This window comes from Gossypium raimondii, chromosome 3, assembly GCF_025698545.1.
Source record: "Gossypium raimondii isolate GPD5lz chromosome 3, ASM2569854v1, whole genome shotgun sequence".
Taxonomy (NCBI): Eukaryota; Viridiplantae; Streptophyta; class Magnoliopsida; order Malvales; family Malvaceae; genus Gossypium; species Gossypium raimondii.
The window spans coordinates 56,250,271-56,394,449 of record NC_068567.1 but is presented as its reverse complement, the minus strand read 5'-3'; the positions used below and the strand labels follow the sequence as shown (position 1 = coordinate 56,394,449).

At 34.1% G+C, this 144,179-nt stretch overlaps 11 protein-coding genes, 1 long non-coding RNA gene and 1 pseudogene across 16 annotated transcripts; 7 read left to right on the top strand and 6 right to left on the bottom strand.

Annotated features, from left to right (window-relative positions):
• The first annotated feature begins 22,635 nt into the window (after window positions 1-22,635).
• Window positions 22,636-25,008, top strand: LOC105794854 (nicotianamine aminotransferase 1). The gene is made up of 7 exons (XM_012624220.2): window positions 22,636-23,015; window positions 23,106-23,445; window positions 23,524-23,742; window positions 23,846-23,905; window positions 23,986-24,141; window positions 24,220-24,313; window positions 24,699-25,008. The coding sequence occupies exons 1-7, from the start codon at window positions 22,747-22,749 to the stop codon at window positions 24,815-24,817; spliced, it is 1,257 nt and encodes a 418-aa protein (XP_012479674.1). The 5' UTR covers window positions 22,636-22,746; the 3' UTR covers window positions 24,818-25,008.
• A 24,327-nt stretch (window positions 25,009-49,335) lies between these two features.
• Window positions 49,336-50,172, top strand: LOC105795981 (uncharacterized). The gene has a single exon (XM_012625629.1). The coding sequence runs from the start codon at window positions 49,336-49,338 to the stop codon at window positions 50,170-50,172; it is 837 nt and encodes a 278-aa protein (XP_012481083.1).
• Window positions 50,173-58,587: 8,415 nt separating this feature from the next.
• LOC105794855 (nicotianamine aminotransferase 1-like) lies at window positions 58,588-61,410 on the top strand (annotated as a pseudogene).
• Window positions 61,411-64,580: 3,170 nt separating this feature from the next.
• LOC105794853 (tyrosine aminotransferase) lies at window positions 64,581-67,222 on the top strand. Its single transcript, XM_012624219.2, has 7 exons — window positions 64,581-64,919; window positions 65,049-65,388; window positions 65,476-65,694; window positions 65,842-65,901; window positions 66,107-66,262; window positions 66,341-66,434; window positions 66,791-67,222. The coding sequence occupies exons 1-7, from the start codon at window positions 64,651-64,653 to the stop codon at window positions 66,907-66,909; spliced, it is 1,257 nt and encodes a 418-aa protein (XP_012479673.1). The 5' UTR covers window positions 64,581-64,650; the 3' UTR covers window positions 66,910-67,222.
• Window positions 67,223-79,853: 12,631 nt separating this feature from the next.
• On the top strand, window positions 79,854-82,078 carry LOC105794849 (reticulon-like protein B18). 2 transcript variants are annotated; one of them, XM_012624211.2, is made up of 7 exons: window positions 79,854-80,547; window positions 80,644-80,794; window positions 80,891-81,101; window positions 81,210-81,279; window positions 81,377-81,442; window positions 81,531-81,653; window positions 81,745-82,078. In XM_012624211.2, the coding sequence occupies exons 1-7, from the start codon at window positions 79,989-79,991 to the stop codon at window positions 81,882-81,884; spliced, it is 1,320 nt and encodes a 439-aa protein (XP_012479665.1). In that variant the 5' UTR covers window positions 79,854-79,988; the 3' UTR covers window positions 81,885-82,078. The 2 variants fall into 2 exon arrangements, with proteins under 2 accessions (XP_012479665.1, XP_012479664.1); XM_012624210.2 differs by having other exon boundaries at window positions 79,857-80,547; window positions 80,641-80,794.
• Window positions 82,079-82,172: 94 nt separating this feature from the next.
• LOC105794852 (protein NUCLEAR FUSION DEFECTIVE 6, mitochondrial) lies at window positions 82,173-84,854 on the bottom strand. Of its 2 annotated transcripts, none has more exons than XM_012624217.2 (3): window positions 84,570-84,850; window positions 84,356-84,477; window positions 82,173-82,382 (listed from the first exon to the last, which is right to left on the bottom strand). In XM_012624217.2, exons 1-3 carry the CDS (start codon window positions 84,713-84,715, stop codon window positions 82,375-82,377), a joined length of 276 nt encoding a protein of 91 aa, XP_012479671.1. In that variant the 5' UTR covers window positions 84,716-84,850; the 3' UTR covers window positions 82,173-82,374. The 2 variants fall into 2 exon arrangements, with proteins under 2 accessions (XP_012479671.1, XP_012479670.1); XM_012624216.2 differs by lacking the exon at window positions 82,173-82,382 and adding an exon at window positions 82,980-83,284 and having other exon boundaries at window positions 84,570-84,854.
• A 79-nt stretch (window positions 84,855-84,933) lies between these two features.
• LOC105794851 (nuclear cap-binding protein subunit 2) lies at window positions 84,934-87,500 on the top strand. The gene is made up of 8 exons (XM_012624214.2): window positions 84,934-85,090; window positions 85,181-85,404; window positions 85,498-85,636; window positions 85,816-85,849; window positions 86,097-86,207; window positions 86,780-86,833; window positions 86,922-87,028; window positions 87,111-87,500. The coding sequence occupies exons 1-8, from the start codon at window positions 85,073-85,075 to the stop codon at window positions 87,183-87,185; spliced, it is 762 nt and encodes a 253-aa protein (XP_012479668.1). The 5' UTR covers window positions 84,934-85,072; the 3' UTR covers window positions 87,186-87,500.
• A 2,548-nt stretch (window positions 87,501-90,048) lies between these two features.
• LOC105794848 (uncharacterized) lies at window positions 90,049-95,049 on the bottom strand. Of its 2 annotated transcripts, none has more exons than XM_012624208.2 (16): window positions 94,738-95,049; window positions 94,545-94,656; window positions 94,406-94,433; window positions 94,112-94,210; window positions 93,910-93,979; window positions 93,712-93,746; window positions 93,535-93,609; window positions 93,349-93,444; window positions 92,588-92,651; window positions 92,253-92,306; window positions 91,969-92,054; window positions 91,824-91,884; window positions 91,666-91,730; window positions 91,473-91,578; window positions 90,744-90,832; window positions 90,049-90,489 (listed from the first exon to the last, which is right to left on the bottom strand). In XM_012624208.2, the coding sequence occupies exons 1-16, from the start codon at window positions 94,891-94,893 to the stop codon at window positions 90,327-90,329; spliced, it is 1,359 nt and encodes a 452-aa protein (XP_012479662.1). In that variant the 5' UTR covers window positions 94,894-95,049; the 3' UTR covers window positions 90,049-90,326. The 2 variants fall into 2 exon arrangements, with proteins under 2 accessions (XP_012479662.1, XP_012479663.1); XM_012624209.2 differs by having other exon boundaries at window positions 94,545-94,661; window positions 94,738-94,883.
• A 4,822-nt stretch (window positions 95,050-99,871) lies between these two features.
• LOC128039855 (uncharacterized) lies at window positions 99,872-104,971 on the bottom strand. The gene is made up of 4 exons (XR_008194565.1): window positions 104,616-104,971; window positions 104,172-104,533; window positions 103,946-104,068; window positions 99,872-100,108 (listed from the first exon to the last, which is right to left on the bottom strand). It is a non-coding gene; the product is annotated as an uncharacterized LOC128039855 (long non-coding RNA).
• A 1,922-nt stretch (window positions 104,972-106,893) lies between these two features.
• On the bottom strand, window positions 106,894-107,640 carry LOC105794847 (protein E6). Its single transcript, XM_012624207.2, has one exon. It carries the CDS (start codon window positions 107,638-107,640, stop codon window positions 106,894-106,896), a length of 747 nt encoding a protein of 248 aa, XP_012479661.1.
• Window positions 107,641-122,839: 15,199 nt separating this feature from the next.
• Window positions 122,840-126,852, top strand: LOC105794845 (receptor-like protein kinase HSL1). The gene is made up of 2 exons (XM_012624205.2): window positions 122,840-125,554; window positions 125,744-126,852. The coding sequence occupies exons 1-2, from the start codon at window positions 122,983-122,985 to the stop codon at window positions 126,136-126,138; spliced, it is 2,967 nt and encodes a 988-aa protein (XP_012479659.1). The 5' UTR covers window positions 122,840-122,982; the 3' UTR covers window positions 126,139-126,852.
• Window positions 126,853-127,810: 958 nt separating this feature from the next.
• On the bottom strand, window positions 127,811-129,820 carry LOC105794846 (uncharacterized). 2 transcript variants are annotated; one of them, XM_012624206.2, is made up of 2 exons: window positions 129,056-129,820; window positions 127,811-128,197 (listed from the first exon to the last, which is right to left on the bottom strand). In XM_012624206.2, exon 1 carries the CDS (start codon window positions 129,747-129,749, stop codon window positions 129,060-129,062), a length of 690 nt encoding a protein of 229 aa, XP_012479660.1. In that variant the 5' UTR covers window positions 129,750-129,820; the 3' UTR covers window positions 127,811-128,197; window positions 129,056-129,059. The 2 variants fall into 2 exon arrangements, with proteins under 2 accessions (XP_012479660.1, XP_052484524.1); XM_052628564.1 differs by having other exon boundaries at window positions 127,811-128,179.
• A 1,712-nt stretch (window positions 129,821-131,532) lies between these two features.
• On the bottom strand, window positions 131,533-133,935 carry LOC105794844 (zinc finger protein NUTCRACKER). The gene is made up of 3 exons (XM_012624203.2): window positions 133,607-133,935; window positions 133,117-133,513; window positions 131,533-132,894 (listed from the first exon to the last, which is right to left on the bottom strand). Exons 1-3 carry the CDS (start codon window positions 133,719-133,721, stop codon window positions 132,018-132,020), a joined length of 1,389 nt encoding a protein of 462 aa, XP_012479657.1. The 5' UTR covers window positions 133,722-133,935; the 3' UTR covers window positions 131,533-132,017.
• Between the last annotated feature and the right edge of the window lie 10,244 nt (window positions 133,936-144,179).

Below are 144,179 nucleotides of genomic sequence, written 5' to 3'. Positions count from 1 at the left end.
ACCAATAAAGCCTTGACACGCTTAGTAAAGATTAAGATTTTGGGTCCTAAGTATCCAGATTCGAGTCCCATCATGCGTAATTGCGCATATGTGAGTTTTTGTCTAGACCATTTTCAATTCTTCATTTATTTGTGCGTTGTTATAGTTTGATTCTATTTTATAGTTGTTCAAACATGTAGTTATGCTTACGTTATATATATATTTATACTTACTAGTAAAAGTTAAAAGGAAAAAATTTTGAAGTCCAACTAATAGAAATTTTGATTAAGCTTTTTCAACAATATTGTAAAAGAGATTTCATTGCTCTGGACTAAGTTTTTCAATGATTCTTGACAGAATCTTGTACCTTGACCTCATACAAGTAAATCGAGTTTTTCATTAAGTTTAAATTTGTTTAACAAAAATTTAACCCCTTCATTATGTTTTGGTTTATTTTGTAAATATAAATTTCTTAGTGTTTATGATTTTTTATAATTTTTGAAAATTTCTTAATTATTGTTAATTTATGTTTTTAATTTTTAATATAGGTGAATCAACCCAAATCGATTAAATTAAGAATCAAAAGTATGTTAATGAAGCCTTGAAGCCCTTAGTAAAAACTAAGGCCATGGATCTTAAGTGCCCAAATTCCAGTCCCACCATGTGTAATTGTGTATATGTGGGTTCAAGTTTGAACCATTTTTGGTTCATAGTTTGTTGTGTGTTGTTACAGTTTGATTCTACTTTTTAATTGTTTATACATGTACTTATGCTGACATTACTAAAGTTTTATAAAAAATCAAAAGTCCAACTGATTGTGTTGAGGGGGAATCGACTCTCTTATTAGGAGAAGTATTTGAAATATTATCCTTCGGGACGCTGACCTAGACCTCAAATAGTTGGTATTGTTCTCAGGGTGTTTATACTCGATTTTAGCCCTGGGTTTTGTCTCCCTACTCTGAGTAAAGCCGAATGGGTTCACGGAGTTTCAGGGGAGCGCCTAGATCCACCATGGAAATGTTTTTATTATTTGGCTAGTCAAGTGGTAGTGTTCTTACCCACTAAGTGTTGGAACATTTTTAAATATTTATAGGGTTCCAAGAACTATAAATGAATGGGTGTAATTAATCAAAAGTTATATTATTTGATTTTTTGAAAAAGAATTCTAGCTATTTAAATAATATTATTTAAATAGTTATAATATTAAATGAATAATTATGTGTTTATTTTAAAGACATTATTATTCAGAAAGACACCTATTGATGAAAGATATCTTTATGAAGAGACATGAAAATTCCTATAAATAGGAATGAGATTTCATTTGGAAAACACACCAACAAATTCTAATATTCTTTCTAATATTCCTTCTTTCCTTCCTTCATTTTCTAATATTATTGGATTATTTTATAAAGTATTAATGCAGAAATCCTTTATAGAAATTGAGTTTCTTTTCATACAATGCTCAGTGTGTAGTGGGCTATTCTCGTCAATGCAAAACGCAAATAGTTATTGGCTTCATTATATCATCGAGGTTAATTTGCTTGGAACTCATTTGCACACCGAAAATAAGTGGGGGCGAATATAACCTTAACGATAGTGACTTGAAACGCGCCTTGGAGCCTTGTCCTATTTCTTCTTTTTCTGTTCGAGTTCCGTTCGTGTGTTCGAGATTTTCTTCACCGGAGATTTGTACTAACACTAAGACCCTTTAAGGGCTTGAGTTCGAATCCCACCAACACGAAAATGATAAAACATTTTTATGGTGGATCCTAGGTGTTTCCAATAAACTCTGTGAATTCCTCTAGACTCTCCTTAAAGTTGAGAGACAAAACCTTAAGTTTAAAGTTGAGCATGAACATCTCGAAAACAATAACACCATCGTTGAGGGTACAAGACCCAACTCCCTCTGTATATTGAAATTTCAATCACGTCTGTTTGAATAATGTAAACTCATTAAATGATTGAACATAAAATTTTGAAGGAGTCATGGATTATGGTAAGCCATACTAATAGCTAGCAATAGCATAAGCCTAAGCAAAAGCAAAAGCCTATATAATAGAGTTGAACTTGGTTGCCATGTAGGTGGAGACAGCCAAGTATAGTAATTTCAGCTGCACCTTTCAATGAGTTCCGCAAAGGGCAAATTGGTAATGGGATTGGAAAGTGAAGCATGGCGTGATGTTAGGAGCCGTATATTCATATAACACATATTGCGATGGTGGGTCCTTGAGCTGGTTACAAAGAATTAGGCAGTCGGAGTAGCCATCATTTATAATAGATAAGGTTGAAATTGGTTGCACTAACTTGCCTTCATTGAAAATTTGCAAGTTTTAGGGGTGTGGAAAATATCTTCATTCTTTAGAACATAATAATATGGTTTGAGTTTGGTCAACTTAATAAAGCTCTTAAATTTTGAAAGAAAAAAATTTATATATTTAAACCATACCTTTTTCTTTTATCAAATAATCTTCAATTAATGACAAAATTAAATTCTTGAAAACTTTGAAATATTATATCCGGTCTTAAATTATGTTTGAGTTATTCTAATTAAGTCTTATCGAATGTGGATCTTGTTCTGATTTTTCTTATATAAATCTAGATATATTTTGATCTGTACTTTGCAATGTTAGTTTTAGTAGCAGTTACTTGGGACGTATTATTATAATTACAATTATAATTGTTTTTATTTTATAAAAACAAAATGCACATCTATTTGATGAGCAGAACCAAATGGTCATTCATACAGTCATTAATAAAGCAGAATACAAAGAGGTGGACAAAACCACCAAGGAGACTCATTAGCTACATCTAACAAAGCCGGTTATGGTAAATAATGCGTTGGGTAATTACCAGCTCGCAATAAATGTCTAAAACAAATGACATAAAATTCCAAAAAAAAAAGAAGAGAGAGAGAGACCGAACATCAGTAATCAAGTTCCCTAAGCTCAATACTACCTAGTCACTAGAAGACAAATCCCTTTCCACCTCCGCACTTCTAAAATTTAGGTCATAAAGCCATTGCAACCCCATCAATCCTGCCTTGGCCTCAAGAATTGCAACATCCTCACTCCCAGTACACCCTCCAGGCAGCAGTGCATAGTATTGAAGTCCAAATTGGAACATGGAAAAGAAGGCTGCAAATTAGCATAGTAGAACTTGATTTCTAACATACCAAACCTTTCAACGAGTCATTAAAAAAAAAAAAAAAAGTAAATGATGCAATGTACCTTATCATTACATTCAATATTTATTGATCATTAGACTTTATTTTTCTAATTGAAATTAAGATATCAATTCTTGGCAATAGTGGTTAATCCTCTCGACATTGAAGCTCTCCAAAAGGATAAACGATTGGTCACGAAATATGTTCCATTCATATGAACGCAGTGGCAGAGTATAGTGGAGAGCCAGGAGGCCATGGCCCCAAAAATAGTAAAATTTCAATTTAAGCTATTTATAATTTATAAAATTTTAAATTAGTAATAATAAAATTACACTTTGGCCTCCTAAAAATGATAAAAATTTGATTTAACCCTTTAAAAATTATAAAGATATAAACTATTAGAATGGTGAAATTGCATTTTTACTATTATGAAAATATACAATTTAATTTTGCCCCCCCAAATTTTTAGGCTCCGCCACTATATGAGCGAGAATTGAACCTCTGGCAACATGTTTAAGGGACGAGGTGAACAAATACCATTCCACACCTTGTGACTATTAAACTTTATTTTTAATGATATAACATCATCTGGTTCACTGATCATGCATAGAATTATATACTCTTATTGACATCATTTGACACACTGATTGACACAGTTGTTTGCATTTAATAAATCATGAAACATAGGAATGATCTACTTATGCTAGTGTAAATCTAAAAAAAAAAAGATTTAGACTGTCGAAACCTTTTTTTGAAAACAAAAATTTAGTTGTCGACTTTAAAAATAAAAATTGGAGTCGTCACCGATCCTTGATTGAGGTGTGATCGGCTCACCTTAAAAACAATTTCGGTCTGCGAAATTTGAGAAAACAGGTTCGAGAGTCAGTTACGCACGAGGAAGGGTTAGCACCCTCGTAACGCCCAAAATTGGTACCAAATTGATTATTTAATGTCTTGGTGTCGAAAATTTGAAAAGATTTTAAAAGAGAACTTTTAACTCGCAAACAAAACAAAATAATAAAATATTCTTATTTTAAAGAAATAAAACATCACACCCAGTAAGTTAGGGCACAATATTTTTTAATCTTCAAAATACCGAATATTGCCTTTTGTTTTTGAAATTCTTATTTCGAGATAATAAAATGTCATGACCAGTAAGTTAGGACCCAACATTTTTGAATTCCCGAGAATAAGCTTTATTTGAAATTTGTGAATTTATTGCAAAACAAATACGTGACTTTCTAAATTCATCGAAAAATAATCGCAATCCAGTAAGTTAGGACACGATCTTTCTCGAGAATCATGAATGCCAAATATTTTGAAAATTTATAAAATATGATGATTTTAATGCTTCGACGAAACCAAAATATATTTTCTTTAAAAAGTATAGTAAAATGCTAATGTACCACATGAAACCAATACTTTAATTTAAATTATACCTATATATGTATCGTAAAGCGTTAATATATATATACATGCATACAAAAATTATGAAAAGAAAATAATAATAAAATATGTACATGTACTTATAAAATATAAATAAAATAAGTATAAAATATTTTAAAAAATATGAAAATAAAATAATAATGTATATATATATATGTAAAATGTGCATGTATTTATAGAAAGTATATGTATATATATTATATATAAAAAAATGCGTGTAAGTGTATAAAAATAATAATGATGATAAAAACAATGAATAATATAATAATAATGATACAATGCTAATATTAACAAGATTAAAAAACTAAAATGACAAATGAATGATTAAAACGAAAATAAAAGGAGTTTAAGGGCCGAATTTAAAGTTAGAAAACACGCAAAGAGACCAAATCAAAACGCGCACAATAAGAGGAGGACCCAAATGGAAATTAACCCATTCTCAAAACGTTGCGCAGCAGCACGGGCCAAATTGAAATAAAAATAAAATATGCTGCCCAATTTAAAAAGAAGCAAAACAGGTTTAATTGAAGCGCGTTGCAAAAATGAGGGATCAATAGCGCAAACTTTCCCTTTAAAAGTAAAACACGTGGATCCTGAGAAAACGGTTCGGTCACATGGTCAAGACTTAAAACGGCGCGCTTTTGGGCCATCGAACAGCCCTAAACGACGTGCGTTTTATGCCTGTATAAAACCAACATCTTTTCCTAAAACATTCATTTTTTGCCATTTTCTTCAAAACAAAAACTGATGAACCCTAGCTTTCTTTGCTAGGGTTCCAACTTTTAGCCGCCGCCGCCGCTCCAAACCCCGATCTCGGCCTAGCCTCCGATTGCGACGGAGACTGCAACGATCCGGCAACTCTGACGAAAAAAGGTAAGTTTCCTCCTCTTTTCTTTATATCTTAAGCAAAAATAAAATTAAAAAAGGAAAAAAAATGAATCACTAAGAATGATGAACCGAAAAAAATTAAAAAAGACCTTTTTTATTCCAAAAATTTTCGAATCTGTTCTTTCAATCTTTTCTTTCGATCCCCCCTTTCTAGTGCATAAATTTAGGCTTTTTATAGCCTAAAAAAACATTTTATTTACAATATTTTATATTTCGGACTCTTCTAATCCACATTCACAGGTGATCATGGTGTGCGGCGCGCGTTGGAGGAGGTTGGCTCTGAATCTTGCGGCGGCTGAAGAGGGCAGTAGTTGCGACGGCTAAGGCTGGGGCTACTAGGGTTTCTTTTTTGTGTGTATTTTAGGCTGGTGGGTTGAAAAGTATTGGGCTAGGGTTAATTTTATTGGGCCTGGGCATATTTGGGCTCTACAGCTGCCCCTCTTTGCTCGTTATCGTGTAACGGGAATAGAGCAAAGACTAAAAGCCCAATTGTGTCCGGTCTTACTGAGCCTCGCCTTCTTCAGTGCTTTTCTTCTTCAAGTAACCACATTCCCTCCTACTGCATCTTCAGAGATATAGGAACTGGTGCTTCGATCTACCCCATTGCAATTTCAGGGAGATAGGATTCATATGTTGTAGCTTCTCGAGAGAACAAAATTTGATATCTTTAATCTGCTCCACTGCATCTTTAGGGAGATAAGACTTATAACTTCAACTTGTTCTGCTACGACTTAAAGATAAATCGGATACGATCTGCTCTACTGCAATTTCACAGAGATGAGATCTGTGATTTTAATCCACCCCATTGCAACTCCAAGGAGATAGAACAGGTTATTTCTGTCTACTCCACTGCAACTTCAGGGAGACAAGACTTGTATCTTCGATCTACTTCGCCACCAGTATGGGAAGACAAGATCTACTCTCTTTGATCTACTTCATGCCAATACATGAAGACAAGATCTGCTTTCTTCGATCTACTCCACGCCAATACATGAAGACAAGATCTACTTTTTTCGATCTACTTCACGCCAATACATGAAGACAAGATCTGCTTTCTTCGATTGATTCCACTGCCGACCAGGGAGTTAGAATTACTGGCTTCAATATACTCTACTATAACCTCAGAGAGGTAAAATCTACCATCTTCGATCTACTCCACTACTGTCTAGGGAGATAAAATCTGTAATATTCAATCTATTCCACTGCTGCCCAGGGAGATAGAATTACTGGCTTCAATGTACTCCACTGTAACCTCAGGGAGGTAAAATCCGCCATCTTCGATCTACTCCCTAGGGAGATAAGATCTGTAATCTTCAATCTATTCCACTGCTGCCCAGGGAGATGGAATTACTGGCTTCAATGTACTCCACTGTAACCTCAGGGAGGTAAAATCCGCCATCATTGATCTGCTCCACTACTGCTTAGGGAGATAAGATCTGTAATCTTCAATCTATTCCACTGCTGCCCAGTGAGGTAGAATTATTGGCTTCAATGTACTCCACTGTAACCTCAGGGAGGTAAAATCCGCCATCCTTGATCTGCTCCACTACTGCTTAGGGAGATAAGATTTGTAATCTTTAATCTATTCCACTGTCGCCCAGGGAGATAGAATTACTGGCTTCAATGTACTCCACTGTAACCTCAGGGAGGTAAAATTTGCCATCCTTGATCTGCTCCACTATTGCTTAGGGAGATAAGATCTGTAATCTTTAATCTATTCCACTGCTGCCTAGGGAGATAGAATTACTGGCTTCAATGTACTCTACTGTAACCTCAGAGAAGTAAAATCCGCTATCCTTGATCTGCTCTACTACTGCTTAGGGAGATAAGATTTGTAATCTTTAATCTATTCCACTGCTGCCCAGGGAGATAGAATTACTAGCTTCAATGTACTCCACTGTAACCTCAGGGAGGTAAAATCCACCATCTTTGATCTGCTCCACTACTGCTTAGGGGGATAACATCTGTAATCTTCAATCTATTCCACTGTTGCCCATGGAGATAGAATTACAGGCTTCAATGTACTCCACTGTAACCTCAGGGAGGTAAAATCCGCCATCAACCTGCTCCACTGCAACCGAGGGAGGTAAGGCTGGTATCTACAATCTACTTCGCTGTCAATGTAGGAAAGCAAGATTTGCTATCTTTAACTTGCTCTACTGCAATTGAGGGAGGCAAGGCTTTATAATTTCACTGATCTGTTCTCTGTGGAACATGACTTGTATAATTTACTTTATGAACCTAATTATGCCTAATGATTAGGATGTCATGAACAGAATGAATCAAATGCTCCTAACTAGACACGTATGAATGACATTTGAATTAATGTAGAATGTCATAAAAATAATATTTTAACGCTTGAGTTATCATTACTCCAAGTTTATTAAGGTATATTCGCTTAATGTACTATAGCGCATTTATGCTCGGCTGGCGAACCCAATAAGCATTTGACCAGATTGCCCCCTACTGTAAACCTCCAAGTTTGATCTACTGGGATGCAAAATTTGTACCATATTTTCCTGTTGTAACCCAAGAGTAAAAGATTTGGCCTTTTCTCAATCCTCTGTTATCATAATTCAAGGATACAGGATGTTAAACTTTTTGGTCTCTTACACCATTCCCATGGTGTTGTACCAAATGCTCATGCACAAATGAAGAATTTTCTTCTCCAAGAACAACTTTTTCTTAATATTCGGTGATCATTGCTTGCTTGTTCATTTAAGCTTTGTCACCAACACGACATCTTGCCGTTTTTCAATCAATGTTTTAGACAACAAAATTCAAAGGGATAGTCTTAATTTAGACTCTTCCTTATTAGATTTCCAACCTTTGAACCTGGTGCGTTCTAAACAATAGTCCTGTTTGAGGTTCCTATATTATTTAGAAATTTCAAGAGTAGTATGCAAAACTTCCCTTGTGAAAGTTTTATTAATCTACTAATCATTATTCTAATAAAACATACTTGCAAAAATATCATGGATAAGAATAGAGTTGGTTCTGAGCATAGCTCGAAATGAATAAATTGTCAAGGATAATAAAGATGGATAACAAAGAAATTGATTTAGGAATGCCTATCTTGGAAATGAATAAAGTGTTCCAAGAATAACAAAAATAGTATAAGGATTAGGCACCCTAAATATCGCAGCTTGAACTTCTCTGTACAAACTTTCTAAAGACCATTCTGAGTTTAATATGTGTTTAGGAGATCAACAGTACTTTGTCGATGCCCCAAGATGTCGCCTACCCTTTCCTGTTGATTCAGGTATAGCAAGACCACTGCATGCCTCATTCTGATCAGTACTTGAGCTGCTCTTTTCGAGTTTTCAACTCAAATCCCCTTTGGTCTAAGGCGCCCTTTGCGAGTTTTCACCTTAGCCTCTCCATTTTTACTTTTTCATTTTTCATTTTCATCTTTTCATTTTTTCACATCACTTCTTTTTTCTTTCTTCTTTTTTTTTGGGACTCAAACTGCCCTTTGCGGGTTTTTACCTTAGTCATCTCCTTCTTTAAGCGGAGTATTTCCTGACTGAACCTGAGTTTACAAGACTTTGCAGGTTTACCATCCATCTCACTCACAATCAAAGCTCCTTTGGAAAAGACCTTCTCTATAACATAAAGTTCTTCCCAATTTGGCATCCGTTATATTTTTTGTAGAGTGAGGATCTTCTTCAGCATTAGGTCGCCATCGTGGAATTCTCTGGGACAAACCTTTTGCTATAGGCTCGCATCATTCATTTCTTGGTACATTTGACCCTAATGACTAGTTTCTAGCCTGTTTCTTCAACTAGGTTCAACTAGTCATATCGGGATTGGATCTTCATCCCACTTCAGCTCAGCCAAAACTCGAAGAGAAAAAATTTCAACTTCAATGAAAAACGTGATAAACTGGAAAGAGTGGCATTGCCCCGGTAGAGTTTTCATTGCTCCATTCATGATATTCACTTTGAACATACTGTAAATTTCTGATATCGTACTGTTGTTCAGATTGCAATGACAGCGCTTGAACCGGGCACATCCTGGAATGACCATGCGAATGCATCTTTGAATGCTTGAAGTAACTCAACAACGTCTTGCTTTACTTTTTTGGTCATGCATGTTCCCTCAAGGTCGCAGTCTCTATTATCCCCTTATGAGGTAAATTTGTTTCTCTCATTGCTTTACCATCCTCAACAAGTCAGGAGACAATCTATGACATCTTCAAAGTCATGAGATCCATTTAAACACATGTCTCCCTCAAAATGAGATTCAGAGTCTATAGCAGTGTCAATCACGTCATTGATATCCAGGGACTTATTGTAGGTGCCAAAGGATGTACAAAGAATGTATGAATAAATGAATGAATGGTTTGGCAGAAAAAATCTAAAAGAATGAAAGAATCGTAAAGAATGAAAAAACATTTGCTCAAATATGATTGCAATGATGTATTTTATTAAAATAATAATGTTCAGACATGAGACTATTTCACAAAGAAGTTCTTATTGCTTCTAGGCTAAAAGCAACAAGTGTGTTATGAACATTACTCTAACAAACTCTAAATACTATAGGGTTTCCTCTACAGTCTAATTATTTAGAACACCTCAAAGGCGAATATCTAACAAGGACCCCTTTAATTATGTCTGCATATATGGCATCGATGTACAAATTTCTCACCACTTCTTCATACATTGCAGACCCTCCATCCTCAAGCATGATTGGGTAGCGAATTTCCTACGCTAGACGAGTTACCAAACTTGACAATACCCATGTTGATAAGTCTTTCAACTTGCTTCTTGTAGGCAGTGCAATTCTCAATCGAGTGTCCCGTAATTCCCGCATGGTATTCACATTGTGCGTTCGCATCATACCATTCAAGATACGGAGGTTGTAGAGGCTTTACATGAAAAGGGGAAACAACATGTGCATCAAACAAATTTTGATACAGTTCCTTGTACGGTACTGGGATTGGTGTAAACTGGAACTTCTTAGTCTTCATGTTGGAACCTTGGCTCGATGAATTCTGTTGATTACCAACCACCTTTCTTGGCTGACTCACAGTAATTGATTTAGAGTAACCCGTGTTGTTCACCTCATTTTCTCTTCTTCTTGAGACTGACCTCTTGTTACTCTCCTCTGTATCAATTTTCCCACTTCTTATCGTATTTTCGATCATTTCACTATTCATAATTATGTCAGAAAAGCTTTTTGTAGCACTTCCTAACATATGCGTAATTAATGGGGCTTTCAGCGTATTGACAAAGAGCATTGTTGTTTCTCTTTCCAATAGCGGCAGTTGAACTTGAACGGCCACCTCCCTCCACCTTTGTGCATATTGCCTAAAGCTCTCGTTCGGCTTCTTTTCCATATTCTGAAGGGTGATTCTGTCAGGAACCATGTCTGTTACATGACTGTACTCTTTCATGAATGCTTGTGCTAAATCCCTCCATGAATCAATCATGCTACGGCTCAGTTGATTATACCATTTAGATGCTGCCCCTGTGAGGCTATCCTGGAAACAATGAATCAATAGCTGGTTATTGTTAACATATCAAGCCATTCTCCTGCAGAACATGGTGATATGTACTTCTGGGAAACTTGTCCTATTGTACTTTTCGAATTCTGACATCTTAAACTTATGAGGGAGTACCAAATCTGGAACTAAACTTAGCTCTTTAGCATCGATCCCACGACAGCTTTCAGTGACTTCCATCGCCCTGGATTTCTCCTCGAGCCATTTGCACATTTTCTCTAGCTGCTTTGGTAACTCCTCCTTTATTCTTTCCTTTTCAGTCACTTCATCGAAGTCAGGAATGGCAGAGTTAACAGGGTAGTTTTCGGGGTTAGAGCCCAATCTAGCTTGAAAGTTCGAAGCACTGGCCTGGGACTGCTGAGGTCTGATTGTGACAGTGGGTTTGTGCGGATATTCAACTTGAGTTTGAACATGTGGGGGAGTAAAGCCTGGAGGATAGAGTGGTTCATCGACATCAGCCATGGGACCCTTTCCCTTATCACCTCCTCCAGTCAACAGTTTGGTTAGCTTCGCCATCATATCATCTTGGGATTCTCGCATCTTCTCAGACATATCCTGTTACAACTTATCTAATCGCTCTTGCACCTGTAGCTGAAGTCGGTCTTGCATCTCCTTCTGATACTGTTCGAGCTTTTCCAATCTTTGATCCATATCTTTAACCCTTGCTCGAGTGCCGTAATGGTGTTTGGTTGGTTGGTTGGTTTCCAGGTTAACTGAGCAGTGATTTTAATTAATTAGGATCATTTAAAGGTGTTTGATGCATATGATGTAATGTAATGCAAATGCATGAAATGAATACAAAAAGAGACGTTGATTCTGGTTCAATTCTTTATTAGGAAACCTCGCTAGAAAACAAATCTCTTTACACAAAGCGGATATATATATACGGCTTCGCCCTTGTACTCCAAGTAAAGACATCGACCATTAAGATGCATCTCACGAATTTGAGCTCTTTTTTGTTTGATCTGGGTCGTAACTCCTTCCTCACTCATGTTCATTAGCTTCTTTGGGACCTTTGATGACTTTTGAATAAACTTTGACAATTTGGATCCTCAAGTCATGCAGCAAAGTCTATACTCCCCTTGTTAGGCTTTTCGTGCCATGTTTTCTTCGGACCACCGTATTATCTTCCACCTTATCAAGAAACCCGTATTCCATAACAAGCTTTCTAATCTAGTAATCGAACTCGAATCAACATCTCTTTTCTAAGATGCAAATGCAATGCAATCGTGATGTCATGCAATCAAAACAAAATAAACCCAAGTCAGTATCACACCAAAAAGATATAATCCAATACAAACATGAAATAGCAAGAACATTTATTCAGGAATCCACTAGGGTTTGGTATAGCTCTACCTAGGGCAAGTTCCTACAGCTCACTATATGAGGTTTAGTTTCTAGAGTAAGGGTACCCGAACCAGCAGATTCCTCGATCCTCACCCGTTATAGGCTCATGTGGATCGAGTTCAGTTCAGGGGGATACATTTCCCTATGGCTGCACGGAGATGAAAATCTCACGAAGACATAGGTACAGATGTATCCTAAGCGATCCACTACCCCGCACGGAGGTGAAAACCTCACAAAGGACTAGTTTCGCTCCCACTTAAAGGGTAAAACTGACCATGTAATGCAAAATGTAAATGCAAATACAAAGTTGCTAAGACCATGATGGAAAAAAAATCAATGAGTATGAAGGGAACTCATGAATTTTTTTAAAAAACTTTTGATTTCCGACACAAAGACAAGCATAATCAGTTTATGGCTCGACTCTCTAAAGTCCCCAGGGAAGTCGCCAAGCTGTCAAAACCTTTTTTTGAAAACAAAAATTTAGTTGTCGACTTTAAAAATAAAAATTGGAGTCGCCACCGATCCTTGATTGAGGTGTGATCGGCTCACCTTAAAAACAATTTCGGTCTGCGAAATTTGAGAAAACAGGTTCGGGAGTCAGTTACGCACGAGGAAGGATTAGCACCCTCGTAACGCCCAAAATCGGTACCAAATTGATTATTTAATGTCTTGGTGTCGAAAATTTGAAAAAATTTTAAAAGAGAACTTTTAACTCGCAAACAAAACAAAATAATAAAATATTCTTATTTTAAAGAAATAAAACATCACACTCAGTAAGTTAGGGCACAATATTTTTTAATCTTCAAAATACCGAATATTGCCTTTTGTTTTTGAAATTCTTATTTCGAGATAATAAAATGTCATGACCAGTAAGTTAGGACCCAACATTTTTGAATTCCCGAGAATAAGCTTTATTTGAAATTTGTGAATTTATTGCAAAACAAATACGTGACTTTCAAAATTCATCGAAAAATAATCGCAATCCAAAGAAGTTAGGACACGATCTTTCTCGAGAATCATGAATGCCAAATATTTTGAAAATTTATAAAATATGATGATTTTAATGCTTGATTTAAACCAAAATATATTTTCTTTAAAAAGTATAGTAAAATGCTAATGTACCACATGAAACCAATACTTTAATTTAAATTATACCTATATATGTATCGTAAAGCGTTAATATATATATACATGCATACAAAAATTATGAAAAGAAAATAATAATAAAATATGTACATGTACTTATAAAATATAAATAAAATAAGTATAAAATATTTTTAAAAATATGAAAATAAAATAATAATGTATATATATGTAAAATGCACGTATTTATAGAAAGTATATGTATATATATTATATATAAAAAATACGTGTAAGTGTATAAAAATAATAATGATGATAAAAACAATGAATAATATAATAATAAGGATACAATGCTAATATTAACAAGATTAAAAAACTAAAATGACAAATGAAGGGTTAAAACGAAAATAAAAGGAGTTTAAGGGCCGAATTTAAAGTTAGAAAACACGCAAAGAGACCAAATCAAAATGCGCACAATAAGAGGAGGACCCAAATGGAAATTAACCCATTCTCAAAACGTTGCGCAGCAGCACGGGCCAAATTGAAATAAAAATAAAATATGTTGCCCAATTTAAAAAGAAGCAAAACAGGTTTAATTGAAGCGCTTTGCAAAAAGGGGGGATCAATAGCGCAAATTTCCCTTTAAAAGTAAAACACGCTGATCTTGAGAAAACGGGTCGGGTTGCGCAGGTCGCACTTAAAACGGCGCCGTTTTTGGGCCACTGAAATAGGCCCTAAACGACGTCGTTTTATGCGTGTATAAAACCAACATCTTTTCCTAAAACATTCATTTTTTGCCATTTTCTTCAAAACAAAAACTGATGAACCCTAGCTTTCTCTGCTAGGGTTCCAACTTTTAGCTGCCGCCGCCGCTCTAAACCCCGATCTCGACCTGGCCTCCGATTGCGACGGAGACGGTGACGATCCGGCAACTCCGATGAAAAAAGGTAAGTTTCCTCATCTTTTCTTTATATCTTAAGCAAAAATAAAATTAAAAAAGAAAAAAAACGAATCACTAAGAATGATGAACCAAAAAAATTTAAAAAAAGACCTTTTTTATTCCAAAATTTTCCGAATCTGTTCTTTCAATATTTTCTTTCGATCCCCCCTTTTCTAGTGCATATATTTAGGCTTTTTATAGCCTAAAAAAACATTTTTTTTACAATATTTTATATTTCGGACTCTTCTAATCCACATTCACAGGTGATTGTGGCGTGCGGCGCGCGTTGGAGGAGGTTGGCTCCGGATCTTGCGGCGGCTGAAGAGGGCAGTAGTTGCGGCGGCTAAGGCTGGGGCTACTAGGGTTTCTTTTTTGTGTGTATTTTAGGATGGTGGGTTGAAAAGTATTGGGCTAGGGTTAATTTTATTGGGCCCGAGCATATTTGTGCTCTACATAGACATTTAAAAAAATTTATGATTAATATTTTAACAATTACACTATCATATTTTATGCTCCATTCATGTAAACCATACATGTCAAGTTTTGAGTAAATTAAAAGTGTCTAGAGATAAAGCAATATTTGTCCCCTTAAACTTGACAACTTTTCCTAAGTTAGTAGTTGAATTTTTTTTATTCTTTTTGTCTAGATTAGTACTTGAACTTGAATTCCATTACACATTTTGTCATTTTAATATATCCCTCATCTATTTCGTAATATTATTCATGTCAACCAAACAATATAATATTGTAACATGTGTATTCCATTCAACCAATTGAATTATGTAAAATATATTATCTATTTATTCCATCCAATCCCTGCTTTTTTCTATTATAGGGAACCAAACAGGTCATTGCCTATCCTTGTTTGTGTATTTAATAAATCATATAAATGCTAAGGCAACACTAAGCGACAATTGTAGGATCCTCCGAGACTACAGCAGAATGGAATTATTATCCTTGTTTATGAATTTTAAAATTGTTTTGCGATCTTGATTATAATACTCGTTTGCAACACCACATGGTTGTATTGTAGTATATGCATTCACTTGGAACCTTATGCCCAAGTAACGGAAAAAATTAGGCCTTAATCCTTTGTACAAGAGAACATGTTTTTCACTGCTAGGGCAGCTGGCCTTTGTGTCGACTACTGCAGTTGGGCTTTTTCTCTCTCGTCCTGGCACAATAACACCGCTCTCATCTTTTTCTTTGGCCTCCAGCCATCGTGTTTTGGGCGGGTAGATCCCCTTCCACCAAATGGGTTTCTTCACAGTTTTGCTTCTAGAATGGCTCCTCTATCTAGCTTGCTACTTGTTTCTTCTTTTTTGGTTCTATCTCAGGCTTAGCTTCATGCGCACGGTAAGACGCTTTCGTTGCTTGGTTTCCTACCCGTTGAATCGCGCTAGGCTTTGGACCCACCACACCAGCTCTGCTTTGTTTGGTGGTTGAGGCCTTAGTCGCTTTTGATGGTCATGGCTCCTTGCCCTTCAATGAGGAATGGTCATAGTCTCTTGGTAGGAGCATGCATGCAGGTGATGGTAGATTTTGGGCATAATCATCTTGGCCGCCCTTTCACTCTTCTCCTCCATTCCTCATTTGTTGTTTTTTCTTGGGGGGCTCTAAATCTTTTTTCAGCTTATCCTTTATGGAATGAGATGTTTGCCAACCAAAAAAGAAGGAATTAAATATTATAGTAGATTGAGTGAAGGAATGATGGGAAAACGCAGGTGGAGAAGGAACATAAAAGATGGACGCATTTCGATTATATTGGATCATTATATTAATTTTTTTGATTTACTCGATGTTATACATGGCCTCCTAAGATAATCCAAGCTCAAAGAAGCACACCATAAGCCCAAATAGAATGGTTAAGCCTAAATAATTGCTTAACCCATAAATTGGTGCTTACATAATTTTACTTTTACTATCTTAATATTTAGATTTTTTTAGTCACGTATTTAAATTATTTTAAAATTAGTTAAATTGTTGAATATATATATTAAAAAACTTAATCTATAAATTGGTATTTAAATTATCTTTTTAAGTACCTCACAAGTTTTTTAAAACTTTTTTTTGTTACAAAAGGTTTCTAAACTATTTTTTCCTCCTCCAAATTAATACATCTGGTGGTTCAACCATTAATCGATCCGTTAAGTTTATTTTTTTAAAATACACAATTAAAAGTTACCATGTTACAAAAGATAAAAAAAATCTTATTTTCTCTTTATGTATCCTCTTTTACTTTATAACTTTTTCTTTCTTCTTCCTCTCATATTAGATTTCTTCTACAAGTGTGAACAATTTGGGCTATTAAAAGTTCATAAAAGTAAAAAATTTAAAAATTAGAGAAAACTAGTTCAACTGATTTTTAGTTGGTTCAATTAGTCTTTATCGGTTAAAAGGCAATTAATGCAACCCTTATCTTCACATTGGTTTCTCGACCGATTTTCGATCTAACCGATCCGAACTAATTCTAAGAACACCGATTTGATCGATAAAAGAACTTTTTTAATTCCGTCAAGTCAAGTAAGCAGGCGTTAGTTAAAGCCTTGAAACCTCTGTTGTTGCGTAGTTGATTCCTACTTGATGAAAAATAAGAAAACTTGAGAAAGTAGGAGATGGAATCTAATTCTAAACAGAGAAAGCAAGGGATTGTGAATAGAGAGGAAGACATGTCGACATAAATGGCTAAAACACCACACTAATCTAATTATTACAAATAAAATAGTGCTAATGTTTTTATTGAAAAAAATAATACTCTTAATAGTTGCCATATAGATTTTTGTTATTATTCGACCATTTTAATATATTTATCAATAAAATTTATATTATATTAAAATTTGAGATTTAATCTATATATTTTAAATTTTTATTTAATTTAGTTTCTCTTTTTATAATATCTTTAATTTATCTAAATAATTAATATTATTAACTATTTCAATCAAAATATTGACGTTAATTTTACTTAAGAACACTACAAAAAATTATCATAATGTGTTCAAACTAGTGCTTTTAATAAAAAAATTCTTAATTAGTATTTTCAACATTATTTCAGTGTACGTGCACTGAGGTTATAAAAAAAAGCAGGTTAAGAATATAATGATGCGGTGTACTACAACGAGCATGTCAAATTGTAATATAGTTTTATTTGCAACAAAATGTTGGATTATTCCGATGATCGTACCCAAATGATTGCTAAAGTTGTTGAAAACTGTTACTAAATTAACTATCCGAAAACAAGTACTAGTCTAATCGAATTACAAATTAGTAGTGCAAATCCAAGATTGAATTGAACTAAAGCTAACTAAACTAAAACTAAAATTAATTCCAACTTACTAATTACTAATGAATTCCTACTTCCCAATTAAACAATGCATAGGTCAATTAATTAATTACTAATTAAGCTAAATCCTAACTCGATTGAATTATTACTAACATTACCCAGAAATACTCTCTCTGTAACAACTTGATTTTCAATGGTGAAGGAACAGTGATTTCGGGACCATAAATTTTCATTGTATTGACTCGTAAATATTATTTTTGAAATATTTATGGAGTCATTAGAGTCGTATTAAAATTTGGTTAAGAAATGTTAACGTTTAGATAGCTAATTAAAGAAAAAGGACAAATTTGTAAAAGGTGCAAAACTTGTTAATCAAAGCAATTAGGTAATCAAATGGCTCAATTAGTAATTGAGGGAGGATCTATGTAATAATTAAGACATAATGAATATGTGAGACGGCAATTAAAAATAAAAATGATACAAAATTTCATGTTAATGGCATAATTGTAAATAAATTAGAATTAAACAAAAACAAATTGGAAAGATAGAAAATTTCCTATTCATTATCTTCAACCTTGCCGAAACCACCATTGGGAGGCAACTTCAAGATTCGGTTTCTTCATCCTTGTGCATCATTGTTCTGGGCAAGATTCTATAGATGTAGATTGAGGTTGAACTGATAATCAATCTCGATGTTCATCTTTATCTTTTATGCAGTTTTTAGTTCGTGGTTGAACTATGGTTACAATTCGAAGCATTGTTTTAGCCACAATTTCAGTTTGCTAAGCAAGTAACTTCTCAGTTCTATAGAGACAAAACCTCTGAGAGGAACAATCCTGCTAGAGTCATGTGACTCAAATCTTTATTAAAAAAAATACAGTGGCAAAACAATGGGATCTGTGTAGGGCTAAAAGATGAAAATTAGGTACTAGTTTATAGTTGGCAAGTTGTCGGCATTATTGAACCAATATGGCAAGTTGTTGCAAGCATTCACCTTGGCGACTTGGTGGGTGCCTCATGATATCTCCCCCTTCTTTTTATAGCTTTTAAAATGTTAATAAAATGGATTAAAATTCCTTCATAATTTGTTGATCCATCTAAAACCCTTTATAATTTTACACTTTTAATTTTCAAAATTATTATTTTTTGTTTTAAAATATGAATTGGGGATTTTGAAGGTTAGGTGAAGCTTTTGCCCTATAATTAAGTTGGGATCCAATGATGAAGTTTGTTACTTTAATTAGACACGCAAATAGTCTATTAGATAGTATATTGCAATTTTTAATAGAACCAAAAATTTTATTTGGTAAGAGATGAAAATTAAGTATTAGTTTATAGTTGGCGACACTATTGAATTGATATGGCATAGAAAAGGAGTTAGTTATAAGTTTTATTGTATGTGTAGATCCAAATGAGAAATTAAGAATGTAGACCATGAATTTGTGGCATCAAATGAAAATACGAACTATGTCGCACAAGTAGAATCCGTATAAAACTACACTTTTTCTATTTGACATCGATTAAAATAAGGTTTTTCAACCTTTAAATAGATGTAGTCGAAACTCCTCTTGTATTATTTGGTTTTCAACATTAGTGAATTTATCCTCCTTTGCCTGTGGTTTTTTTCCCGAAAGGGTTTTCACATAAAATCTGTGTGTTTTATTTTTCTTTTCTTATTGTTTTACGATCGTTCTATATTACTATTATCAACGTTTAGTTTTACAAATACCTTCCGTTAAGAATACGAAACCAACTCCCTTCAATATATATAAAAATAATGGTAAAATAATATAATAATTAAATAGGCTATTTTATCCAAATGACCCAAAAAAAATTAACTATTTACATAAACGACCTTGATTTAAAAACAACCACCTAAATGACTTGAAATGAACAGTAAAATTAGGTTATGGGAAGTAGATGGTCGGCACCCCCTTTTTTTCTGACACAATCATTGGCTGATGATTGTGTTAGGGATAAAAAATAATTTTTGGGGGTTCTGGACACTAGATGGTCAGCACCTTTGTATTTTTTTCAAACCGTATCATACTGGTATACGTTTATACCAGTATTAAAAAAATAAAATTGGGATGTTGGCACACTAATGGCTGGTACCCTTTTTAAAATTTTTTAAAAAATTTTTGGGTGCTGGGACACTGATGGCCAGCACCCTAGTACCCAATTTAAAATTTTTTGGGGGGTGCTAGGATACTGATAGCCGACATCCCCTTTATCTGATTAAATTCAACCAGATAAATTAAATTCTATTTATGATACTATTTAGGCTTATTAATTTATTTAATTTTACAACCATATTTTAAACTTTTTTTTATCATTAGATACAAAATTGATTTGCTTACAAATTCAAAAATAAAATTTATTTTTTTAACCATATAAAGGGGTGCCGGCCATTAGTGTCTCAGCACCCCAATTTTTTTTTTAATTTTGAAAGGGGTGTCGGCCATCAGTGTTCTAGCACCTAAAATTTTTTTTAATCAAATATAGGGGGTGCCAGCCATCAATATGTTAGCACCCAAAATTTCTTTTAAATACTAATATAAATGAATATCAATATGATACGATTTGAAAAGAAAATACAAGAATATTGATCATTTAATGTTCAAAACCCTAAAAATCATTATTTTTAATCCATGATACAATCATTAGCCAATAATTTTGTGAGAAAAAAAGGATGGTGGCTATCCACTCATAACATAATTATATTATTCAAGTCATTCGGGGAAAATAGCGAATAAAATATCTCACCATTGCCGCTCATAAGCGCCACAAATGTCAAAATGAAGTTCCACTTACAATGAAACAAATATATGTACATTAAAATAGTCATATATAGCATATGATTGTTACCAAAAAACCCTGAAGATAAATTACTAAGGCTCGAGGCTCGAGAATGTGAGAACAAGCTTGGAAGTTATCAAATTTTATCTTTATGTTACATTTTAATTTAAGATTTAATATTTATATTTAAGTTTTTAATATTTTTACAATACCATTAATTAATTTAAATATTTTATTTTAATTAAAATATTAATTTAAATTTTAAAATTATAAACACTATTAAAATGGTTTATTAAATTCAAATTTATTACAAATGTGTATTATTTTGCCATAATTTTTTTTTTAAAAATTTTGTTGCTTTCTGACAGAATTGCTGCTTGTTTGAATATGCAAAGATGCTTTAAAGCCGAAAGCTGTCTGCAACCATAAAAAAATCCGGGAAAGAAACGTGGAAAATATTTTAAAGCTCATGTGGAAAATATACTTAAATCAATAAAATTAACTCCAAGACAAAAAACTATCAATCATAAATATAGATTTTTAAATAAATTTTTTCTTCGCTGTTTTATCAAACTAATCCAAAAATAAATTATATTTGTAAAAATAACCCAAGTTCAAAAATAATCACCAAAATAACCTAAAATGAACGGTACCCACTTTTTTTTGCACCAATGATTGACTAATCATTGTGTCAGACTTAAAAAATTATTTTTTTAGGTTCTGGCCTATAAGTGGCCGGAACCCATGTATTTTTTTAAAAAATTATATAATACTGATATACGAAAAATAAAAAAAGAAAAAAAAAATTTGGGTGCTGGCTTGTCAATGGCCGGCACCCAACAGTAAAAAAAAATTTACTTTTTTTTCGTGTCAAAGTCAGATATAAATATACGAAAAAATAAAAAAAATTTTGGGTGTTGGCCTGTCAATGGCCTAAGACTCAAGATAATTTAAAAAATTTTTTTTTTCATGTCGAGTCGATATAAATATCTGAAAAAAAAAAAAATTTTGGGTCTTTGGCTTTGTCAATGGTAGGCACTCAATCAAATTTAAAAAATTTTTTTTTTTTTATCAGTCGATATAAATATCTGAACAAAATAAAAAAATTTTGGGTCTTGACTTTGTCAATGTCCAAGACCAATACAAATTAAAAAATTTTTTTTTTCGTCGAGTCGATATAAATATACGAAATTTTTTAAAATTTGTCTTGAGTCTTTACCATTGACAAAGCTAGCACCCAAAATTTTTTTAATTTTTTCAGATATTTATATCGACTGACTAAAAAAAAGAAATTTTTTAACTAGATCTGGTGCCGCCATTGACAAAGCCAAGACCCAAAATTTTTTTATTTTGTTCAGATATTTATATCTGACTGACACTAAAAAAAAGAAATTTTTTTAATTTGTACTGGTGCCGACCATTGACAAAGCCAAAGACCCAAAATTTTTTTATTTTTTCAGATATTTATATCCGACTGACACTAAAAGAAAAGCAAAATTTTTTATCGTTAAGTGCCGACCATTGATGTGCCGTAACCCAAAATTTTTTTTTCTTTTTTATTTTTCAGATATCAAGATATACAATTAAAAAAATACATGGGTTCTGCCATCGACAGCCGTAACCCAAAAAATAATTTTTAAGTCCGATATAATGATTAGCCAATCATTGGTGCAAAAAAAGAGTGGATACTGTTCATTTTAGGTTATTTTGGTGATTGTTTTTGAACTTGAGTTATTTTTACAAATATAATTTATTTTTGGGTTAGTTTAGTAAAACAACTTTTTTTTTTTTTTTTTCACCCAATGGTATCAACAATAATTATTTTTATATTTGACCTGAATACCTTTCATGGCTCAATATGTCACATGGTGACTGGTGAGGGACGATGCCACACCCCTATGTCTATCACTTGCTCCGTACCTGAACTGTCGTATCTTCTGTTGGGTTAATTCTTCAATTAATCCTTGTAAATCAATTTCTCTTGATTAGTAGGTAGAATATAAACTAAAAATACTGAAATTTTTTAAAAAAAAATTCTAATTTTTAAAGTAAAAATGAAAAACATTAAAGGAAAAAAAAAAAACAAAACTTGTAGGCTGTTTGACCATCTAAAATCTTATCGGAAGATAAGAAATATCAAAACGCAAAAAGGACCAAATGTGAATTCCTGTTTCTTTTGGGTAAAAATAAAATGGTTGGTGCATGAGTTTGTTGAAGCCTCACAGCTTGCATTAATCTATTTTAACTCTACACTCCATTGCATTTGCATTTGCATTTGCATTTGCATTTGCATAGCAACAAGAAGAAGAGAGAAGATGGAGATTGAAGCAAAGAGATGGGGTTTCCGTGGAAAGCAAGAGCTGAACGCAGCATCAGCCTCCACTGTGCGAGGATATCTCAACCTATTAATGGGCAACATCAACAAAGATAATAGCTCTTCAGTCATTCGTCTTGGTCATGGCGACCCCTCTCATTTTCCAAGCTTCAAGACTACCCCTGCAGCTGAAGATGCCATTGTTGATGCTCTACGTTCGGCTAAGCATAATTGTTATGCGCCTTCTGCTGGTGTTCTTCCGGCAAGGAGGTTAGTTAGATTGAAAACTTTAAAAAGGTGTTATTGAAGTTTGTTTATGAGTGAATGGTAATCGACTTTGTTCGGTTTGAATTCCAACAGGGCAATTGCAGATTACCTTAACCGTGACCTTCCTTGCAAGTTATCACCGGATGATGTTTATCTCACAAGTGGGTGTACTCAAGCAATAGAAGTAGTAATAAATGTTCTTTCCCGTCCTGGTGCCAATATTTTGCTTCCTAGACCGGGCTTCCCATACTATGAATCTCGTTCTGCTTATAATCATCTGGAAGTACGTCATTATGATCTTCTTCCTGAAAAAGGTTGGGAGGTTGATCTTGATGCTGTAGAGACTATTGCGGATGAGAATACTGTCGCTTTGGTTATTATAAACCCAGGCAACCCTTGTGGAAATGTCTTCAGCTATGAACAGTTGCACAAGGTTAAAAAAGCTTTTAGAGTAATTTGCTGACTCTTCCCAAAACAAGATGTTGATTAGTATTTTCTTATTGAATCTTAGGTTGCAGAGACAGCAAGAAAGCTTGGGATTTTGGTTATTTCTGATGAAGCTTACGACAATCTGGCATTTGGAAGCACTCGTTATGTGCCAATGCGAGTGTTGGGGTCAACCGTGCCTGTTCTCACCCTGGGGTCTATATCAAAGAGATGGATCGTTCCAGGATGGCGCCTGGGGTGGATTGTCGCAAGCGATCCCAATAGCATTCTTAAAAAATCTGGGGTTGCCCCTTATTTCTTTTATATTTCTTTGGTTTAAGATATGTGGTGCTATATTTAAAAGTTGAGATCATGTTAAGTTAATGATCAAATTTGGCTCTTATCAGGTAATTGATTCGATCGCAGAATTCCTCAATGTCTCTTCTGATCCGGCTACCTTTATCCAGGTTCGGTAATCAAAGATACTTTTGTTAAGACACACATTTACACTGGAAAATTAGAATTCCCGTCATTTTTTATGAAACAGGCAGCGATTCCTCAAATCCTGGAGAATACAAAGGAAGATTTTTTCTCAAAGATTATCAGCACCCTGAGGGAATGTGCTGATATATGTTACAATAGAATTGAAGAGATACCTTCCTTAACTTGTCCAAAGAAACCGGAAGGATCAATGTTTGTAATGGTAAGGGAGTGGTTTGATGTTTATGATGTATGCTGAAGAAATTAGAATAGTATTTATATTAGTAAGCTTTAAACGCAGGTGAAGTTGAACCTATCAATGTTGGAAGACATTAATGATGATATGGATTTCTGCCTCAAGTTAGTTGAAGAAGAATCAGTCATTGTTCTACCAGGTAATGTAATGTAGTTTTCATAGGAACTGATAGTGTTGAGGGAGAATCCGTTTTGTCTTTTCAGCAATTGATTTGGACCACAAACAATGGAAGTATGATTAGCCAAGTGGTAGTGTATTTACTAATTAAGACCTTTTAAGGGTATGGGTTCAAACCCTACCAAGATCAAAATGCTAAAAAACATTTTTTTGGTGGACCTAGACACTCTCCTTAGAGTTGGAAGATAAAATCTCAGAGCTAAAATCGAGTATAGATATCCTAAGTAAAATACTTTTACTGTTTGAGATTCGGATCAGTTGCTCAAAAAAGGGCACATCAAAGACTTCAACGGATTCACCCTCAACAGATAGTGTTTTACTGAAAAACAAAGAATGAATGGATGCAGGGATAGCAGTGGGATTGAAGAACTGGCTTCGCATTACTTTTGCTATTGAACCTTCTCTTCTCCAAGAAGGGTTGGGAAGGATAAAAGGCTTTTGCCAAAGGCATGCCAAGAAGCAATAAAATAACGGGAGTAGATTGGTGTTTGTGTTGGATTTCATAACCCAAATAAAATTGCTGGTTACCGATAAATTATTGGCTGGCCTTTAATGATCCCGTTTGTATCTGTTATTTTGCCCATCAACTGCTTTGTGGTTTATAAAGTTTAAGATTTTATTTTTAATATTATTATCAAAAGATAAAATTACTTAACATATTATTGTGTATGTTATTTTATTCTACTAGATTTTTTATTAGGCAATGCATGGTTTGGGTGATTTTCACTGTTTTAGTATCAAGATCCACTATTTTGATTGAAGATGTTGAGAATTTCTCATTTTTTGAGTCGGAATCTATTGAGCTGAGCATTTCAACCATAAATTTTATGTATTCTTTTTGGTTTTGGCTTGAGCCAACAACGTGTTGACAGTCGATTTGGCTTAAAGAAATTTGGCAGTAGTCTAGTCCGGGCATCATCCAAATACTTGGACTCATATTTTTTGTCATTGAATTTGTTCCACCATTTTTTTTGAAATTTCGAATTAGCAATGTGATTCTCATGTATTGTTCATGTTTGTAAGCAAAATTCCAAGATATAATCCAAGAAATACTCAATTTTGAAAAGAAATGGATTGTTTTGTATATGTGTTTTTTGTATGGTTTTGGCTAAAATTTGTCAAAAAATTTAGGCCATATATTTTGAATTTTTTCTAGTAAGATATCAAAAGAAGATGATATGTACCAATTCCACTATATTTAAAATCAATTTGGGAATTGTAAAGAATAAAAAAAGGCACATGGTTGCCTTCTCTATGATAAAAAAAATCAATTTGGAAATTTGTATTGGATGTCATACTTATATGAGCCAAGAGTGTCTCATATGTTGGTTGTTGATAAGAAAGACATTATACTAGACTGTTTGATAGCCCCAATATGTAAAATATGAGTGATGGTCTATTTTGGTGGTGAATTTTGTTGGATTTTTTTTTTGAGAGTTTGGGTTTTCACCCAAATCTCTTGGTCTAAGAATTTTAATTATTTGGATTGTTGAATGGTTAATAAAGTTAGGGTCTTTTGGATCTATGTAGTGTTTGAACAAATATTGATTCAGTTTGAACAGTACATTTTCATAATATTGTTGGGTTTTTTTTTGTAAGTTTGATGGCTTAAAATGTCATCCTTTAAGTAATTTGATAACAATATGTGAAGGTTTTTAAAAAAATTCTTCCTCCATAATGACTTTTCTTCAAAATATTTATTTTTAAAATATTGTAAGGATTTTTGTCTAACAGTACGTGGAGCTGCTAGAAATGCTACTTCTTTTGGAAAAACCTCTTGAAGAGATTTTCTTTTGAAATATTTTTGAGAGATTATGGTTTGTATAAAACAATCTCTCTTTTTTTTTTTTTTTTTTTTTGAAATTTTGGTTGCTTTAACAACAATGTGTTTGAGAGGAGTCTTCTTTTTGGATTGGGCTATGACTAATGTCATTTATGGGGATTAAGAGAGAGATTCGATCCATTTTTTTTATTTGAGAACTGATTTCATTTAGGTTTTGTGCATTTTAGAGGGATGCTTCATTTGAGGTTATTGATGAGGATGATCCTTCAGTTTCTTCTTGCAAACAAATTTCATAGCATGATTTGATGATTTGGGGATATGTTGTTTTGTAGGAGGATTCTTTTATTTTTCTTTTTCCTTTGTCTTTTTTGTTTTGGGGGCATTTTTGAAGGAATTCTCTAGTGAGAAAATTAGGCAAAGAATTAGTTTCTCCTTTGGTATATCAAATTTCAAAATTAAATATACTCAAAATTGCTTGTTATCTTGCAAAAATTTGTTTTGAAGTAATATTTTAAACATCCTTCTATAAAACTTCTTTTACGGATTTGCAATCAATTCGTGAAAGAATTTTTTGATTTAATAAATCACTCTAAAATTTTGTAATACACAAAAAAATCGATAAAATTTCTTTTTTGATCGTACTATAATTTTTCCGAGCTAGATTTTAGTGTCTAGATGTAAACTGGACTATTTGTTCTTTTCCACTCTAGATCTATTTTAAGATCCCACCATACCTTATCTTACAAGAATATGTTTCTACTATTTTGGGGGCGGTTGCATCATCTTTATCCCAGTGCCTTAGAGAATTTCCCTTGAGAGTTCTCACTTTCGAGAGATAGGTCGACTTATGCAGCTTTGAAGTAAAGAAATTGCCTAAGGCCACACAGTTTGTCAAACTAAAGTTCTAATCCTGTGACACAAGCACGAGGCTTGAGCCCAAAAGCTTAATTTAGTTCAAACAGGTCGATTCTTTCCTCTTACGCATGGTATTAGACCCAGTTTGGTTTTGCTTTTTATATTTTTATTTTATTTTATTTTATTTTATTTATTTATTGTTTTAGTCAAACTAAGTTACTTGATTTCTTCAATCTCTTAACCTTAGAATGAAATCAGACTTTCTTAATGTTTTTAGTAAATATGTTTTTTTATTTTCGGCATGCATGGTGCCTATAAATACCAAGTATGACAGTCTTCAAAATGACTCAAACTGTAATAGCTCAATTTTTAGTGGTGCCAAAAAAGGTAGTTTTAGAACCCCAATTTTCGTAAACTAGGCTAGTAAATAAAAAATATAAATATTTATTGAGTTGGTATAATAGAATATTAAAGTTTAGTCCTTCAATTTTTGCCTATTAATTGCTTAATTAAGGTATATGAACTAAATTATAAAAGTCTTATCGCTATAGATTTTTAAATAACTAAAGGTTCCAAATGGTAAATAAACCATTTTATTTTATTAGATAGTGGAAAATGATGTTGTCATCTACTAATTTCAGTTAATTACAATTAAGGTTAATTAATTAAAATTAATTAACTTTTAATTAAAGTATATAAGACAAAATAAAGAAAAAAAAGATAGCATCTTTTCTTCATCTTATTCTTTTGGCTGAAACTTGAAGGAAAGAAAAAATTAGAAAGTCTTCACTGTTGACACCATTTTTTGGATGAAAACGGGGTCGACTTGGGTTTTGAAAAATGAAACGGGAGTCGCCACCAATCCTTTTTTATGAGGTGTGATTGGATCACCTCGAAAAGTGGTTGTTTTTAATAAACGGTTTGATTTTATTAAAACAACAAGTTTGGTCCACGAAATTCAAAAAACGGGTTCGGGAGTCGGTTACACACGAGGAAGGATTAGCACCCTCGATACGCCCAAAATTGGTACCTTAGTTGATTACTTAATGTCTTAATGTCGAAAGTTGAGAATTTTGGAAAATTTTAAAAATACGATCCTTGTATTAAAACGTTGAAAATTTTCAGGAAAAGGGCATGTTTCACGTTATTCGAGAAAGAGAATCATATCCAGTAAATTAGGACACAATGTCTCGAATTCTCGATACACGAATGAAAATGCTTGTTCAAAAGATATTTAACTATCTTGGATAAAAAAAGGGATCACGACCAGTAAGTTAGGACACGATCCTTTTTTAATTCCCGATATCGTTTAAAACTTGAGTTTGAAAAGATTCATGTAATAAAGTTAAAAAGAATATTCAATTGTTTAAATCAAATGAAGAAATCGCAACCCAATACATTAGGGCACAATTTATCAAAATATTAAACATTGAATATTACATTTATTTCGAAAAATCCTCGTCTCGAGAAAATAACGTGTCACATCCAATGCGTTAGGACACAACATATTGAATTCTCGATAATGAGCTTTTTATCATTTTTAAAAGAGTAATCTCGATTATTTAAGTTCAACGAAGAAAGTTGGAACCCAATACGTTAGGGCTCGATTCTCTCGAAGATCCAAAATACCGAATATTACTTATTTCTAAAATTTCTTGCTTGAAATCTAAATAAAAGTGGGTGTAATGGAATAACAATGATAATGATGTAAGTAGAAATAATAATACGAGCAATAGCATCAAAGATAAGATAAAATAAAAAGGACAAATCAATAGCATACAGAATAAATATATAAGCAAAAAAGTTAAAGCATTCATTTAAAATAATAATGAAAATGTAAATAAAGAGATAAACAAAAAATGAACAAAACTATATAAAAATAAAAGATATATATATTATATACATAAATACATTTGTACAAAAAAAGGATATGTAAGTTGAAATATAGAAAAATATACGTAAGAAAAAAATAGGTTTTAAAACATAAAAGTATGTATAAATATGTTTATATGTAATAAAAACACGTATGTATATATGAAATACAACAATAATAAAGTATAAATATGTACATTTATATAAATGGAAAAAGTAGATATGTATACATATATATATATTATAAAGCATAAACATAAGTATTTAAATAAAAATTCGTATGTATATACATATATATTACATAAAGATAAAAGGTATAAGTATGTATATTGTAAAATAAAACCGTGTAAGTATGTACATATATAGATGAATTATAAAGTAAGTAAAAGATGAGTATGTATATAACAAAGTCTAAAACGGTATAAATAGGTAGATTAAATGCAATAATAATAATAATAATAATAATAATAATAATAATAATAATAATAATAATAATAATAATAATAATAATAAACTAAATAATAAAAAGCGCTAAATTGAAAACAAAACAAAATAAGAGGAAAAAAAATCAAAAATGAAAAGAAGTCAAGGATTAATCCGTGACGCGCTTGAAAGGAGAGGGACTGAGGCTGCAAATAAACCGAAGCCCCCAAAACGGAGCGCAGCAGTGGACTAAATTGAAACAAAAATAAAACTTTGTGGCCAAATTAAAAATAAAAGAAAATGCGAAAAGGGGCCAAATTGCGACACACTTCAAAGTCAGAGGGACTGCGCGCGCAAATATCCTCTTTAGCGAAAACACGCGGATCCTCCCCTCGGGTCGGGTCACCGCGCGGGTCAAGGGAGCCTTAAACGTCGCCGTTTTGAAATTCCTATAAAAGCTACTTTTTTTTTGCTATTTCATTTCTTAAAAAAAACATAAGAAAAAACAAAAGGGTCTTCCACTTTCTCTGCTAGGGTTCCAAACTTGGAACCCCGCCGCCGTCTGCCGCATCTCCATCGCAGCGCCACAAAGGACGGTGGCCGGAGTCGTGTGAGAAAAAGGGGTTTTTAACCCTCATCGTGTGGCATCCTTGAGATCTCAGATCTCTCAACCCGCGGGAAAGAGGGAAACCCACAACCCCTCTAGGACCCGAATCGGCGACGGAGGAGAAGCCCTCCGACGGCGCAACCACGATGGTTCCCGGTGAGTCCCCTTTCCCTTTTTATTTTCTATTTAATGTACGAAATAAAGAAAATAAAATAAATAAAAAAGAAATGCGAATCTGATATCCAAGCCTTGAATCTATTTTTTTGATTGTTATATTTATATGAAAATGTTACAAAAGAAAAGAAAAAGCCCCCCGATTCAGTGATGAAGCCCCCCCCTTTTTGATTTTTTCAATCGGCCTTATATAGCCAAAATACAAAATAAAAAATCTCCTTTTGCTATCCGTATTTGCTGTTGCTTGTTGGTGTTTGTTGCAGGTACTGGCGGAGCAGTTGGAGCAGGTGAGTCGGTGGCAAGTGGGCGTGGTGACGGGACGTAAGCGGCGGCTAGCAGAGCTAGGGGGCAGAGGGCTGCGGCGCTAGGGTTTCTTTTCTGAAACCCTAGCTTGACTTTTAGGGAAATTGGGCTCCGAATTTGGGCCTCGGGTTTGGGTTAGGCTAGTTGGGTTTGTTATTGGGTCATTCGGGTTTGGGCTGGTGGGTAAGGTTTAGTCTTTGGTTTTTAATGGGCCGGGCAAAATGGGCTTGTACATTCACCATTCGGTCCTCAATTGTTAATGTAATTCATGTAACACCTCAAACTCGGTCTAAACGTTATGACCGAATCTGGCGATGTCACATTGTAACACCCCTTACCAGTGTTCGACGCCGGAATAGGGTACGAGGCATTACTAGAAGACATATATTTGCATACGTATTAAACCGAGTTACAAAATTTCATCCTAATTAAAACTTTTAAATTATAAACATGCTTTTATAATTCTTTACAACATATCTTCGAAATATTATATTCATAACAAATAGGGCCTACGAGACCCGATACTTACTCATGTAATTCAATGCTTCATTTCCATTTCATTCAATTAACAATTTCTCATGTTCACAATTCAAATCAATTTCTCAATCCAATATATATTTCAATACCACAAAAATTCTTTTAATTCAAATCATATCACTAGAAACTTTCATTTAATTCATGTATAATTCAATATCGTTAAGATCAATACTAATACGTATTCACCATTTAACTCAACGTTTATCGATTATACCATTCATTTACACATTTATAAAATTCTTAGTATTGCAATGAAAACATCACTTAAGCTTAAATATCATTCATCAACTCATCATCGCCTTTTTCGTCATTTTATTCTTCAAGTATGAACTTAGTATTTCATTTCCTTTCCACACCCATTTCCTACAAATATCACACAAAACAATAACATATCATTCAATCATAGTCACAAGCTAGTACATTTAAACATAATTCTTTTTGGAATTAACCACATGATAAACCATTTCAATAAAGATTACATAATCTAAACCTTATCACCCTTTCATGATCACAAGCATATACCCATCTAGGCACTTACCATTTCAATGCATAACTTATAAATTTAATGTGGCGTAATTCAGCCACAACTTGGCCATAGCCTAAGCGTGTACACCATACATGTTAGCCAAATAAACATATAGCGTAAGTATTATAAGTATGGTCGAGTTCAAAATTTATTCATGTATCAAACTTGCCAACATGAGTTAATCCATAAACCATTCATGGCCTTACTTCATATCAAATCATATACCAAATATACCACACACACATACTATGAAACTTTATTTTCCCATATGAGCTTAAACCATGACCATTAATACACTAATTATACACAAATCATTCGTATATTTTATTTTCCTCCTCCTCCTCTCCATTCCACATCCTTAGTGTACATAACACTCTTAGAAATAACATTTTCTATAGTTTCACTATTCACTTACATGTATACTTAAAACTGTCTCTTCGAGTCAGAGTCACTAAATTATTTTTACCTAGAGCTACAGAGCTCCAAATTAAGAACCGTTAATTTTTCCCGAAACTAGATCCACATATATTCTTATCATAAAATTTTTAGAATTTTTGGTTTAGCCAAATAGTACATTTTATTCTTTAAATATTCCCCTATTTCACTGCTCAACAGTTCTGACCTCTCTTCACTAAAAATTAATTATCTCATTTTACAGAATTCGGATATTATTTTTGTTTGTTTCTCTTGAAAATAGATTCACTGAAGATTCTAAACATATAAATTTTAGCCCATAATTATTTTTTACAATTTTGAAAATTTTCCAAAGTCAGAATAAGGGATTCCAAAATCATTCTAACCCTATCTCACTAAAATTCAAATATCTCAAAATATGTAACTCTGTTTCTTTCTCTATTTCTTTTATATGAAAATAGACTCAATAAGCTTTAATATCATATCTAATTCATCTTCTAATTCGATTTCCACCATTTTTGGTGATTTTTCAAAGTCACACAACTATTGCTGTTCAAAACTATTTTATTTCTAAATTTGCTCTTTAATAGTTTCATTACTTCTTTTCATCTTACTCAAGGGTCGATTAAATATCAAGCTCAATATTCATCACGTAACCTTATTCGATTCACATATATTTTCACTTATCCAATTTCCCCGATGAACACTTCGGAATATTAACCGTTACACGGTGGAATTAGCACTTAGCAACCACCTTATGTTCAAAGGATCCCGGTGGAATCAACACTTAGCAACCAATCAACACTTAGCAACCACCTCATGTTCAAAGGATCCCGGTGGAATCAGCACTTAGCAACCGCCTTCTAATCAATGATACGAGGAATCAACACATAGTAACCCTTTCACAATCAAGGATACGGTGGAATCAGCACTTAGCAACCACCTTTATAAACAATAATTCGGGGAATTTACACTTTGTCAAGATACATTGAAATTCATTACTAAAGTGAGGGTACATTAGAGTATTTAATAAAAAGGTTTATTAACTGCTAACTGATACTAACAACCTAACTGCTTTGGACTAACTGACTCTTATCCATAACATGGCTCCTACTTCTTGACGTTCCTTGCTCCTGCATGACATCTCCTCCTATAGAAACCACCCTGATTTTCTTCCTGAATTTTTCAAACAACCCTACAGCCAAGGGCTTGGTCAATATGTCAGCAATCTAATCATATCCAGAAACATGACCAACTTGTAGTGAACCATCCACCACTTTTTCCCTTAGAAAGAACAAATCCAGTTCCACATGTTTAAACTTGGAATGCATGACTGGATTGTTTGCTACAGCAATGGCAGCTGTGCTGTCACACCAAACCAGATCTTTTTTTGGAAGTAAAACACCTAATTCTGTCAACAACGACCAAATCCACGTTATTTCAGCAGTGACATGAGCTAAGCTTCGATACTCAGCTTCCGCAGTGGATCGTGACACCACTTGTTGTTTCTTGGAGCTCCAAGAAACTAACTTTCCTCCAAGAAAAACACAAAATCCAGAGGTAGACCGACGATCGTCAACATCGGAACCCTAACTCGCATCCGAATATGCTTCAAGAATAAGCTTTGAGTGACGAGTAAATTGTAAACCAAAATCAAGTGTCCCTTGTAGGTACCTTAGAATGCGTTTGACAGCCTTGAAATGAACATCTAAGGGTTTGTGCATATATTGGCACACTTTGTTAACCGAGAAAGCAATGTCTGGTCTGGTTATGACCACATATTGCAAAGCACCAACAATGCTCCTGAACAATTGCTCATCTTCCATCGGAGTCCCTTCATGAGCAGACATTCGACAAGTTGTCATCATTGGAGTAGAAGAAGCCTTAGACTTGTCCATAGAAGCTTTTTGAAGTAACTCCACAATGTATTTCTTTTGACTTAAGAAGACACCAGACGAAGTTGATGTGACTTCGATTCCAAGAAAATAGTTCAACCGACCCAAATCTTTCAAAGAAAAATGAATATCCAAGTCTTTGACAAACCGATCAATAGCAATGGAGTCTGTGCCAGTGATGATGATATCATCAACATATACTAACACATAGAGAATGTGCGATCCTGACCGTCGAATGAAAAGAGAGTTGTCGGCTTTAGAAGGGACAAAAGTTGAAGCTAGCAAGAACTCCTTGAGCTTATGAAACCAGGCACGAGGGGGCTGTTTAAGGCCATAAAGAGCCTTTCGCGACCTGCAAACAAGAGGACGACCATCCGTGGATTGTTGCTCAAACCTCGGTGGTTGCATCATGTAAATTTCCTCATGCAAGTCCCCATTTAAAAAAGCATTCTTAATGTCAACTTGACGAAGAGACCAGCCACGAGACACTGCAAGAGCTAAGACGGTTCGGATTGTTGTTGGCTTAACCACAGGGTTGAAAGTCTACCAAAAATCAACACCAGTCTCTTGTAAATATCCTTTAACTACGAGACGTCCTTTGTACCGAGCTATGGATCCATTTGCATGCCTCTTTAGTTTAAAAATCCATTTACACCCAACGGCCCGACGACCTTCAGGTAGCACAACAAGCTCCCACGTGTTGTTGGCTATCAACACGTCATATTCTACTTATGCAGCTGCAGTCCAAGCCGGACTTTAAAGGGCCTCCATGATATTGAAAGGTTCTTTTTTAGTCAACACTGTGGTGAACAATTTTGGTTTAAAAATACCATTTTTGGAGCGGGTGCACATCGGATGACGATTTACAGGAGCTGCTTGTACACTAGAATTTGGCACATTAGATGCTGGTGAGGTTCCCTCAGAACCGAACTCCTCTGACGAGGGCATGGGAGTAGAATAGTGTGGACTATGCGAGGCCTGTGTAGGTATGGCTTCAAGAGGAACTGCAAGTGCCCCAGAACTGTTGGAAGCAACATGAACAGGAGAATCAACTATGGGCACGAAAGTCTGTTGATGACAAAACCGGTCCTTAGCCATAACTGTTGATCGAGAAAAACCATGTTGAAAGGGAAACCGTGTCTCATCAAACGAGACATGCCTTGACACATAAACTTTACCATCACCAATCAGACACTTGTAGCCCTTCCGATTGGAACATATTCCAAGAAAAACACACTGTTGAGAACGAAATTGAAGTTTATGCTGCTGAAACGGTCTCAGGTATGGATAGCATGCACTCCCAAACACCTTGAGCTGAGAGTAATCAGGTTGCCCCTTGTATAGTCTTTCATATGGAGTTTGTTGTTGCGACACAGGCGTTGGTAACATATTGATAAAGTGCATAGCATGAGAAAATGCTAATGACCAATGTTCTAAAGGCATAGACGCTCAAGCGAGTAACGTGAGTCCCATTTCAACGACATGGCGATGTCTCCGTTCAATAACTCCGTTCTGCTCCGAGGTGTAGGGACACGTAACCCGATGTTGAATTCCCAGTTGAGAGAAAACTTTTGACAATAACCGATATTCACCACCCCAATCTGTCTGCACCATTTTAATAGACAATCCAAATTGAACTTGCACCAGTCTGTGAAAATTAAGAAAACATTAAAACACATCCAATTTTGATTTAAGAAAATATAGCCATGTATACCGACTATACATATCTACAAATAAAACATAGTAGGAAAAGCCATTGGATGGCACTTGAGAGGGCCCCCATACATCAGATGTTACTAATTCAAATGAAGAAGAATACACAGTTTGTGAACACTTGAAAGGTAGCTTGTGGGACTTGCCGAGCTTACAAGGAATGCACACGGACTGTAAACCTTTATGGTTGAACGAAACACCACATGACTTTAAGACATAAGCAAGTGTTGCAGGACAAGGATGGCCAAGCCTATTGTGCCAAAGTGAAACAGAAGAGGAAGACTGAACATTATAAAGAAGAGGAGAGCCAAGACTTTGAGGAGAAAAATCCAACTTGGAGGTGGGTCTAGAAAAGTCAATCCGATACAACCCATCATGCATGCGGCCCTCCAGTAGAATCCTCCCTGTCCGAATGTCCTTCACAAAACACAAAAGAGGATGAAACTCAAAGTAAATCGCATTATCACGAGCAAATTGCCTTACTGAGATTAAATTTTTACACACTGCTAGAACATGTAGAACATTTCAGAGGTGTAACAAACGAGAACCAGTTACCAAGGTTGAACATCCTATATTAGAAATGGAAACATACTCACCATTACCCATGGAGACTTTACCAGTACCTGTGTAGGTAGAAGCATTTTGAAGTCCAGCCATAGTTGGTGTGATATGATTAGTGGCCCCAGAATCTGGGTACCACGTTTGAGTAGTCACTAAAGGTGGCGAATGTGAACTACAGCAATTTTGTGATGAAAAACAGGACAAAGAAGCATCATCGCAGCTATGATAATTGATTGAGGCAGACGAACTCGAGCTAGGACCAGAATAATGTTCATCAAACCGATGATAACACGTGTGCACCAAATGTCCTATCTTCCCACATAATTGACACTGTGGTTTGGAACGAGACCACTCTCGACCCGAGTCACGTGTGCGTCCACGAGACCATCCACGAGTATGACCTCTATGTCCATGACTAGTACCGCGTTGAGAGTCAGACCTGAATCGCAAGTTATCTTGACTTCTTTGCTGCGAGCTAGACACTAGATTAGCTTGCAAAGGCGCATCAGTTAACAAAGCCAACTGCCGTGCTTCAAAATCAAGAAGCATTTCAGTAACCACATCAAGGTTTATTGATATGGCAGACGCAAAAACCCGAATGGACTCAAACTCAATGGAAAGACCAGCCACGATCACACTAACCTGTTCTTGTTCAGAAACAAAACTCCCAGCAGCTGTCAAACTGTCACTTAGACTCTTGACTTTGGAAAGATAATCTTTAACAGAAAGATCGGCTTTCTTGATTGAGGATAACGCATGTCGTATGCTGGAAAGCTTGGCATTCGATTTGGCACCAAGGCGTCTGTCAATAGTCATCCAAATCTCAGAGCTAGTTCTAGCTGTTGTTAAATGAACTAATATCTCATCAGAAATGGTGGATAAAAGCCATGAGGCAAGAAACTTATCATGTTTGTTATGAACCATCTAATAGGGCCCAATTGGCCTGGGTCCAAACAAAACAAAAAACAGTTCAAACCAACAAATAAGCGGCCCAAACCAACAAACAAACACAAACCCGAGCCCAATACAGCAAAACAAAAAAAACAAACAAAAGAGGAAAACCCTAGCCGCATCTGCCTCAGCGCCGCAACAGCCCCCACATCGCGCCCAACGCCCAGTCGCCGTACGTTTCGGAACAAGCCCTCTTCCCCGCGCCGTGCTCTCCACAACCATCTGCAAAAGCGGACTAAAAGAGTCCAAATATTGTAAAATAAATGAATTTTCTTAGGTTATAAAAGCCTAATCTGTACACTGAAAAACATGACCGAAAAACAGAGCAAAAAAATCAATAAGAGCAAATCGATTAGTCGTTTTTTAAAAGAGGTGATCATTCGATTTTTTTAGATTCTTTTTTCCTTTCTTTTTCCGATTTGGTTTTTTTATTGCAATAATAAAAAATAAAGGAAAGAAACTTACCTTCGGAGCTCATCGCGTTGCATCTCCGATCGGCGAAAATGCGATGGAGGCCGTTTGCGGCGACCGTGCAAAAAGGGGGCAAAAGAAAACCCTAGCAGAGGGCCTTTGAGTTTTTTTTATATATTTTTTCTTTTATTCTGTTTCAAATGGTTTTAGAAAGGAAAAAAACTGCTTTAAATAGGAGATTAAAACGGCGCCGTTTTACCCAAGCCTTGACCCGCACGGTGACCCGACCCGAAGGGGAGGATCCGCGCGTTTGGCTTCAATGGGGAATTTGCGCAATTGGCCCCTCCCTTTTGCAACGCATTTCAAGTTAAACACTTTTTATTTGTTTTAAAATTGGGCCACATATTTGATTTTCGTTTCAATTCGGTTCCCTTCTGAGCAGTGTTTTGGAGGTCTGGGTAAATTTCTTGATCGGTCCCCCTCCTATTGCGCACTTTGGAATCTGCCCCCTTCTTTTTTTTTACTTTTGAAATTTGCATTTAAATTTCGCTTATTTACAATTCAACCTTTAATCTTGTATTTTAGTTTTTTCAGTTTATTTCATTAATATTATTAGCATTTTTTATTTTTATTATAATATTATACCCTATTATTATTATGCTTATGTACATGCGCATATGCATGCTAATATGTATACATTTTAAAATGTTTTAAATATATATATACTTATTATATACATGTTTCATCATTATTTTGTTTTCATAGTTTTTTGCATACGTATAAGATATATATACATACATTTTAAAAAAAGATTTTTAAATGCATACATATACGTTCTTTGTATATATATATATATATATATATATATAGTTTTTTTCCTCAAACTTTTTTTTCAACTTTTGTAAATATGTATATATTGTTATGTTTCTATTCTATTTTATGTTTTTTACTTCATTTTACGAATGTGAATTTTATATATATACATATACATACATTCTTTTATTTTTTTAACTTTTATATATTTTATATTATATATATTTTTCCTTTATTCTGAAAGTATATACATAGGCATTTTCTTCTATACTTTTATTTTATTTTTATACATGTTTTTGTTTGCTTTATTGGATATATTTCATTCCTTCTATTTGCATGTCTACTTGTATATGTGTTTTAGATATATGTGTACATATGTTTGCAACTTTATTGTTATATTGTATTTGCATATATATATTTGCAAATATTTATTCGTATATGTTGTAAATTAAAGTATCTGTATCATATTGTACATTAACTTTTTAACATACCCTTTTTGAAAATATGTTTTGGTTTTATCCATACACCAAAGTTATTTTCTTGCTTCAAAGGTTTTTTTTTGAATAAAAGCAATATTCGAAGTTTGAGATTTTCGAGGGAAATTGAGCCCTAACGTATTGGGTTCGGATTTTCTTTGTTAATCTTAAATAACCAAGGATATTCTTTATTCAAAATGCATGAGCATAAAAATCATTTTTGGGAACTTAACTTGTCGTGCCCTAACATATTGGGTGTGGCATGTTACTTTCTCGAAATGAAGATTTTCGCATAAAATAAAAGTGATATTCAAAGTTCGGGGATTATGAGGAATTGTAACCTAACGTATTGGGACTCGATTTCTTTACATGACTTGAACAATTTGTTGTCCTTTTGCAAATTTCATCATTCAAGCTTATTTTAATTTTTTTTAACTTTCGACACTAAGACATTAAATAATCGACTTGGTACCGATTTTGGGCGTTGCGAGGGTGCTAACCCTTCCTCGTGCGTAACTGACTCCCGAACTCATTTTCTTAAAACTCGTAGACCAAAATAATTTTTAAGGTGGGCCGATCACACCTTAATAAAGGATCGGTGGCGACTCTAAATTTTTTGTTTTTAAAGTCGACAACTAAATTTTTGTTTTCAAAAAATAGTTTCGACAGCTTGGCGATTCCACTGGGGACCTTGAGAGTCGAGCCATGAATTGATTATGCTTTGTCTTTTTGTCGAAAGTCAAAAGTTTTTTAAAAAAATTGAGTTCTCTTCGCATTCATTAATATTTCATATTGGTATGTTGGCAACTTTGCATTTTGCATTGCATGGTCCGTTTTACCCTCTTAAGTGGGAGCGAGAAACTAGTCATTCGTGAGGTTTTCACCTCCGTGCAGGGTAGTGGACCGCTTAAGGATACATCCGCACTGTGTCTTCGTGAGATTTTCATCTCCGCACCACAGGAAATGTATCCCTCGAATCGAACTCGATCCATATGAGCCTATAATGGGTGAGGATTGAGGAATCTGCTGGTTCGGGTACCCTTACTCTAGAAACTAAACCTCATATAGTAAGCTTTAGGAACTTGACCTAGGTAGAACTATCCCAAAACCCTAGTGAATTCCAGATTAAGGAACTATCCCAAAACCCTAGTGGATTCCAGATTAAGTGTTTCTTGCTATTTCATGTTTGTATTGGATTATATCTCTATATGTGATACTGACTTGGGTTTCTTTTTTATTGTATGACATCATGATTGCATAGCATTTCATCCTAAAAGGGCGTTAGTCCATATTCGGTTGCTAAATAGAAAGCTTATCATGGATAAAGGGTTTCTTGATAAGGTGGAAGATGATGCGGCTGTCCAAACTTGGTCTGAGACAACACAGCAAGAGAAAGGTGATAGTTTGGCCGAGGGATATGTGTCAGAGTTGTGGGACTTCAGTCGTGTTAGTGTGACTTAGAATAGCCTACATGAGCTAAAGAAAATTTGGGAAAGGTGGAATGATGAGGTTAAACAACTCTTCTACTCTAGCTATGGAGACCTACCTTACTTGCTCGACTTAAAGGTGGATAAGCACTTATTTCATGCGACAGTAGATTTGCGCGGGTATTCAACTTGAGTTCGCACATGTGGAGGGGTGAAACCTGGAGGGTAGAGAGGTTCATCATCATTTCCCTCATCGACATTTGCCATGGGGCCCTTTCCTTTATCACTTCCCCTAGTTATCAGTTGGGTTAACTTTGCCACTATATCTTCTTGGGATTCTCGCATCTTCTCAGACATCTCTTGTTTCATCTTGTCTAACCGCTCCACACTTTGAATCGAAGTCGGTCTTGCATCTCCTTCTGACACTGTTCGAGTTTTTCCAATCTCTGATCCATATCTTTTGTCTTTGCTCGAGTGCCGTATCGGTGTTGGGTTAGTTGGTTGGTTTCTAGGTTAACTGAGCAGTGATTTTGACTTATTAGGATTGAATAAAGGTCTATAATGTATATAATACGATGCTAATGTATATGATGCGATGCATGAGATGAATGCAAAAAAGGCGTTAATTATAATTCAATTCCAATCAGAAAACTTTACTAGAGAAAAATTTTCTTTACATAAAATGGCTATAAATAAGGCTTTGCCCTAACACTTAGAACTTTAATCTCCCTAAGTAATGATGCCAACTTCTGCCCCTGATCTGATTCTGATTCGTGATTATTTTCGGGATTAGATCCCGGTCCTGCTTGAAAGCTCGAAACACCAGCCCGGAACTGTTGGGGCATGATGGTGACAGTAGATTTGCGCGGGTATTCAACTTGAGTTCGCACATGTGGAGGGGTGAAACCTGGAGGGTAGAGAGGTTCATCATTATTTCCCTCATCGACATTTGCCACGGGGCCCTTTCCTTTATCACTTCCCCTAGTTATCAGTTGGGTTAACTTTGCCACTATATCTTTTTGGGATTCTGAATGATAACCTTTGGTGTTACTCGTGCCCCAACCCCATTGTTCTTAGGCCACGAGATGATAACCACAGGATGGTTAGCCTTTAGAACTCCCAATGCCGACTCTGACGCGCATATATGACTCTCCCTCTGAACTCCTTCACAGAATTCCATCTCCTTATTATCCATCATACCCTGTACCATGGCTCTGAACTCCGTGCACTCCTGGATTTCATTCCCCATTTCATGGTGGAACTCGCAGTAGTTCCCCCTCCTTTTACAGCTTCCTTCTGAGACGATTAGTCCCCTTTTCACCATCTCCTTCCAGACCCATCTCAAAGGAGTTTTCACATCCGCAATGTCTGCCTTGATTCTTCTTTCTTCGCCCATCATATTTACTCCATTGTCAGTATGGTTCGGTAACAGATTTTCTACCTTGGTCGAGTCATCAAATTTAACGACACCCATACCAATGAGCCTTTCAACCAACCTCTTAAAGGCCGTACAGTTTTCTATGGAATGCCCTGTTGTCCCCGCATGATAGTCGCACTGTGCATTCGCATCGTACCATTTGGGATACGGGGGTTGCAAGGGCTTCAGATAGAAAGGGGAAACTACGTGTGCGTCAAATAAGTTTCGGTATAGTTCCCTGTACGACATAGGAATTGACGTGAATTGAAGCCTCTCAGTATTTCACCTTGTACCGACCTCTTGTCTCGACGAGCTTTACTGATTGGTAGCCACTTTTCCTGGCTGACTCACTGTTACTGACTTCGAGTAACTGGCAAGATCTATTTTCCTTCGATCTACTTCACGCCAGTACATGAAGACAAGATCTGCTTTCTTCGATCTACTTCGCCACCAGTATGGGAAGACAAGATCTGCTCTCTTTGATCTACTTCATGCCAATACATGAAGACAAGATCTATTTTCTTCGATCTACTTCACGCCAATACATGAAGACAAGATCTGCTTTTTCCTTCGATCTGCTTCGCCACCAGTATGGGAAGGCAAGATCTATTTTTCTTCAATCTACTTCACGCCAGTACATGAAGACAAGATCTGTTTTCTTTGATCAGCTTCGCCACCAGTATGGGAAGGCAAGATCTGTTATCTTTGATCTACTTCACGCCAGTACATGAAGACAAGATCTGCTTTCTTCGATCTGCTTCGCCACCAGTATGGGAAGGCAAGATCGATGGCCGATGCACTAGCTACTTTAGCCTCCATGATCAAGGTGAACAGACATGAGGATATGAAGCCAATCCAAATGAGTATCTATGAAGACCCGGCTCATTGTTACAATATTGAAGAAGGAGAAATCGATGATAGTCCTTGGTATCAAGATATACTACGATATGTAAAAAATCGTAAGTATCCTGGCCAGGCAACGGAGAATGAAAAGAGAACTCTGAGAAGACTAGCCATTGATTACGTCTTAGATGGGGAGATCTTATATAGGAGTGTGTGGACGCCGTGGAAGCAAAGAAAATCCTGGAAGAAGTCCATGAGGCATCTGTGGAGCGCATGCCAGTGGGTTCATAATGGCTAGACAGATTATGGTTAATGAACCAATAAGAGAGGAAGAAGCAAGAGAGTTCTTGAATTTCCTAAAGCATAGCGAGTACAGCGTTGTGGAACAACAGCACCAACAACCAGCTCGCATATCTGTGCTAGCTTTACTCTTGAACTCGGAGGGACATCGAAATGCACTACTGAATGTGCTAAACGAAACTTATGTGGCCGACGATATCTCTGTTAACAAGTTAGATCGCCTGGTCGGTAATATAAATGCTGATAATTTCATCTCCTTTAGCGATGATGAAATACCACCTGGGGGTATGGGATCTACTAGAGCTTTACACATCACTGCAAGGTGTAAAGGGTGCATATTACCAGGAGTTCTGGTACACAACGGGTCGGCACTGAATGTATTGCCTCTATCCACGCTCAACAGGCTACCTATGGATAGTTCACATATGAAATTGTGCCAGAATGTGGTGAGAGCATTTGATGGCACCGAGAGGAAAGTCATGGGAAGAATTGGCCCAACTATCTATGAGGTAGACTTCTTGGTTATGGTCATCAAGCCTTCTTACAGTTGCCTATTAGGAAGGCCATGGATTCATTCAGTAGGAGCGGTACCGTCATCGTTGCATCAAAAACTGAAGCTGGTATCAGAAGGTCGGCTAGTGACGATAAATACTGAAGAATATATCATTGCATCTGTGACCAACGATGCGCCTTATTTGGAAATAAGTGATGATGCAATCGAGTGCTCTTTCTGTTCCTTGGAGTTCGTAAATGCAACATTCATCCTTGAGGGAAACAAGATCCCGGTACCGAAAATATCAAAAACCACAAAGATGGGTCTGCAATTGACAATTGGAAAGGGAGCTTTACCGAGAAAAGGATTGGGGAAGTATCTTCAGGGCCGAGTTGAGGCTCCAGTGTTGAAAGACAAGTAGGATCGTTTTGGCTTAGGATACAAGCCAGATGCTAGGCAGAAGAGGATAGAGCAAGAAAAGAAACGAGAAAGAAGAAGGGCTCGTTTGACAGGTGATGAAAGACCGACTTCAGTTACAGGTGCAGGAGCGGTTAGACAAGATGAAACAAGAGATGTCTGAGAAGATGCGAGAATCCCAAGAAGATATAGTGGCAAAGTTAACCCAACTGATAACTAGGGGAAGTGATAAAGGAAAGGGCCCCATGGCAAATATCGATGAGAGAAATGATGATGAACCTCTCTACCCTCCAGGTTTCACCCCTCCACATGTGCGAACTCAAGTTGAATACCCGCGTAAATCTACTGTCACCATCATGCCCCAAATAGCCCGGCCGGTGTTTCGAAGCTTTAAGTCGGACCGGATCTAATCCCGAAAATAATCCTATTAACTCTGTCATTCCTGACTTTGATGAAGTGGTTGAGAAGGAAAGAGTGAAGGAGGAGTTATCGAGACAGTTAAAGGAAAGATGCAAGTGGCTCGAGGAGAAGTGCAAGGCAATGGAGGTTGCTGAAAGTTATCGTTTTCCCATACTGGTGGAAAAGCAGATCAAAGAAAACAGATCTTGTCTTCATGTACTGGCGTGAAGTAGATCAAATATACCAGATCTTATCTTCCTATACTGGTGGCGAAGCAGATCGAAGAAAACAAATCTTATATTCATGTGCTGGCGTGAAGTAGATCAAAGATACCAGATCTTGCCTTCCCATACTGGTGGTGAAGCAGATCAAAGAAAGTAAATCTTGTCTTCATGTACTGGCGTGAAGTAGATCAGAGATAACAGATGAACGCCATCAGGAGTGGGAAGATCGATGCGGGAGAGAGTAACAGAAGATCGGCTTCGAAGAGGATGGAAAATGAGGTGAAAAATACGGGCATGTACAACAAGGGTTACTCGAAGTAAGTAACAGTGAGTCAGCCAGGAAAAGTGGCTACCAATCAGCAAAGCTCGTCGAGACAAGAGGTCGGTGCAAGGGGAAATACTGAGAGGCTCCAATTCACGCCAATTCCTATGTCGTACAGGGAACTATACCGAAACTTATTTGATGCACACGTAGTTTTCCCTTTCTATCTGAAGCCCTTGCAGCCCCCGCATCCCAAATGGTACAGTGCGAATGCACAGTGCGACTATCATGGGGGGACAACAGGGCATTCCATAGAAAATTGTACGACCTTTAAGAGGTTGGTTGAAAGGCTCATTGGTATGGGTGTCGTTAAATTTGATGACTCGACCAAGGTAAAAAATCCGTTACCGAATTGACAATGGGGTAAATATGATGGGCGAAGACAGAAGAATCAAGGCAGACATTGCGGAGGTGAAAACTCCTTTGAGATGGGTCTGGAAAGAGATGGTGAAAAAGGGACTAATCGTCGAATAACTTTTTCAAGACTTGCACATGTTCCTTATCCGTTCTAGATTTCACGATCATATCGTCAACATAAACCTCGATCTCCTTAAGCATCATATCATGGAACAAGGCTACCATGGCTCTTTGGTATGTCGCTCCCGCATTCTTTAACCCAAATGACATCACTTTATAACAAAATGTCCCCCATAACGTAATGAACGTAGTCTTTCTCATGTCCTCAGGATGCATCTTTATCTGATTATACCCAGAAGAACCATCCGTGAAGGAAAATAATGAAAAGCCCGCCGTATTGTCTACCTATGTGTCGATGTGATGTAATAGGAAATTATCTTTCGGACTAGCCTTGTTCAAATCCCTATAATCCACACACATTCGTACTTTCCCATCTTTCTTTGGAACTGGTACGATGTTGGCCACCCACTCAGAATACTTGACTTCTTGCAGAAATCTGATATCAAACTGCTTCTGGACCTCCTTTTTTGTCTTCAACACGATATCAGGCCTCATTCGTCTGAGCTTTTGCTGTACTGGCTTGCAATCTTCTCTTATAAGAAGGTAATGGACTACAATGTCGGTACTCAACCCCGACATATCCTGGTACGACCAAGCAAACACGTCCTTGAACTCTCGGAGTAATTCGATGAGGTCTTGTCTTGTCTTTTCAGAAACATCAGATCCGATCTTCACCTCGTTTTCTTCATCTAAGCTCACAATTTCTATTGTCTCCTTGTGGGGTAGGATTTGTTTCTCGGCCCGTTCTACCATCTTCAACAAGTTAGGAGACAAACCACAGTCTTCGTTATCTTCAAAATCATACGATCCTTCTAAACACATGTTTCGTTCAAAAGGAGACTCTAAATTTGTAAGTGACATTCGTATCATTGATATCGTAGGACCTGTTATGAAAAACAATATGGATTCAGGAATTTGTTTGGTGTAATATGGACATGAATGAAATGCAAGTGTAGTTTGAGAGAAATTCAAAATAACTGCTCTTATGGAAAGAAAGATTCTTGATAAGGTGGAAGATAATGTGGCTGTCCAAACTTAGTCTGAGACAACACAAAAAGAGAAATGTGATAATTTGGCCGAGGGATATGTGTCAGAGTTGTGGGACTTCACTCGTGTTAGTGTGACTCAGAATAGCCTACATGAGCTAAAGGAAATTTGGGAAAGGTGGAATGATGAGGTTAAACAGCTCTTCTACTCTAGCTCTGGGGATTTACCTTACTTACTCGACTTAAAGGTGGATAAGCACTTATTTCGTGCAAGCGAGAAAGAAGAAGGGCTCGTTTGACAGGTGATGAAGTCAAATGGGAGCCCATGACCTTTCTTTACCTATCCAGGACTTTTGTATCGGGAGGGTTCATCTATCAAGGAATGCTAGGAGTCGGAAGTATTAACACAGAGTTAGAAAGTATTCATGTCGTGTATGACGAAGTGACGGGAGGAGGAACATTGCAGGATATTCAACCTTATGAACCAAGAAGTGTGCTAAACAACTGGACTGCAGAAGAAATACCTGTAGTTTTTAGGATTTCCTCAGAGTAATGTCCAGAACACCCTTATTGCTTTTAGCCTAGAAGTGATAAGAATTCTTTTGTGAAATAGGCTCATGTCCAAAAAATCGTTATTTTAATAAAGTTCATTTCTGCAGTCATTATTGGAGCAAATCTTTCTTTCCATAAGAGCAGTTATTTTGAATTTCGCTCTCCACTCGATGTTCTCCTCTTGAAGATTCTGAAGAATTGCAATCCATCTTTCTTCTAAAACACCATCTTGCCTCGGTATCGCCACTATTTCTTTCAAAGGCGAATAAGTTTCAGAAAAAACTCGATAGGAAAATTTATCAGCCTTCAAGAAGTGACTGTGAAACCATGCCAAGAGAAGCTACGCACATCCAACGAATCTTCCTTCACCTACTCTTCGACATTCATTCAGAGATCTGAAGGTTTCTGCCAAAATTGCTGGAACCGGTGTAACCCCCTTGTCAAGACGGTCGAAAAGATCAGTGACTGCTTCATCAACATGTCCCAAGGCTTTGGGAAAAATAACTAAACCGTAAATACCCAAGGGAAATACATCGACCCTCTTCCTCGTATCCGGATGTGCCAGAATTAAATCCTTCAGATTCTTCCAAGGAATGCATTTACTATCTCCTTTTTGTTTGATTCGTGCTGCGACCCATTGCTCACTCATCCCCATAATATTCATCAATTTCTTCAAAAAGGTTGGAACATTAGCAGCTCACGAGCAGGCTTTATCTACTTGGATCTTCGAACAACCAAGCAAGGCCGTATATTTCTCCACCATAGGCACTAAGTCAACTATTCCAAAGGTAAAGCAACTATAAGCAGGATTCCAAATGCAGGAGCGGTTAGACAAGATGAAACAAGAGATGTCTGAGAAGATGCGAGAATCCCAAGAAGATATAGTGGCAAAGTTAACCCAACTGATAACTAAGGGAAGTGATAAAGGAAAGGGCCCCATGGCAAATGTCGATGAGGGAAATGATGATGAACCTCTCTACCCTCCAGGTTTCACCCCTCCACATGTGCGAACTCAAGTTGAATACCCGCGTAAATCTACTGTTATTAAAATAACGATTTTTTGGACATGAGCCTATTTCACAAAAGAATCCTTATCACTTCTAGGCTAAAAGCAATAAGGGTGTTCTGGACATTACTCTGAGGAAATCCTAAAAACTACAGATATTTCTTCAACAACTTCTCGGTTCATAAGGTTGAATATCCTGCAATGTTCCTCCTCCTGTCGCTTCTTCATACACGGCATGAATACTTTCTAACTCCGTGTTAATACTTCCGACTCCTAGCATTCCTTGATAGATGGACCCTCCCGATACAAAAGTCGTGCGAACTCAAGTTGAATACCCGCGTAAATCTATTGTCACCATCATGCCCCAGTAGTTCCGGGCTGGTGTTTTGAGCTTTCAAGCTGGACCGGGATCTAATCTCGAAAATAATCCTATTAACTCTTCCATTCCTGACTTTGATGAAGTGGTTGAGAAGGAAAGAGCGAATGAGGAGTTACCGAGACAGTTAGAGGAAAGATACAAGTGACTCGAGGAGAAGTTCAAGGCAATGAAGGTTGCTGAAAGTTATCGAGGCACTGATGCCAAAGAGCTGAGCTTAGTCGCACGAGTAACACCAAAGGTTATCATTCAAAAGTCAGCTGTGTTTGCATATAGGGACAACAAGTAGGTTCCCTGGAATTACGATTGTAATGTGACAATCCCGGGGAAGGAGGATGTAATCAGTAAGAGGGATCAAGATGAGGGTTCCTATACTCGTAGTGGAAAGCGCTATGATCAGATGAAAGCTCGAGTAGTGCCAGGAAAAGCTTTGGAAGAAAAGAAAGAGAATGTAGTCGAGCCTGAACTATTGGTTAATGAACCAATAAGAGAGGAAGAAGCTAGAGAGTTCTTGAAGTTCGGATTCCAAAATTGGGCTAAGGTACGAAATAAGTGCTTATCCACATTTAAGTCGAGCAAGTAAGGTAGGTCTCCATAGCTAGAGTAGAAGAGCTGTTTAACCTCATCATTCTACTTTTCCCAAATTTCCTTTAGCTCATGTAGGCTATTCTGAGTCACACTAACACGAGTGAAGTCCCACAACTCTGACACATATCCCTCGGCCAAACTATCACCAGGCTCCAGTGTTGAAAGACAAGCAGGACCGTTTTGGCTTAGGATACAAGCCAGATGCTAGGCAGAAGAGGATAGAGCAAGAAAAGAAGCGAGAAAGAAGAAGGGCTCGTTTGACAGGTGAAGAAGTCAAATGGGAGCCCATGACCTTTCTTCACCTATCCAAGACTTTTGTATCGGGAGGGTTCATCTATCAAGGAATGCTAGGAGTCGGAAGTATTAACATGGAGTTAGAAAGTATTCATGCCGTTTATGAAGAAGCGACGGGAGGAGGAACATTGCAGTATATTCAACCTTATGAACCGAGAAGTGTGCTAAACAACTGGACTGCAGAAGAAATACCTGTAGTTTTTAGGATTTCCTCAGAGTAATGTCGAATGCGAAAAAGCTTTCAACAAGGTGAAGTAGTATTTATCTAATACTCCAGTGCTGTCACCACCTAGTCCGGATAGGCCGCTGATATTGTATCTGACAGTATTTGATAATTCCATGGGATGTGTGCTAGGCCAGTATGATGAAACGGGGAGAAAAGAAAGGGCAATATATTATCTTAGCAAGAAATTCACAGATTGTGAAATGAGATATTCGCCCATTGAGAAGTTGTGTTGTGCCCTGATTTGGACAACCCGAAGATTAAGGCAGTACATGTTATACCATACGACTTGGCTAATTTCAAAGTTAGACCCGTTAAAGTATATGATGGAGTCAACTGTTTTGAATGGGAGGATGGCCCGGTGGCAGATTTTACTATCTGAATTCGATATCGTCTATGTGAGTCAAAAAGCTGTAAAAGGGAGCGCAATAGCTGACTTTCTGGCTAGCAGGGCTTTGGAAGATTACGAACCGTTAAGCTTTGATTTTCCGAATGAGGACTTGTTGTATGTAGCCGCTATTGAAGAAAATCCCCAAGAGGATCACAGTTGGAAGCTAAACTTTGATAGAGCCTTGAACGCTGTGGGCAATGGAATTGGGGCAGTCCTGGTGTCCCCGAATGGTGATCATTATCCCTTCACTTGCAAATTGGATTTTGATTGTACAAACAACATGGCGGAATACGAAGCATGCATCATGGGTATTCGTGCAGCCATAGAGCGAAGAATCAAAGTGCTAAAGGTCTATGGAGATTCAGCATTGGTGATATATCAGCTCAGGGGTGAATGGCAAACGAGAGATCCCAAATTAATCAGTTATCGAAATTTGGTCCTCGAATTGATTAAGGAGTTTGAGAACATCACTTTTTGCTATCTCCCACGAGATGAGAACCAGAACACCGATGCACTAGCTACTTTAGCCTCCATGATCAAGGTGAACAGACATGAGGATATGAAGCCAATCCAAATGAGTATCTATGAAGACCCGGCTCATTGTTACAATATTGAAGAAGGAGAAATCGATGATAGTCCTTGGTATCAAGATATACTACGATATGTAAAAAATCGTGAGTATTCTGGCCAGGTAACGGAGAATGAAAAGAGAACTCTGAGAAGACTAGCCATTGATTACGTCTTAGAGGGGAGATCTTATACGCTTGAATGATGAAATTTGCAAAAGGACAACAAATTGTTCAAGTCATGTAAAGAAATCGAGTCCCAATACGTTAGGGTACAATTCCTCATAATCCCCGAACTTTGAATATCACTTTTATTTTATGCAAAAATCTTCATTTCAAGAAAGTAACATGCCACACCCAATACGTTAAGGCACGACAAGTTAAGTTCCCAAAAATGATTTTTATGCTCATGCATTTTGAATAAAGAATATCCTTGGTTATTTAAGATTAACAAAGAAAATTCGAACCCAATACGTTAGGGCTCAATTTCCCTCGAAAATCTCAAACTTCGAATATTACTTTTATTCAAAAAAAAACCTTTGAAGCAAGAAAATAACTTTGATGTATGGTTAAAACCAAAACATATTTTCAAAAAGGGTATGTTAGAAAGAAGTTCGAGGTTTCCTCGAAAGACTGAATTACATCGCTAGGTTCATTTCACAACTGACTGAGAAATGTGACCCTATATTTCGTCTTCTGAAGAAACATAATTCTGGTACTTGGGATGAAGAATGCGAAAAAGCTTTCAATAAGGTGAAGCAGTATTTGTCTAATACTCCAGTGCTGTCACCACCTAGTCCGGATAGGCCGCTGATATTGTATCTGACAGTATTTGATAATTCCATGGGATGTGTGCTAGGCCAGCATGATGAAACGGGGAGAAAAGAAAGGGCAATATATTATCGACCGCTTATTTGTTGGTTTGAACTATTTTTTGTTTTATTTGGACCCAGGCTAATTAGGCCCTATTACAGTTGCCCCTCTTTGCTCATTGTCGTGTAACGGGAATAGAGCAAAGACTACAAGTCCCAATTGTGCCCGGTCTTATTGAGCCTCAACTTCTTTAATACTTCTCTTCTTCAGGTAGCCTTGTTCCTTCCTACTGCATCTTCAAAGGTATAGGAATTGGTGCTTCAATCCACTCCACTGCAATGTTAGGGAGATAGGATTCATACTTTGTAGCTTCTCAAAAGAACAAAATTTGCCATCTTTGATCTCCTCCTCTGCAACTTCAGGGAGATAAGTCTTATAGCTTCAACTTGTTCTGCTACAATTTAAAGATAAATCTTGACACGATCCTATTAAGATGTGTGGACGCCGTGGAAGTAAAGAAAATCCTGGAGGAAGTCCATGAGGGCATCTGTGGAACGCATGCCAGCGGGTTCATAATGGCTAGACAGATTATGAGATTCGGGTATTACTGGTCCACCATGGAAGGGGATTGCATCAATTACTCCAAAAAGTGCCATAAATGTCAAATCAATGGTGATAAAATGCACGCACCTCCTTCGCCTCTTCATGTCATAACTTCTCCATGGCCTTTATCCATGTGGGGTATGGATGTCATCGGGCCAATATCGCCGAAGGCTTCAAATGGGCATCGTTTCATACTTGTGGTTATTGATTACTTCACCAAATGGGTAGAAGCCGCTTCGTATGCCAACGTTACAAAGTCATCAGTCAGTGAGTTCTTGAAAAGGGAGATCATATGTCGCTATGGAATGCCTGAAAGAATCATATTCGATAATGCGTTGAACTTGAACAACAGCTCAATAGCAGAAGTCTGTAGTCAATTCAAGATCAGACATCACAATTCATCGCCGTATCGCCCGAAAATGAATGGTGCAGTGGAAGCGGCTAATAAAAATATAAAAAAGATTGTGGGGAAGATGACTGAGACCTACAGGGACTGGCACGAGAAATTACCGTTTGCCCTTCTTGCGTATCGAACGTCAATCAGAACCTCCACCGGGGCATCGCCTTTCTCCTTAGTTTATGGCATGGAGGCAGTCTTGCCCATCGAAGTTGAAATCCCTTCTCTTCGGGTTTTGACTGAGCTACAATTGGATGAAGCAGAATGGGTTCAATCTCGATACGATCAGTTGAACTTGATAGAGGGAAAAAGGCTAAAGGCTATTCAGCATGGTCAGATGTACCAGAAAAGAATTATGCGAGCCTACAACAAGAAGGTCCGACCCAGAGAATTTCACAAGGGGGACCTGGTGTTGAGAAAAATTCTTCCTCTACAAAAAGATTTTAGAGGGAAATGGATGCCGAATTGGGAAGGTCCTTATGTTGTAAAAAAAGGCCTTTTCTGGAGGAGCCCTGATCCTGGCTGAAATGGATGGAAGAAACTTGCCCAATCCAGTGAATTCAGATTCGGTCAAGAGATACTTCACCTAAGAAGGGGAAGGAACCAAGGTGAAAACCCGCAAAGGGCGCTTTGATTCCAAAAAAAAAAAATGGAGAGACTAAGGTGAAAACCCGCAAATGGCACTTTAAGACCAAAGGGGTTTGAGTTGAAAACCTAACAAGGGCGGCTCAAAGTCTGATTGAAACATGTGGTAGTCTTGTTGTACCTAAATCGGCAGAAAGGAATAGACAATATCTTGGGGCATCAACAAAATACTGTGAATCTCCTAAACACGTGTTGAATTCAGAAGGGTCCTCAAAAAGTTGTATAGAGCAATTCAAGCAAAGATCAATTTGCTTGTTGTTTTGACTAGGTAAGTCCATATGGTATTTGTTTATATAGGTTGTTGTGTATTTGATTTGTAAGTTATATATGTGCTTAATTATGAATTGATGAAAAATGTGAGAATTGGACTAAATTGTAAAATGTTGATTATAATTGAAAAAGAGGCCTGTGTGAACTTAATAATGGTTAGGATACGATTGGCATGCCAATAAGGTTTTGTGAACGCTTGTACGAGATTGGTTATAGATGTTACCGTGATCCAGCATTTGTTGTGGACTTGAAGATACATGTGACATATGTCTAGCTTGGATCGGTAACCTGGTGTTGTTTTAAAGGTTTAGCTCGAACGGGTAACCTGACATGTATATTTTTAGCTTGAACAAGCAATCAGATGTGTTGTTATAAAGGTTTATCCTAGACTAGTAACCTGACACGATTATAAATTTAGCTCGTACGAGCAACTAGTGTATCAGAGATACATGTGTATCCGAGTTCGTTTACTAAAGTTCATTAGGCAAAATAAATTACATGAATTGAGAAATTGAAATGAGACATAAAGATCTTGATATTCACTTGTGAAATTTTGAATTTGAACTTGAACAAAGTATTGAAGAAATGACATTAGCATGTATATAATTGTTTCATTCCATGATTGAATAAGTTTTGATCTAGTTAATCAAATTGACATGAATTGTCATGATATGTGATTGTGGTATTATATGTTTTATTTACAAGTTAAAACTCACCTTATTGATATGTGGTTTTTCATGTCTAGCCAACTATGCCAAGCTTAGTAACTTATTGTGTTTAATTGAATGCCAACTTGAATGTCCAATTTTTGGGATGAAAATAGGTTTTTAATTAAATAAATTTAATTTGGACTACCACGTGGGATCGTCGTTAGGGAGGTAATAAAGCTTAACGGTAGAGTGACCACTTCGTAACAAAACAATAACGTAAGTGACTAAAACGTAACATTTCAAGTATAAGTGACAAAAATGTAATCTAAGGCAAACAAAAGTGACTACTTTTATAGTTTACCCAAAATTAAATTGTGATGAAGTAGAGTGGGTGGGGATGGATGCTGCCAACATCTATGGAGGTGGTAATAGTTTTCAAAATTATACATCCATAGTGAAATGGGGTAGTTGACAGAGCAGAGTGTGCCAACTGTGAAGTGGTGATGACTTTGGCAACACTCGTCCCTACCTCATTCCACTGCCATCCTTAGGTGGTGATTTATTTATTCATATGAATATTATTTAAATTATATATGTTGATATCAAGGATAAAAAAGGGGAGGAACTAGCAGAGGTGAAAAGCAAAAAGCCATCAAAAATAGATGGTGAAAGAGGAAAAGAGATAGGTTGATTGGATGGTAAAGAGAGAGTAAGGGTTGTGTATATATCTTCACTGTTCTGGTGAGAGAGCTTATATATGAGGCACATGAGATGCCACATATAAGCATCTCGTTCGCGGTTAGGTCACTTTTTATCTCTTTGTAGAGGCGATGATGTGACATTGTAGATCAGTGATGTAACAATATAAAGTGGTTTGGCAATCAATAGTTGTCTCATCATAATTGAAGAGCACTAGGCAGTCTTGGTGCAAGTAGCTCATGGCAAAAGTATGTTCAATGATATGACGCTCAAGGGTGACACATGGAGGTACACGAAGGTGTTGAAGAGGTGGTATAACAATTACCCCCAATCGAAGGAGAGCTTATAAAGTGACATTTGTCAAGACTATAGGGGAGTCTAAAAGGGAAGTTGGTGAATTTTTATGTTTAATGAGTTAGATTTTAGATATAATGGCCCAAATTTAAGGTTATCGAAACAGTGGGTTCGGGACCACAAATCCGATGAGGAAAATTTTATTTTTATTATATTTCTATGGCCTACAATTTCACGAAAACATTTTGTGAAAATTTCGTTCAAAAATTTTGACGTTTGGGCACTCAATTTAGTCAAAAGAACTAAATTGTAAAAAGTGTAAAAGTTGAGTTCTATATGTTAGAGGTGTCCAATTGTTATGAAATTTTAAATTGGAGGTCTTTATATGGTAATTAGACCATTTTTTAAGTTGGTGGACAAAAATGGACATGGTTAGGCATGTTGCCAAAGTTTTTCATTAAGGGTATTTTAGTCATTTAGTTATTAAAATGAATTAAAAACAAAACTAAAAGCCAATTTTTGATCATCTTCTTCATTAGGCCGAATTTAGCAAGGAGAGAAACCATAGTTAGGGTTTTCAAGATTCCAAGCTCCATAGTGAGTGATCCCAAGCCCCGTTTTTAATGCTTTTTACGTTTTTGAGATCCCGATAGCTTAATTTAGCCTATTCTAGCAATAATTTAACCTAGTGTTCATATTTGGAAAAATACTCGTAGGTGAAATTTGTTTATTTTGATGTTTTATGGTGGAATATGAAGCTAGAAATTATGTTAAACAACTTTTGCTAAGCGATTTTAAGTGAAAATGAGTAAGTTGACATAATCGGTAAAAATACCTAATGTTTATAAGTAAGTGTTAGAGTGAGAATTTGATGTTGCCATAGAAGAGAAAAATGTTCAGCATGTCATAAAACATAATAATATGAGATGAATTTTAATTTCCGAGCATTGGGGCAAAAATGTAATTATATAAAAGTTTAGGGGCAAAATCGTAATTTTTCCAAAGTTAGAGTCAAGGGCTGTTTTGATAAATGTGAGTATTAAATGAGTTAAATTTTCTATTTTAGATCAAAAAGAATGGAACTCGATGTTAGACAAAGGAAATAATAAAGTTGAAGGCTAAGTTAGTGAATTTGGCTATATTTTGTACCGAGGTAAGTTTACGGTAAATAAATATAATATTTCAATAATTATTATTAATATTGTTATTTTCCAGCAATTATGCATTTATTTTATGAATTTATTTAATGTTGACTCAGTATGAGATGACAGAGAATCGGTGTTAAAAAGCCCCGTTGAAACATGAGGAATGTATCGGATACAAATGTCATGACATTTGGGTAAAGAGGTCCCATGTAAGACCATGTCAGGACATGGCGTTGGCACCGAGATGAGAGGTCCCATGTAAGACCATATCAGGACATGCCGTTGTACCGAGATGAGAGGTCCCAAGTAAGACCATGTCCGGGACATGGCATGGGCACCGATATGAGAACATCCCATGTAAGACCATGTCTGGGACATGGCTTTGACATGTTATTATCAGAAAAGACCCAAGTATCCTTATTATTCCAATGTGGCTCAACGGGCTAGTAAACGAATCATGTTAATAAAAGTTCATTTAAAAGCATAAATGGTAAGCTCAGATGAGTTATAAGAGTTAATAACTTACTATATTATTAATTGATACTCAATGTTTCAGCAAGAGAAGAACAAGTTACGATCATGAGTTAACTAAGTAAACAAGCAAGAGAACGAGAATGAGATTAAATAAAGAGTAAACTAGAGATCTTGACATTTGAGTTTGATTATTTGTGTTAAATGTTGTTATTTATTTGCTAGTAAACTTACTAAGCTATATGTTTACTTCTTTTATTTTTCTTTCTCTTATAGTATTGTAAAGCTACTTTCGGGAACTTAAAGACGTCGGAGATCGTCCACACTATCAACGACAACAACTCGGTATTTTATGATGAACCATGTTTGGGTTATGGCATGTATAGGGACTTAGTTATTTTGAATGTTTGTATTTATGATTTTGCTAAAGAATGATATGTAAGTTTTTGATGATGAATGGTTGTTAAATGGCTAAGTATGAAGGTGTTTGTTACAAATGTTTAGGTGATAAATCATGCATAGAAATCATGAAAGAGTAAAATTTGCAAAGAAACGGATTTCAAGCAGCAACAGTTATGTGACTTTGAAAAATAACCTAGGATATTATAAAACGAATTAAAAGGTGAATGATATATAGAATTAAAGCTTATTGAGTCTACTTTCATAGAAAAATAATGGTGCAGAAAAAGAAATTTTATATTTTTAGATATATGAATTTTAGTGAGACAGGGTCAGAACTATTTTTGGAGTCCTCTGTTCTAAGTTTAGAAAATCATTAAAAATTGTACAAAAATGTTTATGAGTTGTAGTTTATATGTCTAGATTTCTTATTGATTCTATTTTCTGTAGAAACAAGTGAGAACACCATATGAAAATTATACAATGAGAAAGCTTGTTTTTAGTGACAAGAGGTCAGGATAGTTGAGTGGTGAAACAGGGGAGACTTTAACTAATAAACTGTACTAATTGGCTAAACAAAAAATTCTGAAAAATTTATGTAATAAGACATATGAGTCTAGTTTCAGGGAAAATTTATGTATTTAAATTTTGAGTTTCGTATCTTGTGTTATAACTAAATTAGTAACTACTGCGCAGGTGGACAGTTTTGTTGTGAATAGTGAAATTAATTTTAAAAGTAAAATTTTATGCCCCGAATTTTTAAGTTAAGTAAAGTAATGCCTCGAGTTCGACAACGACAATAGTCTCAGGTAAGGAGTGTTACATTAGATTTTTGATATTTGATATTTGAATTTCAAAATGTGAATTATTACACTTATTGGTAGGGGTGTTCATTCGGTTAACCGACCCGAAATAACATTAACCGAATTAACCGACCTTTCAAAATCTTTAACCGTTAACCGAACCGAAATTTTTTCAAAAAATTAACGAAAGAAATTTTTTGGTTAATTTGGTGATTAATCAATTAACTGAAAATTATATGTTTTTTATTTTTGGTTAAAATTAACCGAATTACCTGAACTAACCGAATTACCCGAATTAACCAAATTAACCAAATTGAATCACTACATAATTAAATTATTTTTAGACTTTTAGACTTTAGTTTTAGTCTTAGTTTTAAAATTTTATTTTTATTTATTAAATTATTTGTAATTTAATTTTATGATTGGGTTGGGTTGGGTAATTGAGTTGGGTTGAATACTTGGGTTTAGATTGGGTTTAGGTGAATAGTGGGCCTATTTATATATTATAATTTTATTCATTAATTTTCTCGGTTAACCGAAAAAATTCGGTTAACCGACCGATTTCGAACCGAATTAACCGTTAACCGAAAAATCAAAAAATAATTAACCGACCCCCGACCGAAAAAATTCGGTTAACCGACCGATTAACCGAATTCGGTCGGTTAACTGAATTTTTTCGATTTTACCCGAATTTGGCACACCCCTACTTATTGGCGGATTTTAAGTTTGGGCACCAAAATAAATGTGTGGAGATGTGCATTAAATGGTGGTGCATATTTTGGTAACGGAGGTGATCAATCATTAATGATAACGATATGGTCGTACCACATGGGTGCTCAGGAGAAAGTTTGGTTGCATATATTTAGGAAGTGTGTGCAAGTGTCGAGTGTGGTTGCTTAGTTGTTACGCAACCTGGGTATGGCAAAAGTTGTCTATGTTTTACAAATAGAGAGACTTACACTTTGGTTCTCACTTTATCTGTTGATCCAACTTTTATTTTCTTAACTTTTCTTCCTTTTCCTTTTTTCTGTTTTGTCTGCTTTCGGTGGCGATGGAGATTTTAGGGCTTGTTTTTTTTATCTAGTCGGTTTTTGTTCTTCTTTTGTCTTTGTTTTCACATTTTATCTTAATTTTTACTTTTATCATGGTTGGAGGGAATATGCCCAAACATTAAATAGCATCGACGAGGCTTAAGGATGCAACCCCTGAAAGTGACTTGTTTGAATGTACTACCATAGTGGAGGAGATGAGAAGATTACTAGGGTTAGAGGTTGACACAAATTATATTAATCTAATATGAAAAAAAATATATTTATTTATTTAAATATTTATAATTAAATCAAAATCAAAATTTTATGTATTAAATTATACATTAAACTAAAATTTATATTTAAATCTAATATTTATTCCTTATAAAAATTAAAAACTAAAAAGAAAACATTAGGGAGTGGAGTGCTGAACACATAACATGAGCATATCATCACCATCACTTGGCCTACTAAGCACAAATTAAACTCCCTAGTACAGTATACCTGATATCCTGTGTTCTTTAACATATGTTGTGTTGACCTGATTGGCGTAGGATTAAAGACAATTTCAAGTTTTTAGGTTATCGCAATAAGGGGAAAAAAAGCCTATTGGGCAAATGATTGGTACATGAAGGGTTGTTGAAGCCGCACAACCCCCACTTCCGAACTCCATAACAAGAAGAAGAAGAGAGAAGATGGAGAATGGAGCAAAGAGATGGGGTTTCCAAGGGAAACAGGGCCTGGACGCAGCCTCAGCCACCAACGTACGAGGATATTTCAACCTATTAATGGGCAACATCAACCAAGATAATAGCTCTGTAGTCGTTCCTCTCGGTCATGGCGACCCCTCTCATTTTCCAAGCTTCAGGACTACCCCTGCTGCTGAAGATGCCATTGTTGATGCTCTACGATCGGCTAAGCATAATTGTTATGCTACCACTGTTGGTATTCTTCCCGCAAGGAGATTACATTGAATTGAGAACTGTCTCTTTAATCATGTTTCAAAACAAACTGCAAAAAATTCTAATGGTAATCAACTTTGTTCGGTTTGAATTCCAACAGGGCAATTGCAGATTACCTCAACCGTGACCTTTCCTACAAATTAACGCCCGATGATGTTTATCTAACAATTGGATGTAATCAAGCAATAGAAGTCGTTACAGCAGTTCTTTCCCGCCCTGGTGCCAATATCTTCCTTCCTAGACCGGGCTATCCACATTATGAACCTTGGTGTGCTTATAATCATCTTGAAATGCGTCATTATGATCTTCTTCCTGAAAAAGGTTTGGAGGTTGATGTTGATGCTGTAGAGACTCTTGCAGATGAGAATACTGCCGCTATGGTTATTATAAATCCAGGCAACCCTTGTTGGAATGTCTGCAGCTATGAACATTTGAACAAGGTTAAACATGCTTGTTTTACTTTCAGAATATAACTTACTCTTGTCAAAACAAGAAGCTGATCAGTGTTATCTTTTTGGAAGTTAGGTTGCAGAGACAGCTAGAAACCTTGGGATTTTGGTCATTGCTGATGAAGCTTACGACAATCTCACATTTGGAAGCACTCCATATGTGCCAATGCGAATGTTTGGGTTAACCTTGCCTATTCTCACCATGGGGTCTATATCAAAGAGATGGGTTGTTCCTGGTTGGCGCCTATGGTGGCTTGTCACAAGTGATCCCAATGGCCTTCTTCAAAAATCTGGGGTTGGCTCCTAATTTATTTTTCTCTTGTTTAAGATATGTGGTGCTAATTAAAGAAGCTACATGCAATGCATATTTAAAAGTAGAAATATATGATTATGTTGAGTTAATTATCTCATTGACTCTTATCAGGTAATTGATTCGATCACAGGATTCCTCAATATCTCTTCTGATCCCGCTACATTTATCCAGGTCTGTTAATCAACATACTTTTGCTAAGACACATGCTCAAATTGGAAAAATGCAATTGCCACTTTCTTGCCAAAAGCCAGTTGATGTACTATAGGCAATGAAGTGTATTATATTTTTTCCCATAAAGTTCTGTAAAGTTTTACTTTGAATCATTCTCCTATCCTATCCTCTGGATGAACTAGTGTAATTTGGTTTTATGAAACAGGCAGCGATTACTCAAATCCTTGAGAATACAAAGGAGGATTTTTTCTGAAAGATCATCTGCAACCTAAGGGAATGTGCTGATATATGCTACAACAGAATTCAGGAGATACCTTCCTTAACTTGTCCAAGGAAACTGGAAGGATCGATGTTTATAATGGTAAGGGAGTTGTTTGATGTTTAGGATGAATGCTGGAGAAATTGGAAAAGTATTTACATTAGTAAGCTTTCAATGCAGGTGAAGCTGAACCTGGCAATGTTGGAAGACATTAATGATGATATGGATTTCTGCCTCAAGTTAGCTAAAGAAGAATCAGTCATTACTCTACCAGGTAAGATTGACGTTTCTATATCATTTTCACCAATAGAATTAATCTGACGTCCTTATTTCCCACGGGGGAAAGAAGGAAAAAAAAAAAGACTTTTCAGTTATGATTAAGTGAAAAAAAAAAGATACTCATCAATGAACCAGAAGTATGCTCCATCAACTGCTACAAGTCTGATATGATAAACTGAAAGGTTTTTGTTGTTGATATTCTTTCTTGAGAATTTGAGATTTGAGTATTCAGTTATGAATAGGTTTCACGGAGTAATGTAAGTCCCTAAACACTCGTAAGTACCTTTTTTCCAAGGAATTCATAGTGTTTTAACACATACAAGAGGCTTGTTGCTGATTTACACTCTGAGACTAACAAGCGAAAAATGAATGGATGCAGGGATAGCAGTGGGGTTGAAGAACTGGCTTCGCGTTACATTTGCTATCGAGTCTTGTTTTCTCCAAGAAGTGTTGGGAAGGGTAAAAGCCTTTTGCCAAAGGCATGCCAAGAAGCAATAAAATAACTGTAGTAGGTGGTGTGATCAACAAGAATGCCTTGTATTTCATACCCAGTTCAATTTGCTGGTAAACTTAGGTGTTTACCAATAAACTATTCCCTTAATAGTAACATGATCCCCTGTTTCTGTGATTATGCAACTCTTTCTAAGATGCTAGTACTGAGTTTTGGTGGTCAACTGCTTTACTTTGATATTGTGATTATGGTTTAAACAAGGAAGCTCCACAAGTAGTATTAAACCCCAGAAATTATTTTTCTGTGTAATGAAATATGTGACTGTATCATTCAAGATCTTCAAGTTGCTTTTCTTTTGACACATCCACTGCTCTTCTGATATAGATAGTTATACACACACAAGGCCAAAATTCTGAACTGTGCAGAACCACCAGGTTATGTGAGAGTGACAAGAGAGTGATGGTTAAAGATTTCAGGCAAATGGAGTTCAACCTGATCAAGGTAAGAAGAACATTGTTTTTGAGATCTGATCCAATGCTCTCTTTTTTATGCAAAGATCTGATATAATGCTTCAATTCAACTTCTATTGGGAGAAATTTTAAATAAATAATTTCTGTTAGTTTGACAGGAATTCTAGCATGCATATGAATAATTTCTGCAGGGGGTACATTGGGAAGTCTTTTAATTAAGATTTTCATTAGTTTTCTCTCCTTTATTTATTTTATTTTCTTTAGTTAGTTTTTGTATTGCATTTAATATTCAATAGTTAGTCAGTTGTCAGGTTAATATGCTTCGTTTGAATAGTTTCAATTTGGTGTTGGTGTTCGGCGTTAAAGCTACATTTGTGTGGGATATTACCTAGGGTCCTCAACTGATGCAGCGAAATTTCGCACTTTGTTGAAGCCACACAACGAGCTTCCTTTTTCTTTAAACAAGGAGCTCTAATTTTCAATTTATTTGTGATTATTTCATTTTGTCACATGTTTTATTTTTCATGTATTAGGTGAAAGAGTAGGAAGATTAATTTTAGTAAGTTTTTCGCATCAAACTTCCAAGCAAGTTTTAGAAAAGTACTATCCCTTCAACCCAATCACGTAATTTTACTGTGTAAGGGAATGGTGGTCAAAGGACCGAAGGGAAAACAAAACTTCCAATTTGGGTATGATGTTCAACTTTACTAAGTTAAGGATTTATTTGAACCTTTCGGTGGAGAAATAACATTTAAAAACGTCTAACCAGACACTTATGGATAAGAACTATGTGATTAAGTATTTTTCATTTTTCATTTTCACGTAGGTTGCATCGTTTTATTGTATTCTTTTTATTTATATTTTGTTTCTATCCATTTCGTATTTTAAAATTTCTTTCGAGTGTTTTTGTTTGTGAAAGACAAAATCGAAAGAGCAAAATTGGCATTAAACAAAGTCTTTGAATTAAACCAGACAAAATGGATCTTATAATTTGTTGTTGATTTTTAAATATAAATATTTTATAATTCATTTCAGTAAATTACACTGATAATCACTCAACTTTAACCTCGATGACGAAACAATCATTCAACTTTCAATTTAATTATTTAACTTTTAAAAAATAACAAAAACAATAAAAGAAGAAGAAGAAGAAATGGAGGTGCCAAAACAAGAAAAACCATCAAAGATCCAAACTTTTCCTTTCCGAACGACGCATTCTGAAAGGAATCTATTCTTATGATGGCGGAGGAGGATGATACCAGAAGTGGTCACACCACAAAGTCCCATCCCGATTTTATTTTATTTTTCTTCTCGATCTGTTAATAAGATTAATTTCTCTTTATCGATCTGTAAATTTCAATTATTTCTTTTCTAGGATTAGAGTTTTTTGGATCTGGATTCCGATTTGATTAAAAATTAGTTTTCAAATAGCTTACTTTCTTCATCTGAAGAAAACCCATTCTAGAAAGAGATTGAAGGAGAAGGGAAAACTCAACTCATGATCATCATGAAAGATTTGATAGACACGATATATTCGAACGATCGGTTTTTTTGAGTTAAGATTTAGTTTTTTTTTATCGTTATTTTTTTTAATTGGTGAAAGAGACGAAATTTTAATTTTTATTGGATTTCTAGTTTTTTTTTTTTTAATCTTACATTCTTCATTAAAAAAAAACACTCAAATTTATGAGTATGTTTTATAACCATCTCAAGTTCTGCCCTTCTATTCATCAATTCCCACACAAAACGTTGGTGGCATTCTATGATCTTTGGTGGGATTTGAACTAATCCCATTTCAACCAAAAGTTCAAAGCTTTTCTGGGAAAAATTTGGGGTCTTTTTTTTTTTTCAGGTTAATCGTTGAAGAAAAGCTTTTCTTGCATGTTCTGGGCTTTCTTCTCTATAAGAAGAGATGAAATCAGAGACAGGAATACGAAGAATTTTAATTTTTGGGTTAATGATTTCATGGTGATTTTTTTTCTTGTAGAAGAGATAAAAGGAGAGATATGAATTAAATTTCTGCGTTAATGATGATTTTATGTACTTTAGTTTCTGGGTTAATGGAAAATTTTTAAATTTCTCGTTAATGAATTTTTGGGTGAAAAACTTATTCTTCTCTTCCGTTAAATGTTAGGTCACTTTTTCATTTTACGTCTGCAATGGAAGATGATGAACAGAACCGTCTTTAACTTGTTGATGTAATTTATCCTTAAAAAGAAACTAAAAAGATATAGAGATAGACTATGGTTAAAAAAAATGCTCAATAGCATCATGATAACGCTGATTTTGTCCTTAAATATATATATTGTGTGAGCGATGTGATTCGCGTAAGCTATAGGACAATTTCAAGTTTTTAGGCGTCAACTTTTTATTTTTTATGTTCAAGTTGAAGTTTGTTTTAACTTTATAATTGTTTTTATATTGGAGTTTTTTTTAATTAGTTCTTAAAAACTTTAGAATTTGAGCTTTAATTTAGAAATAATTATTAAATTTAGACTTTAATATGAGAATAATTACTAAGATTAGAGATTAATTTAAACAATAAAAATTTAATGTAAAAATAGTTTCTAGTATTCATAATATGAAAGTTCATTTTGTTCAAACATTATTAGTTAACCTTTAAAAAAATCATTTCTAAACTAAAATTGAAACTAATTGAAATATATTATTATTGTCATTGATGAAAATTTTATCACATGGTGAGAAATTAAGGAATGGTGTTAGTCAATTTCAAATTGTAATTTGTTGAGTATCGATAAAATTATAATAGAGACTTTTATATTAAGAGTTAATTTATATTTTGCTTCATCTATTTAAAATAAGTAATTTAATTTTTATACATTAGATCAAATAACAAATTCATATATGTCATACTATTGTTTGATTATTTTGTTAACTATGCTAGTTTTTAATAGTAAAAATGAATATAAATTTTAATAAAAGAATTATTTTACTCTTTGATATTATGTACCAAAACTAATTTATTTTTTTTTAATAAATAATGAAAAATGCAATTCCCGTTGGATAAATGGTTGGTAGATAATGGGTTGTTAAAGACGCACAGCCCCGCTAACCTTTAACTCCAAAGTCCAAACTCCACTAGCAACAAGAAGATGGAGAGTGGAGCAAAGAAATGGGGTTTCCAAGGGAAGCAGGGCCTGGAGGCAGCGTCCACCACCACCGTCCGAGGATATATCAACCTATTAATGGGCAACATCAACCAAGATAATTGCCTTACAGTCGTTCCTCTCGGTCATGGCGACCCCTCTCATTTTCCAAGCTTCAGGACTACCCCTGCTGCTGAAGATGCCATCGTTGATGCTCTACGTTCGGCTAAGCATAATTGTTATTCGACCACTGTTGGTACTCTTCCCGCAAGAAGGTTAGATTGTAAACTTTCTCTTTTAATCATGTTTCAACAGAAACTGCAAAATAATTTTGAAGGTGTGACTGAAGTTTGCTTATGAATGAATGAGTGGTCATGAACTTTGTTTGGTTCGAATTCCAACAGGGCACTTGCAGATTACCTCAACCGTGACCTTCCCTACAACTTATCGCCTGATGATGTTTATCTAACAATTGGATGTACTCAAGGAATTGAAGTTGTTATATCAATTCTTTCCCGCCCCGGTGCCAATATTTTGCTTCCTAGACCGGGCTTCCCACTCTATGAAGCTTGGTGTGCTTATAACCATCTTGAAATGCGTCATTATGATCTTCTTCCTGAAAAAGGTTGGGAGGTTGATCTTGATGCTGTAGAGACTCTTGCAGATGAGAATACTGTTGCTATGGTTATTATAAATCCAGGCAACCCTTGTGGGAATGTCTTCGGCTATGAACATTTGAAAAAGGTTAAACAAGCTTGTTTTATTTTCAGTATAACTTGTTGTCTCTTCTCAAAACAAGATGTTGATCACTGTTATCTTTTTGGAAGTTAGATTGCAGAGACGGCAAGAAAGCTTGGGATTTTGGTCATTGCTGATGAAGCTTACGACAATATCGCATTTGGAAGCACTCCATATGTGCCGATGCGAGTGTTTGGATTAACCGTGCCTATTCTCACCTTGGGGTCTATATCAAAGAGATGGGTAGTTCCTGGTTGGCGCTTCGGGTGGCTTGTCACAAGTGATCCCGATGGCATTCTTCAAAAATCTGGGGTTGGCCCCTAATTTATTTTTCTCTTGTTTAAGATACATGATGCTACATTTTCCTAACTAAAGAGGCTACAGGCAATGCATATTTAAAAGTAGAAATATATGAAGTTCGGATCATGTTGTGTTAATGATCTCATTGGCTCTTATCAGGTAATCAATTCGATCGCAGGATTCCTCAATATCTCTTCTGATCCCGCTACATTTATCCAGGTTTGTTAATCAAGATACTTTTGCTAAGACACATACTTGCATTGGAAAAATGCAATTGCCACTTTCTCGCCAAAAGCCAGTAGATGTACTGTAGGCAGTGAAGTGTGCTATAATTTTTCCCATAAAGCTCAGTAAAGTTTCACTCTAAATCATTCTCCTAACCTATCCTTCGGATAAATTGGTGTAATTTGGTTTTATGAAACAGGCAGCGATTCCTCAAATCCTTGAGAATACAAAGGAGGATTTTTTCTCAAAGATTATCAGCACCCTGAGGGAATGTGCTGATATATGCTACAATAGAATTGAAGAGATACCTTCCTTAACTTGTCCAAAGAAACCGGAAGGATCAATGTTTGTAATGGTAAGGGAGTGGTTTGATGTTTATGATGTATGCTGAAGAATTTGAAAAAGTTTTTATATTTGTAAGCTTTAAATGCAGGTGAAGCTGAACCTATCAATGTTGGAAGACATTAATGATGATGTTGATTTCTGCCTCAAGTTAGCTAAAGAAGAATCAGTCATCATTCTACCAGGTAAGATTGAAGTTTCTGTATCATTTTTCACCAATGGAATTAAGCTAAACGTCCTTATTTCCTATGGGGGAAAGAAGGAAAACCAAAAATGAATCTTCAATTGTGATTAAGTGAAAAAAGATACTCTTCAATGAACCGGAAGTATGCTCCAACAACTGCAACAATTCTGATACAATAATCTGAATGGTTTATGTAGTCAATATTCTTTATTGAGAATGTGAGATTTAAGTATTTGGTTATGAGTAGGCTTCATGGACTAGCGTGAGTCGATGAACACCAATAAGTACCTTTTTTTCCCAAGGAATTGTTGGTGAGTTACACTCTGAGACTAACAAGCGAAAAATGAATGGATGCAGGGATAGCAATGGAATTGAAGAACTGGCTTCGCGTTACGTTTGCTATCGAGCCTTCTCTTCTCCAAGAAGGATTGGCAAGGGTAAAAGCCTTTTGCCAAAGGCATGCCAAGAAGCAATAAAATAACTATAGTAGGTGGTGTGATCAACAAGAAGGCCTTGTATTTCATACCCAGTTCAATTTGCTGGTAAACTTAGGTGTTTACCAATAAACTATTCCCTTAATAGTAACATGATCCCCTGTTTCTGTGATCATGCAACTCTTTCAAAGATGCTAGTACTGGGTTTTGGTGGTCAACTGCTTTACTTTGATATTGTGATTATGGTTTAAACAAGGAAGCTCCACAAGTAGTATTAAACCCCGGAAATTATTTTGTGTGTAATGAAAAATGTGACTGTATCATTCAAAATCTTCAAGTTGCTTCTCTTTTGACACATCCACTGCTCTTCTGATATATATATATATATATATAATTATACACACACAAGGCCAAAATTCTGAACTGTGCAGAACCACCAGGTTATGTGAGAGTGACAAGAGAGTGATGATTAAAGATTTCAGGCAAATGGAGTTCAACCTGATCAAGGTAAGAAGAACATTGTGTTTGAGATCTGATCTAATGCTTCTCTTTTTCTTTTTTATGTAAAGATCTGATATAATGCTTCAATTCAACTTCTATTGGGAGAAATTTAAAATAAATAATTTCTTTACGGTGACAGGAATTGATTCCTGCAATAGTTCCATGCTGATTAAAATCATCTGGCATGCACATGAATAAAGTAATAAATGAATCTTACCTATAAATATATAAATAATTCATAACCTACAAGAAACATAAACAGTATAATATTATTAGCCTGTTTTGCACATATGACCAAATTTATTAATCATTAATATTTATTTATGCATTGCCATTATAACCAATGGGAGTATAATTAATAGTTTTAAGAAAAAGACATGCTCCTTAGAAAAATAAATAAAGACAGGCTACCCAATTTATAAATGTCGTTACTAATGTATTTTTGGCAGAAGACAAGTAAAGAGCAGGAGGCGTCTGGGAATTGAACTCTGCATATTAATCAATAATTGCATAAAGTTCGTGCAAGGTCCAATTATTGCTGCTTTTTGTGTTTTCACAGGGAGATGATGTTGCGTGATTTAGGGTGGGTTTGGATGGACGGTGTGTTTATTTGCGGTTAGTGTAAAAATAGCGGTGGTGGTGAGATTAGATACTGTAGCGATACTGTAGCGTGAGACAAAAAGTAAGCTAAACGCACTCTGTACCGCACCCAATCGCCCATCCAAACCCACACTTAGATCTCTTTTGGACGGTGAATTAGCTCTGTTTCAGTGCGTTTTTCTTTTTCTTTTTTTAAGTTCAATCTCACCGCAATGGTTGTTTAGTAGACTGTTCTTCACCATGTAACACCTCCAGTTGCTCACCGGCAATTTTTGGTCCAGATGAAATTTTTGGTTTCTTTCAAATTTACCTTTTTCTATTCTTTTTTAACCTTTTAAGTCATTTTTTAATAAATATATTTATTTAATATCATAAACAAATACTATTATTATATGATAAATTAAAAATTATTATAAGATTATAAAGTAAATAATATACATTAATATTTTCATCGAGTAAAATATAATATTGTATCTATATTCAAATATATACAAATATTCTGTTGTACCATTATTCATTTTACTTTATTAATATAAATATAATCTACTAAACTTTAATTACTATTTAAGATAAATATAACTTTAACATAATTATGATTTTGTTATTTGTATTATGTATAGACATACACTTTAAATTGATGTACTTAATGACTTTTTTAATTTTTACCTTTCCAAATTCATACGTGGATAGAAAAGTTTGTAGAAATTGAAGTATAAAATCTTAAGTAGATTGTAAAGAGTATGGACAAATCTTTGTTGTAAATTAGCATTTAATATTTTTGAGGTGTAAAACCATAAGTAGATTATAAAAGGATTTAGTTTAGCCACAAAAGTTAAAGAGTTTTAGTTAAGCTATAAAAATTAGGGGGAATGCTCTATCTTAACTTCCTGAAAAAGATAGATTGTAAAGATTATACATTTTCCTTGAAAGGTAATAATTTAAGTACAGTGAATTGGGAAATTCTTGGTTGAGGTATACTAAGGTAGTGGAGATAGACAATTGGGGTTGAACCTCTATTGTTGAACTAGCTTTATTTGATAAATTGTTTTGATATAACAAATAAAAATATTTTTGAATAAAATTGTTTTTGAACAAAAAAATTATTAAGTTCAAAGCTTAAAAATCATTTCAAGACATCTAAACATCTTAGAAAACGTTTTGAACACTTAGAAAATTTTGGGCAAAGTTCAAAAACCATTTTGAACTTTTGAACTCGATTGAAACAATTTAAATCAATTGAAAAACTGCTCCTTACAAAAAGTATCAACATTTTCCAAAAAATATCAGTACCCATATGATTTTTATCGATACCAAAGTTGCTTACTATCTTGCATCACAAACCGAACAAAAGCAATAAGTATCGATACTTTTTAAAATATATCGCTACCTATTGAATTTTATCGATATCACTTTTGCATTCTGTTTTTCATGATTTTTCAAACAATGACAAAAAGTATCGATACCCATTAGAATATATCAATACCTTTTACCAAGTATCGATAAATCATCTTCAGTATTATTGTAAACTAACTTTAGTAGTCATTGAATCAGGTATTAAATGTTACTAGTATCGATACTCGCAGAAAAAGTATTGGTACTTTTCGTTGCAAGTGAATTTAATGGTTTGATATTTTCATCCCCAACAGCTATATTTATTTTCTCAACAACTACAACAATTAGAAATGAATTAAAGGGTATAAATATCAGCCCCTAAAGGTCCTACAACAAGAAGAAAGAATATTCAAGCAAAAAGATCAATCAAACAACCTTTGTGTCAAATATTTCCATACTTTTTTTTCATACACTTGTTAGCTTCATTGTTATTCTATTAGCTCAAGTGTTTTTCTTTGTAATTGAGCTTAATTTGCAAACACTTTGATTTTATAAAGATTATTTCTTTGTTTTCTTCTTTGTATCTCTTTGAGAGGGTTTGTATCTTAAGGTTTGGATAGAAATCTTAAGAGAGTTTGTAAGGTTAAACATTATCCTCAAAGGTTATAAAATTAGTGAATTTGGGAAAATCTTTAGTTGTGAAAAGCTAAGGTAGTGGAGTAGACAATTGGGGTTGAACCATTCTAAATTCTTATGTTCAATTTTCTATCTTTTCTCTCTAGCATTTACAAAATTTTTAAAAGTTAATTCACCCCTTCTTGGCAATTTCAATTTGATTATTTGAGCTAACACTTGGTATAAAAGCTAGTCTCTTTTAGATGGTTTAACAACCAAAGAGGAGATCCTTGAGGTAGCTCAACATTCAACCAATCAATCTACAAAAGATGGTGTTTACATCCGGTTCAGTTTTTCTTGGAGAATCACAATCCATCTCCAAGCCTCCTTACTTCAATGGTGCCAACTACTCTTATTGGAAGACAAGAATGATGGTATTCATACAAACGAATGATCTTACCGTATGAGACATCATCATGGACGACCCCTCTAGGCAATGTCCGATCGGTTTACTATCATCATCAATGGATTAAAGTCTTATGGGAAGACATATCCAAACGAAGATGAGGTAAGGAAGATGTTTCGAAGCTTGTTTAAATTATGGGAAGCCAAGGTGATTACAATTGAAGAAGCAAAGAATTTAGAAACATTGAATTTGGATGAGCTCATCGGTTCTTTGCTTACATATGAGATGGCTCAATAAAAAGGTTGAAGAAGCCAAAATTGAGAAGAAAAAGGTTGGTGTTGCTATTAAATCCACCATAAATGAATATAGTGAATCAAGTGAAGAGGTGGATGAAGACAAAGAGATGGTCATGTCTACTAGGAGATTCAAGAAGTTTATGAGGTCTAATAGGGGGAGAAAATTCCAAAAGAATGAAAGACTCAAGCTTGAATCTGTTGGGAAATGTGTCAATATTATAGTAAACATGTAACTATTTTCTATTTATTTGAACGATGAATAAATAAATAAAGTTAATTTCACATTTCACTATTATGTCTTTTGTATTTATGTCTTTTATATTTTGCTTGCATAGCAAAATTGTGACAAGCAAATATTAACTCATTGATTGTCTAAAGTTCAAAGTAAAGATAAGTGGCGTTGTAAAGAACGTTTACATTGCAAGAAAGACAACTTACTTCAGTATATAATTTAAATAAGTCCATAATCCTGTAAAAGAATCAAAGTGAGCATTTGATTCAAATACTGAGAATGATTATTATGTCGTCTTCAATTTCAATTAGAGAGATGGCTAGTCTTGACTATTGGAACAGTTGACTCCATGAGCAGAGACATAGATGTATTCATTGGTAGAATGATACATTAGACTGGACCCAAGATGAATTAATTTTGAATCCGTTTGTAATTTAATTCACTTATGACATTCATGGTGATTTACCTAAATTCCTGAGTTAGTCACTGATCATGCATATGCAACTCATGTGTTTTGATATAAGTGGAGGCTTATGCTCTAAAGATGATCGAGCCCATAGCCGGTATGTTGGGTACATGACTTGTGAATGGCATGACTTTACAAGCAAAAATGAAACTCATAACTCAATTAAAGAGTTAATGATATTCTCTCATTAGCATTGTGTGGATTGATAATTATGGAGCATGGCAATGGGTTGTTCGTTCGAGAACGAGCAATTTATCACAGCCATTTGCTGACTGTGATCATATTAATCATTAAGAAGAAACAATGGTGACAATGAGATAAAATAGGATTGTATTGAATGAACGGATTTAACTCAGAGGAATCAAGGATATCATATGAGGGTAATACACACATGACGACGCCATTGGACAAAACAGTTGAATGAATTGCTTTCGTAAAGAGTATGCAATAAGGAGTTTTCAATCATGGTCCTTATTGTGGACAGACTCCATGATTAAGTAATTGTGAATTATCGGAACAATGCTTCTGGACATAATTGCAATCACTAGAACCCAATTGTATATTTCTGATTGGCCCCTCCGTTAGCTCAACAAAAGCTTGATCAGACTGCATTTGAATCAAAAGAAAATTCTATGCCTTTGAGAATAAATTAATTGAGTAAATTTATTCGATGTGGAATTAAAATAGGTGGTCGTGAGAATTGTTCAATTAGAGAATTTGATTAAAGAATTTTCTTGAAAACTTAATTTGGAAAATCTAAGTGATTTTTAGAAAAATTAATTTTGATCAAGTAAAATTAAATTAATCAAATCAATTAAAATTAATATAATATTTTTGAAAGTTAATTTTCAAGTCAAACAATTGGCCCAATGGGTAATTGAACTTGAAAATTGGATCTAAGATCGTAAATTGGGCTTGAGTGCCCAAAACCGAAACTAAGACCCAAAAACTGGTCGAATCGAGCCTGGTATATGAAACTGGGCCGACGGTCCAACTGGTGGCTAGATCAGACCAGTTGAGTTGTCATTGACCAGGACCGAACCGGCTCGGGGTACCATAAGAGTGTCGCACATGCACCACCGGACACGGCGGTGCCAGTGGCTACGACGACAGCGTCCCGGTGGCCGGCAGCAGTTGATCGTCGGTGGTTGAGCAGTGGAAGAGTTACACTCCTATTGAGACTCTACTAGAGAATTTGATTTCAAATTAATTATTCCAAAAATAATAATATTTTAATAGTATTTTATTAATTTAATATTAAAGTGATTACCTTAATATTAAATTTAATTTAATATTTATCTTGTAGATAAACATTATTCTATTAATTTAATAAGATTTAGTATTAAATTTAATATTAAAGTGATTAAGTTTAATTATAGTTGAATACTCTAAAGTTTCCCTATATAAAGAGAGCATTGGGTCATTATTTATACACACTCGAATTCAAGAGAAAGTTGTAGAGAAAAAGAGATTATTCTAGAAAATTTTAAGAGATATTTTTTTTGATTTACAACTTGACCCAAAAGTTTAGAAAAATTGTGAAATTACCCCACTGGTAATTTTTATGAAAAATTTTCTGATTCAAAGCGAGTCCACACTACGTGAGCTTGAGGACAGCAGAGAAGACTACTCGGTCGAAGCGCTCATCTTAGACGAATCGAAAAGGTATAATTTTGATTAAGTGTTTATTACTTTAGATATCACAACTAAGATCTTGTTTTGGAAAAAAAATTAAAACTCTAGTTTTTCCCAACTTTATTTTTCGCTACGTTTTCCAAACTCATTTTTCCAATAGAATCTACCAAGGAGAAGGATCCTATCATATGCTATGAATGCAAGAAGTCGAGACACATCAAGTTCGATTGTCTCCAATGGAAGAAAAAGGGATCAATCAAACAAAAGCTTAAGGCTCATGTTGCTACTTGGAGTGATGAGGATTCAGCCAAACATAAAGATCAAGAAATAGTCAACCTTTGTCTTATGGTCATTGATGATACTAAGGTATCTTCTAACTTGTCTAATTCAATTTCTTATGCATTTGACGAATTACAAGAAGCTTATGATGAATTGAGTTTGGAGTTTGAAATTATGGTTTTAAAATATAAGAAAATTGTTTCAAAATTAAAAGATGAAATAGTTCACTCTCCAAAGCCAATCATGAACTTGAATGTAAAATTCATGATATGCAAGCTATCATAAATGATTTTAAGAAAAAGAACCAAGACTTGCATTATTTTCTTTCAAAAGATCATGATGATCATCAAAAGCAACTTGAGTTATTTAAGAGCGAAAAAGCTCACTCTAATAAAGTTTTTCCAAAAAGGTTTGAAAACAGAGAAATTCCAAACAAAACTATGTTAAAAATAGCTTTAATTACTATAAACATAGAGGTCCAAGGTTTTATAAAGGAAAAATTGTTAAAAGTATATGGGTCCCTAAAGGACTTAATGTTACTGTAACACCCTTTAACCCGTCAGGAATCATGGCATATAATGCTTAGCAAAAGAGACCACCTAATGGACTAGGGTGTTACCAGCAAGTTCAAAAATTTCGACTCAACTTAAATCTTTAGAAAACTGTTTTGATTATTTCCTTTCTTTATTGAATTCTATAAATCTTCTTTCATTCCATAACGTATTTTTAGTAAAATCATTAGGGATTATAAAGGAAAACTCTATTATCCATCTATAGCACCACTATGGCATATACATATAACTGGTAAAATTCATAATCAACCATTCTTAGAAGTTAAACATCCATTATCAAAGTAAAAGGGTAATTCCTTTGAAACAGAAACAATATAGACAAATAAGATAATTACAAAAGTTGATTACATAATAGATTTATATGCCACCTGCCAAAATTGTCATGCATAAAAGAAAAATTGGCAAATGGCTCACTCGAAGACGTAGCTCTAGTGTAGTCCCCTTATACTAATCTTCTTCTACAACAAAATGCCTGAGAAAGAAAAGTAACAGAGTAAGTTTATTTGAATTTAGTGAGTTCCATATAGACACAAAATGAATACAAGAACACCGATAATCCTCAAGCAATAATACTCATAAGAAAAATAGGCATTTTTGTAAGACTCGATCTCATAGACACAATACGTCGATTCATCAAGCGTAGTCTCTGATGGCAACACTTCACCAATTTAAACATAACACCCATAGTACCCAGGCAGACACATACCACCAACTTATACTTACCTTTTACAATCATGTTGGTTTACCTGTGACCCATCCTTGTGCCTGCCTCGGACCCACATTTCAAAATCAAAATCACATATCCATCATTATCATATTTCTATTTACCATAATGTCCTTGTTAAATTGAACATGTGTTCTCCCATAAGGTCAGGCCGTGATCTGTCAGTTCATTTTGCAATATGGATGCCTTATCAGAGGCATCACAAATAATTTTTTTTCCATGTTTTCACATATCACAAGTTGACTAGTACTGGACTCGTGCAACAAAAAGGGTACTTTACATTGACAATAACCATACTCACTCATACACATTGGTTGGCTACACACACAACCAGACACAACGCATCGACCCATTTACAAAAAAGACAACTTACAGTACACAACCCACATATTATAGAATTTTCATAACTTAAAAGAAGCAAGAAGGAACTCACCAGCAACTTTAGAACATAATCTATTCAACTAGTCATTTGCCTCAATTGTTCGGACATTCACTAGCTTCTTGAGCTAAATAAAAAACAATTATAATCATTACACTACACTATTTTCCTACTATAATTTAATCATGCATGCACTACTGCAAAAATGTAACTTCTATCGACGTCATCCTAAGGGTTTTCTAGGAATTACTAATAAGTTGGTACTTATCAATGGCATTTTACTAGCTACTAGAAACTTTCCTCGTCTTCTTTAGCGAAGATAACTTAAAAATTTCTAGAGACATAAGAAAGAACTCAGAGAAAAACAAAGGTGAAACATGTCGATTATCGACATCCTTATATAGCACAGACAGCGGGGACAAAGCTTAGTGGAAGGGTTAGAAATTCCCACTATAGCACTGTAACCTAAGAATAGGTTTGCCTAATCATCTACCAAACATAACTACTACCACTAATCAATTTAGTAAGTAATAAAACGTTACTTGTACACTAAAATAAGTCAACTAAACAAGTCATTCAGTTACCTAAACACATCAAGCTATCATCAACAGTATTCTAGTTCGATTTTAACTAGGTCTCAACTAAACTCTATTGAGCCGTCATTTTCTTGCTAAAATACGAAAAACAATTCTAGTGCCAACAACTTGACCGCCTTCGAACGTACTAACATCTAGAATGTAATTCCTACAACCAAATATAAGAGTTAGGCGATTTCCACAAGTATACGAGTCAGGTTGTAATAAAATATGTAAATACTTCAAGGATCGTACCCAAGGGAGGCGAATACTAAATTAATTATAACTTCGACGTTAATAGATCTAATTAGTATTTTAATTAAATTATATTATTATAAAACATAGAGAGAAAAAAATTGTATTAAAGAAAAATAAATAAATTACATTAAAAGAAAAAAAGGAAAACTAATTTGTTGAGTTAATCAACTAGTCGTTAACCTAGTAAGATCTCTCGATCTTCTACTAAACTAACGAGTCAGCAAGAACTACTTACCTCTCAACCTCACAACCCAGACCGAATTGGGGTAAGGTGTTCATGGGTAAGCTATACAATTTTAGGTTCATTCCCACCTAGATGACTTCTTAAAATTGTCAAGCCTAGGGTTTAAGTTCTTCCTATCCCAACCAGCTGATTAGCTAAGAAACCCTACATAGGAATTAATTACTTCCACGTCCACTCGCTAATCCCCTATAAGAGGATTAGTTCCTCATGGATCTCATAAACAACATAAACTTGATTAAAAAGATAAACATGAAAAGTAGATCAAGAATATGGGTTTAAGAGAAATCCTAATTTGTATTGAATATTGAAAACACATAAATCCATAAAGAGTTGATGAATCCACAAGTCAAATTCTCTGAAGAACAAGAATGAAAATAAATTTGAATTACAAATAGAAATCCTAAGTATAAAAGAAACTAAAAATTGAAAACTAAATAAAAGATTCAACCTAAACTAGAATAAAAGATTAAAGGTATAGAAAAGATGTTTATGAAGTGTTCAGTAAAGCCTATTTATAGATTTAGGGTTAGTTGACATCTATTGACCTAATTTGGCTGATGTTTCCTCGTTAAAGTTTGTTGTACGGACCAAAATGCCCTCAACTCATTAATTCTTCATGTCAAGGCAGTGTCGTGACATCTTTAAGCATATGTCACAACACTGGTGGCAGTTTACAGGTTCAAATTTGGATTCAGGGTTGTGTCACGTATACATAGTATGTCATCCACTTAAGATTTAGGTATGTCACACTATGAACGTCAAGAGTGAATAAATCCACAAACGGATTCAGAATCTATTTTGCTTGGGTCTTATCTGATGTATTGTCAATCACATCCATGTCTCTATCTTTTGAAAGTAATCCGCTTTGATACCCAAGACAAGGCATCTCTCTAATTGGACTTGATAAACAATGCATCTCAAGTCCAAAAACAACATTAACAGTTCATAAGTCTAATCTCGAAATAATGATAATAATAATAATAATTGTAACTATAACCTACATTGTCTTTATTCAAAGTGTCCAAAAATCATAAAACCACCTACTCGAATGTTATACCTTGAACGGATGAACACCTGTCCACTCCGCATTCCTTGAATGTATTACTAGCCTGTGAATTTTAGGGAACAAGTGTGAGCTTTTCCAAGCTCAATGAATGTTCAGAATTACCGCAAAGCATACACAACAACATAAGTTAAGCAAGAGTATACTAAGGCACATTCACAACCATATACTCATGAAATAAAAATAATGTATTCATGTTTTATTGTCTCACAAGTCTAGCATATACTCTCACATGCATTTACACACAACATAATTCATATATATATAACTCAAATAATGATAATTTGGCAGCTTGAGATTATAAAACATAAAAGTGAACTTTATCATCACACATTGGATAAATACATCTCCATCACACCAATGACTCAAAGAGTCTAACATGTCTTATCAATGTAACATAAAGCTAAACACTCTCCAACACACCAACATGTCTCGATGAATAGAGCTTAGCTCGACAGTCCCTTATCTCTCCAACCTTTCTCGGGGCCTCAATACCTAAATCACATAACACAAAGGTGAGTACTACTTACAATCCTATGATATGCCAACTATATCCAGCGGTTTCAAGAGATCACAATGCCAAAATATTCATCATTATACATATTTAATTATTGTTTTAATGCGCATAAATTCTATTCATATTTATCAATTCACATCACAATCTCATACACAATGCATGCTTATCGGATTCACATTTAATTGCACTTTAAGTGCCACAATAATGTTCATTGAGCTATCAAATCTCAAATCTCATATGTGCACGTTAAAAATAGTATATCTCATATTACATTCACATATTTTCACGTATTACCTATTGTAATAGCATCACACAACACAATCCAACTTATTGAGGCATAATTTTTCAACACAAGCAACAAGTTTAGAAAAGACTTACTTTCAGAACTTAGGATAGGGGTTTAGGCTAATATTAAGCTCTCAGTTAGCACTATGAATCGTGCATACCAACAGCGACTCTGGGCACTCACCAATCACATTTCCACTTACTAGTCGAAAGCTTAAACAAGCTTTTCCTTGCCTTTAGACTTGCTCGTAGTGGCTCTCGATTGATCCAGTACTTTGCACACATAACAAATACATTCTAAACTCATTAAAAATAGCCTTGAATACAACCAAACAGCAAAGAAACATAATTCAAGCCTCTCATTTCTCACTACCGAAAACTAGCTAGCTTTGCCGAAATTAAAGTTTTGACATTCTAATATTGTTTCTAACCCTCAATTTTGAATTCAAACATCCTACATTTCATTTAATTTCATATCTAAACCATTAATTTTACCTAAATCCATGGTTCTAAAATTTTCAAAAAAACTAAAGCTATCAAGATCATGTAAAAAGGGAAAATGTTTGATTCTTAAATATCATGTTATGAATTATCAAATTAAAGTGAAATACCTTTTAATTAGGGTAGAATGAATCAAAATCACTTTAAAAACGTGGGTTTACTCAAGATTCGTTATTTGCCATTTTTAATCCAAGCTTGCTTTAAAAATATTAAATCTAAGTAAATCTTCATACAATCTTTTAAAACTTAATTTGAATTAACAACACTCTTTATTTAATCCTAAAAAGTCTTAATTCGATGAAAACAACGATTTACAACTCTAATTCGGGGTTTAAACTTAAGAAAAACAATGAAAAAATTAGGGAAAAAACGTGATTTTCCTTTAAATTTGGGGGTTATTTTGGTGTTGGGGAGGTTAATAAATCTAAAAGGATAAGTCAATTTCGAAGGAACTCTCTAATTTAGGTTTAAGGAAAATTTGAATGAGTTTAGGTTTTAAGAAGAAAGAAGACGGTGGTAGACGCCATGTAGAAATCTAATTTTCAAAAATTAGGCAATTTACCCTTTTAGTCACTCCCTGTTTCTTCCCTTTTCCAATCAAGTCCTAACTCAATTAAAACCCACTATTTTCAAATTAGACCTCGTAATTAAATTTCATTTTAAGTCAATTAATAAAATAAAAATATGATTATACTATTTTGATATCTCAACTAATTATTTACGACCATAATTTTGGTATCTGACTTGAACCCTTGATTTAATAACCCGATTCTACTACCCCGAAACTACTAGGCTAAATTTTGAGATGTGACACCAATATATTTTTTAGGGTTAAATCATTATTTGAGACTTGAACTTGACAGCAACTCCCACATTAAGGCATAGATTTGACTAGGGGCGAAACCAGGGGTTGGTAGGGCCCTAACCCCCCTAAATAGGAAAAAAATTTCATTTAGGCCTTTTGAAATTTTTAAAATTTTAAATTAATAAAAGTAAAATTACACTTTGACCCCCCTCAAATTAATAAAAATTTGATTTAATCTTTTAAAAATTATAAAGATAGAAGCTATTAAAATGGTAGAATTACATTTTTATTATCATAAAAATTATAATTTAATTTTGGCCCCTAAAAAAATTTATAACTTCGCCCATGAATTTAACCTGACCCACGAATACTTCTAGATAGAATCCAATCTAAAATTGATTGAAATTTAATTTTAGCCCCTAAAAAATTTTCTAACTTCGCCCCTAAATTTGACCTGACCCACGAGCTCCTCTAAATAAAATCCAATCTAAAATTGATTGAAATGCAAGTAACCATCCAAAATAAGGAAGCCGAAAATATGGTTATGGGCATTGGCCTTGACCAGTAAAAAGGAAAAGTCGGTTTATTTAACCGTTGCAAGAGTGGAGGTCCCATTTCCTTTTGTTAAATAAAAATCCAAAAGAGAACTCAAATCCCTCCCTTTTCTCCAACGGCTATTTCCATTTCTTAAATAATTTTGGCCCCAAAGTCTCAATCAAAACCCCCTCTCTAGCACAACCTCCAACATCATCGTCCTCTTTTAATTCTCCTAAATTTTCTCTCACTGACTCCCCCCGGAAATCTTGCTTGCTGTTAATTCCAGCTTTGATATCAAAATGGAACCAAGTTCGACCCCACCTTCACACCGCTCAAACCCCATTTCTCACACCAAATCTGCTTCACGTCTAGCAAGAATCGGCTACTCTGTTGTTGAATCCGGAGAACGAGAAAGACCCACCATCCCCCATCTTTCTTTGGACCACATTTCGCCTTCCCCCAAGAAACTAACTACTCCAGCTTCGCCCTCCCCTCTTTCTCTCCGATCATCTACCAACTCTCTGCCTCTCCAAGAACTTTTGCTTCTCTCCCCTGCATCTCCTCTGAGGAGATCAAGAACCCGACTCGCCGATAGGCTCGAAATGGCGGAGGAAGTTGGTGCGGCGGAGCTAGGTGGTGGCTCTCGTAGGAAATGCAAAAGCAGGGCTTCTCAGACGGGTGTTTTGGGATGTGGGACCCCTAGGAACAGTAGAAGGTCGAGGAGGAGAATGGAGATGGAGTTAAGAGAAGATAGGGATCTGGTTTTGGGAGAGGAGATGGGGAAACCAAGGAAAAGGCGGCATAGTGGGAAATCAAAGAAGGAGAAACTCAGTTTGGTCCCTGCTCTTCCTTCTTCAAGTATGCATTATGTTTTTTTCTATGTTTTCTTGTTTTTGGCTCTCTTTTTTACCTTATTCTTGATCTTTCGTTGATTTTTTTTAATGGTTCTAGAAGCCGATGATCGTGAAAAATGTAATCTTGATCGAATGGGGGAGATGATTAGTGATTTGGTTATGTGGAGGGATGTTGCAAAATCAAGTCTGTGGTTTGGGTTTGGATGTTTATGTTTCTTATCCTCTTGCTTTACCAAAGGTGTTACTTTTAGGTAATATGCCAATGGCCACCTGCTTTTGATCTTCCATTGATTTTCACTTTGGAGTTCTACACTCTTACCTAACTCTCATATTGTTCATGTCTGTAGCATTTTCTCGGTGATATCTCATATTGGTCTTTTGTTTTTGGGGGTTTCCTTCTTCTCCAACTCCATATATCAAAATGTTGACAAGATGAATGAGTTCAAGCTAAAGGAAGAAGATTTTCTCAGACTAGCTAAACTGATTCTTCCAGCTACAAATTTTGCAATTTCAAAGATGAGAAAACTCTTCTCTGGGGAACCATCCATGACCCTCAAGGTGATCCACCAAAGTTCAAATGTCATTCCAAGACTTATGGTTAGGATGATGATGATAACAAAATGGGAGAAGGTTATATGAGGCATGCTTTTTTTTTTCTGCCTGCAGGTAGCTCCATTGCTCCTCCTTGGAGCTGAGTATGGCCACATTATAACCCTGAGGAGACTATGTGCATTTGGTATATATACCCAAACTATCTCCCAATGCATCTTTATTAATGAAGTTTGTGTTTACCTAAAAATTCTGAAGTGGAATCATTGTTTGCTTTGGAGCAGGATTTTTCATCAGCTTCTCCGTGCCAAAACTGTACTCTCGCTACGCTGGTCTGATAAACAAAAAGGGTATACAATAATAACCTCTCAAAATACTTGAATATTTGTTTTTTGGTACCTGCAAATTAGTTATGGAAGTGAATTTGTGGGTGTGCAGCTGAGTACATGAAAGAATGGGGCATGGAAACATGGGGAGCTTGCTCTCATAAAAAGCTTGTGGCAGCTTCAGCAGCAACAGCCTTTTGGAATCTCTCTAGTATTAAAACCCGTATTTTTACTGGTAAGTTGAATATAACAGTGACCTTGGCTACGATTTTTTGAGATCTTTTCTTCACCCTTGTATTGGCTAACTTAAATTATTTGTCTCGCAGCATTCATAACTATGGTGATAATCCGGTATTGCCGGCAACATCTAGTGCAAGAATCAGTTGAAGTGGAGGCCGAAGAAGTGGAACAAGAGTTGTCACAGAAGGCCTTGGTGGTAGCAGGAGAGGAATCAAAGAAAAACTAATTTGGTTTTTTTCCCTTATCCTAACACAAATAAACTACTGTGATAAAGTTGGATTCTTTTTTATAGGCTGATCAGATTTTTAACAGAATAAAAACAATAAACAACAACAAGATGCATTCTTGTTTGAGTTTGACATGTATAATAGGAATTTGTTTCTTTTGTTCTCGATCATCTACATGTTCATGCCATTGACACTTGGGCTTGCAAGGTGGTGATTTTACTTAATTTGGCAGAGATTAGCCTCTAAATGAAAACTAGCATTGAAATTATTAAATAACACTATGCTAATTCATCCAAAACACAATCATTTTTCTCAAAATATATATTTTATGGAACAAACAACAGATCAAAGTCCCATGACCAGGTGGGGTTGCAGTTGTAGTCGGAACAAGATTTTACTAAAATGTTTGAGAACAAAGTTACACAGTAAAATTGACAAGATAACAAGAATATCTCCTCTCAGCTGGAATTGTCATACATTAAGCGGATATTACAGCCCTAAGAAGAAGAAGAAATTGTGTCAGTACTGTCAAAGAAGTCTTTGTTTTTCCTTGAGCAAAAAAGAAAAGTTACATCAGCTTTGACACCATATGAGGTCCATAGCATAACACGAATCAACAAAAAAAAAAAAGGTATATACTAGGATTTCAACCCCAAAAATAGCAAGCATGTTAGTGGGGCAGCAATGAGCAAGCATGCCAATGCATTAAATATTATTTAATCTATTTCAAAGGGCTGATCCAACCACTCAGGACAAGAGTGAACCCCCCCCCCCAAAAAAAACCCCTGGGGTAAACTGAATCTGGAGAGTTATCAAGTTCAACTAGACAATACCAATGAGGGCAATGCCAGTTATATTAAGAACCCAAAATTAAGAAATGTGTCAAATAAACCTTAAGTTAAAACACACTGTTTTGAAACAGGGAAATAACCAAGGTAGGGGATATGACATATAAGCACAATGTAACCCAAACAACCACTTCACATTCCTTCAGCTAAATACAATGATGAAAATGAGAACTAATAAGACACTTCCAGAATAGCATCGTCTGGTTAGCCAGGTCAATGTGTTTTTGCACCATTTGACATAAAAGATGAGCATGAATGTGATACATTAAAATCATATTATCAATAATCTATGATTCATTTCACATTAATTGTTTATGAGCTACAAAAGGCAACACAAATAACTGACAGAAAGTATTAGCACATTTTAGGAACTAAAGCGTAATGCCATCTACTGGTCCATCTAGGTTTGAAAAGACTAGGAAATTCAACTTGGCTCCTCATCAGCTCATTGAAAACTTCTATGTTATCCGCAGACACTCTTAGAAGGGAGAATTGAGTGCATTAAACTTGCTCCAATCCTCTGAACATTAGTCACACATCATCATTGCAAGCTGATTTAACAGAAATTATCAGTAAGCTCCTTATTGATTGCATTGGATTTATTCTTATATCAATTCCAATCAACTGAAATGCTTACGTCAAACATTTGGACAATATATCTGAAACTTTACAATAAAAAAAAATGTAATCTGGGCTAATGCATGAGTTTACAATTATATTTAGATAAAGAGTGAGTTTTTTTTAGCAGTTTGACCAAGGCTACTTATGCAAAAAGAAGCAAGTTTTTTCTAAGATGGAGCACATTAAGCATGTGAAGAACCCCATGAATAGCATTCATGAATATCCAGGGCTACAAAATATAAGAGATGCATACAGTTATATCATCGTCATCTTAAAACAAAATAAAAGGTCCATGTGGTAAAGAACCAAGGAGCTTCTTATAAAAAAAAGTTAAACTGAAACTTCTTATTGAAACAGATAAAGCAGGTAGAGGAAAACAGAATGTCTTTATGAGGAAGCATTCAACTGAAAGCCTTAAAAGACTAGAGAAAAACCACAAAACAAATATTAACCCTCAATTTATGTTGTCTTCAATCACCTCTTCGAAATAAAAAACATAGTAGGTCTAGTCTAAGAATGATGCAATGCCTAACTCAAAAGCTTGAAGTTAATTGAATGTTGTCTCACTATTCATGAAATAAAATTCATGACTCAAATCACAGGAAAACTGAATTAAGCATTCGCAAAGACCACTACTGCAAACTAGTTCTTTTAGTTTTACTAGGACAACACTAACAAGTACCTAGGAGATGCTACTTGCCAAAAACCAAACCAAAGAAAAGGAGGTAATAATAATATCCCAGATAACAAGTCCATGGTTTAGACAAAGTGACAAGATCACTTCTCTATTGAACACAAGTACACAACAAAAACAGACAACAGATATATGTTTTTATACTCGGTTTTCAAATCAACCCATCTTACAAGTATCGACGTGGTTTCAAAAGATTGAGCAAAATACAACGAGGCAAAACAAAAAGATAAAGCAAATCGATTCTCCTTGAAGCTCATAATAAACAAGCCCAGAAAGCAAATAAGGCAGCAGATAGAAATCTTAATACCTTCCGAGAGCCAAACATAGCTTTGGCGAGAAACGGTGAGCATCGAAGTCATCAAAGCCGAAGCAGTCGCCGAGTGATACGGCAGCATCGATTCCAAGCAGAAACTCGCTTCAACTGGACACCTTTCAGCACCCAAAAACAAGAATCCCTTTTATATACTGTAAAAAGCTTTGGTTTTTTTTTCCTTTTTGCTAGTTTAAGATGAAAGGGGTACCTGTAAATGCAGTTGGAAAGAGGAATCCTGGAGGAGACACGAAACTGCGATGGTGCAGCTTTAGATTGTGGGGCGAGCCGAGCCGCAGCGTTGCGAGCAGAACTTGATCGGAGAACTGCTCTTGCGGCGGCGCCAATCGATGCCATTGGCAACTTTGTGGAATGAGATGAAGTCGAGATATTCTAGATAACCAAAAATATTTTCTTCTTTGTTCTTTCTGCTGCTGCAAGGATTTAGATTCGGATTCGGAAGCCTTTCCAGAGCGGGCGAAGTAGAGAAGCCAACTAAGTTGGATAAGTGGGTAAAAAGATAATGGGCCAAAGGCTAAAAAAACCCCTTTTTCTTTGTAAAAGCTACGGCCCAATAAATACTTAATTCGCCTGCAGAAGGCATCGTACTCAGCTGTACTGTTTATCAAGGGCAAGGGCAAGGGCAAAAGTTTCGACCTTTATAATTCGTTATATGCAGGCAATACGATTTTTTGGGAGCTTTTGAAGAAGGCAATGGCTTCTCTATTCAAGGTATTTTATTTGCTTCCCAGCTGCTTTCAATGTGAATAAGTTAAATGATAAATTTTCACTTTTTTTTTTTTGGGGATTGTTAAATTATAGGACCCAGCTAAGCTTTCAGCGTACCGAGACAGAAGATTCAATGGTTCGCAAGAGGAATTCGAGCAAGCACTCCTCACTTCGACAACCGTCTACATCGGAAACATGTCTTTTTACACTACTGAAGAACAAGTTTATGAGCTTTTCTCTAGAGCCGGTGAAATCAAGAAAATTATTATGGGCCTTGACAAGAACTCTAAAACGCCTTGCGGCTTTTGCTTTGTCTTGTAACTCTCTCTTCTTTTGTTTCCCTCCCCTAAATCATGTTAATATTTATTTTAAAGCTCTTAATTGGTTATTGGGTGTTTTTTTTCAATCAGGTATTATTCTAGGGAAGATGCTGAGGATGCTGTTAAATACATTAGTGGGACAATCCTTGATGACCGCCCGATTCGTGTAGATTTTGACTGGGGATTTGTTGAAGGAAGGCAATGGGGCCGTGGTCGAAGCGGTGGCCAAGTGAGTTCCCTGCAATTTTCTAAATGCTTGCGCCAATTTCATATTTTAATGAAATTTTGCATTGTTTTGGCTTTTTGAATTGGATGTATGGTTATGGACTTGTGTAATATGGACCTATGATATGTACAATGGGATAGAGAGACTGTTGCTAAACTTCCGTTTCTCATGTGTTTATGCAGGTGCGAGATGAATATCGAACTGATTACGATCCTGATATCCTTTCTGTTGTTGGTTTGGAATTTAATGCTCAGAGTTTCTTATATTATTCTGAAACTAACCTGCCATGTATAAGTATATTGATACTGATAGCCTAAAATCGATTCACAATTTTGGATAATCACTTGTTTCCTATCTCGTGAGATCTTATGCATAGACAAATATGATTGTTGAAATAAAGCATTAGGGTCCCTTTGGAATGTCTTCTTGTCCATATATTGTCTTCTTCCTTAATGTGCTATACGCAGAGGTGGTTATGGAAAATTAGTTCAAAAAGAATTGGAAGCACAAAGACAGCTTGTAGATTATGGTGCTGGGTCACTGGGCTCATTCCCACCGGTTATGGCCCCTCATTGTGAGTTCCTACAGACTTTTAAATATAGCTCTGCAGACTCTCTAGTTTTGGTTGTGTTGGTTAAAATTATTCCTTCTTTTGACTCATAAAACCATGATGTTGCTTATCGTTTTCTCCTTGTTTTAAAATGCTTGAGTGGGAAGAAACTGGCTTTCACTGGTTAGTTTGGTTAAATGTTGGAAACCTATTTATTTTAGTTATGATGCTTGAAAGTAAGTTTGGATGGCATGGGATTTGTCATGCTAGTAGGCTTAATTACCCTCTCCTATAGTAATTTATGAACATATTTGGAAAAGTAGGCTTAATTTCATATTCTTGATAGATAGTTCGTTTGCTTTTGGCTGTGAGGTCTTATTTTTTCCCCTTGTTTCTCGGTTTATATAAATCTCATTACTACATATCATTTGATCCCTGCATAGTTTAATCCTTTGTTCCGAAGAAAATCTCCTGGATGGCGTTTAACTTCTTATGTGTTCATGGGCTTCTTTGTCCATTATGTGCATCTCATGTTGTTTTGGGTGTTAATATGCTCAGAGAAAGGATTTAAACATACTGACATGTTGTAATTTCAGATGGTAGGCATGGTGGGGGCCATGGTCATGGTGGTTCTTATCGTCATGGGAGAGGTATTACCTGTGAATTGCACTAATTATTCTTGTTGCATTGATATACGCTTGAGCCATTCATAGACTTGATTGATTGTTGGTGAAGCAGATTACCATCGGAAGCGACACCGAGATGATGACCACTATGCACGTGAGTCCTCAAAGAGAAACTCGGATCATGAATCCAGGAGAGCCTCTGACCATGATGCTAGACCGGTAATGCTTCACTTTTTATGATAATTTCTACAATCCATCCTTTTTGTTGCATATTTTGAAACCGTAATTTTGACTCAAACAGGAGAAGAATCCACGTTTCCGAGAGAGCGGTGATTCTGATGAAGAAGAAGAAGATGATCGTAAACGGCGATCTTAATAGATACATTATGTTTTAATTAAGTGTAATATGTGAAGTAAGTTTTTGGTGTTTTTATGCATTTGTTAAGAGGTGCTCCAGACACAGAACAATGAGGAGTTTTCTTGGTACAATTGGTAGGACACCAAATGCTGCTTTAGCGCTTCAGTTGTTATGTAGGGCAGTATGCTGCAGCTGTCTTTTAGATTAGATGTTGGTTTTGGGCATTTGTTGCATGTTTAAAGGTCAAGCATTGTATTTCTTTTTTAATTTTTCTTTTTTTTTGACAACTAATCTGATATCTGTTGTTATATCGTCCTTGATTCTGCTTTTCAATTGAGAGCCATGGCTAGAAATGTTGTTTTTCAACAGATGAAATGGGATGCAAGTGTAAGACAGCAGGCCATTCGTATTCTCCGCATGGAAAAGGGAGTTGGTTCACTGGTTTACTATTTGACCGGGGCGAAACTTACTACACTGAGTCCAAGACTCGGGGTCCTACAAAGGACAGGTTAAAGTCTGGATTCTCCTATCCAAGCTGTCTATCTCCGGTCAACTTAACTTTGGAGGAAGAATAGAGTATTAGGCAGGGCTACCGAGTATCGTGTACAGATGGTAAGGGAAAATTGCACCGCTTATCCCAAACAAACTGGTACAAATGTTGATAGGAGATGGATGGGGATGATAATGTAGTAGATTAGGCGTGAGCCTGAGGATTGTTTTATCCATCTTCGCCTCCCTTTCTTGCATGGATCTCAAAAACATCCATCTTCATACATATCTAAAACTGCTTCATCGATGGTTTTTAATTGAGTATTTTAAATTTTATATATTTAAACATACTTTTAATATATTTTAAATTTTCACCCTCGTATGTATCTATATTTATACTATTATTTAAAAGATTGAGCAAGTTGATGTCACCAAGTCTCAACTCAATTATCTTTTATGTAAAATATAGAAAAATGTACACGATGAAAATTAAAGTTATTTTAATTAAAACATAATTTATTTGTTATGTTACTTCCTAAAATTTATTTATTTATTATATATTAGATAATGCCATATTTGGTACCTATACTTTCATAAAACATTCAATGTGGTACTTGTACTTTGAAAATGTCTAATGTGATACTTAAACTATCAATATGTGTTTTATTATGGCTTAATGATAAATTTGGCCACTAATGTTTATATGTTTTGTCAAAATAGTCCTAATTGTATTTTAAGCCTTTTTGGCCATCAACCTTTGTTCTTTTATCATCTGCTTTTTTCTAACATATTTAATGAATAATTTGAAGATTTCAATTTTTCTTTTCTTTCAAAAGGCTTCAACCTTTCGTACATATGTTTCTTGAGAAGTTTTTCTACTAAATTAATTTTTTTAGATAATTATGTTTATTTTCTTTAAATTAAGAGTTTTTTAATTTAATGTATTATAAATTTTATTATTTTTCCGTGTAATTATCTTATTGGGTTATCTAAGTAATAAATTATATCTAATTAGAAATATTTCAAATATGAAATTCCACATCATCCCCATTAACTTTTTTAATGGTACTTTCATTAAATCTATTAGAAAAAGCAGGTTGAAAAAAGAACAAAGGTTGATGACCAAAAAAGGCTCAAAAATACAATTAGGGCCATTTTGACAAAACATGTAAACGTTAGTGGCCAAATTTGTCATTAAGCCTTTTATTATTATACATGTACTTTCGTAAAATGTCCAATTTTGTAATACTTGTACTTTGAAAATGTTTAATATGGTACTTGAATTATCAATGTGTTTTATTATAGTACCTGGTGTTAACATCGTTAGTGAATCGCTAAACTAGTTAATGAAAAATTGACACGTAGAATTTTTTTCCAAATTAAGTCCACACGAATAATATAACATTATGTGAAAACTACATATAATAAAAAAATAACCATAGGGTTAATAAAAAAGAAGTCAATACTAATTTACATGAAAGTACACTTTCATGGATAATAAAATAATTTTATTTAAAATAAATTAAAATATTATTTCAAATAGAATATTCTTTGAAGATGACTATTTACTTAAAAGAAGATTTTTGCTCATGTAAGTTAAGTATTTATTTCTTTTTATTAATGATATGTTTAGTTATTTGTTTTTTTGTTTTATTTAGTTTTTAGAGAATAATATATTATCCATGTGGATTCGATTATTAATAAAAGAATTCTACTATTAAATTTTTATTGATTGATTTAACAATTCATTAACGTTGTTAACATTAGCTACCATAATAAATACATATTGATAGTTCAGAACCACATTGGACATTTCAAAGTACCGCTACCATATTAGACATGTTATAAAAGTACGAGTACAATAATAAAACACATATTAATAATTTAAATATCACATTGAATATTTTTAAAGTAAAAATACTATATTCAACATTTTGTGAAAGCACAAACATCGTATGTGTACTATAATTTAGTGTCTATATGTGTTTTTAGTACACATTATATATATTAAAAGATGCACTGAATATTTCTGGGTAAAAAAAAAGTTTAAAAGGCAAAGTAGAGCAAAACCGAAGCAAATATTTACCCAAAAAAAATCCGTCCCGTTAGAAGAACGCCGGTGCAGAATCCTTGAATCTAGTCTTGCCATTCCTGGAGATAGCGACAATGTCCTATGATGTATCTTAGTTTGCCTTGACTTGTAGTTGTTTACTATAATCTGCAGCAAGTAACCATCACTTGTTTCATTTACCCTTTCCTATTGTTATTTACCAGTCTTTAAATGTAGCGAGCTATGCCCTGCACCTTTGGACGGATGAAAATTTAGCTTATCCGAGAGACAGAACATCGATGGATAACAAAATGCCCAAAAAGGCAAACAAGCCAACTGAAATTGAATGAAGCCCAGTATCCATTTTTTCATTCGTTAATAAGCCTTAAAACCAGATTATAATATTCATTACAATTACAAATACATCTATCAACTTTTTGTGTGACAAAATTGTGAATTGAAACAAAAAGAAGCTGCCTCAGCTTACTACAACCTACATTTAGTTGAGGGTCGAGCTCAAAAGTCACGAAATTCAGGAATTGCAGCCAACTAACATTCGGCTACAGAGAACTGCAGATATGCAGTGCTGATGCTTGTTCAAGGAAGTTCCACAGGACAACTCACTCAACCTCTTTGATTATTCTTCTTTTACGAACTGGTTCAGTCACAATGCTTCCAGGGGCACTGTGAGCTTTCCTTCTTTGTTCTTTCCTTCTTTCTGCTTCAATCATAGTGCGTCTGAGGTTGGCTGCCTTGTAAACTGGTCTTGGCAAGTGCCTGTGCCTGCATAATCATAACCAATACAGGAGCATTAAGAACTTACTACAAAATCACTACTAATTCTCTTGTGCCTAAGTTCATTTATCTAAGTTGATAAAATAGGGCTTAACAGATAAATTTCCTAGTGCATAGTTTTAAAATCCTTAAAATGTCCACCCTAGGGGAACTCCCTAAAAAAAGGAAGTCAAATATGGGTATTTTATTGACATTGCCACAAGTTTATAAACGTGAACCAAGTCTCTTCAGATTCAATTTACCTCACAATACGCTTAACTTCAGGCAGATGCTTGTAACGATTCTTAACAGCTTCAAGATACTCATGTTTCTTTCTTTCCCTTGGAAGTACCTGCATAAGGCAGAAGAATGGATGAGATATTTAAGTGAGATACAATAAGAGAAATTACTTTTCAGGCAGAAGAATGGAATTCGTTGGTTAAGTAAAAGTAAAAGGCTAGAAGGAAGCAGTGAAAAGAAAATAATTTTGGAGTGTGCTTGGTAGGAAAGAGAAGTGAGAGGAAAAAGTTAGAGAGATGATCATTTTCCATCCTAATGCATAAAACAAACCATGCCAAATTGAAATGATAAGAACAGAGAAAATAAGGGATGTAAGTTAGTTCAGATTTATGCATTTTTCAAAGTTTCTTTTCCTTTCCTCCTATTTTTCAACTCTACCAAGCAATGAAGGGAAGAAATTACTTTTTCTTTCGATTTTTACATCTTTCCTACCAAGCACCAAATGAAAAGAAAAATGCATATTGTCTATCTTTCTACTCCATCAATTTTCCATCTTTCCAATTTTCTTTCCACTCTACGAAGCAAAGCCTAAAGCTACATCACAAAGTCTTGGAGTCTAAATAGACCAAATATTCTCTGTTATAAATGCTGATTCCATTGATAAGACAACCTCAACAAATTTCTCAGACGCTAGGTAATATGACCTAAATGTAGAAACCCCAATGAATCATGTGAAATGAATAGATTCTTACCACTCCCAATTGTTCTGATGCTTTAGCTTTCCAGAGCCTAAGGTTAGTATCATCACTTCCCGAAATGACATAACTGGCATCACAGCTATACTTCACACAGAATACCCTAAAAGGAGAGGAAAATTGATCAGCAAACAATAACAGATTCAATAAACAGACAGATTATTATTATCTAAATTATTAGAAAGTAAACCTTTGCATTCTCTTCGTATGGTAGATTTCTCGACTGTGACCACCATTATACTGGAAAATTCTGACCTGTAGAAAAAAGTTCGTTTAGACACTAACAATGGCCCTGATGAACAAAAACAATGCTGCAATTGAATTAGAAATGAGAAAAGAAAGACTCACTGTTCTATCATAAGATCCAGTTACAAATTCCCGACCAGTTGGTGAGAAATCAATATCCATTCTGGAAGAAAAAAGGAAGAACTTAATATTTTCAAGAAAATATATTACTTAAACATAAGGTAACAAGACTAAAAATAGGTCATACACTGCAGAAACATGATCTTTGTGCACACACTTGGCCTCCTCCAGCTTTCTGGCATCATAGCTGTAGCAATTGCAATCCTCATTTGCCTGCATTTAAAAGAGCTCTTCAGAACAAATAATTCGTTCCTTTTTCCTTTTCTTCCTATTTATCATTTTTGCTCTTTTTCGATGGGTGGAGTAATGCTGCCAAAAAGATCAACTAACAGACAAGATTTGGCAGAAATCTTAAAGATCAAAGAAGCTTCTAAAAGTAACTGGAAGGACACTTCAACTTGTCACACTTACCGCGGTGAAGTTCATAGGCTCCATTGGGTTCCAAGCAATAGAATTGGTTTTCGTCTGCAACAAAATGAAAGTCAGATTCCCTTTGACGAATCACTGATTTTACAGTATTACTGAAAAGCTATCACTAAAAGCAAAGTTCCAAATATTAACCACTGAAAGAAAGTATTCTGCTGAGCTCTTCAGAAATCTACATTTAACAAGTTATACATCTCTTTAAGGAAAACTACCACAATTTATAATTAGATAAAAAAGGACCAAAAAATTATCCGACTTTTTATCCTCTCAAGCAAGAATACCAGTTCCATGTTTTCATACTCAACAGTGTCGAGAATTACCCTCATAATAACTTTCCTTGCCGGGGATGACATCCGCAGATCATACAATGTTATGCTCCGATCACTAAAAACGGAAAAAATATATGCAAATAATCATATACTCTTTATAATACATATAATACATACTAGAACATTGAAAAGGAGAAAATATATTTTCAGGATGCCAAAACATGGAAAACGTTTTCAACACCACACCACTGGCTTGAAGCATATTTCAAAAGTTAATGACATACCATCACCCATAAAATCCCTTAGATTAAAGGATACCATAAATCATATTTAAATTAACAAAAAGGTCATACATTTTCAACTACCTATTTTGATGGAAAGCATCAATAATAGCAATATAAAATGACACTTACTCAGCAGCTGTCAGAGAAAGAAATAAACAAGTACATAGTGTGTCATGGGAACCCAATGGTAGATAAATATGTTATTAGAAGACTACACTACACTGTTTTGGTGTCTCTAAAAGTCAAGCTAGTTGACATTACGGATCTCACCACTACAATGTGGCTCCCACTAATTTCATCTTTAATTTATACTTAAAGTAAGGAAGGCTGAAACATGAGCTACTAGATTATATTTAGTATAACTTGATTTACCCATATGAACATCATCATTCTGTTTCAATCATCTATTTTAACTTTCTTGGGACAGAACATATGAGATTTGAAAACTGAAAGGTTCTAGCATTACATGCATTTTCCATTTTCATCAACCACATAATATTGTAACCACAAACAAGCATCTACACATACTTAGCTGATGTTGCCAAGATATTTGGCTCTCCTGGATTAAATCGAACAGATATAGTTGTGTCTGCTCCCCAATCAAAAGTGTTCACTGGCTGAGACCTAATTAAAGAAAGCCACATTCACATAAAATAAATATATAAATCAGCATACTGCAGAAGGAAAAGGATTAAGATATGTTGAGATCAAAACCTATTGTGATTCCATATATCTACTTGAGCACCAGCTGTGGCAAAGAGATCACCATCCCATTGGTGATCAACAGCCCTGAAGAAAAATAAACGTTACAATTTACACCTGAGGAGAAAAAAAACGCAAGAAGGAAAGGCTGAAAGAATATTGATAATTTCTGAATGTCATGATCCTTACCGGAATGCATTCTTCCAAACATAAACTGCTACTGGCTGAACAATACAAGTTGTAGATATTTTAGAATGATAACAATGGAATTCTTGATCAAAAAAGATAGAAAGTAAAAAGGGGAGAGGTTGGGGTTTAGGAAAGGGATGAAGAGAGGAAGAAATCTTTGCTTTTGTAGAAATATGAGAATATTGTAAAAAGACATACCTTAGCTGAATTATCGGAAAGAATATCTGAATCTGCAAGATTAGCATCAGGAACATTCCAGAGCCTAACACTGAAAAAAGAAAAGAAATAACAGTGAGAAAATTTAGGTGATACTTAGAGATAGTACATGTGTTTAAGTTCCAGATTAATCAACTGTCACTACAGATCAAAAATCAACTTCAGCTATCAAAATTTGTCTTACGTGCAATCACTGCCACATGATACAAGAATGCTTCCATCTGTTGATACTGTCAAACCTTGTACAGCACCTTGGTGGCCAGGAAATTGACAAACTGTTCGCCTTCAAATCAAAATTTCAAAAATAAATGCAAATTGCAATGCATTTTAAATGATAATGTAACAATATAAAACCTACCAAAAATCCATCAAAGGAGAAGAATAAGATAAGTTAATAAAAATGATATTTGAAACCACTACAGCTACCAATCATTATAATACGACATTAAAATTGTAAAGAAAAATGTACTACGAATACCTGGAAGCTAAATCCCAAAGTCGGATATCTGCAAAAAGATGGGAGATGAGAAGTTAGAATCTTTTGCAATAACTTAGTCTTACGATGGCATTAAAATTTGGTACTAAAGAGATGGAATATATATATATATATATATTACCTCCGTCGTCAGAACCAGAAAAAATTGCTTTCAAGTAATTTGGGTTCTTTGCCATACACTTAATGGAATCTCTATGCCCATCCATAGCTCCAATAAAGGGCCTTGCAAATATCTAAACTAAGAAATCAAACGTTGAGTGAAATTTCAAATTTTAAAAAAATCAAACTAATTCAATCCGAAATTGATAATTTACCTTGTCCAATTTGGCAGCATTAAGAGCTCGGACGTACTCGACGGCTTTCTCTTGGGATCGTAAGCTGGGGTCGAAATTACGAAACACCCTCTGCAGATCTTGGCTTCGTTCTCGAGTGAACTCATCTGTAGAACGTGATATTACTTTCACCTTCATTTTCTTTCCCTTCCTCTTTCTCTCTCCCTCTCCCTCTCTGTATTCAGAGAATCTCGGTCCTCAGAAAACAAAACCCTTATGGAATGGAAACTAAAACCCTAGAACTAGAAGACAGAGAAAAGCAGGGCCAAACAGTGAGTAGATTTCACTTTAACTAGATAGGCAGGGTTCAGTTAGATAAAAGCCCAATACGAGCAAATCAGTTTTTTAGGTCTATATAGACAGCAGAGTAATTAAACAAAAATTGTAATTATTAGGTTAATAATTATATTCACTTTTAATTACAAAGATTTATAATTATCTTGACATGTTTCACTAACGAGTGTAATTATATTATAATTTTTATATCATGTTTAGTACTACAAATTATAATTACATAATATATATTTTTAAAAATATTAATGACTATAAAATTATTAGCACGATAAAAAATTTCTAAACAAGTAACAAAAATTAAAATCAAACCATCATATGTATCATGTTTGTCAAAAGAGTGGTTGATAATACGATTACTAATAAAAATAAATAGCTACACTTTTATCTAATTATTCTAGTGTTACATATTTGTTGGATTATTCCCTCTTTAATATTTAACATAAGCTCATTTTCATCAAATGTTACTCTTTGACCGAGTTCTCCATCATCTGAATTTGAATTTGTATTATTAAGATTATCAAAATCTTTTTTTCCATGTACTATTTGAAGTACAAATCATCTCAAATCCACTTACAATTGAAGCTTGCCAGTAGCATCTAACCTTTTTTTTTTTTATGCCATACCAAGATGGCGTTGCAAGTATAGGAAATATTTTTTTTTAGAATAACAAATGTTCTCTCAACCATATTTGGAAGCTTTAAATGTTTCATTAAAAAGTTCGCGAGCCATCCCTGATACTTGTGTCTAGCTCTGTTCTCTCAAATGGTATCATACCTTACGATATGTACAATAAAATCTTTTGTATTTGTATAATTAACATCTATCATATAACATTTGAATTCACGGTGTAAATAGTATATAGCTTTAATCATAAAACCTTTTATAAACTGAGTGTCTAATAACTTTCATAACACTTGTAAATAATATTTTTTTTGTCATAAAGTATTTTTACAAATAAATTATGATAAACTATAATATGTTTTTTTTACGAATAAGCATAAATTTTTTATATTATATAGCATGGACATATAAATAAGTTATGTCCATACTTCTAACAATAACTTCTATTTATAAACAAATATATTATAATACTTTATAAACTACAATAAATTATTTTTATAGTATAATTTTTAGTATTTATGATATAAGAAATCTTTGGTCATAATCATCCCAAACATGCATACGTATTCATGTTTACAATATAAAATTTATAACTTAATTTAAAATTAAATGGTGTAATTAGTTGCATAATCACTTCAATTCTTATTCTCCCCATAAGAATTAGAGAGTGTCTCCAATTACACTTGATCCAGTGGAATCCACCAACATAATAGTTACTCAAATAGGTCACATTTGTATAATTATACATAATTAAATTTAAATTCAATTTTTAGGTGGCTATCTAAACACTTATGTCTTTTAGATCAATAAAATATAAATCAAAATTAATTAATTAATAACCATAATTGAGAATATTTTAATGAAAATTTGACTAAAATATAAAAGAAAAAATCATTTTAAAATTAATATTATAATTAAACTAGTTTCTAAAGTCACTTGCTTTACACACTATTTTACACATTTAATTGTTTGATTAGATTTTAAAATAATTTTTTAATTATTGTAATTAATTTAAAGTGATAATTATTATTTAAACTTTTAAATATGATTAAAATATATTAATTTATTTAAAAATCAAATACTTAAATAAAAATTCAAAAATTATAATTAAAGCATTTTTACCATATTTAATGTAGAATATAATTTTACTCCATATAATTAATACAAAGCAACATTATTTAAAATAAGAAATAATAAACATAAACAACATATATATATATCAATTATTTTTATCATTCAAATATATTGCTACTAAAAATTTTCTAATCATTATTAAAATATTTGTACAAACTATAAAAATAATATATAATAAATTGAGCTCTTCCTTATTCAATTATTATTTTTGATAGTGAATAAATTTACCATAATAATTCATAGATAATATATAATTAATACAATTATACTTATATTATATTATATAAATGTATTATTTATAAAATTTTATATGAAATATAAAGTTACCTGTTGTATAAATAATTACATTTTTATTTAAAATTAAAGTAATATTTTTAGTTAATGGAAATATATTAATTTAAATATAAATTAATTCAATGTAAACTTTAAGTGTTTTATTATTGTATGATTTTTTATACAATATTGGGTACGAGATGGGGTCAAACGATTTGAAATCATATTTTTAGCTATTTTAAATTTAATTTGTTTTTTATTTAGTTTCTCACACAACGTTATATTATTCATATGAATTTGATAATATAGAAAAGAAAATTCTACGTGTTAATTTTTCACTGGCTCGTTTAGTAATCTATTAACGATGTTAACACCAAGTACCATAATAAAGCATATATTGATAGTTCAAATACCATATTGGACATTTTCAAAGTGAAAATACTACATTTGACATTTTATGAAAGACCAAGTACCATAATAAAACACATATTGATAGTTCAAATACCATATTGAACATTTTCAAAGTGCAAGTATCACATTTGACATTTTATGAAAGTACAGTACCATAATAAAACATATTTTGATAGTTTAGATATCACATTAGATATTTTATGAAAGTACATGTACCAAATGTGACATTATCTTATTTAATATTATTTTTTATACAATGGACTATATCTTGAAAAATTTTGGTTATGAAAACAGTTTACTGTTATAGCGGAAGTTTAAAAATTTTTAAAACCGAGTCAATTTGTGATATTTATAATAATAAACTTTCTACCGAAAGGTACTTATATTTTGTGCGAGACAGATCCAAAATGTTCTTGCTTTCAACCGAACGAACTTCTTCTCTCTCCTCATATCGCAAATTGCGTCGAGTATGAGCTTGAACAACAAGAACCAAAAATAATTTGTTAGTTTCAGTAGGAAAGTAATTCCCTCAATAAAATCGGTAGAAATTATCATTTTCTGAAAATAAAATTTATTCTAAGAAAATAAATTTTCATTACTTTCTAACAAAATAACAATATATGAAACTTATGTGTTAATAGTTCTACTTATGTCATCTATTTATAAGGAGAGATTAAAGAATCCTAGTAGAATAAGCATAACACAAATAATATTTATTTAATAGCATAACACTCTTTTAGTCTAACTAGAATACGACAGTGGCACACCCTAGATAAAAACACTAGGGTTGTCACCCTTGACATGTAAAATGAGGGGAATAGGGCCTCTCATGTATTTCGTCTAATTATATGTGTTTCTTGAACTTTTGACTAAATACTTTATAATTTAATTCAACCCAGTATTTGTTTTCTATTTACAAAATCAATATTATTAATTTAAATAATTTCTCAATTAAATAAGTTTCTCAACCAAATCAGAATTCCGTTAAAGTCATGACGACTTTAACGTAAAAGAATCTATGATGAAATATATTTAATTTCAATATTCAATGGATTCATGATGACTAATTAATTTAATTTTATTTTCAAACTTCAATTATTTAATTATAATTAATTAAATAATAAATTGAAAATCTTAAGTTAGATCTCAAGTAATTTCTATACTTAGTGAGAAAACACATTTATTTATGAAAGCGATCCATTTCTCCGACTTCATCATTTTTGTTCATTTAGTTCTATATGTAATTCATTTTTTGTTTCAACGGGCTAGTAGATGGATTGATTAGATATATATCATTAGGACTCAAATAGTTTCTAATTAAGTTTCAGTCTTTGGCCTATTAATTATAAACTTATTCAGTCATGAAGTCATTTCACTATAGTATCATGATTGAGCTCTCCCTAATTGCATATTGTTACGAAAGCTACTCAATAAATGTTTGTTCAATGACATTTTCATAAGTGTGTTACCCTCATAGGATATCCTCAATCTCTTTTAGATAAAATTTTTTTCCTAATATAATCTTATTTGATCTCATGGTGACTATTACATCTTTCTTCATGAAAAGCCAATTACTATCAAATGGTAATCAAGTCATTTATAACAATGACAAATGAATCATAACCACATTTACTTTCTATCTATAATGTAATACTGATGAGAGGATCATTTACCCATTAGTTGGACTATGAATTCCACTATTGTGAATGATGCTACACACTATGGAAGCCATATACCTAATGCATTAACTTTCATTTTCTTATCTATTTGAACTCATATTTTACTTACATTAATGTATATGAGTCACATATATAGTCCATCATCTACTCAGTCACACTATGAATGTCACAAGTGAATAAATTCATAAATAGATTTAATATATATTCTACTTGGGTCTTGTCCGATGCTCAAGATAAAACATCTCCCTAATTGTACTTGAGAGATAACATATTAGTCTTTCAATTTGTTTGCTCATTTTTAGTTAAACTAATGACGTATTTAGGTTCATCTACTAATACAAGTTATTTTTCCGTATTACAATCCGATCATGTAATACCGCTTAATATTAGTTAAACATTAGATAACCAGTGAGTCAATATTTGCTTCCATTTTGCTTTATGTGCAAAAACATCAAGGACAATATACATAAGGTATTAATGTAATTAATAAATATTTTATTAAATTAAATTGTTCGAAAAATACAAGTATACTTTAACGAAAATACTACATTACTAGCATTAGATCTCAACACTATAACTTCCCATAACACCCTAACCTTTAAATAAAAAGATAAATACACTTCAACGTGTTCAAATCCATGCACCTTGCACTGTCAACAATGTCGGTTCCAACCGAAATAAGATTTAGTCAACATCCCATTTAATATTGTTTAATAATACATGTATACCTTTGTGCTTTTTTTACTTGTTTTATGTTAATACTTAAAAAACCAACAACAACAAAAAAAAATTTAATGGAATGGAACAATTTTTTTTTCTTTGTCTGCCGCCGCTGGTAGAAGTCTTTGTTTTTCTTGTTCGTGTGGAACTTTTGTTCTTTGATTTCTGTGTTTCCCAGTTGTCTTTTCTACCGCATCAGGAAGTGGATCCATAGTAGTGACCTGAAAAAGATGGAGAATGAATTAGCCCACTTGTCAATCAATGAGGAAGAAGAGGATGCTATTCTCATACCAACAGATCCAAATCGGGAAAAAGAGGGTGAGTTTTTTCAACTTGTGGGATGTTTTCTCACAGCTAGTATGATTCATTTTTCTGCTATGAAAAGTACAATGGCAAACTTGTGGCATCCGGTTCGGGGTGTTCGAATTTGAGATCTGGGGGAAAGAAGGTTTTTGTTTCAATTTTTTCATGCTATGGATATGGACAGGGTGTTAAAGGGTTCACCTTAGACCTTTAACAACCATCTGCTGATTCTTTACAAATTGAAAGTTGGAGAGGATCCGTTACAAGTCCCTTTAGTTTTCACACCTTTCTGGGTTCAGATCCATGAGGTGCCAATTGGCCTATATTTCGAAAATTTAGATATGCAGATGGGGAATTTTTTGGGGAATTTTTTGGAATATGACGTTTCAAACTTGGGGAAAGAAAATAGGAACTTTATGAGAATTAGGGTCCAAATTGATGTAAGGCGTCCTTTGAAAAGGAGGAAACAGATTTTATATGGGGAGAGACGTTCATACGTCACTTTTAAGTATGAAAGATTGTCACTCTTTTGTTTTTTCTGTGGAATATTGGGCCATAGGGATTCGTTCTGCGAAACAAAAATGAATATTGGAGTAGAAATCGCAGATTTGGGATGGGATCTTTCTATCAGAGCACAATCCCAAAGGTCACTATCAATGAAGAGTATCTGGTTACGGGAGGAAACAGATGATGATAGTGGAGGTCTTGGTGAAGAAAATACAGAGGTCCAAATGGAGAAACAGAAGATAGGGGGAAAATTAAGATTTGGGAAGATTGTTGATCCAATCCTTGGTCTTAATCTGGAAGGAGGTATATGCTGCGTAGGCCAAGGAAAAGGAAATGCCACAAGTATTATGATGGAACATGACTTGGAGGAAGTTGCTATCATAGGAGAGGAAGGAAAAAAGAGATCTAGAAGGGAAATTGAAGATTGTGCAGGAAGAAAAGAGAATGACAGTTTGATGGTAAGAAGCAGGAAAGTGGTGGAAATCAATCATTTAACATCGACGGCTGCCAAATGGCAAGCCGACCGGACACAATGAAAATACTAAGCTGGAATGTCCGTGGATTCCCCAATCCACGGACAGTTCGAAGACTTCAGCATTCGCTGAAGAATTATAATCCCCAAATTGTCTTCTTCATGGAGACCAAGCTTTGTAGAAATCGGATGGAAAGAATTCGTCGTAGATGTGGTTTTGCGAATGGTATAGAGGTGGATTCAGAGGGTACTAGAGGAGGGTTGTGTTTGGCGTGGCAAAATGATACTAATATTACGCTCCAGAATTTCTCTAAAAGACATATTGACGTGATGGTGGCTGATGATGAAAGAGATACTTCATGGCGACTTACTGGGTTTTATGGGTCACCATATGCGCACAATAGAGAAGATTCATGGGCAGTGCTGAAAAGTCTCCGAAAAAATGAAGAAATCCCCTGGTTTGTGTGTGGAAATTTTAATGAGATTATGTACGGCTTTGAAAAAAAAAGGAGGTTTGTTGAGAGATGAAAAAAGAATGGAGATGTTCCGTGAAACTTTAGAATTTTGCCAGTTGACTGACGTGGGATATTCTGGTTGATGGTTTACATGGGAAAGAGGTAATTTACCGGAAACATGCATACAAGAACGACCGGACAAGGGTGTAGCAAACGAAAATTAGATTTCTATGTTCCCTATGGTGAAGGTTCAACATCTGGTTCACTCTTTCTCTGATCACTGTCCTTTATTAATTAACACAGCTAAAGAAGATAAACGAAGACCGAAAAGCCATTTCAAATTTGAAGCCTGGTGGATATTGGAAGACTCTTTTCTGGATGAAGCCAAACATATATGGGAAACAGCTTCTGGGAGTTTTTTACAGAAATTGGAAAGCTTAAGAGCAGGAATGGAAGACTGGGCGAGACGAGTAAGGAAAAGGAAGCAGGGGAAAAAAGATCTTTTATCAACAAAGCTATTAAAACTGATGGAAGAAGAAAGGGACGATAGTAATATGGCTGAGCTGATTGATACAAAGATTCATTTAAATTTTGAAATTGAAAAAGATGAAAGATACTGGGAACAAAGGGCAAGACAAAACTGGCTAAGACTAGGTGACAGGAATACAGCCTTCTTTCACAGTCAAGCATCGCAAAGGAAGAGGAAAAATACGATACACAAATTACAAAGCGATTGCGGAGTGGTAACAGACGACCTTCAAGAAATGGAAAGCATAGCACGGTCCTACTTTCAGCACTTATTTAATACAGCCAATCAGGCGAATTTTGATAATTTACTTACGGGAATTGATCGATGTGTTGCTGAAGAAGATAACCTAAAGCTTACAGAACCATATACAAAAGAAGATGTTAGAGAGGCATTATTTAAAATTTATCCCACGAAGGCTCCCGGTGAAGATGGCTTCCCGGCTCTATTTTATCAAAAATGTTGGCACTTCATTGGAGAGGAGGTTATGGCATTTTGTTTACTTCATTTAAATGGCGGAATGGAGGTTAGTTCAATCAATTTAACGCATATTGTTCTTATTTCAAAAATAATGACCCTGTTAATATGACGCATTTTAGGCCGATCAGTTTATGTAATGTTATTTATAAAATCATGGCTAAGGCTATTGCAAATAGATTTAGAGGGATTATCGATAAATGCATTGACAGTGCCCAAAGTGCTTTTGTACCGGGAAGATTAATTTCAGACAATGTATTGCTGGCCTATGAATTATTACATACACTGAAACAAAAAAGAACAGGGAAGAAGGGTTTTATGGCAGTTAAACTTGACATGAGTAAAGCCTACGATAGGGTTGAATGGGATTTTATTCGGGAAATAATACTGAGGATGGGTTTTGCCACAAAATGGATTGATTCTCTTATGAATTGTATGTCGACCGTCTCTTATCAAGTTGTGGTCAACGGTAGTATAGGTGAAACTTTCAATCCAAAAAGGGGACTGAGACAAGGGGATCCACTGAGTCCATTTCTGTTTCTAATTTGTGGAGAGGGATTATCTAGTCTGATGAGAATAGCTTTAAATAATGGGGCAATTAAAGGAGTCAAGGCAAGCAGAAGTGGCCCACATGTGACACACTTATTATTTGCAGATGACTGCATTTTATTCGGGGAAGCGTCAAGAAAAGGAGCTACAGCAATTAAGGAGATCCTGAAGGAGTATAAGCGATGTTCGGGTCAATGTGTGAATTTTGCTAAATCTACCGTTTTCTTTAGTAAAAACACTTCAGATGAAGAAAGAAGTTCAGTTGTACATTTGCTGGGTGTTCGAATTTCAGATGAGCCGGAACGTTATTTGGGTTTGCCGAATATGGTTGGACGAAAAAAGAAACAATCTTTTGGGGTCTTGAAAGATAGATTGAAGAAGCGTATTGAGAATTGGAGTAACCGGTTTTTGTCACAAGGGGGAAAAGAGGTTTTCATAAAAGCTGTTCTTCAAGCCATACCGACATATTCAATGACATGTTTTTTATTACCAAAATCAATATGCGAAGATCTAGAAAGTATTGTTGCAAAATATTGGTGGCAGAAAGGTCGTGGAAAAGGGGGTATACATTGGTGCTCGTGGAAAAACCTTTGTCTTTTAAAGGAAAACGGAGGAATGGGTTTCCGAAAGCTTAGTCAGTTTAATATCGCCTTATTAGCCAAGCAGGGATGGCGTTTAATAAATTATCCAGATTCCCTTTTAGCAAGAGTGCTTAAAGCTAAATATTATCCACGGACGAGTTATCTAAATGCACAGTTGGGAAACTTACCATCTCTTACCTAGAGGAGCATTTGGGCAGCGAAAGGAACCCTTCTCAAAGGGCTAAGATGGAGAGTGGGGGCAGGAACCGCAATATCCATTTGGAATGATCGATGGATACCAGGGATTGAACCTGAGATATGGCAGAACATAGAAACAAATGAAGGGTTAAACTTAGTATCAGACCTAATTGATAGCACAACCAAGACGTGGAAAGTAGAAACAATTACAACTACCTTCCAAAGGGATGTCACCTAGAGAATTCTGCAGATTCCTCTAGCAAGAATAGACTGTGAAGACATGCAGGTGTGGAAAGGTGAACAATCAGGTGAGTTCTCAGTTCGGAGCGCATACAAACTATTACAAGAAGCTAGTCTGAAGCCTAATAATTATTTAGTACAGACCGAAACTAAAGAATTTTACAAGAACCTATGGAATTTACAACTACCACAAAAGATTTTAATCCTTATATGGAGGATTTCCTGGAACTATATCCCATCCCTGGCTAATCTGAAATATAAAAGAGTAACTGCAAACTCCAGATGCCCTCGTTGCGAATCTGAGGAGGAAGATAGCCATCATGTGTTTCGAAAATGTCCTGTAAGCATGGAAGTATGGATTAGACTCAATATGACGTGGGTAACAGAATATACAAGTCAGAATGTCTGGAGTTGGCTCACCTGGGTCTTTGATAAAGGAACAAAGGAGCAGACTCGATTGTTTTGTTGTGCTCTATGGGTTTTATGGGGCTCGCGGAATCATATTATACATGAGAAGAAAGCCATATCAGGATTAGATCTTTCACAGAAAATACAGAGTTGTCTAATGGAACTTGAAGGAAGTAGGGGAAGTAGGATTTCTCACGCGTCTACTGAAGCTGCAGGACGAGGCAGAGATACATCAAGGGAGATAATACAGTTTGATGCAGCCTTTGATATCAGGAAATTTAGATCGGCGTCAGGAATGGTTGTTCGGGATCAAGATGGTGCGATTAGAGCCTCAAAGTCAACTTTGCACTTCAACATTTCATCTCCGCTTGTTGTCAAGCATATGCATGTTTGGAGGCAACCAAGTTAGGTATCGCATGGGGATAGAATCACCACGATTATGAGGGATTCAAAAAGCTTATTCACAAATGTCAATCAACAACAAGGGACAAATCTGTTATCGGGGTGATTATTCATGATATTCAGAGTAATAGATCTCGTTTTCAGGAAATTGCTTTCAGATTTATTCAAAGAACAGAAAATGGCCAAGCTCATATTCTCGCAAAAGATGCACTTACAAAAGGGGAAGAGGTATACCTGATAGTTCCAGAAGAAAGACGAGCACAAAATCCAGATTGAAGAGAGACGAGGAAGAAAAAATGAAATGGTAAAAGAAAGCAAAGAAGGAGATTTCTTGGAAGTTGTTGCTATCTTTTTGAAACAGACCTGATGTTCTTTTGAAATGAAAAGTCTAGAAGAGTAATGGATACAGGCTGTTTGAAGTGACTGGGGAAATGACGGTTGGTTTTATGCTTTTTTATTTTATTTGTTATTTAATTAGGTTTTTAAAGTCCGAACATTTTAGTCGGTTGGTTTATGGGTTGTTTTAATTTGCGACTATGCCTTTGTTTTTAGACCAGCCCAGCAATGTTATGGGCTGTTTTCTTGTGTTTTCTTTTATATATTATAATACCCCAGTCAATTATTCAAAAAAAAATTATCCCTACTTTGTGGGGTTGGTTAAAATATTCACAGGTATTCCTACTTCTCATAAATTTCAAATTTAGTTTTTATATTTTCAGTTTTAGAAATTTAATTTCTATTTTTTTAGATTTCAAAATTTAAGTCTACTTATTATCACCGTTAATTGTTTTTGTTAAATTTATTAATTGAATTTTTAAAATAAGAAAAAAATTCACTTAATAATCGTGTAACTAAAAAATAATGTTCTAATGAACTTGAATTTAACAAAATAATAATAACATATTTTAATCAATCTAGTTCCTACACTTTGAAATCAAGCTAGCTTTCAATAGGAATTGGAGAGTAGATCATGTCCTTTTACATCCTATTAAAATGAGGTGCGACTTTGTCTATTGAGCATTAGTTTGCATTTTGTCTCATCTACTAAAAAAATGAGCAAATTAATCCTATATATTAGATCAAAGAGCTTTATGTTAAAAATTTCATCTATTTGTACTGTTAAAAATTAACGTGATTGATAGAATAATCAGATAGTGACATATGGTATGCCACGTGTACCTTATGTTGATATACAAAAACCAGTTTTTAACAACAAAAAATGGATGAAATTTTTAATAAAAGGACCAATTTGCTCTTTGACCTAACGTACATGGACTAATTTGTTCATTTGTTAAATAAAGGGGACAAAATGCAATCCAACTTCTAGTACAGGGGACTCTATAGTACTTTTACCACATTAGTTTATATGTTTTAAGTAGGTGCACAAATTTTTCTTTTTCTTCTTATAAATTATAATATATGTTAACCATAATTTTTTCTCCAAACATTTAAATTAAATTTGAATATTGAAATGATCACTTGATAAGATTTTACTTAAATACCACCCCACCTAAATAGAATTATTCTTCAATGGTAGCCTGGAACTGGAATGGAACAGAAGAAATTTACCACATAATAAATTTTGGGGTCATTTGGATTCTGAAATTTTAGCAACACCAATGATTCTTTGATTTGAATCAGACCAAATAATAGTAAGCTCTTGCAAGAATAATTAAAATTAAGTCCAAAATGTGAAACTGTATAGTCTTGGATCCATTTTGATTTGTAAAGCATGAAATATTGTGCAAACACAAGTGAAGGCTATAAAATAATAAAACACAGGAAAGACTTCATAAACTTCAATCTTCCCCATCTTTAAATATATGAACCACTATATATCTCAAACTCCTTTTTCCTTTTACATTCTTGAATCATGATAATCAAATATCTAGGGCACATACTCTTCTTGCCTCTCCATGTACTGATCTTCCTTGTTCTGAAACTCTTCCATGGAGTTGAACTCATTGGAGTTCTCTGTATTCCCATAGTAACCTTCATTTTTAGTACCCTTGCTTGATGAAAACTCATATCCATTAGGGTAGTAATTCTCATTCTTCATATTGTGATAATACTTACCACCTTCTACAAATCTGGTGTCACTCATTCCTTGTCTCTCTGTCTCATACCCATTGTTGTTGTAGTTGTCATTGTAGCCATTGGTGTTGTAGTTCCCGCTGTAGCCATTGTTGTTGTAGCTGCTGAGAGTGTAGCCATTGTTGTTGTTGTTGTTGTTGTTGTAATAGTAGTTGTTTTTCTCGTAGCCGCTCTCGTATTTTTCATCCGCAAGTTCCTCGGCGAAAAGATCGTTTTCAAAAGCGGTGGGAGTGTTGCTAGTGGTGACACCCTCTTTTGCAGGGGGAAACATGCCAGAGCCATGACCATAGAGGCCATAATAAGGATCTTGGATACCAATGTTAGCCGGTGCCGTTGCAGGTGCCACTGTCGGTGCTAGTGCCGGCGCCGATGCTGGTGCTGGTGCTGGTGCTGGCGTTGGTGTAGGTACCACTAGAGGAGAAATTTTGGCCCCAAGGTGGAAGATCTTGCTAAAGAACTTGCTCTCCCTAGCTTGAATCTGGACAGAAGAAGAAAACAGCAGAAAGAAGAATAAAACAATGTGGTTTGCAAAGGAAGCCATAGTAAGAAAATTAGAGGAAATACAAGTGTAAGTTGATGGTGGGAAGCTACCATTAGTGACCAAGTTTGTTTTATAGAGATGGTTGGCGTGGTGATGGGCGGGAAATTATGCGCCGATTGAGGAAAGAAAAAGAAGTGGGGGAAGAAAATAATGATGACAAGTAGGGCATGGGGCATGTGAATGTCCAGCAATTGAGACACCTAAAATCTTTGATTTTCATCGGTCAATAAAGAGATCATGCTTCGTATAACTTTCTTTTATTTAGGCTCCTTTTCCTTTTACTTTCATCAAAGGGTAGTGGGAAAGGAAGATTTGGAATGTTTCAGTTAAATTAGTTAAACATATTTATGCTACATTTTTAAATATTTGAAGAATCAGTTGATTGAATTTTAGCTCGATTGACATTGGCATTCTTGTCAGTACAAGAGAACATGAGTTCGAGTGCGTTGAAGCATATTATCTTCCTATTTTAAGGGTTGGGGAAGGATTATGAGTAATTCTAGATATTGTATAAAAAATATATATATTTAAAGAATGAAATTTCAATATTTATATTAGAAATTTAGCATGATTGCATGTGGCAAAGGTTAAGAGGTTGATAGGAATGAGATGAGATGATTAGTTAGTTAGGAAGACATGGTAGTGATTACTCCTTTGTTTTAAGTAATGTTGAAGGAAGACTTTAGATGTTTAATGGTCGGAAGCTTGAAATTCAAGGAGCTGCCTTTTTTGGGGGAGCTCCGCTTTTTGACCCTTTAAAACTCCGCTCCATCAGGAAACACATAATTCAGCAGCTACCAATTTTTTCATTTTATCAAACATAGTCATCAATGACGTTTGAATCGGACTAAACCAGTTACTTGAATCGAGAACCAATCTAGAGAGTGACATTAAGCCAACTAAATTGAGAATCACTATAAATTGGTTGAACCAATAATTAAACCGATTAAACTTCGATTTCTTAATCCGACCAATCAAACCGATTAAAAAATTGTTAGAACCCTGTCAAAGCTAATTTAAATATTTAATTTTGTTGTTATAATTTATAAAATAATTGTTTATGTTGTTGATTATAATTTGTATTTATTTACAGAGATGATGTCACATTTGGTACTTATACTTTTATAAAATGCTTAATGTGGTACCTAAACTATAGAGCCGTTCATGGGTTGAGTTGAAGCTCGGTTCTAAAAAAGTTTTCATGCACAACCCTGTGTTCGGATTGGCCCATCCAAAAAGCACATTTTACTATTAAAAAATTAAAAAATATTTTAATTGATATTTCATAATTAAATTTAAATTCTAAAATATTTTTTATTGTTTAAATTGAATTCGGGTTGGCTCGAGATCTACTGAACTATCAATATATGTTTTATCATGGTACTTGTACTTTTTATAAAATATCCAATGTGGTACTTGAACTAACAATATGTGTTTTATTATGGTATATAGTGTTAACAACGTTACTAAATTGTAAAATCAACCGAAAATTCAACGCATAGATATATTTTTTTCTAAATTAGATAACACATTTCAAATTTTTAATTTATATTTTTGGGACTGAACTTTGAACAGTTGAAGGTTGATAGGAGGAGCATATATGTGCAGATCAGAGGTATTTGGGTTGTTATTATGGGATATGGGTATGGGGTTTTCATTATTGGGTCACACTTGTGGGTCATTTATGTATTAGGGTGTAATTCGGGTTTCATATTTTTGGTTTCTAAATTTAACATCAGTTTCTAATTTTGGAATTTTGTTTATATAACATAATTTAATCTTAAAAGAAGGTTGTTGATGTCAACTTTTGCTTAAAAATATCATTTCCAACTCATCATGCTAACATTTTTTCATTACCTTTTAATTGAAATATTTAACAATATTAATTATATTATAAAAAATTAAATCACGTTAAATTAAATTAAAGAATTTCAATTTCAATTTCAAAATAGTCATAATTTTACCTAAACTTAAAAGCAGATTGTCCAGTTAAATGCCTTAAAAGGTACAATGATAGATTTAACCTTAATCTTTACATATTTGATCAATTTGACCATTGTTCTTTTTAACTAAATTTGATCCTTAACTTTTAAAAACAGTCAAATTTGACCAAGAATATTTTAAAAGAATCAAGTTGTTTTTGTTAACAAAATACTAACTACAACGTTCAATTTTAAGCATGATAGCTCTCATGATAATTCACGATATTTATGCTATTTTTTTAAATTTTATGAACTTTTAAATTATTTGTTGGAGCAACATATAAAACAAATAGTGTCATATTAGCATAAAGTATACATAGATTGTACACAAGTTGTCACATTAATATTGTTAAAAATTAATGTTTTAATCAGTATTCTCATAAAAAAAAGGTGATTTGCCTTTTTTTTGAAAGATCCAAATTTAACTCAAAAAATAAAGATAAATTAACAAAAAAATATTAATATTAAACTTATTAACCAATAAAAAAGTAGGGTCAAACAAATTAAACTAAATGTAACACCCCTAACCCGAATCCGTCGTCGAAACAGGGTTACGGAGCATTACCAGAGTTTACAAATCAAACAGATAGAAAATGCAAACATTTCATATCATATAGCATTCATGTCAAAAACCAATCAAAATCATACATATTGTCCCTTATACGAGCCCTCGAGGTACAAATTACGCATTAGAAACAAATCGGGACTAAATCGGAAACTCAGAAATTTTTTTAAAAACATTTAAAACTTTCAACACTGCAGGGGTCACACGGTCGTGTGGCACTTGCCTAAGCATCAAACAACAACACTTGTTAGCATACTTGAACATATTTCATATAAATTCAACATCGATAACCTTATTATCTCAACATGTCACACTTGAGTTTATTACTCGTCTCAACTTACGTAATTTCCATGTGTCAACATATCAAAGATATTCATATATGTACATGTCATGATACATATCATTCTCTTATTGTTTCTTCATATACATATATCATCCATCTCAAAATATCAATATATCATGTGCCATCATTTCCATGTATTTCATGTATATACCTGTATTAGTTCGTATCGAACTCATATCGTCTCATAACAGAACATTGCCCGTTGAACCATTTAGAATATCGTTGGATACATGGGTAGTACACACGAGGTGTACTGAACTGTAATCCATCAATTCATGTACATGTATGCTCATACGAGCTGTAAACGGTAAGCTCTTCTAAGCTGTAAACAGTAAGCTCTTCCGAGCAGAATAACGGGAAGCTCATGCGAGCTGAATAACGGGAAGCTCATGTGAGCTGAGTATTGGTAACCCTAATGACATGTCATTTGTATCCTACGAATTCTTAAGGTTCAAATGGGACTTGGTAATCGTCGTACGTCTTTGGATTTATGTTGTTTCATAACACAATAAATTGCAAACTAAAATATATATATATTGATTTAATCACAATATAATCACATATTAACATTCAATGTAATCAAAATTATACAGAATACAGTTCATACGAACTTACCTGGCTAAATTGCAGAAATACCAAGATTTAGGGGCATTTTGGTAATTTTATATTTTCCTCAATTTTCCACCCAATCTTTATCTAAATTAATAATTTCATTCAATTTATTAATTTAAACTATAAAAAATTCATTTCATGCAATTTGGTCATTTTGATAATATTACAAAATTACCCCTAAATTTTTACTTTTGTCCAATTTAGTCCTCAAACCCCAAACATGCAAATTAACCATTTTAATACAAACCCAAAACATTAAATCTTTGTATTTTTACTATTTTAACAATTTAGTCCCTAATCAAAAAATTCATCAAAAATCACTTAATAAAATACTTTTAAATAACAATTAATCTCAAATTCATCATTTAACATAAAAAACCACAAGATTCATCAATGGCAACATTCAAAATCTTTAACAGTTTCAAAATCGAAGGTACAGGCTAGCTGGATCTAGTTGCAACGATCTTAAAAACATAAAAATTACAAGAAATAAGATCAATTATACTCACATGTAAAGGAAAAAAGCCAGAATCGAAACCCCCTCCATAGCTATGGTGTCCAGTGGAGTGAAGAAGAAGAAAATGAAATTAAAGTGTTTTTGTAATGGCCCAAATTCAATGTTATCGGAATAGTAGTTTCGTAACCACAAATCCGATTTAAAGAGAAATTTATTTTAATATTTTTGCATGAATATTGATATGATAGGAAAATCGTATGAAAATATAGATAGAAGAATTTTACCGATTTAGTGGTTAGTTAGAAAAAGAAATTATTGAAGAAATTGGGTAAAAACAAGGTATCGAGACCTCGATCTCGTAAAATCGAGTCAAAAATATTTTTATAAATATTTATGAAGTGTTAGTAATATGGTATTAAAATTTCGTTAGAAAATTTTAATGTTTGGGTAGTCAATTAAGTGAAAAGGACTAAATTGAAAAAGGTGTAAAAGTTACTAGAAGGATTAAATAGCTCAATTGTTAAATGAGTAGGGACATAAATTGAAAATAAGCCCAAAATAAGATATTTTGGGTGGCATACGCTGAGAAAAATCAGGAGAATTGAAGAATTAAGAGTAAAATTGGAATATTGCAAAATTTACTTTAAAAGTTAGGACTAAAGTGGAATATCTAGAATTCTCTTTATTTTTCTGCATTCTCATCAGTCAAAAAACATCCTAAGGGTTTCTTCAAGCTGTTTTTTCATAACTTTTGCACCGAGTGAGTTAATCCTTGCCTTTTTCTTGTATTTTTTGTGTTTCTAAGACTTTTACAACTAGGTCCTATTACTAAATTCATTAGTTTTTGATTTTATGACTGAATTTGAAAGTTTCTATGAATATGAGCTGGAATTTTATGATGAAACATGTTGAAATTGAAGCTTTAATTTGTTTATGAGATGATTTTATTAGGTAATTTCAATAGAAATTGATTTGTAGGACTTAATTGTGAAAATATTTGGAATTAAAGTCTAGTGCTAAAATTCTGATTTCCAAAGGTTATAAAGTAGTTTAAAGTGATAGAATAAAATGTTGGTTGAGAAAAATCAGCTCAATTGAGAGGTTAATTGAGCAGGGATGGAATTATCATTTATTGAAAGCTTAGGGAAAGAATGATAATTAACATTATGCACTAAAACAGTTTTGGACAGAAGTAGTAGTATAACTTTGAAAAATCACCAAAAATTTTAGAGATCGAATTAGAGAATGAATAAAATATGAAATTAAATCTTATTGAGTCTAGTTTCTTATAAAAGAAACGGTATAAGCAATGGAATTGTAAATCATGAGATATAATAGATTTTGTGAGACAAGGTCAGAATGAATTCGGGTTCCCCTGTTCTGACTTTGGAAAATCATTAAAATTGTAAAAAATTATTATGAGTTATAATTTATATGGTTATAATTCTTAATGAGTCTATTTTTAGAATAAACAAATGGAAACATCATCCGAATTCTGTACAATGAGATAATTAATTTTTAGTGAAGAGAGGTTGGAACTGTCGAGCAGTGAAACAGGGGAACTTTAAAGAATAAACTGTACTTATTGGCTAAACCAAAAATTTTAAAAATTTTATGGTAAGAAGATATATGAGTCTAGTTTTGGGGAAAATTAGTGTATCTTAATTTGGAGTTCCGTAGCTCAAGATATAAATAATTTAGTTACTGTGACTCAGCGAGACAACTTTGAATGCACTATAAATAATAATGGAATTATAGAGAATGTTACATATGAACATGAAAAGTATTAGATTAATGATTAAATTTATTTATTTAGATCTGGAAAATTAAAATACGAAGCAAGATCGAGGAAAAGAAAAAGTTCGCGATTAGTAGATTTTTGGTTACGAACAAGTGTCGAGGTAAGTTCGTGTAACTTGAATTATATTCTTAAATGCTTGAAATATATTTTTCTTGATGTGAATATGATTTAGATGTTTATTGTATGATAATTGATGAATTATTGATATTCTTGATGAAAAGAGAAAATAAATCTTGGTTGAATGAAAGGAAAATTCGATGGATCTCTGAAAAGGAATTGACGGTAAAAAAGATCTAGCCCGGACGGGTGATCCTATTCTAATATAGCCCTCCCGAAGAATATGTGGAAAATGGATTTAGCCTGGACGGGTAATCCGAATTAGGGTATGAATTTAGCCTGGACTGGTAATTCAGATCCAAGCTCATTAGAGTAATTGTCGTTGCAGGGGATTTAGCCTGGACTGGTAATCCCAACAATACTCTATGAGTTTATATTACAGGGGATTTAGCCTGGACTGGTAATCCCGCTGTAAGGATAAGGTTGGCGGGAGTGTGCTCTCTAAAACAGAAATGTGTGCACATGAATATGAATTGACGGACCCAAATTTGTACACTAAAGTGTACATCTGAAAATTCATCAAAATTTCGGGAAATTCAACGGGATAAATATGAAAAAATAACAAGGGAATGGAAAATATGGAATTTATATTCTTGTTGCATGAACTTACTAAGCACAATGTGCTTACCCCGTTCTCTTTTTCCCTATTTTGTAGTGCTCGGGAGCTCGAAGGTTGGAGATTAGTCGGAGCTTTATCACACTATCAACCCATATCTTTTGGTATTTGAAAATGACTTATTTTGAAAGAATGGCATGTATAGACTAAATATCAATATTACATAGAAATGAATGTTTGTAACTTAGCTGTTGGTATGGCTAGAGTAAGTATAACTTTGAGATTTTGCGAAAAGTTTCTTATGGCTTCGATTTAATATCAGTTTAGTCCCGATGTATGTTTTGGGCTTCGGTGGCCCATCCAAGGGACGTCATGACATGATTCGATAAATGAATAGTAATTAAACTCGTAATAACAGAAAAATTAATTCAGTAAAATCTTGTAATGTCTCGTATCCTATTCCGGCGACAGAAACGGGTAGGGGTATTATAGTTTTAATTTCACTTTAATTACAAATTTGTCATTGAATATATATTATTTAATTCATTTCAACTATTATGCTGACCCACTCATTATTTATGGATTAATTATCACTTAGGCCCTTCCTCATTTATTAATTAAACCATCTAATCACCTAAATGTATTAGTTAACAAGTTTTGCATATTTTCTAATTTGGTCCTTTTCTCTTAATTAACTATCGAAACATTAAAATTTCTTAACGAAATTTTAATACCACCTTAATGACACTCCGTAAATATTTATAAAAATATTTACGGTTCGGTTTATAGAAACAAGGTCCCGATACCTCATTTTCTAAAACCACTTAACCTTAGGGTCAAAATACTTAAACTTAATAAATCGTTTATATAACATGTATTATCATATCAAAAACCCTTTTAAAAACCATATTTTACTCTTAAATATTAAATATAATATTTGCGAACTTACTCTTCGAATTTGGTGGCTCCGAAACCACTGCTTTCGACATAACTGAAAAACGAGTTGTTACACTAAATGAATTGTGTTGTTTCAATTTAGGTTTTTGGATTTTTTTTACACACCCAAACAACATAGAATTGGATGGATGTCAAAGCCGAGATATTAGAAAGCACCATTATAACTCTGCTGCCTTCTTTTATGCTTACCTTAAAATGCCCAACACCATTGATTGGTTATAAAAATCTGAGGCTGTTTTAGTGTTTATCCTTCATCATATTAACCAATTGATTTATAAAAGGGGTACACTACTAAAATAGTCATTTTTGTTTACTTTAGGTTATATTTTAGTCACTTATATTTAAAATGTTACGTTTTAGTCATCTATGTTATCATGTTGTAACATATTAGTTAATGAGCCGGTAATTTCTGTCAATGGTGTAATGGTAAGCTGATATGGCACGTTAAATCATAATTTCAAATGAAAATTTTAGGTTAAATTCTACAATTGGTCCCTATACTTTTTTATTTTGAGCAATTTAATTTTTTTTCTTTTATGTTCTTTTAACTTTCATTTTTTTTCCATTCTTTTCTGCTTCTCCCTTATTCATTTCTTTTAACGTAGTTTTTCTATGTTTTCCATTTATTAAAACTAGTTCACAAGCTTGTCTCACTCGAAAAATTTAAATTGTTCAAAAAATAAAAAAAATATAGGGACTAGTTTTAACAAATGAAAAATATAGAAAAATTACGTTAAAAGAAATGGAGAAGGGAGGAAAACAGAGGGAGAAGCAGAAGAGAATGGAAAAAAAAGGAAGTTAAAAGAACATAAAAGAAAAGAATTAAATTGTTGAAAATAAAAAAAATATAGGGACCAATTGTATAAATTAACCTAAATTTTTTGTTTGAAATGATAATTTAACGTAGTACCGGAGCTTATTGTTACATCGTTAACAACAAGTAAATGCTCAGTGACTAAAATGTTACAATACGATAACGTAAATGACTAAAACATAACATTTTAAACATAAGTGACTAAAGATAAAAAAAATAACTGTTTTGATAGTGGTAGAACTTGAACATTTTATTTTTACTAATCGTGTTAAAGTTTTATTATCAAATTATTATAATTGATGCCACCTTTTCTTGGCAAAAGAAGAGACAAAAAGAAACGAAGAGAAGGGCACGTGCAATATTAGTTATTGTGGGCCAAGAAAATTTGAGTTCTTGCACAAGCCAAAAGCTTGCCTTGTCCAATCTGTTTACACTACTGTATGATGAAGAAATAGAAGCAATCAAATTAACTTGGTTGGTTTTATCACAACACATTTTTCTACAGTTGAGGAAAGGTTTGACTTTTGACCAATGTTTATTTTTTTTATTTATTTTCGTATTAAAAAAATAAATAAAAATTCCTGATTGGCAGTTGATGATATGCATTGTTTAAAAATTAAAAAAGGTGTAAAATTCTATTTCAACACTCAAGAGAATGCTGTAAACTGCCCACAGATTTGGTAGCTGCTGCAACTGTAAACACGACTAGCATAAATTTAGGGTTTGTCTTCTACTTGATGTAACATGTGCTGTCAAGGAATTGCAACTTAATCATCATCATTGTCTGAATTTTGATGTTTTTGTCCATATTCACTTCTAACTATTCAAGTTTGAAATTATGGTTCTTCATTACAACATAAGTGGAAAGTGTCTTTTTACTTTCTGATGATGAAATGTGTCTTCTGGATAATGTAATTTTAGAAATCTTATGAGTGGAGAATGACATTTTTATTTCCATTTCCATTTTCTATTTTTATTTTTAAATAAAAATATAAAAAATGTTTTTAATAATTAACACATGAAATCATGTTTAATACCTATTATTCTATAATAAAACATTATAAATAAAATAAAAATTATTTTATTTTTGAATGAAGGTAACAAATTTAATATTTGAAAAATTATTGAAAACAAAGAAAAAAGCATTTTATATTTATACGAGGTTTAAACCAAAGTCAATTAATTTAAGCTTAAAAATTCTTGTTTTCATCCTTTTATTTTTACAAAATATTTTTAGTGAAAATAATAAAATGTTTCTTTTATTATTTTATGATTTTCACATATTTTCATTTTCTAAAATTTTCAATAAAGTGTTTTTCATTCTTCTATTTCCTAAAACCAAACAAATAATATATATCTTACAATATCATATTATATTCAAAGACATGATGTCCTCAGATTTCACTTGAAAAATAAGTTAAAATTTATGTCATTAATGTTGATTCAGATTTGATTTTATTCATTTAAAAATGTTGAAAAAGATTATTGTAAATTAAAATAAAAAGTTTCAAATTATATTGATGGGTATTTAATTGAATGAGATGAAAAATATTTTGAATTAGTTAAGTTTTATTATTTTAATTTAATTTTAAAAATTACAAACCGAATCAAGTGAAATAAAATTCAAATCGAATAAAATTAAATAAATTTATTTAAGTTAAACTAAAAATAAACAAATCAAATTAAAATGTTATTGACAATATAAATAAATTTCAAGCTATAACACATAAATCTATTACCATAATATTCTGAAATATTTGGAAAACAAAATAGAGGTTTTGAATTTATCATTTTGGAAAACAATTATAATTTAATGTGGTTATAGAAGGGTGAATTATTTAAAATGCTTATTTTTAACCATAATTACTAGATCAGATTGATTTTTGCAAAATTAATCGGATTAAGTCGATATTTAGAAAACGCGTCTAGTTGGATGTATTTTTAGTGATATGGTCAGGGGTGTTCAAATTTAGGTTAAAACCGAATTAATCGATCAAACCGATCTAATTTGGTTAACTGGGAGGTTAATTAATCTAATTCAGTAGGAAGCTGGTTAATAATTTTTTGGAATTTCGGTTATCAGTTAATTCGGTTCGAAATCGGGTAATTAATTGAATTAACTGAACTTAATAATTAATAATACAAATTATATGTAGTTTTAATTTGGTTAATTTGGTCGGATGAACATTATCAATTTATTTATTTTATATATTTTATACTTGTTTTAACCAAAAAAGCAAAAACATATAAATTTCGGTTAACCGATCGAATTAATCGAAATAATTCGGTTCGATTAATTTTTTTGAAAAATTTTCGATTTGGTTAGCGGTTAAAGGATTAAAAAGTTCGGTTAATTCAATTAATACTAATTCGGTTCGGTTAATTGTTTGAACACTATGGAAAGCTTCCAATTGGAAGTGTTTTTAGCTTTGTCCAGATGGTTAAATGTTAGTGCTTTTAACCTTAAGTCTCGGGTTCAATTACTCTCTTACTCACATTTGTAATTTTTTATTTCATGTTGCTTCAAGCTTTTTAAAATTTTAATTATTTTTTTAGCATATTAGTTCTTTGGTTTGATGGTTAGTTAGTTGCACTTACATCATTGAGTTTTGAGTTCGATTAATCTCCTACTTGTATTTATATTTTTTATTTCATGTTGTTTGAAGCTTTTTACATTTTAATTAATGTTTTTAACATATTAGTCCTTTTGTTAGATGGTTAGATAGTTGTAATTACATCAGTGAGTCTTGAGTTCAATTCTTCTACACATTTGTATTTTTTACTTCATGTTGCTTCAAGCTTTTTTTCTTTAACATATTAGTTCCTTTTATTAGATGGTTAGATAACTGTGATTACATCCTTAAGTTTGAGGTTCCATTATTTTTATAAGCATATTAATGTATTTTTTATTTCATATTGTTTCAATCTTTCATAAAAAAGCCATTCATCTTTAGTCACTCATCATCTTCCTCAAGGGGTGACCATTATGGGATTATTGAGGACAAGTACAACCTTAACAAAGGAAATGTTAGAGCAAATCTTTGTTGATGACAAACCTAACAAACCTCACAAGCAAACTCTCACCCAAGACATGATGATGAAAGGATACTTTTCCCCAACTCTCAACTCCCTTAAACATGGTACAACCTCCTCTCCTCCTTGGTCCTCTGCTTACTCCAACTGTCTGTCTAATTCAGGTGAACCGATTTCCTAATTATCACCATCGATTTTTTAATAATTTATAATAAAAAATCAATCAACTTTAAGTTGTTTGAGAGTCAAAAAGTGGAGCGTGGAAAAATGAGTGGTGGTGGGTGCTGTCTCTATTTTGAGGGCATCAAATTCTCTAATATTGTACCAACCCAATAACAACACAGAACTTTTGAAATTGGAGATGGATTGATTGATTGGTGATGATCATTTAGCCTTGGCTGGCTAATTCACGTGCTAAAAAAATTATTTACTGCTGTATTTTCATATATTCCACATATAAAGAGTTTGTAGAGAAAGTGATGGATGATAACATGGTTAGGAATCCACTGTTCTATCATCTGCGTAAAGGAAACCAATTTCTACACTGAAAAATCAAAGCCCAATCTTTTTGACCTCTTCAATCACCTAAGACTCGCTTTTGAGCAATGGCTCATGCAATGCTACACGTGGTGGTGGTTGCACCTAGTACTATAACACTCAATATTACTTCCTATTTTTGGAGTTAGAAATATTTTCGAGTAAAATTTTTGAATTATAAGCATGGCTAATTTTACGAAAGTACGATAATTTCATTTATGAATTCATTCGGAGTAACATATTTTGAAGATTAGATAAAATTAAGTCAAGCAATTGAATCTCTTGGAATAAAAATATTCTTACATTATCTCGGTATAGATAAAATATGAAAAAAGGATATTTTATATCATTTTAATTTAAATAATGTATTTAAAGTTTGAGTCTTGTGCACAAGCTGATATGAGATATGTTTTTGATTCATTATGATATATATATTTTTGAAAATTTAATTCAATTGTGAAAGTATCTGAATGTTTTTAAATTGATACAATATTTAGAATTATCCATAACCCATCCCAACTCTTAAAAAGAAGGATAAACACGCTTCAGCGCACTTGAACCTACGTTCTCTTACACTAGCAACAATGTCAGTACCAACCAAACAAAGACTCAACCGATCATTGTGATAATTTTAAATGATAGTTTTAACGAGTTAATCCATACAATTACTCGTGGGTTGGTATGTATTACTTAAATTATTTATTTAATGAGATTGGTTTATATTATTGAAAAGGTTTGCTAATCATATATTCTTGTTGTTTTCTTAATTTTCATAAATTTCATATTACATTATAATTTTTAATATATTTTTATTTGTATTATGTATAATTTATCACGTGTATTGTACAGGGATAAAGTAATTTAGTCTTGATTTTTTCACCACATTAATCTAAAACTTGACCACTTTTTTTACTTTTAGTCTATGTGATGATGTGACGATCAGATATAGGTGATAATGTGGCGGAATCTCCGAGTGTTACATCATCACATAATTCAAAATTGAAAAAAAATTACCAAATTCATGAATTAAAGTGAACAAAAAAAATCTAGAAAAGAAGTTGAGAAAATTTACCAAATTCAAGAATTAAATGTTACCTTATCCCAATTGTATATATAGTTTTATATTATGATTTTATTTTTGAAAAAAAATCATATTTTCATATTGGGTTCACTTTATGTATTAATTACATATTTTTAAAATGTGTAAAATTAACTCAAAAATTAAAATTATTTTTGTTTGTTTTGTGTTGTTTAGGTTAATGTCTCAATAATTAGTTTATATAAAATTTTGTAATTAAGTTGATTTTATGTAATATTAATTATAATTATTAGAGCTTGATTCTAGATTTATTTAGATAAAAGATTGTAATATTGAAATAACGTAATTAAAATTAAATTAAATCATAAGTAATTATTTAAATCTTAATTTAACATAAATGAAAAAGATAAATGTGACTGTACAAAATCCTCTTATTCTAGAAAACAAAATATGTGGACAGCAGGTGCAGCCTATGAATGAAGGATTTTATATCATAAAGTTAAAACAAAATTATATCCCTTTCACATTGACTCCAGAGTAGACTTTTAACACTGATTGTCATTATGCTTTTTATTTCCATTGGCCTATACTTTTAGTAATTATTATACTTGGCCCCTCCCTCCCATCATCACCTCGTTTCATTATGCTTTTCTTTTTCTTTTTATTAAGGGAAAATTCCACTAACAGTCACTCAACTTTGATGCAGTCGATACAATAGTCATTTTGATTTCAATCCTGTCACTTAACTTTCGAAAAATAACAAATTATCTACTAACATTGAAAAGTGACAAATCAGTCACCCATTAACATTTTCCATCACAGGCTTAACGAGACAATTGACATGGCTAATTAACTTGCCACGTTTGAAACCCAATTACCTAACGTGGCAGATTGACGTGGAGTTACCCAAAATCAAGGCTCAAAATGGGAACAAAATTTTAGGGAAAAAAATGGAACCTGAAAAAGCTCTTTCCTTGGTAGTGAAAATTGAAAATCGATGGCAAAAATATTGAGGCTGGCATCAAAACGATTGCTTGGGCTAACGTCAAGGGAGATCCCATCACAACCCATTCAGATTCTTCCACATCTTTACTATGTAAACATTATCGACCACTACAACAATCCTCGTAATGTCGGTTCCTTCAATAAGAATGATCCGAACACCAACACTAGTTTGGTTGGAGCTCCTGCTTGTGGCAATGTTATGAAGTTTGAAATCAAAATCGACAACAAAACAACAAAAACTAGCAAAAACAAAAATACCAAATAGCAAGCATCTAAAATCAAACCAACAAAAAAAGAACAATAACCCTAAATTGGTTTGCATCAAAAGAGAGAGGTAAAAAAAACTAAAAAAGAATATAATAAAAATAGAAGAAACCCACACCTATTTCGGGTTTTACGGGTTAGAGAACTTGGGCCACCAGTTTGATGATCCGAGCGGTCAAGAGTCATGGTTGGTCGAAGAAAAGCTGTGGCCAGAATATTGTGGTGATCCAACAGTGGACGACGGAGATCCGTTGAAGCCTTGTTCGAAGCTTTGAGGTATTAATCTTGGGATTTTGAAGGCCTATTGGGAAATCTAAAGTGAGATTTGAGAGGCAAAGAGGAGCCATTTAGTATGAACGACGACGACTAGAGTTAAGAAAAAAAAAGAGAAGAAAAAAAGGAACAGAGATTCAACGGATAGCAACGAATTGAGTGGTGGCTCCACCTTGGAGGAACAAAATGGTTGTACATCTCCATTTCTTTTCTTCTTCTTTTCTATTGCCCAACTAGGGTTATAGGGCTGCTTAAATGACAACTAACCTTCCAACTGGCCACTTAATGACAAAAAGGAGTCTGTTAAATGCCATGTCACTTTTCCGTTATGTCTATAATGGAAAATGGTTAAAAGGATTGTTTTATTATTTTTCAAAAGTTGAATAACTGAATTGAAACAAGAGTAATTGTTTTCCCAGCTGCATCAAAGTTGAGTGAGTGTTGGTGTAATTTGCCCTTATTATCTTATTGGGATTGAATTTAAAAGCAATGGAGTTATTATCTTAATTCATTATGCTATTTTGGATCTAATCAACTCCATTCTTTTCCAAATGGTGGGTTTAAATAATCTAAAAATCGATATTAAACCTTCATTAAATAAATGCTGGTTCTATATTAGAAGCTCAATTTAGATTAGATAGTGTAAACAGTTACATTACCTGAAGATGTAGTGGAGTTAAATTATTTGCCAAAAGCACTGTGATCACTACTGAACTCTTTTGACCGGGAAGTTTCCTGTGTTTGTCTAAAGTTTCAAACAACTTTTGAAAATTGATCCAAATTGCGCTTCATCTCTTGGGTTCAACACACTTCACCATCTTCATCTGATGTAAGACCCCAGTAGCAAACCAGGACCCACTCCCACACCCACCTTTTCTCCCTTAAAATATCCAAAAGCTTTGCCGTCTTCCATGCCTCCCTCCTTCACTCTAAACAACGCAACAGCATCCCAATACAACCACACTCCACTCTCCTCTAACCCAAACCATGTTTCTGGTATTCTTGCTCCTATTTTTGAATCCTCTGCCCTATGCCTTTGCTCTAAACCAGGAAGGTCTGTACCTGTTGCAGGTCAGGCAAAGCCTTTCCGACCCAACCAACGCCCTCTCCTCCTGGAACCGCCGAGACGACACCCCTTGCAATTGGCAAGGTATTTCTTGCCACTCCCCCACTTCCCGTGTTCAGTCTGTCGACCTTTCTGATTTCCAGCTCGTTGGGCCTTTCCCGCTTTTCCTCTGCCGTCTCCCTTATCTTCGCTCCATCTCTCTCGCCAATAATTCCATCAACTCTTCCCTACCCCTTGATATTTCCACCTGTCAAAATCTAACCACCCTCGATCTCTCCCAGAATCTCCTTGTTGGCTCTCTCCCTCTCTCCCTCCCCAATATTCCCACCCTCGAAAATCTAATCCTCTACGGGAACAACTTCTCTGGCGAAATTCCCGCGACTTTCGGACAATTCCAACGGCTCCGGTGTCTCAACTTGGCGGGAAATCTCCTCGACGCCACCATTCCTGCTATTTTGGGTAATATTTCCACTCTAAAAGAACTGGATCTCGCTTATAACCCTTTTTCTCCGTCTCATATACCGAGCGAACTAGGTAACTTAACGAACCTTGAGCAGCTTTTTCTTGCCGACTGTAACCTCGTCGGCCAAATTCCGTCGAGTTTCGGTCGGTTGGTTAGCCTCCGAAACCTTGATTTTTCCCTTAACCAGCTCTCTGGATCCATCCCTAGTTCAATTTCCCAGTTGAAAAGCATTGAGCAAATTGAGTTATATAACAACTCTCTATCAGGCGAGTTGCCGTTAAATATGGGGAATTTAACTACGTTGAAGCGATTCGACGCGGCTATGAACGAGTTAACTGGGACAATTCCAACCGGTTTATGCGGGTTACAGCTTGAGTCATTAAATGTTTATAATAACCGGCTAGAAGGGACTTTACCAGAGAGCATAACTGTGTCGAAAAAGTTGCAAGAGCTGAAACTGTTCAACAACAAACTCAGTGGACCATTGCCGAGTCAACTTGGTGTAAACTCGCCACTACAAAGTTTGGATGTCTCTTATAATCAGTTTTCTGGCACAATTCCAGAGAATTTGTGCGCAAAGGGGCAGTTAGGGGATATTATTCTGATTTTCAATTCATTTTCGGGCGAAATTCCGGAAAGTCTAGGAAAATGCCAGAGCTTGGGCCGGGTTCGGTTCAAGCACAACCGTTTCTCGGGTCGGGTTCCAGACGGGTTCTGGGGCCTACCCAGAGTATTTTTGCTCGAGCTTGCTGAAAATTCCTTTAGTGGGGAAATTTCAAAGTCGATTTCAAGTGCTCATAATCTCTCTATTCTGTCAATTTCCAACAACCGTTTTTCCGGGTCGTTACCTGATGAAATCGGGTCCTTGGAGACACTGGTAGAGATGTCTGCTAGTGGAAACGAGTTCACCGGTCACATTCCTCTATCTTTGGTAAAACTGAAGCAGTTGGTCAGGCTTGATCTCAGTGAAAATGAGATTGATGGAAGAATCCCCGAAGAAATTAAGGAATGTATGAGTTTGAATGAGTTAAATTTGGCTAACAATAGGCTATCCGGTAGTATTCCTGGTGATATTGGTAGCTTGCCTGTACTTAATTATCTTGATCTTTCAAGTAACTCATTTTCCGGGAAAGTCCCAATTGAGTTGCAGAATTTAAAGCTGAACGTGTTTAATTTGTCGAATAATCAGCTTTCAGGAGAGCTCCCTCCCTTTTATGCCAAGGAAAATTACAAGAATAGCTTCTTGGGTAATCCTGGATTATGTGGTGACTTGGAAGGTCTTTGTCCGAAGATAAGTCGATCTAAGAACCAAACCAATATGTGGATTCTTAGATCCATTTTTGTACTGGCTGGCTTGGTTTTTGTTGTAGGGGTTGTTTGGTTCTTCATGAAGTACCGGAGTTTCAAAAAGAACAAGAAAAGAGCTACTGTAACGAAGTGGAGATCATTTCATAAGATCGGTTTTAGTGAATACGAGATTGCAGATTGCCTCAAGGAAGAGAATGTGATAGGAAGTGGAGGTTCTGGCAAAGTTTACAAAGTTGTGCTGAGCAATGGTGATGCGGTAGCTGTGAAGAAACTCAGTGGAGTTAAGAAAGAAGATTCTTTGAGTGCGGCCGATATGGAGAGAGATGAGTTTGAAACTGAAGTTGAAATGCTGGGAAAAATTAGACACAAGAATATAGTGAGACTGTGGTGTTGTTGCATTACAGGAGATGACAAACTTTTAGTTTATGAGTATATGCCGAATGGGAGCTTGGGGGATTTGTTGCATAGCAGCAAGGGGGGCTTGTTAGATTGGCCCACTAGGTATAAGATTGCTTTAGATGCAGCTGAGGGATTATCCTATTTGCATCATGATTGTGTTCCTCCAATTGTTCATCGGGATGTGAAATCAAACAATATATTGTTAGACCATGAATTTGGTGCCAGAGTTGCGGATTTTGGAGTTGCTAAGATTGTTAAAGGAGTCGGGAAAGGTGCTGAATCAATGTCTGTGATTGCAGGCTCGTGTGGTTACATTGCACCAGGTTTGTTCCTTGTTGATGCTTATTTATATTAATTCCCCCTTTTCATTTAGAATATACAATACTTGTGTTGATTGGTTAAGCTTAGACATGGATAAGTGGCTACATTGGCCTGTTAACATGAACTTAGTAATCTGTCCTGTAAGATCTATATTACCTCTTATTATTCAATTTGTTTTCATTTGTATGCAGAGTATGCATATACCCTAAGAGTGAATGAGAAGAGTGATATCTACAGCTTTGGAGTTGTCATCTTAGAGTTGGTTACTGGTAAAACCCCTACCGATCCGGAGTTTGGGGAGAAAGACATGGTGAAATGGGTCTGTGCTACCTACAACCAAAAGGGAGTGGATCAGGTAATTGACCCGAGACTGGACTCTACGTACAAGGAAGAAATTTGCAGGGTACTCGATATTGGTATCCTTTGCACTGATGCTCTTCCCATTAACCGCCTGTCAATGCGGAAGGTGGTCAAATTGTTGCAAGAAGCTGGTGGGGAGAACAAACTCAAGGCCAATCAGGATGGAAACCTCTCACCGTATTACTGCTACTACGAGGAAGCCTCTGATCAAGCTAGTCTAGTCTAGTTTAGTGTAGCTTTAAGCAGTTCAAATCTTCAAGTGAATCACGCTAAATTTAAACTTTCAATTTCGTCAAGCTGGTGGGGTTTCATGGGGTAGTGGGAATGGTGCAGTAACAAGAGAGGTGCCCGCTTTGACAAGTGTACCAAGTAGTTAGGCCTACCTTAGAGCAGCCTTGTGTAGGACAATTGTACAAATAGTGTGAAAATTTTGAAAATGATCCAAAAGGAGCAAAGCATGAGTAAGAGTGGCTTTCATTTTGAATCATACCTCTTCCCCTTGTTTTAATATGCTTGGCAGCCATGATTTCAAGGACAGCTCTGCTGGTTGAGTGAAAGGATAGGTTAGCTGTAAGCAAATAGAAGATAGCAGTGTGGTCAAACCGCAGTTGCCGCCCTTCATAAGTGAATTGGGCCCTTTGTTATTCTCCTTCATGGCTGTGGTTGTCACAAGAAAATGATAGGATGCCTTTTAAAATTTTGACAGTACACGTTTCTAATGAAGGATGGACCCAACCAAGGCTTGTATCTGTGTCTTGGACTGCTTGGGGTTTGCCAAAAAGTCTACTGATGGTGAGAGCGACATTGCATGGACGTTTGGTCATTGTAGGTCTGCCTCATTTATTAACTTTATAAATCAATAAAGTAGCTCATTCCATTCCAACCATGGGTGTGGTGGTCAATATTTTCATATAAACAAAGACTTGCTCATACTTTTCTACATTGTTTTTTTGTAGAATATTTATTTGGTGTTTCTACATTGGATCCATAATTAATTGTTAGGCATATCCTTAGTGGGTGAATGTAGTTCAGAATTGCTACCTAATTCTCACCCTAAATCGCAGAAGAGATTTATTAATTTTTTATTTAAAAATGTTCCTATGATTTCTTTAACATGATTTGGACACCCTAATAATTTTCATAAGCATAATAATAACCTAATCAATAATTGTTAACTATTATGTAATTTATAACACGTAAAATTTAAATCTATAGTAATATATAATACTATAAAACATTAAAAATTCTAAGATACCAATATGTAAAACTTCAATAAATGAAAGAACATATAAAATTATTAAAAATAATGTAAACATTTTTAAAAAAAATTAAAAACTAATATGGGTAAACCTAAAGTGAGATTCGACAAGTCATTTACAAATAGGAACGAGTTTAAATAAAATTTTAAACCCATATTTCATAATAGACTGAATTTAAACAAGTATAAAATATGTTAATATCACTTATGCCCACCTCAAACCGACTCAACCTAGCCCATAAACATCTCTAGTAACATATACCTAAAGGCGGCCGCCTAGCACGACCCTTCGAAACAGTTTACATTAATAAAAACTAAAATAATGGTGACTTGAAACAACTTTTTAGAGAATAAAAGATTAAAAATACTCTTTGATTAATAAACTTTTTTTTTTAGTTTATGTTCGACGTTCGTGACTACTCTATTCTCATTGGGAACGCAATATCCGTTTTTCTTGTACGGTGGACTATTATACAAATAATCCATCATATGATTCTTTTTAGAAGTTTTCTATGAAAGAGTTTAAATTAACATTGGCTTAGTGAAATCCAGGTTCAAGAATGGTGAAATGGGAACCTGCAATGAAATATTTCTTTCAATACTCTGCATAGTCCATCTTAAATTAGCCTCCACAAATGCATTTCTAGGTAGCCCCGCATCCATTTATCTATTTAAGAAGCATCAAAGTGACATGCAACGCCCATGCTACACAAATTGAATTCAATTTCATGAAACTCAGATTTGTAGAACGGAAAAAGTGAAAGAAATAAAAACGAAAAGAAGCTTGATGTGAAAGAAAAATAGAAATCAATTAACAGCAGGAACACGTATACCAACCAAGCACAAGTGGAGGGCACAAAATTGAGTTTCAGAAGGTTCAACAACCAATAGAAGAAGAAAGCTTGACCCTGCTTGCTTTTAAGCAAACTTTGCTTGAAATGGAGTTCCCAATATGGTATAAAATTTGCTAAAGGGGTAGCCCAGAAAGGTCCCAAGCCTTGCTGCTGGGCTGAAACACATCATACATCTGGCACAGATAAGAGACAAGTCGAGTAGTAACATCCGAGTATCACTGGTCATAATTATTAAAAGATGCTGTTGCATTTTAACTATGATATGAATATTGGATGTTGATATATGTTTGACATGGTAATGTTCAATCCTTTTAAAAGGTTCTGTATACGTTTGAAAGATTATATCTTAGATCTATATAACCTGAATATAAGTTCGTTCAATCAAGAATACACAAGTACTTTAAAAGAACATATATGGTTGGGAGTTACGCACCCTGAACAAGTCTGGTACGGTCTTATCTTTCGACTCTACTGAAAGCTCTAGATCTAGGGAGAGAGTGAGAGTGCTTCAAAGTGCAATAGCAGGCAAAAACAGAGTAGTTAAAGAGTAAGCACATGGTTGGACTAGACTCCATTACCTATAGCATATAGATCATTTATGGGAGAGAATGCTACCATTTGAACTAACTGTTGGTAAAATAGGGTGATAAAACCCTGATCAAGAACAACTCCGGACTTGTTGAAGATCCGACCTCTCATAGTGCTTAAACAGGTGAACCGTAACAAACAATTAGACTTGACCAATGACTTATGACATAGAAGCATTCTTCAGTCATCATACGTTGCTCAATTTACTTGTATTCACCAAACAAAATTCAGTGCAGGAACTGGAATTAAATAACAAGATCAAGTGAAGATTGCAAAAGACAAAATTTCAATCCAAGCCCACAATTTTGCAGCAAACAGGCTAAGCAACAATGACTACAAGTTCAATTATATCCTTATACTGGCATTCGCTATAGAAAAATGGACAATTTCCATACCCAATTGCCAAACTTCGTTAGTATATATATAATCGATCCAAAACTTACCCTGCTAATTGTTATTGTTCTTCTTCTTTCTGAAAACATAAACATCGGTCTCCTCATAGGCATAATCAGGGTGCAAATCCTGATGAGGAACCTTTTCGATCACGAAAACCTTTTCACACATTTCCCAAAACAACTTATCAGCTTCCGGTGACCTCAGCTGGTACCCTAACAGAATCACCCCATCGTCGGATACTAACGCCTCCATAGCCCCAACTAAATGACCCACCGATTCCTCGATGTAGACAACATCTGCCGCGATCACCACATCGAACGGAGGATTAACGCCCCTGATCTGATCCTTGTTGTTCCAATAAAGAATCGAGGTCTTCATGTTCTTACCCAGAACGGGTTTATTACGTTTGAGGTTATGCTTGAGCGCAGGCATAACAGGGGATATATCGGTGAGGATGATGTCTTGGAGACCCAATAGGTGGAAAGCCATGCCGGCAGCTCCACAACCAGTTCCCAATTCGATGGCACGACGACAGCGGGTGTGAAAATCAAGGAGGTCGTAATAAGGGTTATCGGTGGTGGTGGTGGGCGAAGATGGTGCCCAGCGCTCTACGAATTTGGCTAGAACCAAAGAACAAGGCCAGACGGAGGTACCAACGTGGAAGGAGCCATTGTCTTGTTGGATAGAGAGTTGGGAATCGCGCACTTGAAGCTGTATCACCGGTGAGTCCGTGAATTTCATATTTGCTTCGTTCTCTGCTTCAATTCAGTGAGTCTGAAAGGTATTAATTTTGGTGTTTGAATATGATAGGGCTGGGTGGGGGTTTAAGCTTCATTAATTGTGTTAGGTTTGTGACCCAATCCAATAGGATTGATGTTGGGCTCGATCTCCTATTCGAAGAGAAACAAAGGCTACTTTTTCAATGGTCTTTAGGTAAAATGTTTTGCTTTTGAGCACACAACCTTCTTTCTATCTTTTTTTCTTGGCTTTTACCTAAAATAAAATGAACACCCATATTTTCACTTTGCTATCATATCATGTAGTATGTCATTGCCAGAATCAACTCCTTTTCTTTTTACCTGCCTTTGTTCTCCCCTTTAAACTTACTCAGACAACAACAAATCATGCGGAAAATATGAGCAATGAAAAGTTGAGGGTGAATTTGATCCAAGAGTAGGGGCGTAAAGATCAAGGGCTAAATTTGCTATTATTCCTTATACATAAAACACTAAAGATTAGTGAACTCACTTATTCAGTAATATAAAAGGATGAATTGACTCATATTTTCAATAAATGTTGTAGCTATGAATGGCATAAAATAAAAGATGAATATAAGTTTAAGTTGGTTACCGCGCCACAACTCTTTAACTTCTCTAAACCTATCTAGTATAATTAATGAATAAATTTAGAGCTTTTTTGGGGTAGAAGCATGCATATTTTTATCCATTTCACTTATTACTGAAGTTTTGAAGAAAAAAAGGTAATGAGTCAGCTGGATTATGAACCTTCATACTTTTTCTTTTAATGGAAATGCAAAAGTTGTTATTGAGAAGACTGAGACTTTCATCAACTCATCTCTCTGGGACTTACCTTGCTATTTATAAACTCTACCCAACCCTTTCTTTAACCATCTTAATTGTTGATTGCGAATTTCTATCAAATAAAGAAAGCAAAATTAAAAGACGTATAATTGGTATGCATTTTTTATTTTACATTCTTTCACATAATTAATTATAAAGTTCATTAACTTATCATGAGTTATTAAATTCAAATAACCGATGTTTCAAATTTAATTCAACTCATTAAAATTTATTTTCATTTAACAAAATATGATTAATAGATGTTTTCATGTGAAACTTCAACATTTTATTAAAATAATCAATATGTTATTATAAAATTAATTTAATAATTAGTGTTATAAGTGAAAAGTTGTCGTAAAAAATTACAAGAAAATATAAAAACAAATATGTAAAAATCGAATATGTGGTACAACTTGAGAATGTAAGCAATAGAGGTCAAAATAATATGGGGCCAAGTATGTATATCCTGTTAGAGTCAAATAAGCCACAAAGTTAAACTCTTATCCATTGTCCACTTGTTTTCCATGTCTGGCTGATCATCGGGAGAAAAAAAGCAGACAAAAGCACGAGGAATGGTGCACGCTTGATGACAATTTTATTCTTTTTCCCTATATATGAATATGACTCTGTCCCTAGCTCAAGTTTTGGGACATTGGGTTTTTTCTGTTTATCTTATTGCTTCAATATTTAGTGACACTTTAAATCCACATTTGAGTTTGAATCTCTTGATTTATGATTTGTACGTATCATTTTCTGTTTTCCATAAAATCGATAATATGCTCTCAAAGATATAGTTTTAAATATAAATTACAATTACTGGGAAAAAATATTGAAGCTTTTAATTAATGCCCTTCTTTCCATTTGTTTTTGCATGTTATAGTGGTAATCTTGACGAGGGAAAAGCTATAATACACTGTACACATGCATGGTTTGATGAGGGGAAAAGCTACATTATATTATTTCCAATTAACAGTTCATAGCTTGTTGCTTGTATTAGGTAGAATAATGAAAGCTTTTATTTTATGGATACGTAATTACTTTTTTAAAATCTAGTATGACAGGACAACAACAACCATAGAGATGAAACAATTAATGCAATAATGGAGCTCCAAAGGTTTTTTTTTTTTTGCTTTGCTTTGCTTTGCTTTCCCCCCACTACTTCATATCCCCTTTTATCAAAGTTAAAAAAAAAAAATAAAGGCATAATTTTTAAAAGGGATTGTTGGACTCTCAAAGGTTGAAGAGAATATGCATGGATCTCATTATCCTTAATCTCTTGAATAATTCCCCTAGGAGACTGTTAACCTCTGCAACTTTTCTTCCTTGCAAAGTCATTATGTCGTCTCTCCCTTTCCATCTTTAACTCCACTTTTATTATCCATCACCCAAGCTTTCCATAAAGAGAATTAGGTAAATTTCTGCTCATTTTTCATATCCATCCATTGATTGAAGATGGGTGACAGATGGCCTGCTGTACTCCCACACCCAAAAAATCCCTTGTTTGTCCTCCCCCACTTTCTTCATTCTGCAAGTACCGGCGTTTTGGAGGGTACATTTGCAATTGATTCAACGTGGAAATATCGTTTGCCGAATTTTCCATGTCACGTCCTAGGGTAGTCGTTTGTGTGTTTGACACATACAGGTCACCGTACTGGCTCCCATCTTGAATTTGACTGTTGCTACACTTGGTCCCGAAGCTTCCTAGGAATGAAGTGTCAGTTGAAGTGGCACCAATTTGGGCAGCTTTTTGTAATAAAGCTGTGGCAGACATACTGAAAGATGGGGTTTGCTGAGACTGGTGTTGGGTGCTAAATAATGAAGGAATACTCACAAGTTGAGTTCCATTTTCCTTGGCATTATTGTTCAAAGGAAGTGAAGTGCTGGTTAGCTGATCTTCAGCATTACCGGATGAGACCTTATTGCCAAACACCCAGTTTAACTGATAATCTGATGCCGGAGGATTCGATGTCGAAACCAGGGGATCGCTGTACATGGATCCCGAATTCAAAGAACCAAATTGTTGAATCTCTTGGAGACTTTTGCCAATTGAATCATGGCCCTGAGGTGCTTGGCCCATCCACAAGGAAAAACCACGTCTAGTTTGATCTATTGTTTCATCATTGCTTGAAATTGTTTTGAAGATAGAGGGAAAATGTTGTGGCATCCCAGTATCTAATGGATTCCCCATAAGTTGGTAACTGAAATTGGTGGTGGCCAAGCTGTGCATGCTGGAAGCTGCATTTACTCTAGCTGTTTCCTCAGCCAAAGCATCACAGAAAGCCCTATGCGTGATGAAGCTATCTCTTCTGCTCAACGAAAAATTTCATACGGTCCATGCATCAATTAATAAAAATATATTTCAGTAAATACGAAATGACAATATGTTCTTTGTCTTTACTTCCACTTTTTATTATTTCAACTCCTAGCTATAGTTGAAGAGAGGGTCAGAGGACGGTGTTTATTTAGCCTATCACTCGGTCAAAAACTATGAGAACCACAAAGATGAATTAGGTATAGTAAAGGATTACCTTGAAAATAGAGTACCACAATCGCATTTGTACTCCCTGGTGCCGCAGGTCTTTGAGTGAGCTTTCCAATCTGACTGCACAGCGTATCGCTTTGAACACTTCTCACACTTCCACTTCTTCTCCCCGTGCTTCCGATAAAAGTGTTTCTTTATGCCAGTCAGGTCCCCGAGAGCCCTGGAAGGATGGTGATGGACACAGGTCTTTTCAGGGCACACATACACCCGCTTTCTCACTTCCTTTGTAGTCCTTTGCTTCAACTTCCATGGAAGGTTATGGCCTCGCCTATGGAGTTGAAGGTTTTGGTCTCTTTGGAAACCCTTGCCGCATATTTCACACAAAAACCTGTTGGTTGCCATCAGAGTCTTTGGGGACAAAGCTATCACTTCAGCTTCAGGATCTAGTACAGTAGTTAGCTTGATTAATTACTTTGATTTTGTAACATAAATACACCCATGAGACCACGAAGAAAGAGGAAACTATATATACTTGCCTGGTGTTCCTGGTAGGTTTCTCTTCCTCTTTGCAACAGGAGGGTTATTGGATCCAGGTACAGGATTCTGCATAAAACCATTTGAAACCGGTTCTTCTGCCATCGTCTCTAGCATCTATGTTGTTAAAGCTTATAGAACAGAAAAAAAAAACCCAGAAAAGTTAACCAAAAAATGGAGTGTTTATATTAATGTGGTGATTAAGAGAAAACTCAAGAAGAGACAGCTCGGTGTTTGGTTATGGTTTCTCAACCCTAACAACATAAACTGATATATGCAAAGGAATGGATCTCCTCTCTCTTTCTCTCTCAAATATGCACTGATTTAATTATAATTACTCACTTTTGGGTGGAATATAATACTAATATATAACATATTATTTTTTAATGAGAGGCGGTGAAAAGTTAAAGTTGGGAGGTAAGGAAGGAGGTTGAAGAAAGAGAGAGAGAGAAAAGCCCAAAGGTGCATAATGACACATATGATGAGGTCCGTAGAAAGCTAATCTCCATGCTTTTTCCATTTGGAATGATTATCTCATAATTTGTATGCTTTTTCGTTTTACCATTTTTCTATTCTCTGCTGCCTTCCAACCTGCAATTTTTTATTTCTATTTCCCTATATGTAAAATAAATCAAAGGTACTACTATTTATGCAGTTCCAAATCTTCTGAAAAACCAAGCTTGAGCAAATGTTGGAGAACCAATCCTTTGTCTGTAAGCACCACTCTCAATTGTAGTTAGAGCCACATAAATCATATGAGAATTAGTGGCACTTAACACTATCATAAAAGCCTATTCGAATTGTATTTTGTTCTTTTTATTCAAAAAATAGATAAATTAGTGTTTATATATTAGATCAAAGACCAGACAAATCACTCATTTGTACTGTTAAAAATTAATTTTTGTATATCAGCATGCAATGTGTTACTTCCATTTTTTACTTAGTGATATGAGATGGGTATTTAACTAGTACTTTGGGTTGCTTTGTCTTAAATTAGTTAAAAGCTTTTCCTTTAAAGTTAATAAGAAAAGCATAGTGAAAAAGGTTTTTGATTTATAATGAAATTCTAAAACAAAAGGATAGGTGGTTCGGTATACAATGGTCCACTTATGATCACCGACTTATTTAAGCATTTTTCCACTAAACAATAATAAAATTATAAATGTGCAGTTTCCGTCAAAAAGATGAATTTAACAAGAGACCCTAAATGAAATGACTTGCAAAAAGAGATGCCAAACTTGTCATCAACCCTTCATTTTTTTGTTCCTCATTTTCCACGAAAACTAAAAATCTCTTTTTTTTTCAGTCCTTGGATTTAGCTAAAATTGGAGCCATTTGCCCTTGTTTTAGTCTTACTCAAATAACTCATCATTGGTTTTAACTTGAATGGTACTTTTTAGCTTACATGTAGCTTTGCTTTTCATTTGATGGATTCTTTTGGTTCATCCATCCATTGGGTGGTATAGGATTTTGGGACTATGGATGTATTGCATGCACTTTATTTAGTATGAAGAAAGTATTTTCTTGTATACCATATTTAAAATCCAACCTACCTGTCTAATCATCTACTCTTACATTACTTTCAGATATTGTCTTTTCCACCCAAAATTAGAAATAGAGAATTTTAATTTTGCATCCCCATAGTTTGATCCAATCCTAACTCAAAACTTCATTTTGCTACATATTTAAAATAGCTAGCGTATTAAACCTAATAAGTGGCCTCCCCTTTGGAAATATTATATATATATATATATAAGTGTTGGAACGCTTTTATTTAACCCCACAAATATTTTCTGAAAATTCTGATTAATTTTTATAAAGGATGAAATTGAAATTTTGGGATGGGAATGAGTAGTAGATAATAATAAAAAAAGAAAAAAACTGCAGTAGAGGGACAGAGAGCAGTGAATATTTGGAAGGGAGAGCAGTGGTCAACTTGTGGGCTGACTTTTTCTTTTTATCATAATTATGTAATCATGTTATGTGATAGCATCCTGTCTTTATTTAGTATATAAGTTTTGGAGTTTAGCTGTTGAACTGTGGCGGCACCAGAATATTCTCTCCTTCTCCAACACCCCCTATCCTTCTTAAAATAACCCTAATGCTTCAACTTTCAAGGTTTCATCCATTCATACATCTCTTGGTTTGTGTTTACAAAATAAAGAAAAAAAAAGCCCTGACAATTTTATGTTAATTAATTACATTTGTGTGTTAGAAAACCATATATAGACAGGGTTCTTGAAATGTTTGGGGAAGACCAAAATGTTGTAACCAAGGTCATGACATTAATTCAAGCAATCAGCCCTATACTTCTCGTAATTCAAGGCATGCATATGACTCTTTATAACCACTTGCATTCTTCTTCTTTTTTCATTTACATCCTCTTCAATTTTATTTTATTTTCTTTTTGCATCATGGTGCACACTTTTATCATATTTGATGGTATAATATCACCAAGGTTCTTGAAATTACAACTTAAATTACATTTTATCTTTTCAACTTAAAAAATGACAAATGATTTTAAAAACTGGTTTCTGTCTATTTGTACGATTAAAAATTGACCAGTCTAACAGAATAACCAGCAAGCGATACGTGGCACGTACATGGACTAGTTTTAAACAACAGAGGTTGATGGAATTTTTAACAGAATGACAAATTAGCTTTTTGATCTAATGTACAGATACTAATTTCTCCATTTTTAAGTTGAATGGACAAAATGCAATCTAACTCTTAAAACGAGGGATTTCATAATACTATTACCCAGATCTAATTTGTGATTTTAGGAAGAAATTTATGGAGGGGTAATTAAGTTAACTTTAGAAAATAAATAAAAATATGATACACTTGGCAGATTGGATCTAAGAATCCATTACAGAATTCCACATGCTTTGGCTTATAAAAAGTTGGAGAATATATGCCTTTTTTCCCCCCAAACACAGTTTTCTTTTCTTTTTTTTTTTATCATTTATTTATTTATTTTTCTTCCTTCTCTTTATATATATATAAATAAAACTTGCACAACCTAGATGGTCTCCTTACATTTAATCTGACCTCTTTATAACACAAATATCTGAATATTCTTGGATGCTTAGTGGCTGCTACTTTATGTTATCATAATTTGAAACAGCTAGAATAATCTCCAATACAAGTCCTTTTTATAAAATTTCAATTAAAAATTATATACTCCAATGAACCCAGTTTGAAAAAAAGTAGCCAAATTTAAAGATTAAGGTGGGTCTGGTCAACAAAAATTAACCATAAAATTGAAAAAAATTATAAAATTTAGAGACTAAATTTTGCATTATACCAAACTACAACAAAAGAGGAGAGTGTATTGTACCAAATGCACTACATTGCAGCAACTGCCATATAGCCCGAATTTAGAATTTGGGGCATTGTTGTGCTTAGGAATTTTTTGAGAGGGTGAGATTGAATATTATAATAAGGTGAAAAATATAGTTGGATTCAATTGTAGCTGTAGTTGTAATGTAAGATTAAAAAATAATTATTTAAATAATATTAAATCAAGTTACATATATAAAAACAAACAATTATCATTCATATATATCTAAATATTTAGAAATAATTTTACAATAATCAAATTTATATATTTATTAAATTATTATAAAACTAATGAAATGGTTATAACCTTTGTTTATTATTTTAGAACTATCATTTGTATATCATATACAAATTAAACCGTCATCCTACTTGTTAAATTTGTTGATTGAATGTGTTTAAAGTAGAACTAAACTGCAGAATTATATATGGTGGCATGCATTAAAACAGCTTCACCTTAATTTTCTAGTAACACATACATACATAGTTGGCATGGAATTAGTAGCGGACAATGTAGTGGTGATAAAAAGGGCCTTCCTTTAGTCCGCCATTAATAGGAAACCATATTTGAATATGGAAGACGACAAATGGCTGCTCACTCTTCTCTCATATAATGAAGACTAGAGCAAATCAGAATGTTTCACCTTTTACCTAACTGGAGATGATATATATTATGAATTCCTTTTACTTTATAATCTATATATATTGACCAAGCCATTAACTTCCCTTGCTATATATATCATGTTTTGAGCAAAAAAAGATTAAATTATTGAATCAATGTTGTTGCTGAGGGAAAGATATACAAATCAAGCAGCTGTCATTTTGTTGAATGTGCCAAAATAAGATATATATTAAACAAGGATGAATGCAGATAAGAACAACTGCAATAATTTCTCAAAGTGCTTCTTCAATTCAATATCTATATGATTAAGTGTGTAGTAATTATTAATTAGGGTGAGTTGTGGACACAAAATGTCATTAATCTATTCTATGACCTGTTGAGTGGAGCTAAGGTTTTGCATTCTTGTTATCAACACCAAATTTTATTGGAAAAAGCAATGAAGAGACCCGGAATTAAATTGAATTTTAAGCTTTTTTCATTAAAAAAAACAATGTATACTCATGCAATTAATGCCATATATATGAAGATCAAAGATTCTCTTTCTGGGTTTGGAAAGTAAAGCTGAAGCACACACCCGTATAAAGGACCATCATTTGTAGATAGCTATCTTCCTTTTTCATTTATGTATATTAATTAGAAGAGAATAGGTAGGGACCAACCCTCCATTTCATTTTCTTTTCAATTTAATACATGCACCATTTACATGAGCAAATAACACCTAGCTAAGACTTACTAAATAATATTGAAGTAGTGAGCATATACCAAGTTTATTGAATTGATTAAACAAGGTCACCATCAACCTTGTGCACTTAAAAGTTCCACTAAGGAAATTAAAGAAGGCATGATGTGATATGGGAAGAAGATATTTATGTTGGGAAAACTGTACTTGCTCTAACCCTATAAGTGGATTTTTAGATATAAGGAAGAAAGGACTTCACACAATTTCATTCCAAGTCTCTTCCTTTTACCACAAATGAGGCCCATCTTACCACTCACTCTAACACCACCAATTGCATAAAGTGGAACAAAAGCATGCACTAATTAATATTACAAAGGTAATTTGGTGGAAAAGTGATTGATCTTTCTTATATTTTATTATGCAATATGCAGTGCAAGAATAATTAACTTCATTATTTGTGTTTCCTCCTTATCTCTATTATCATAAAATTTTTACATCTAAAATATAATCTATAATATATTATATAAAAGTACACTTGTAAACTCCGACTCTATTTATAGGATCTAAAAATTCTTCTATAATATACTAAATAATTTCTCTTTAATTTTTACCTTTATGTTAATGAAATAATAATTTTAATGATATGCATTTCTAAAGTCTAAAAGAAAATGAATAAATCAAATATTATATGTTGATTTTTATTAAATAAATAAATAGTTTTTTATTATTTATTGTTATACCATTAGCATTGAAGTTTTATTACATTAAATATTAATTTTATATGTACTTAATATTAATATTTTTCATTATTATATTAAATATTCAAAATATATAATAATACGTATACTTATCAAAGATACTATTGGCATACTTTGGTATATTGAAAAATTATATATGTGTGAAGAAAAGTTTAAAATTTTTAAAATCAATAAACATTTGATACAATTGAGTTGAATTGAATTGAGTTAGGGTTTTGGATGAATTATTAAAATAAAAAATTCATAAAATTTTTAACAAAAATATTGAATGAGATAAGTTGGTAGGTAGTACTTATTATTTAATGTTGAAAATAGAGGCGAAATCAAAAATGTTTTAAGGGTCAAAATTAAATTGTAATTTTATGATAGTAAAATAAAATTTAATAGTCTATAACTTTATAATTTTTAAAGGATTAAATCAAAATTTTATCATTTTTAGGGGGATAAAGTGTAATTTTACCTTCACTATTTTAAAATTTTAAAAGGCCTAAATGGAAAATTTTTCATTTTAGACGGATCGGAGCCCCTGCCAGTCCCCTAGCTACGCCCCTGATTGAAAATATTAAGACACATTTGAAAAGCCACTTGATAGTTGAATTTGACTGTAATTGATTGTAATTAAATATCTGCATGTTTGAGTAACTGATGTAATTAGTAGGTCTCATTGAATTGAGTGTAATTGGAGCATTACAATTACACTCTTCAATTCTGAGGGAGAGAATTTAGAATTTGATTAATTACACAGATAATTAAAAACAATTACACTCGAATCCAACTACCATATAGCTTTCCCATCATGCTTGTACATGATTTAAGTTTTAAAGGTGTGTGTAACACCCCAAAACCCAGTCCAAAAGTTTTTACCGGATTCTGGGGTCACATTTGCCACCGAAATAGCCTAGAGCAAAACGATGTTCAAATTACTAAATACGTTTCCAAGAAAATATCCATTTTTCTTCTTATGCTTAACAAAATTCGATAAATCTTATTTTACATTTTGCAAAATATGGTTTAATAATTGTTTAAACTAAATTAGACCAAATTGATATTTTCCGGATCGGTTTGCAACCATTTCAGACTAAGCAATCTGTTACTCAAAATTTCAAAAACATCATTGTAGCAGAAAAAAATTATAATTTTGTTGTATTTCGAAATTTGTAATAATAACACTTAAAACTTGAGTGTTTATTTAACGAAAGAGTCTCAAAATCAAAGTCCATGTAAAGAATCTCTAATTATGTTCTAAACCAAAATAAAACCAAAACTCATACCACAATCCGTAAAATTTTCTTACAGTTCAAATGAAATCAGTTTATCAAAACTTATGAAAGCTTATTTAAATCAAACCAAAATGCTTATTTCTGAGACCTCCGGTTAGCTGAGTCGAACCCCCACTCTTAAGGGTTACCTGAAAAGGAAAAACTAAGGGAGTGAGCCATGTAAGCCCAGTGTGAGTCTTAAACAACGTAATTACACAGAGTCGAATAGTTAACTAAAAAGTTACAAGATCACCAAATCGAATCATTAACGGAAATCATATCAAATTGGCATATCACATAATTATAATACTAAACAGATAGGTGAATCGTGTTCTCGTGAAATTACTCAAACATACACAAAAACTGAGATCATCTCATACTAGATAGTCGTATGTGAAGTATTTACTCAAAAGCAGATCATATGCAGTTCATACACACATGCACCTATCTCAATACCAACCTATCCAGCCTCTACACACCATCTCCATATATCCCACATACACACCAATAAGGGTAACCGAGACCCTTTCCAACCTCTACACACCACGTTGGGTCATGGTAGACCCATCCATCCAATTCACACCACGAAGAGGTCATTGCCTCGATATTGTTAAGCAGTCAGGCTACTAACATAATTGCGATTTTATCGTTGAAATATAATAACGCGATTTAACTGCCGAATCAAACTTCCTTCACTTCCAAAATCAAATCCCAACACAGAATGCAAATACATACGAATAAGTCGGACAAGCTCATTTTTTATTTCTTTAATCAATACTCGTATTAATAAATAGTTTAGATTAGCCTAATCAGATTTACCCATACTTAGATTTCAGTATTCCACACATACTCATAAACAATTACGAAAACTCTAAATTAATAAGATGCACAATTTTCGTTAATCACATCTAGTCATTTTATTAAAACAACTTATGCCATTAGCAAAATCATATATTACAATTGCATAAAACACTCGAACAAAAATACTCCCCTCAAGGACCGTATACAAGCAATAGCGATATCCCAAATACTCCAATATAATAAGATTCATATATATAAACCCACTCATATATATATTATAAAAAAACCCAAACTCACGCATATATATATGTTTAACACCAACAGACCCCACTCATATATATTATATTTATGACTCCAATCTCACGCATATATATATTTAACACCTACAGACTCGTGCATCTATATTGTGTATATATATTACTTACCTTTTATTTCTTCAACAAAATTTTAATGTTTGTTCATCCACACACACAAGAGTTAAAACTCCAACCACCCAGATCAATTCAAGCAGCAATAACAAGACCAACTATGCATATATGTATCGTGTATACATACATACATATTCAAGTTCAAACTTCTCCTTTCTCTCAGAAGGTTAAGATAGGATTAAACATGTATAACCTCAAAAATGTATTATTTATCTCCACCTTCATCATTATCAACTACACTCTTTACCGAAAATTACCAAGTTGAATGCACAGTGAGCACACAAAATGAAGTGATAATAAACTCAAATTGTTGCTCTTGCTTAGTGAGTCTACTAGTCACATTTTACAAATATTTTTATAAAGAAAGACAAAAGATAGTTTTAAAATTTGAAGGCATAAACAATGAATTCAAGGAAATAATCTAAAACAATTTTTCGGACATTACATTTGATTCACAATAAATTTAACTAAAATCCTAACTTTTACAAACACCAAAGTTATTAAGATAGCACTAGAAAAAAAGTATTACAACGCATACAATTGTTAAAACGGAATAAAGATTATCACACAACTTAAAACGAATCAATTACAAAAAAAAAAAAAAAACTGCAAAAATTAAACCACAATATTCCTCCCTAATTACGAGTCGTCTCAATTCTACCGATTTGAAAACCTAATTAAAATTACCCACAAAGTATTTAAAAAGCTCGATCAAACAATATTAACGAATCGAAGAAAACCAAATTACAAACTCAAAAGGGAACACTTACAGGTTTCAGAACTTTGACGAACGAAAATGCTAATCGTTTAATGATAAAGTTTAAATGCGAAACAAGGTTGGCGAAAAACTACAAAGATTTAATATTCTAACAGTGAAAAAAAATGAAGCAAAGAAACAAGAGAATAATGGCGCAAAGAAAATTCAATGGCCAGCAAAATAAAAAAAAACTTGAAATTGAAAAAGGGAGAAAGAGTTAGACGTGAAAGAGAGAGAGAGAATAAAGGAACGCGAGCCAATTTTCTTGGGATTACTCTCCTATTTTTTTAAATAAAAATAAATCAATTAAAAACTTAACCAAATAAAATTAAAAGGATTTTTAAATTCACCTATCAAAATTTTCAGAATTAAAACTAACGCTAGCCACTAAACCACTAGACACAATTAACTCTCAAACAGAAAAGAAAATATAAATGTCCTACTTATTCAACCAACACATTTAAAACTCTTAACCCTAATTTTGGAGTGTTACAGTGTGACCTGAGTTCAAGTTATATTAGTTGCATTTATTGACCTTGCCTTTTTTTATTGTAATTCACAAAAAAAAATTATACAATAATAATAGTATTATATTTTTAGGATATATATTTTATTTTTAAATGTATAATTATATGTAATTTTACTAATCTATTTCAATAGTCTAAATTTTTTATTAATGGGAGATAATTTCTGATACAATTTAACCTACTAAATAATTAACTAAATTACATAGTATTTATTACCCTTAATGTTCACTTTGCCCCCCTCTCGAACTATACATATTTTTCTACTTTGGTATCTAATCTTTTCTTCTTCTCACTTTGGTACTTAAACTATCATTTTGTTATTTAGTTTAGTCTAATTTTTATAACGGTGTTAAAAAACCGGTGGACATGTCACTCTAACAAAAATGTGCCATGTGGGAACCCACCCAATCAAAATATGCCACGTGAAAATCATATTTATTAAAATTAAAAATAAAATAAATATTAAAAAATATTGTTTTTAAAAAATACTTTTGATTTTGACCAACCGTTAATCACCATTGACTAATGTTGACAAATTGTTGACAGGTGTTTTCTTCGAATTTTAAATATTTTCAAAATTTTATAATTTTTTTAAAATATGTACTTATTTTTTCAATTTTAATAAAATATTAATTTTTTTCTAAAATTTAAATTTATGTTTATGTTTATTTTTAAAATTTTAAATTTGTAAGTTAAAACTTTTTTCAAAATTTTAATTTCTAGATTTTATATTTTTAGTTGTTTTATATATTTATATATTTTTAAATTTATAAAATTTTAAATTTATTTATATATTATAATTCTTTATATATATTTCAAAATATTATAGGTTTTTTTATAAAATGCATATTTGTAAATGGTTAGTTCAAAGTCTTTTAGGTCAACTCATATTATTTTCTAATTTTTTTGAAAAATATGTATATTGTTTTTAATTTAATATTTAATAAATTTAAATAGTTTTTCATTTATTAAAACTATTTAGTATGTTTACATTATAGTTTTATTTATTCATAAAAAAATAAATTTTACGTGGTAAAAATGAGTTAATGTCTGTAGATGGAGCAGGAGCAGTAATATGCATGAAGTTGTGAGACTGCAAACCGTATAATTTAAAGCGAATTTACCTGATTAACATTTACAAACTTGCATGTTGGCCCACACACCCTAATCACAATACTCCTCTCTTAAATTATAAGTCGCAGAGGTTGACTCCATCTTCTCAACCTCGCATGTTATTGTTATACCACTTTGAAGCATTATCCTCAAAGCCTTTAAAGTTTTTAGTGATATACACAATACGAACTTAGGAAATGGGCCTATTTTAAACAAATCTAGTATTTTATTTAGAGTGGGTATAACCCAGTCCATTAAAAGGTCTGGTTTTTACTAAGCCTTTGGGATCCCT

Excerpts from the sequence above, each read along its gene's own strand:
- LOC105794854 (XM_012624220.2), top strand. The coding sequence starts at position 22,747 with ATGGAGATTGAAGCAAAGAGATGGGGTTTCCGTGGAAAGCAAGAGCTG. Across the intron at positions 23,743-23,845 it reads GCATTCTTAAAAAATCTGGG|GTAATTGATTCGATCGCAGA; the intron begins GTTGCCCCTTAT and ends GGCTCTTATCAG. Across the intron at positions 24,142-24,219 it reads AAGGATCAATGTTTGTAATG|GTGAAGTTGAACCTATCAAT; the intron begins GTAAGGGAGTGG and ends CTTTAAACGCAG.
- LOC105794849 (XM_012624210.2), top strand. The coding sequence starts at position 79,989 with ATGGAACCAAGTTCGACCCCACCTTCACACCGCTCAAACCCCATTTCT. Across the intron at positions 81,102-81,209 it reads AACCATCCATGACCCTCAAG|GTAGCTCCATTGCTCCTCCT; the intron begins GTGATCCACCAA and ends TTCTGCCTGCAG. Across the intron at positions 81,654-81,744 it reads TAAAACCCGTATTTTTACTG|CATTCATAACTATGGTGATA; the intron begins GTAAGTTGAATA and ends TTTGTCTCGCAG.
- LOC105794852 (XM_012624216.2), bottom strand. The coding sequence starts at position 84,715 with ATGGCATCGATTGGCGCCGCCGCAAGAGCAGTTCTCCGATCAAGTTCT. Across the intron at positions 84,478-84,569 it reads CTTTCCAACTGCATTTACAG|GTGTCCAGTTGAAGCGAGTT; the intron begins GTACCCCTTTCA and ends GGGTGCTGAAAG. Across the intron at positions 83,285-84,355 it reads CTATGTTTGGCTCTCGGAAG|CTTGCAATGATGATGTGTGA; the intron begins GTATTAAGATTT and ends CTGTTAAATCAG.
- LOC105795981 (XM_012625629.1), top strand. The coding sequence starts at position 49,336 with ATGGAGTCAACTGTTTTGAATGGGAGGATGGCCCGGTGGCAGATTTTA.
- LOC105794845 (XM_012624205.2), top strand. The coding sequence starts at position 122,983 with ATGTTTCTGGTATTCTTGCTCCTATTTTTGAATCCTCTGCCCTATGCC. Across the intron at positions 125,555-125,743 it reads GTGTGGTTACATTGCACCAG|AGTATGCATATACCCTAAGA; the intron begins GTTTGTTCCTTG and ends ATTTGTATGCAG.
- LOC105794847 (XM_012624207.2), bottom strand. The coding sequence starts at position 107,640 with ATGGCTTCCTTTGCAAACCACATTGTTTTATTCTTCTTTCTGCTGTTT.
- LOC105794851 (XM_012624214.2), top strand. Across the intron at positions 85,405-85,497 it reads TGCGGCTTTTGCTTTGTCTT|GTATTATTCTAGGGAAGATG; the intron begins GTAACTCTCTCT and ends TTTTTCAATCAG. Across the intron at positions 86,208-86,779 it reads ACCGGTTATGGCCCCTCATT|ATGGTAGGCATGGTGGGGGC; the intron begins GTGAGTTCCTAC and ends TTGTAATTTCAG.
- LOC105794844 (XM_012624203.2), bottom strand. The coding sequence starts at position 133,721 with ATGCTAGAGACGATGGCAGAAGAACCGGTTTCAAATGGTTTTATGCAG. Across the intron at positions 133,514-133,606 it reads AAACCTACCAGGAACACCAG|ATCCTGAAGCTGAAGTGATA; the intron begins GCAAGTATATAT and ends CTACTGTACTAG. Across the intron at positions 132,895-133,116 it reads TGTGGTACTCTATTTTCAAG|AAGAGATAGCTTCATCACGC; the intron begins GTAATCCTTTAC and ends TTCGTTGAGCAG.
- LOC105794848 (XM_012624208.2), bottom strand. The coding sequence starts at position 94,893 with ATGAAGGTGAAAGTAATATCACGTTCTACAGATGAGTTCACTCGAGAA. Across the intron at positions 94,434-94,544 it reads TTCTGGTTCTGACGACGGAG|ATATCCGACTTTGGGATTTA; the intron begins GTAATATATATA and ends ATCTTTTTGCAG. Across the intron at positions 93,980-94,111 it reads TCATGTGGCAGTGATTGCAC|TGTTAGGCTCTGGAATGTTC; the intron begins GTAAGACAAATT and ends TTCTTTTTTCAG.
- LOC105794846 (XM_012624206.2), bottom strand. The coding sequence starts at position 129,749 with ATGAAATTCACGGACTCACCGGTGATACAGCTTCAAGTGCGCGATTCC.
- LOC105794853 (XM_012624219.2), top strand. The coding sequence starts at position 64,651 with ATGGAGAGTGGAGCAAAGAAATGGGGTTTCCAAGGGAAGCAGGGCCTG. Across the intron at positions 65,389-65,475 it reads GCTATGAACATTTGAAAAAG|ATTGCAGAGACGGCAAGAAA; the intron begins GTTAAACAAGCT and ends TTTGGAAGTTAG. Across the intron at positions 66,435-66,790 it reads ATCAGTCATCATTCTACCAG|GGATAGCAATGGAATTGAAG; the intron begins GTAAGATTGAAG and ends GAATGGATGCAG.